Source organism: Oryzias latipes, chromosome 9 (assembly GCF_053564925.1).
Source record: "Oryzias latipes strain Hd-rR chromosome 9, Olatipes_Hd-rR_3.1".
Classification (NCBI taxonomy): Eukaryota; Metazoa; Chordata; class Actinopteri; order Beloniformes; family Adrianichthyidae; genus Oryzias; species Oryzias latipes.
The window spans coordinates 5,594,272-5,738,450 of record NC_136245.1 but is presented as its reverse complement, the minus strand read 5'-3'; the positions used below and the strand labels follow the sequence as shown (position 1 = coordinate 5,738,450).

General features: G+C 40.2%; 1 protein-coding gene, 1 long non-coding RNA gene and 2 other non-coding genes across 6 annotated transcripts; 3 read left to right on the top strand and 1 right to left on the bottom strand.

Moving 5' to 3' along the window:
• Positions 1–24,015: 24,015 nt before the first annotated feature.
• LOC101155697 (nuclear receptor subfamily 6 group A member 1-A) lies at positions 24,016–143,504 on the bottom strand. 3 transcript variants are annotated; one of them, XM_023958750.2, is made up of 10 exons: positions 142,732–143,504; positions 118,344–118,391; positions 38,640–38,870; positions 36,504–36,559; positions 35,649–35,809; positions 33,647–33,877; positions 33,088–33,342; positions 29,320–29,441; positions 29,085–29,237; positions 24,016–28,584 (listed from the first exon to the last, which is right to left on the bottom strand). In XM_023958750.2, the coding sequence occupies exons 1-10, from the start codon at positions 142,796–142,798 to the stop codon at positions 28,454–28,456; spliced, it is 1,455 nt and encodes a 484-aa protein (XP_023814518.1). In that variant the 5' UTR covers positions 142,799–143,504; the 3' UTR covers positions 24,016–28,453. The 3 variants fall into 3 exon arrangements, with proteins under 3 accessions (XP_023814518.1, XP_078808662.1, XP_023814519.1); XM_078952536.1 differs by lacking the exons at positions 118,344–118,391; positions 142,732–143,504 and adding an exon at positions 60,300–60,549; XM_023958751.2 differs by lacking the exons at positions 118,344–118,391; positions 142,732–143,504 and adding an exon at positions 55,617–55,939.
• On the top strand, positions 99,329–108,580 carry LOC144994513 (uncharacterized). The gene is made up of 3 exons (XR_013658075.1): positions 99,329–99,762; positions 108,313–108,370; positions 108,447–108,580. It is a non-coding gene; the product is annotated as an uncharacterized LOC144994513 (long non-coding RNA).
• Positions 109,342–109,447, top strand: mir181a-1 (microRNA mir-181a-1). Its single transcript, NR_107129.1, has one exon. It is a non-coding gene; the product is annotated as a microRNA mir-181a-1 (primary transcript).
• Positions 109,475–109,584, top strand: mir181b-2 (microRNA mir-181b-2). Its single transcript, NR_107130.1, has one exon. It is a non-coding gene; the product is annotated as a microRNA mir-181b-2 (primary transcript).
• Positions 143,505–144,179: the final 675 nt, after the last annotated feature.

The following is a 144,179-nucleotide window of genomic DNA, read 5'->3' as shown; positions in this document are numbered from 1 at the left end:
CTCTTCCTTTTTCTTTTCTTATTTAAGGTTCTAACAATTTGTAGGTAGATGTGATGTTTGTATTCAGGGTTGGGGAAATAAGCCTTGGCTTCAACCGACACCTTTTTCGGTTAATTTTGTTCAATGTTTATGTTTTTTATTTCAATGTTTATGTTGACATTGTTCAGTGTCAATGCTTATGTTGATGTTTTTTTTAAGTTTTGTTTGTTTAACATAACCGAAATAAATATCTCTAAAAAGAAAATTAGCTTTGGCACATTTTTGAGATTTTCGGAGTGCAGATAGTAGTGTTTACATTTCCTTTTTTTTCTAATGATGTATTCCGTTTACTTCTATTCTGCTTGTTCGTTTTCATATTTTTCTGCTTTGCATGTTTGGGAGATTCTCTCTTTTGTTTTGCTGAACTTTGACAACTTCTGGTGAATGTCGCATGAACACATTTTTAAATTACAACCAAGAATTTGGCACCTACGTAATGTTTTACCATGGTGACAAAGCGTGGAGCTCATTCAAAACAGTCTTAGCTATTTATTGAGGTTTGCAGAAAAAAAGTTCATAATTAATTTTTCTGTATTTATCAATTACTGGACTTCCTAATGTGACGTACTATTGGCCAATTTATTTTTAATTATCATTTACTGTTCTCTTTTATGTTCCAGCTAGTATGGAAGATGTAAGTTTGATTGAATGAATGTGCAGAAAAAACTGTCAATCTCAAAAGTGTTCAATGTTTCCTTTGAAATGCTTCGGTCACTGGATAAAGTTGACGGTAATTCAAGGATAAAGGAGACAGTTGACCCAGAAAAACTCACAATGACATCTGTAACAGAAAAATATCAGAAATGTGTTTGCTGGTCCACTTGGCTTGTGGTGTATTCTACCTTATCTAAATTTTCAGGAAAATTTGATTAAATTGGTTAAATTTAAAAAATAAAATGCTTAAATAGGATATTTGTCATTAAAATAATTAAGTATAAAGAAAGTAGAAATGCTGTGGGGGGGGGGGGGGGGGGGGGGGGGGGGGGTTGTTTATCCAAAAGGTCTTTCTTTTGTTTTTTTTTGTTTGGGATATTGAACTGATAAACCTCATTATCATAATGTCTGTTCCAGGAAAGTGAAAGTCGTGTGAATAACAGAATAAACAATGTCATTGTGCACGCAGAAGGGACCATGTATGAAGTGTGCAGGGGGTGGGGGTGGGGGGGCAGTAGCTGCCATTTTTTGCCCTTGAAGAGGTTCCTGATTTTGAACGGCACCAACTCCAGAGTCCTGCTCTCACATGAGGCCTTTTGTGTTCAAATGACAACAGGAAACGCTGTTAGTTAAAGTTGAATTAACTTGCAACCTTGCTTGCTTTTAAATAGATCTCCTGTAATCATCCATCACTGCGTACAAGATCTACAGTTTTATATTGGTGCATTCGCATGGAAACAGTCAGCTAGAAAGCTAAAAATAGATTGTACTCATAAAGAAAAAAGACATTTTTTTTTGTTGAAAAGGTCAAGAAGCTTTTTGTCTCTCTGATCAATACAGAAAACTGTTTTTACCTTTTAAATGTTTGTCTTATTTTGAAAAACTGACATGCAACTGGAATTTTTTTTATGCTGGACTTCAAACATTTTCTTCAGTTCTCAACAAGTGAATCAATAATATATATTCATTTAGTGCTTTTAATATATTTTTTGTATTTTTAGTATTAGATGGAGAGATAAACAACAAACTGACTCCAACTTTTAAAGGACTTACAGCATCCCTAAAGATATGAGCCTGCAACCTAGCTGGTTTCTTACTGGTTCTTTGTCCCAGTGCTGCTCATCAGCGAACTCTGTAAGTTGATGGACAAAGAGATCATTTTCAAATGACTGGAACCTGAGTTTCAGGGCCGGGCCGGCCCTGCGAGCGCCGGCCCTGTGACAGAACTGACAGGTGCAGATTTAATGTTAAGTTGAAGAGCTACAGAGTTTTGCCAGTAGTCTTGTTTACTGAGGTCTGTACCACACATAGACCACAAGAATCTGAGGTTGAGAAGGAACATCGTGTTTAACATTACACCCAGATCCATGGCAGTTGTGTTTCAGGGTGAAATTGTTCAGGCAGAAAACACTTTGGTTGTTGCTGCACCAATAGAGATTATTTGACATATGAGGCTACATTTCTTTCAGTTGAAAAGTGAGTTTTGTCACAGTTGGAAGCAATTTAGATCCTGAGAGATGTAGATGAGATGAATGTTTTGTGATATTGACTGATTGAAGAATGGAGGGCCATCCTACCGCAGTGTTTGAACAGGTCGGTGATCAGCCGTGGGAGAACAGCCGATTGTGACAGTCTGTAGTCCTGCACAACACTGAGGCTTCTTTGACGTAAATACACTGTAAAAGACTTACCTGTAGGGATCTCCTAAGCATTTATTTTTTTAAAGTTCAGGAAGTTTTCTTTATTTTCTAATCATTATGTGAAATGGGTTTGATATTTTTGAGTTTTGTAATTCTTTAATGTTCTATTTTATTATTTTAATGCTTGAAATAAACCGATAAATCTGATCAAAAGTAAACAAATCCAGTTTACATTTGGGTTATCGGGTTTAACCATGTGTGCTTACATAACTATGGCTTTCAGCTAGTTTGAAAGCTCTTTTTTTTTCCTTTATAATTTTTCTTCAATTGCTTTGTTTTTACATTTTTTGTGGTGTTTTCACAGTTCCAGTCATGTCTCAACAGTACTCTACAGTTTTTTTTTAATAGAATTACTTAAAGACTTTGCGGACAGAAGGCATGATTTGACGTCAAACTAATTGGAAACTAGACCATGAATCCTTGACTGAACTTGGTTGTGTTGCTCCAAAATCAAAGTCTCGTTTCTTCAGACACCCATCATTTGATTGACCACCTTCCAAAAGTACGGTGCCCCTAAATCAGGGCTCACCAACCTGTTTGAGTCTGAGGGCTATTTCATGTGCACTAAGTGGTACGAAGGGCGCCACAGGACCTGTTTGCTAAAAACATCTTACCCCCCCCCCACCCCCCACGCACACACAAACACAATTTGACGACAACCTTTTGTGTGCCCTATTTTTATTTGCTTATTTTACACAAAAAAATGCATGAATTTTCTAGACTCGTATTACAAGGGGGGTCAAACTTAGTTAACCCTTGTGCTATCTTAGATGACCCCACCCTTACATTGACGTGTTCTCCCTACCATGACAAAGGTGGATAAAGATGGAAAGATTTCATGTAATCCATGGACACCAGTGAAGATCACAAATCATTGAAGAAAAAAGGTTCAGAGCACTGTCTAGTGGGTCTAGATGACCCAAATCCCAACGATAACCCTTGTGCTATCTTAGGCACTTTAACATTGGGAGTTGGGCCATCTAGACCCTCTAGACAGTGTTCTGAACCTTTTTCTTCAATGATTTGTGAACCTCACTGGTGTCCATGGATTACATGAAATCTTTCCATCTTTATCCACCTTTGTCATGGTAGAGAGAACACATCAAAGTAAGGGTGGGGTCATCTAAGATAGCACAAGGGTTAAACATAAATATGAATAAAAACAGACAGAAATATTAATTCAGATTAATAAATAGATTCTTTCAAAATTATGCAAATATGAACAAACAAAGCCAGGAAATATTAATACTTAGAAATAATAAATGAAATTGTTCCATTTTCTTTGCTCTTTTGTCATTTTTTTAGAGCTGAACTCCTGACATAATTTTTAGCAATAAGTTTGTTTCTGCTTGGTGTGTGATGTTCTTTGAGAGTCTTTGGTCCCGTGTGTGTCTTTGGTCCTGTGTGTGCTGTCCTGTGTGTGTCTGTGTGTCTTTGATCCTGTGTGTGTCTTTGTGAAACATATCAGAGGGATTTGAATTTTTAAAAACCTGTTATTGTGAAAATAATATTTAGGTCTCATAAAACATCAAAAACTAAATTACAGAACTCATCACTGGGATTACTCCAAAAATATTTGGCATTTTCCTCATTTTGTGCAACACCAACAGTAAAAATCCTCCAAAATCATCAATACTTTTATAAACAAATGATCGATTGTTTATTTATGGTCTGAAAAAGTGCAGCTGTTTTCCAGCCTTCATTACTGACTGTCTTTATTTAGACGTTACTATCACCAACTAAACAACCGTAAAAATAAATGGATATGGAAAAAATACAGACAAGTATTAAAAATGTCCGCAATAATTAGTGAAGAATGACATTATTAGAATGAGCTGAGTAATTTAAGCCACCCGATGATCCAGGTGTTGCGCAATGGTCTCCGTGCGCTGTTTTACCTCGCAAATTGCGCCCACTACCCCTCCCCTTCTCCTCCTCACACACACACACGCGCCGCTTTCTCAAAGGCGGGAGCGCCGATTCGCAAGTTTCAGGTCGTTCCATACTCTGCCATATATTTCACGATAGCAGAACTAAAGTGTGTTTAAGGTTCAAGTCCCGGCTGGGGGACCTGAAACAGAAAATCAATGGGGGACCTTTCTGTGTGGAGTTTGCATGTTCTCTCCGTGCATGCGTGGGTTCTCTCCGGGATCTCCGGCTTCCTCCCACCGTCCAGAAACATGATTCATAGGTTAATTGGCAACTCTACATTGTCCATAGGTGTGAGTGTGAGAGTGAATGGATGCGTGATTGTGGACACTCTACCCTGTGACAGACTGGCGACCTGCCCAGGATGTCCCTTGCCTTCGCCCTTAAGTGGCCGGGATAGGCTCCGGCAGCCCTGTGACCCCGAAAGGGATAAAACGGAATAAAGCAGCGTGAAAAAATCACCAACGGGTTTGGAAAAGCCGGTCAGCTGCGTGACGGAGAGAACAGCGCATGCTCAGGAGTGCATTTACCTCTGAGTCATAGTGACTCGGCTGGCTGCACGTAAATATGTGGCAATAATATCAGCCTTTATTTTGTCGGGACACGACTGGAAACACAAATTGACGTGGTCGTGTTAACGGTTTCTAAGGACTGAGCAGAGATTTGCATTGAAACGCTCACAGCCTCCGTGTGAGCTGGAGACTGCGTGTCGTGTGAGCTGCGGGGCCGATGGCAGTCTGAAGGCTCCCACACGTAACAACGCATCCGCCCCTCATACACAAAACGTACGGTATTAAGTCCGATTGCTCTGCACAGACACGATTTGCTCCGTCCACAGGCGCAATGGGGACGAAGCGCTCCTCCCTGTAGCCGCGCTGGCCAGAGCTGTCGGAGTAGATAGGAAGGGGAGACAAGGAGCGCGCGGGAGCGCGGAGGCGTCGAGCCATTCTGCAGGCTGCAGCCAGGGCTTACTCGAGGCGTCCGCGGAGCAAGTGTTTGTTGTGGAAGGAAACTTCTGACCCACGCGCCGCGAGGAGGCGCGCGTATCGCGCTGAGGCGCGCGCTTTTCAGTCGTCGCTGCTTTATTTTACTAGCGTGTTTTTTAAACAGCCCTGTTACTCCCATCACGCTGCCGCGACACAAGCGGAAGGAGAGCTTTACCCGTTCACCCCTCCATGCACTGCTGCTCATTCTTAAACACGTACAACAGAATGGCGAGCCGGGCGTTGGCCCCGCCTTTAGCCCCTAAGACTCATGGGAAATGGGGGATCGGGGATGAAAATTTCCTCATCATAACTGAGGGATGTAATGTTGATTATATGGTTACTGTTTGTAATTTTATGTGTGATACCTAGATTGTCAATAAGTTAAAAAAAAATAAAAACCATAACTGAGGAACTTGTGAACAGAATAGAGCTGCATGCTGTTTGACAGATGCAGATAGACTCAAAGACATGAGCCTAAGGCAAAAATGACTCCACCCACTGTGTGCTAACAAATCACACTTACACTCTGAGTCAGGAAGTGATCCGTCAGGATGACAATGTTGCCTAATTCATGCGGCTTGTACCCCGACGCGGCTTGTGTATGTATAAAATTAGTTAAACACGTGAAAATGGGTGGGTGCGGCTAATAATCGGGTGCGCTTTGTAGTCCGGAATTTACGGTAATCTTATTGATATTGGAAATTTAGGTCTCTCTGGATCACTGACATCAATCTCAGACACCCGTGATTATTAGTTTGCCAAGTGAGTACAACAAGAGGAAGATGTCATGATCTCAGAGGCTGAGCAGACCCAGATGCTGGAACCCGGAAGGATCACACAAGACTGAAATGGCTTTAAAGATTTATTGTCCCAGTAGGTAAAAGATGATCGGTTGAGGACCCGAACGTGAGTACGGATGTTAAAGATGAATAATGGTGATGACGTGGAAGCAGAGCTTGGATGTTGGTTATCCAACGGCGTGGTAAATCTTGTGTAGCGGCTGGAAATAATGGCGTGGCTGGAGGCTCTTGATCTCAGGTGGTTTTCAGTCAGCTCGTCTAGAGATAAGACCCAGGTCTGCACTCGTGGATACTGTCCTGTGGATAAACTTGAAAACTTAACTAGAGCCCAGGTAATGCACCATAGAGGGGCAACGAACTGGCAATGAATGCTGGTGAAGGTTCTTCTTAAGAAGAGCTGGTAGGTGATGAGGTGAGTGCCAACAGCTGGATCCAATCTGTGACGCAGAGCAGAGAAGGGAGGGAGAGGAGAGGACTCTCGCAAACACCATGACAGATGAACTACTAAAGAAGGACGTTCTACATTATAAGCAGACCAACATTTTCAAGCAACATTGGGAAAGATGGGAAAATGATTCCTGCTGCTGAAAGGCACAAAATAGTTGACTGCCTTGGACAAGGTTTAATAATGGGATATTTCATGAAAACTTGAGAGTCATCATCATACTATTAAGAGATTTGTGGCTGATTCAGAGCACACACGGGTTCGTGCAAATGGAGACAGTATGAGGAAAGTTTCTGCCAGACAAATGTATCAGATTAACCCTAGAACACTTTTGCAATAAAAAGTTACACCATCACTTTGCCGGATAATTTTCACCCGATATTATAAACCCAACAAAAAGTATTTGTCATAAATAGATCAACACTTGATCTATTTATGGTATGTGTAACAAAATGAAAAGAAAAACATAGGAAGTTCCTAAAAACATCCTCAAAAATGACTGAAAAACTTGGAATTTGAGAACAAAAAATTATTTTAAAACAATATAATGATACTGGAAACTTAGTCTTTGGCCCACCCATTCCTGGAACATGTGTGACTTTCCTGGTGAAGGCATTTAAATAGTTCTGCTCGGGTGAAAATCACCCGCCTATAGTGCTCTTGGGTTAAGAGAGCAGGTGCTAAATACCGTTACAATGCAGCAAGTACGTCCATGAAGCTGTTGGTGTCTCTGGAGTCCCAACAACATCAGGGTGTGGGATCCTCCACAGGCGTGTAGTTATACTGAAACATCCCCCTAAACAACACTCAAAAGCAGAAACGGTTGCAGTGGGCCTGATCATACATGAAGACTCCTTTTCAAACAGTCTTGTTCGCTGATGAGTGTCGTGTAACCCTGGATGGTCCAGATGGATGGAGTAATGGGTGGTTGGCCACCAGGTCCCAACAAGGCTGCAACGTCAGCAAGAAGGTGGCAGAGTCACATTTGAGCATCCTCAAGCAAAATATCAATGAGGGAGGGAGGCAGTTCACATCCAAAGAGCAGCTCTGGGAGGCCATTCTGACATCCTGCAAAGAAATTTAAGCGAAAATTCACAAAGTCAATTGATGCAAGAATTGTGAAGCTGCCATGAGATAAGGGCTCCTACGTTACGATGTTTTTGATTGGAATAGCTTTTAAATTCGGTAAATTCACCAAATGACCGTTTTCAGTTCTTTAGAATCTATCAAGTGTTGGGAAACTGTGTTGTGCGTGATAATGTGGAAGAATGTATTTAAAGGTTTTCATTTTTGAAAAAAATACTGTTGTCTTTAGAAAATTTGTCAGTGAACTTTAATATTTACTCTGACTATACCAGTGACTTGAAATTTATACTGTCATTTGCATCGGGTATTAAGAATAATCATAGAAAAATATCATTAGCATTATAATGTGGAATGCACTGTATTTCACAGACATACTCAGCTCTGCTGCTCATCCCACAAAGGCACGCATACATGACAGCCATCGCTACTTAGCATTGTTACAAAGAAAATGTGAGAAGTGTTCCTTGAATGAGCTGCATAGCAGAAAAAGAGAACTGACTCAGCCTTCAATCTTTTTTCCAACACTTCTTCATACAAATTTTCAGTCTGAGGAAACGTCCAGGCAAAGATTATCTAGTTCCCCTTCAAACAATCCTTGACCCCACTCCCCCCTTCTACCATTTGGAGATAGATCTTAAAAGTTTAGTGTGTATTTTCAAAAAAATTAAAACGAAAACAGGAACTAAAACGGAATATTTTCGGCTTCAATTAATCTTCTTTCTTCACCAGATAATTGCCAGTCTTATCGCTATTTATATTTGATACATTTTTGCATTATGGGCACAAAGCTGACAGATTTCATTATCTGGACACCAGATGCTCAAGTGCAGGTTTATGCCAGAATCACCTTCGTTTCAAGGCTACCTCCGGCTGGTTGGTAATTAGTTGTCATAAAAGCATCCCTTACAAAACCACGGACATCGGACTGAAGAACAACCGAAGCACTAGAAAATGAAAAGCTTCTCTGAATGCATTTACTTGCAAAATTCAGTGACAAAATTAAACTCCATTAAAACTCATTTAGTTTCATTCCTTGGGCTCCTATTTCAGCTTTCAGGGGAGTGAGTTGCTTTAAAGGCTCCTCAGTAAATAGAACAGCACTGACTTCACTCACAGGCACTGATTCTGTGTGTACTTAAGGGACACCAAACTTTTGCTTTAGCAGAGACATTTTCTTATAGTTGTAATATATTTGTATTTTATTTTTTTGCAACAAATTTCATTCACGTTTGTATCTAATTTAAGCAGCAAAAGACAATAATTTTACCAGATGAAAAGTGCCAAATTTGTTTTAGTTACTTATTTTCTAATGTGTGCTACTCATTTACAGTACGCCTGTCCTCGTGTTTAAATCCTGTTATAACTCTGTGAAAAGAGAACGTTTAAGCACTAACTTAAGGCAGACGCTTGAGTGTGGTGTTTGTGTGCCACAAAACATCCATAACACTTTCTTAGGAAACATCAAGAGAAAAAGTTTGCCTTTTTCATGTCTGAAAACCAATAAAAACTCTACATCTTAAAAGTTAGATAAGTAAGACGTTGGGTTTAAGCAAATTGGGTTTGCAGTCCAATCCAATCCACTTTATTTAAAGAGCACATTTCCCAAATAAAGAGTTTCCAAAGTGCTGTACAGAGGCTGATATTTTTTAACAAATTAATAAACAAAATAAAAACAAGGAAAATACAAAAATAAAAAGAATAAGAATAAAATAAAAACACAGTAACAGGAACAATCAGTTGGAAACCTGTCTGAGTTGACGTTGAGGTTTTGACTTCATTTCAAAACCTCATCCATCCATCCATCCATCCATCCATCCATCCATCCATCCATCCATCCATCCATCCATCCATCCATCCATCATCAGTACCCGCTGAATCCCTTTCAGGGGTCATGGGGCTGCTGGGGCCAATCCAGTTCCTGTTGGGTGGAGGTGGGCTACACCCTAAACAGGTTGCCAGTCTGTTGCAAGACCACACACATCCACACCAGCGAGCAATCGTGGGTGGCAAAGAGGAAAACAGCCACTTTCTTTGCACTTTCTTTTGTCCAAATGACATTCAGCCAATCAATCGGTTTCAACTGTAGCTCCGCCCTAACCGGTGCGGCAATTTTTCTATGGGCCTACAACCAACCGGGGCCCAATAATGCTGCGATTCTGTTTGACTTAATGAGTCCATTTATAATGGAAACGCTCAAAATGTCAGAGTGGACTGTTTCGGACCGGACCGGACAGGACCACTCAGTGGAGGCATTTGAGACACCAATTAATCTATGAAGTATGTTTTTGGACTGTGGGAGGAAACCGGGGAAAACCCACAAATGCAAACTCCATACAGAAAGGTCCCAGCTGGGATTCAAAGCTCTGTAAGGGGAGAGTGCTAACCACTGCACCAGTGCATGACCCCATCCTCAATAGCCTACGTCTAAAATAGAGGAAACTACTCAAGTATAGAGCAATAAAGATAAATAGCAGAAAACAGAGAGCAAAATAATCCACCATTCCAAAAATTAAAACGCGTTTGTTTGAGGAAATAGTTGACGAAATCATTTTGAACAATGTTTGAAGCAAATAAGAAAATCTTGCCAATTTATGTTAAAAAAAAGCAATTTAACAAAAAGAGTTTGGTAAAAAGACTTATATTTTAAACAGTCAGAAAGTGTTTTTTTTTAAACACACATTTTGACTAAATATTTCTTTCTCTAATTCCTAGAGAAAATGTGGAGATAAAAACAGTTCACCTTTTTTTCTGCTCCTTTTTATTCAATTATTGCATTTTTTTTCTGTGAAACTTTAAAATGTTTCTGCCTCGTTTTTTTTTAATTAACTTCCTGTTTGTAGCTGAATAAAATAAAAAAGCAAAGACACAAATAAGTAAAGGGCATCCAATCCACAAACATGAACTCTCAGAAAGGCTTTTTCAGGCTAAGGACAGGATGGTCTTTGTTCCTCTTCTCCATTTCTTTATCTTATGAGTAAAAATAATACTCCATTTATTTTTCCTATATCCCGGAATCACAGATTATGACATGCTTAATTGTGGCTGCCCAGGTGCTGAGTTGCTTGTTGGTGTCATCAATGTTAAATGTTAAAAATGAACCATCTCCTGTTGTAACCTGGTTTTGTCCCAAGCATGCTGAAACCTTTTCTTTTTAATAAAAAGAAATGTTTCCCAAGCCGTTTCACTGTTGTCAAACGTTTAAAAGGTTCAACTGGAATTCTGTGGTGATGCGTTACCACCGGTCTCTTGATCAGGGAGACGGCAAACACAAGATGGAGGACGAAGGCTAAGACTTCCCAAAAACTCAAAAGGAGACAACAGAGGAGGATTTTTTTTCTAAACCGAAGGAACAAGATTGTTTCTCTCTGGAAACATGTCAACTGGCAAAAAGGAAGGAATGGCGCGGCTGTCATCCCGTTATCAGCGTCTAGGCTGCGGTGCGTCAGGGTCAAGGGGAATAAGATGAGAGAGATGTGGGAGGGCGGAGGGCCAGAGGAGGACCACACCTGGTGAAGGCACGCTTCAGGAGCGTGGTGGAGCGTGTGCTCCGTGTTAACACAAGCCAGGAGAAGCCAAAGTGCAAGAGTTTAGGCAGAACCGCACAGCCAGTTCTGACCTTGATATGACTGATGCAGATACAGTAGGCCAACAGCAAAATGAGAAGAGTATATCCGGGAGGAATTCTGAGTTCAGGTCTTAAAACAACCTTTTTTTTAAGGATTTCAGCCATTTGTGGCCTTGGATTTGGATTTGGAAATGCTTTATTGCAAGCGAATAAAGCAATAATAAAGCACAAACAATACAATCAACAGTTTTAAATCCATACAGAGATGTATCAAACATAGGATAATTAGTCATTAAATCCTATTTCTTGAAAGGGAGAGGAAGGAAGCGAACCTTTATAAATCCCACCCCTGTTCTACCTCACCATCTTCTTTACATGAATTATCATTATTTGGTTCATAACTTCTAATAAGTTATTTATACCACACCAACACAGTTTCAGGTCATTAAGAATCCTTAAGTATCAATAACTGACATGACAAAGATAAAGTACTTAGTAAGTATGTAAAATGGACATAACACTCAGAAATCATCATAGCACATGCAGATCAAGCATCAAAAATATGTGCAGGTTAGTTTTCATTAGAAAAATCATGAATCAATTTTTGGGAAGCCAAGTGAAGTGATATGATAAGAATCTTTAACCATCTTCCATAATTGATTAAGTAATTCTATTATTATAATTATATGGTAATGCAGTGAAATCAAAAGGTCCATATTATGTCCAATTATCCACGGTTTGTGTTCCTTCTTCTGCTGCTTGATTGACAGCCTCTATTCAACTCTAGAGAGGCCATTTTTGTTGTGCCAAAGCCTCTGTGCCAACAATGTTTAAGTATTTTAATGTTTACTTTAATATATTTGATGCATTGGGGTTCCATTGTGGGTAAAAAAATAAATAAATAAATAAAACAACAGTATACCCCCACCTTTATCCTTTTTATTAAGAAACTAGCCCATAGCAGATGCTGCAACATATATTGAGATTTCACATTTCACATTTCTTTGTTTAGAGGATAAGCCCCTTGAGATGTGTCATGTCGTTTTCAAGGGGGTTTCAAAAGACAACAACACAAGCAAATACCGACAGGGACAGTTGAGCAAACTTTACATATCAAAGACATGATGAAGAACTTAAAAAATACAAGATAACAAACACACACACACACAGACATTCGTTACACCTCTTAGCAGTTAGTTCAAGGGGAAGGGAATAAAAAGGCAAGGATATCAAATTCATTCAAAAACATGAGTGTTGAAGATGTTCTAAACAGGCATTTTTAAATGCCAAGAATGAAGTTAAAGAGCGAATGGATGGAAGAAGATTGTTCCAGTCAGAGGGTGCTGTGTAACAAAATGAATATTTTCTTTTTTGACTCTTGGAACAACAACACAAATCACTGAGATCACTTCTTAGTGTTGTTAAACAGAGTAGACACGGCTTATATATAGGTCGAAATTTTACTCAAGGACCGAAAATTGTTTAGTATTAAAAGAATAGAAGTATCTCAAACATTTCAACCATCAACCATTTGCTGGAACAACAAATCTGGCAGAAACCCATAAAGACAAATCTTTCTCACCTGGAACTGCAATGAAAAAGGTTTCATTTCCCAAATTAACTAACTTTTTTATGCAAAATAAAGTAAAATTTCTGTTAGCTCCAGTGAATTTTTGCTAACACCTAGGCAAGGCAAGGCAAGGCAAGTTTATTTGTATAGCACAATTCGTACACAAACTAATTCAAGGTGCTTCACAAAACAGAAAAATGCATTAAAATCACAATACATCATAGAAATAATCAACGTAAAATTTACTTTAAAAGAAAATAAAAAAAAATTGAAAATTGATTTAAAAATAAAGGAAGGAAAGGAAAGAAAAGTGCAGATAGGACCTTTCAGTCATATACACGGCTAAACAGAAATGTTTTAAGTCTAGATTTGAACATGAACACAGAAGAGGCCTGTCTTACGACTTCAGGGAGGCTGTTCCAGATTTTAGCTGCAGAATATTGAAACGCTGATTCCCCTTGTTTAGTTCTGACTCTGGGAATCAACAGGAGGCCGGCCCCTGAGGTCCTCAGAGTACGAGATGGTTCATGTGGCACTAACATGTCAGAGATGTACTTTGGTGCGTGGCCATGGAGAGACTTGTACACAAGCAGAGCTGCTTTGAAGTCTATTCTTTGAGGTACAGGGAGCCAGTGCAGAGACCTGAGCACAGGACTAATGTGATCATACTTCCTGGTTCTGGTCAGGACTCGAGCAGCAGCATTCTGGATGTACTGAAGCTGTTTTACAGCTCGTTTGGAGAGGCCGGTGAGCAGGCCGTTACAGTAATCTAACCTACTGGAGACAAATGCATGAATAAGTATCTCCAGGTCTGGCTTTGACACTATGTTTTTGATTTTGGCAATGTTTTTCAGATGGTAAAATGCCGCTGATGTTACTGACTTGATATGGCTGTTAAAGTTCAGGTCAGAGTCCATGATTACCCCTAGATTTCTGACTTGATTTGAGGGTTTAAGAGACAGAGAATGAAGGTAGCTGCTGACAATTTCTCTTTGTTTCTGTGGGCCAAAAACAATAACTTCGGTCTTGTTTGAGTTTAGCTGGAGAAAGTTGTTCTGCATCCACGCACTGATCTGTTGGAGGCAGTGGTTGAGAGAATCCACCGGCCCATATTCACCTGTTGTTAGTGACACATAGATCTGAGTATCATCTGCATAGTTGTGATAAGATATGTTATTACTGCGTATTAACTGCCCTAGTGGCAGCATGTAGAGGTTGAACAGAAGGGGTCCCAGGATCGATCCCTGGGGCACACCACAAGTCAAGGCCATGTAGTCTGAGACACAACTCCCAATTTCAACAAAATATTTCCTGTCTTCCAGATAAGACTTGAGCCAACTTAGGGCAGATCCAGAGATGCCAACCCAGTCTTGGAGTCTGTGCAAAAGGATCCCATGATCAACAGTATCAAAGGCAGCACTCAGGTCTAGCAGGATTAAGACAGTGACTTTGCCATCATCAGTGTTCAGGCGGATGTTGTTGGTTACCTTGATAAGAGCAGTTTCTGTGCTATGATGGGGTCTAAAACCTGACTGGAAAACATCAAATGAATTGTTTAATAAGAGAAAATCAGTGAGCTGTTGGTAGACAACTTTTTCAAGGACTTTTCCTAAAAATGGCAGATTAGAGATAGGTCTGTAATTATTCAGTACAGTGGGATCAAGACCGCTTTTCTTCAGGAGAGGTTTAATGACTGCAGTTTTTAAGGCCTCTGGGAATATTCCAGATTGAAGAGACATGTTAACTATTTGAGTAATTGATGGCAACACACTGTTCAGGACAGACTTTAGAAATCTAGTGGGTAACACATCTAGGCAGCATGTAGACGAGCTCAGACGGGTGATGGTCTCTTGGACAGTTTGGTCAGTGACAGGTATAAAGTGAGTCAGCTTAGAGTGAGTAGGTGGCCGTTCGATAGTTATATGTGTTGTGGAGTTGATGGCTTTTTTAATACCCTGAACCTTGTCATTAAAAAATACAGCAAACTCATTACATTTGGGTGTGCAAACCAGTTCTATTGGTAGCTGGGTTGGATGGTTAGTTAATCTGTTTACTGTTGTGAACAGGACATGAGAGTTGCTGCTGCAACTTCCAATGATTTCAGAGAAGTACCTTTCCCTTGTTCTGCATGAGATCTGTTTGTAAGCGTACAACTCCCCCTTATACATTTCATAATGAACCTGGAGTTTTGACTTGCGCCACTTTCGCTCAGCTCTGCGGCACTGTTGTTTCTGTGCCCTGACTAGATCATCGTTCCTCCATGGAGCTTTCTGTCTATGTTTTCTCAATTTAACCTTCATAGGGGCAATGGCATCCAGAACATTCAAGATGCTAGAAGTAACAGAATTCAGCATTTCAGCAACATTGGCACCAGAGGCGTTTTCAGGGTTTATCATTTCTACAAACTGTGCCCTAGTGCTCTCATTTATTTGTCTCCTTTGGACAACTGCAGGGCCAGGCGGGGGTTTGGGAGCAACAGACAGGTCAAAGAATACACAGAAATGATCAGAGAGGGCGACATCAACCACACTGACATTGTAAATATTAACCCCCTTTGTGATGAGCAGGTCCAGAGTGTGCCCTCTGCTTTGGGTGGGGCAACTCACATGCTGAATTAGATCAAAGGTTTCAAGGACAGCATTGAGCTCTTTTGCATTTCTGTCATTGACATTATCAACATGAACATTAAAATCACATGTAATGACTAGACCATCAAAGTCTGTGCACACAACTGAGAGCATTTCAGTGAAATCATCAATGAAACTACTTACAATCCATTGAAGTAACAAAATGTTTTTGCGTTGTGCTTTTCTGAAGCACAACTAACCATATTTCCTGGACTACAGGGCACACCTAAAACACCTTAAAGCTTTTTTTTTCTTTTCAAATACAGTGTGCTTTATATGTGGGATATATTTAACCCTTGTGCTATCCTAGGCACTTTAACATTGGGAGTTGGGTCATCTAGACCCACTAGACAGTGCTCTGAACCTATTTTCTTCAATGATTTGTGATCTGCACTGGAGTCCATGGATTACATGAAATCTTTCCACCTTTATCCACCTTTGTCATGGTAGGGAGAACACGTCAATGTAAGGATGGGGTCATCTAAGATAGCACAAGGGATAAATGGGTTAATATGGTTGGGTATTATTGTGAATATGCTAACATTGCTAACATGTAGCAGCGACAGACTGTGTGTTTTTCACGTGTTCCTAACAAGGTTGGGGATTAGTGTAGTCACCGTAGCGCTTCAGCGGTATCAGTCTGTTTTTTTAGGAGAAGCAAACAATTGCAACTTTTGCAAACATTTGGGTATTATTGCGAATATTAGTGATGGCTCATGCTCGAGTCGAAGGGAGTTGAAAGACTTGACTTGACAAACAGTGGGAGACGATTCTTTACTCTTTTTTTTTTTCCGCTGCATGCTCTCTGCCTACTTGTTCACACTAAACGCAATTTGTGTTGCTTCACGGACAGTTTCTATGTTAAGGAAATGGAACAAACGCGATTGGTAAGGTCGCCGCGTTGCATCAACCAATCAGGGACTTAGGTTTGGGAACATGAAGTGTTCAGTGACTTGGTCAGCAGGTGAAGGACATGGAGGATCAATCCAGACGTTCTCATCCTGAACTTCCATCCATTTTCTCTGCCGTCTCCCTTTCGGGGCCGCAGGGTTGCCGGAGCCCGTCCGGGCACCTGTTGGGAGAAGGCGGGGACATCCTGGCAGGTCTGTTGTAGGGCCTATGGGGCTGGAGCGAGCGCACCTGCTATGCCGGCACCCCAGAGGCTGACTGCTGGCCAGACAGAGCAGCCGCATTTTTTGAGATGCTCCTCTTCAGTTATTTTAAGTTTTCCACATTATTCACCTGGTTCAGAGATGAAACATGCAAAGGAACTATTAAGAAACTTGTTATTCTATAAAGACATAATCAGCTCAAGACAACTTCTTTGCAAATTCAGCTGCTTTTGTTTGAACATTTCACAAATTGGCTGTGAGAATGGCGCCATCAGCGAGGGGCTGGTGATGCAACACATTCCAAGGTCTCCTCCTTCTCTTATCTGAAATAACAATCAAAGAATTGACATAGTAGTTCACAGAATCCAAACAAAAAACGAATCAGCACTAACATTACTGCAGTAAAAGGAGCACATTTTTAAAATGTTTAAAATTTTCTTTGTTAAAAAACAAACAAAAACCGCTTTACCAGAGGCAGACAAAAAAAAAATGTCCTTCATTGAGTTTTGGGAGTTTCTTTCAACAGTTTTTCTTGAAAATACCTTTTTTCTACTGCAGGTTTACTGGGGTTGTCGCTGGAAAATGTTTAGGAATATGGTTTAGTCTTGAGCTAGATGGTATCTGTTGGATGCAACCAGACTGTAACCATGCCTGTGCCAAAGTCTTTCTCCTTCAAAGTCCTTTCCTTCTTATTTTGCTTAATGGAGGGGTTCGCACTATTTAAACTGCTGAGGAAACCTTAGACCTCCTCCCAAACACATGGAAGAGCCCGATCATCCACTCCAAGTTGGAGCAAAGCAGTGTGGGATCGTCTCTTCTGGAGATGAAGCATGGGCTGCAATGCTCCAAAAAGGATCCAGAGATGAATCTGCCGAAGACCCAGACAATCTGGCATCACCAAAAACCATGACCTTGTGAGCTCCAGCCAGCCCGGCCCATTTATTTTCTGCTTTCATCCGCCAGTAAGATGCTGACTAACTAAGAAACAAACCCAGTCATTTCAAATGTTGATTAAAAAGAAGCAGACATGAGCATGAGAAGCTTTTCAAAGGGTAGAAAAAGGCATCCACTCAGCTTGTAACAGCTGTGGGGACACTAGAACATCCAGAGGTGGGACGAATGATGGTTGATGACTGGAAGAGAGCTGAGATGAAAACGCACACACGCTTGCATCCCCACATAGGAATAATTAATGTGACATCAACACCACTTCCGATGAAAAGTCTTTGTAAACTCTGACATATACAGTATGTGGGTTTTGGGCATCTGTGTTCAAAACTCTTGCGTTCTTTTCAAAACACGGTAATACCAACTGTTTCAAAATTCAACATTCATTCATTAATGGAGGAGGAAAAATTCAGATTTGTGGTTTGTGTCTGGCTGGAATCATATGACATCGAGTCTTTAATATTTCTGTAAAGAAAAAGCCTGAAGCAGGGTCGATGTTTCACACAAAGCCCCCTCCCAAGTGCTGCTACATATCGGATGTGGAACAAGAACAAAGAGGAAAAAAAACTTCACCTTCATGAAAATGACTACACTGTTTCACCTCAATTACACTTTCATCTTCCGATATGTGGACTTTGGTGTATATTAAAAAAAAATTATTTAAGACACTCGCTGTTCAAACTCACTCTCTACTCTTTGGTGACGGCGTTTGCCGTTTTTTGGGGGAGGGGGGCAAACGTACGAATCCAAAATCTGGAAAGTTCGTTCTGAAAATTTTGCAGGAGTCTGCAAATGTCACGAACTGGTGGTGGAGGACCCAAATGCAGGAGACCAAGCTTGGTGACAGGAACTAAAACATTTAATAGGCAAACTGAAACATGACAAAACTATGAGGAGAAACAAAACTGTGACACAACAGAGCAGATGACCAACAGAAACCAAGACACTTAAATAGGCTGAGGGTCATTAACTGAACTGAAGACAGCTGTGGATCATGAACCTGAAACTTGAGTGACTGACAAAATGAAAACCAAAAACCTGACCAAGAACAACACCACAGAATCCTTACAGCAAAAAAAACAGTGTGCCTCGCTGGTTACTAAATTGGCAAATAAATATAGACCACAATGCATTGCATTTGAACAATTACTCATTTGATAAAAAATAGATTTATAGAAAATACAGTAAAACAAATCATGTAAAACAATACAAAATATTATAGTAACAAATAAATAAATACAAAATAGCAACTAAAACAAAAATAAGACAAATAAAAAATAAAAACATAGGAAAAATTTCCATTAGACTGAACTCAAAAATAAATGTTTGAAAACGGGATAGGCAGAAGCCAGTGCTTATTTAAACCTACCCCTTAATTTACATTTACATCCAAGTTTTAATCATCAGAACACTGGATTTATAAATGGTTTTCATAAAATGTACATACTGTATTAATTCATTTTGGGTGACGTCATATTTGGCATTTCAGTCAGACAACTCTTGCAGAAGAATATTTATTTCACAACATCTTTAGATTTTCACATCTTTTGGTTGGCATTCACAATTAGATTCACAACTTCGGTTTAGCATAAGGCTCCGTTCAATTCCTTGAGATAATTCTTTTTTCCTTACACTTTCGGGTAACAAAAACCCCCGTAACGGAGCCCACAGGTGGAAGCCGGGGAGGAGGGAGGGGCAAAGAATGAGCGCTGAAGGTAAGAGAGAATGAACAATTGTACACCTGACTTAAATAGGACGATAAGCAGGTGAGTTAATTGACTGACCCGCCCTAGGGGAGTAACCTGTAATTCTGCAGAGTGTCTGCCCGAAATGCGACAAGTCGCTATTAAAAGAAAGAAAAAAGGAGTGAGCGCGGTGTCCAAATTGCAATAAAGTCCAGGGCATTGGATAGTCCCACACTATATCTTCTTCTAAAGTGTGTGAATTCAGACACAACCCTTTTCTCTTTAAAGGTATACTGGTTGTTTGATAGCTGTAGTGCTAATTTCAGGATCCTGGAAGCACAAACAAAATAATGAAACTCTGCTCTTATGAATGATCGCAAATGTTAAATCACTCTGATTATTGTTTGATCAAAAGCGTTCCCATTGGTCTTTTAATCATGATTATACCATATTTAGCCAAAATTAAAAACAAAAAAAAAACAAAAAAACAACTGTGTTGTTTTTTAGGACATCGTTTCTGCAGAACGGTAGGATTTCACCAAAAGTTAACCTCCAAGTTGTTTGAATAGAGCTACCCCCCTCCCCTTCAATGTTGCTGAGAGCTCTCTGTTTACACACTTCCTCGCTAGCCTTGAACATAAAATTGTCGGTGCAACAAATATTGGAGCTGTCCAGCTGTGCATTTGTGATCCAAATTCCAGCTCAGACAAGGAAAACAAAGAACATGTGACCCGCCCAGCGTAGCATTTCACAGCTATTTTTATTTGAAAAAAATACTCAGAAATGCAATTTTAACCTTAATTTTCTTTAAACATGTCCTCTATCGTCGTAAAAATGCCACGAGAACGCTTTAAAAACACCAAAAACAACACAAAAGTGGGTCTTTAACAGATGCATCAGGAGAATGTGTTTGGTGTTAAATCCCATCACAGGAGCCTGAGGAAAAAGCCAGATGCTCCTGTCTGGAACTGCATGCGTGCATCATAGCTCATTACTGTGAGGATAACTTTTAAAATCCCAGCTGTCTTCTGCTCTATCACCATCTGATAACTAAACATCTAAGAAATGGAGAATTTCCTCACCTCTGCTCACAGCCCCTCCCCACCACCACCTTGAGCTGTTTGTTTCACTGCAGTCTTTGGGACTGTGGCTTCACAGATTACTCTATTGGAGCTTTTAATGCCTTAACAATGGTGGGCTGAGAGCAGTATCAGACCCTAACATTAGTGTGAGATCCCATCCACGACGGCAGGGATTTTACTGGGAATTTGGGACTTAGGCCTGGAATCTTATCTCCGTGTCCAACATCAAGAGAAAGAGGATGCTGGACGTTTAGTACAGATAAGACTCGTGTGTGAAGGGCATCTGCTGGCGTATGCCAAGGTGAAACCACAAACAGCAGTGCATCGCACAAATAAACACGGGCTGCAGGCAGATGATCCTGGGAGATGATTATCTCCCGCCTGATTTAACGCTCAGGTCCGGCACACTTATATAAGCACGAACGAAAGTCAGTCTTCGACCCTCACGGGGGCCCTGCTGGTGTGCCTGAGGGCCAGCAGCCTTGATGAGCTGGGATCTGATTGGACGTTCGCTGGGATGTTTTTGGGGTGGGGAGTGGACAGAGGGGTCAGGACACTCTGTCAAAACCTGCTGCATCAGCCTTGAAAAGATGGAGCCTTGCCTTCAGGACCTATGGCCTGCTTGTCACCTCATGATGCATTCGGCTACGCCAATGACAACCATCAGTTCACTGAGAGATAACCTGTGTGTGTTTGTCTGTGCAGAAAGGGGTTTGTGTTTAATATAAGAGGCCTGTGCGTTCAGCTTTTCAGTCGGGAGTTTCTTCCAGTTAGACTACCAGTGTGGCAGCAGCATAAATTATCCATCATGATAATCCATCATCAATTTTGATATTTTCAACCGTGTTTCTGAATAATTTGAGACCAAAAATGGAGCTGGAGAGATTTTTTTTGTTCGGTCAGTTTAGCCTGATACCCAGGCAAACTGATTTATTGAAACATTTTTGTTGTTAGTGCACACTGGGCTGCAGTCATTTTCAAAACAAAATCTTTTTGTATTTCTCAAGTTTATGTTTTTCTTTCCAGGTGTCCCTTTAAATTTTTCATCCGACCAAATGACGCTTAGCTATTTTTACTTTCCAGATACAGATCTCGTTTCCCCAACATCAAGGCCTCCTCATCCTTTTGGTTTAGAGCGCTTTCGTTTTCAATAAATTCATTAGAACAACACTGGGTGAGCTTGTTTTTAATAACAAATGATTCATTAAAAAAACATTACTTTTTAGAAATTAAAACAAATTCAAGATACAGAGAGTAATTTAAAAAAAACTTAATCAAAAGTAATTTCTAGAAATCAAAATAAAATGCACCTAAATAAGATGACTGGAAGATAATGTTTGATTCCTGAAATCATGGTCATTTCTGATCATTACTTTTGTTTCCCTCGCAGGTTGCCGGGATCGGCTCTGGCAGCCCCGTGACCCCGAAAGGGAAAAATGGATTAAAAGATGAATCAACTTTTGTTTTACAATCTTTTTTTTTTTTTTAATTGTTGGTTTCTGGAGTTTTGTTTTTATTTCTAAAATGCAATGTTTTTTTGTTTTGTTTTTTCTCTTTTAATTGTTGTTGCGATCTCTAGTATGCCTTTACGTTGACTGATTTGTTGATGTAATCAGACCTTCAGGGCCACTGTAGTAATCTACCTGATTGTGGCTTTGCTTTTGTTTTGTGATTATTATTTTTTGCCTGGTTTTTATAGTTTAGCTCCTTTCGGTCTGGTCTGATGTTCCTACATAAACTGAACAGCAGATCTCAGACATTAACTGTATGATTTCAAACGGGGAAAATTGAAGCCTAAATTCAGACGGGGAAAATGACCGTAGTTCCCTTCGCTCAGCTCAACAACATGCCAATAATGTAAGTCAACCAATCACATGACGTCTCCCTTTACCTTTATGATCTATGTTTTATTGCATCACAGTGATGCATCAGCAAAGCTCCGTGACTTCAGTTGGTGCTGAGCCAAAGAAGAACCAAGTCCTTGTCTTCCATTCCCGAATACAGAAAAAAATACAGAAAAACTAAATGCTGCAGTTCCTCAAACGACCACTGTGCCTGAAAAGAGCCATTTCCCATTAAAAGTACAATTTTACGGTTTAAAAATAAGCATAAAGCCTGATATTTAAAAACATTTTTGACGATTCTTTATTTTTTTTTTCATAAAAAACTGAACGCAATTACAGCCCATAGTGTTCACATTGGACAAGCGGGGTGGGGCTTCTTTTTTTATTTTTTACTGTTTACTAGTACGTCTGCCACCTACAGTTGGAAGAAGCTTGGTGGGAAAGTCTTCTTTTCTATGGATACAATTAATCAAATATAATTCTAACTGCACAAAATCTTTGTAAGCATGCTTCGAATGAAAAATAGAAGAAAACAAATATCCCATTACGTTTGCAAATAAGAAGCATATCTGGAAATGACTTTTACAGGTGCCAAACTATAGCCTCAAAGAGGTTTTAAAAATTGTTTCAAGAAAACCTGTCTTATTTTCTGTCTACTGGTAAGAATGTTTTGCAATTGCAATTTTTTTTTTATCACAGTCTGAGATAACATGTCTAAATAACTACATAGTTTTTTACATTTCTTTGGTAATCCATTGATTTATAAGAAGAAATCTACAAAGTGAGTCAGAATTCTTTACCTATTTCTAAGGGGTTTGTTTTTGCAGAGTAAATTAGAAAAATGTGTGGATTTTTTTTTTAAGATAGACTTCAAATGGAGCTGCACGATGGCACGATGGTGCAGTGGTTAGCGCTCTCACCTCACAGTGAAAAGGCCCTGGTTCAAACTCTGGCTGAGTTCCTGCTGTGTGGAGTTTGCATGTTCTCCCTGTTCACGTGTGGGTTTTCTTTGGGCACTCTGACTTCCTCCAGTCCGAAATCAAAATTCTTAGGTCGATTGGGGTTTCTAAATTGCCCCTAGATGAGTGTTGCCCTGCAATAGACTGGTGACCTGTTCAGGACAGACCCTCCTAGGCTCCAGCAGTCCCATGATTCAGCAGGGTCTGATGGATGGATTTTAAATTAAAAAAAATATTGAAAAGGGTTGAAGAGCTAAAATTATTGACTTTATAGATGCTTTGAAAAAAAAAAATCACAAGTTAAGGTCTTCAGAAAGCAATCAAACATACTGGTGTGTTTAGGGAGTGGAGTTGTAGTTTTCCCAAACAGCTAACAGTCTTTCCAGTCTTCTCTGTTTCAGGGCAGAAACATTCCAGGTTTTCCAAATAAATGAAATAAATTCCCTCATCACATATTTTCAGTCCATCTCTGCTTCCTGGTGTTCTCTTGTTCTGCTACTTGAAAGAATTAAACCTCTTAAACCAAAAAATGAAAACTTTGAATCCATCAGAAAACCTCCACTATTCTGGAACAGCAAGTTCTTAGGAAGACTGTGGGCAACTTTGAAAGTTATTTATTGTATTTTAGGAGTGCATTTAAAGTTTTTGGTTGGAGTGTTATGCTAGAACGTTTACTTTCAGACTGTCCTACATTAACCCTCTGAAGCCTAAAGCAGCAGAAGCTAATCTGCAGGCAGTCATCTCAGTGAACGCCAGTGTTTTGCAGACTCTGCATTTCTTCGACTTGCATAAATGAGCAGTCTGGACGTGCTCAGTGTGGATCGGTGTCCGCCGGGTTATTTGACTGAATAACACATTGGCGTGTGCAGAGCTGCAGGTCAGGGACAAGAGCCTGGAAGTTCTGGCCCACACAGAACCGTCTCATCCGTTTCCATCATCCGGGTCTGGAAAGGCTGAAGGCAGACAGAAACTAGGCAGCGGCGGTTGCACTTGCATAACATTCACATTTATTTGGTTTCAAGTCCTAACACATTCTAAACATGCTTTAAACATGGATCACATTTTTCACAGGTAGTTACAGTAACAAGAGTGGAAAAGTGATTCCTGAAAAGAGAAAAGCAGACATTTCAGTGGTTTGTTGGCAGGAGTAAGTTTGATTTTTCCCTGAGTTACGCCCACTGAACTCCTCTCATTATGTGCTCCAGTACAACAGAGCTGTGATTTGACCCAGAGGCGGGTCTGAAAATGAAATAAGAATCTCTAAATCGTTTATGACAACTAGTGAAATATGATTTCTGAGACCAGAAAGTGAACCGTTAAAAAAGAAATGCCAGTGAAGTCCTGGATGAAGCACTTTGGGAGCAGCTGGGTGTTGTAACAGTCATGACCCCGCCCCCCATCTGCATCAGCTGTGGTCTCCCGCTGCCACTCAAGGACAGCGAGGAAAGCAGTCTGACCACGGCTCCGCTCATCTGTTGCAACGCCACCAACCGTCAGAGGTGACGACACTGCGGGTTACCTTGAACCGCCTCACAACAGCAATCAAGGAGAAGAATAGGGATTAAAGCACGTGCACGCGCACACATATCACAATGTGGAGAATAGAATGTACACATTCAGAAGATAACAAGGCAAGTTCTGATAAGGTAATCGTAGAAATCCAAAGCACTGCTGCGCCGCAGCGATCGATAGAACGTCACGTGAACGCTCCATCAGCACGCCGACACTGTCGTTGACAGGATTTCATCTTTGGAATTGGCTTCACGATGCGAAGGCAGGCATGAAATATGAGATCACATTAAATCAACATCAAATAAAGCATTCAAATGTGAAAAAGAAAAAACCCCTGAAGGAGAGAGTCGGAGTTTTAAAGGTGGGAAACAAACACTGCCAACAAACAGCATCATTATCAGAGGTAAAAGTAAGTATTTATACATTCAAAAAGAGAAATAAGACAGCTTTGTGTATTTGGTACAAATCTGAATCCTGGAGTGAAAACAACAAAAACATGTCAAGGAGAAATGAAGAGGTAGTTTTGGATTAGAAGCATCTATCCCTGCACACTGCAACTACAAATACAGAAAATCCAGTTAGGCAGTGAGGTGACCCTGTTGAGCTTCCAGTCTGTCTTTACTGAGGTGTAAGAATATTCCAGAACCTCCGTCTTTAACTAGATCTGCAGAGCAGATCAAAACTGTGTTACAAAATTCTAAAGAGAGGAGGAGGAGGAGGAGCTGAGTCTGGCTCCGCCCACTTGGACTGGCTCTATGGACTAAAGCTGGAGACCTTGCTCGAAAAGGACCTGATATGCCGAGGGACTTTGGCCAACAAAAGTCACGTTTGGAGATAATGTAAAAATGTGTTGCTACGGAAACCTGTAGTCACGATTTTTAAAAATGATGGGAGTCGGTTTAGGCTGGAGGCAGACAACAGAGCAATCCATGTAGTGCAGCATGACTGGGATTTAAGCTGCTCTTCTGAAGCCTGACACTCATGGGCCAAAACAAATGTCACCAAAATGTAAGAATAACCGAAATAAGTCTTGTTTTTAGATTTGTCTGCATGCACGGTCTGTCTTACACTGTTTAAGAGGTTCAACTGTTAAAACATTTGGTTTTGAAAATGACAGGTTATTTTCACCCATCATCCCTGCAGAAAACGCGACAAAGACGACATAAAAGACAATTTAAAAAAAACAAATATCATCAAAACTACAAGAGTAGATAATATGCATAAAATCAAAAGACTGATTTGTCTGAAACTTCTAAAAAGGACTGCTGCCTGATGCTGTTGTTGCAGCTGCACACAAAGAAGTGGATGGAGACCATCAACAAAAAAGCTGCTTCACTCTCCAGAGGTCTCTGGCTCTCAGCCATCCATCACCAATGCCATCAGAAAAGAAGAATGAAACTCCTAGCAATATTCGCCCTGCGTGTCTCACGTTCAGATGATATCCACACTCTCTAAATGGAGGCTTTGAAGGGAGGCGACTGAGTGAAATAAGATGGAGAAACAAAAAAAAAAGTAATTCTACAGGAGGACCTACTATGTCCTGGAAACTACATCTACTAACACTAAAAGTACATCATCATGGTCACTGAGGAACTCCTGAATGCAATACATAACACTCACTTTACCCTGTTTTGATTCAGGTCGGCAGGGACCTGAGGGAGAAAAACACACCGGTGTGGCGACAGCGGACGCCATCAGGCAGTCCAGGTCTTCAGACCTCACCGTTGCATACAAAAAACAGTCAGGACTGCATTTCATCTGCAATTCTAATTGTTTGAAAGTCATGAAACAGCTAGAAACCTTGAGGAATCCATGAGGACTCCTCTGAAATGATCATCTCACACATAACGAGACCATTTTCTATAGTGATTATTATTCAAAACATGTGCATATCTGTCACAGAGGGCATTCAAGCCTGAAGTGAGTCTCCTGAATCCACCGATCCTGGATTCACTGAGACCTGGGCGCCTGTCGCATCAAACTAAATACACTCCAAACCAGGTTAAAGTGATCATCTGTGAAATCGTGAGCTTGGAGCTCGAAATGCAGCTCTAATATGATGATCCAGAGGTAAACTATGTGCCTACAGTAACAAAGATCTGTTCACCTGCATCGCGATTCCACCCGACGTGCACTGGACAGTTTGGTTTGTGTCCATCTGGGATTGTGTTGGCCTGCTATTTTCTATTTTCACAGAGCAGACAGGTCTATTTTAAACCACCTCTGGAGTTCTGCTTACATTCTGCTGATCGAGGTGTGGTGAACATGTGAGACAGCAGAAGAGACACAAACCGTGAACCACTTCAAAGCTCTCAGTTTGAGATGCAGCACACAGACAGTAGTCTGAGTGGAAAAAGATCCGAGATTTGAATGCAAGCAATCCTGGTCCTTTAAAACTATGTTTAAAAAACGCAAATTGATGCTGAAAATAGCATTATTCGAAGTTTGTACTTTGATTGACCATTAATCTGTCTTTCAAGACACAGTAGACATAAAGTCAAATGCACTGATGGCAGCTAATTGTTCTGCTTTTATTGGAAATAAAAGTCCCTCGAAGATGGACGACGCTGCAGATCTTACTCAGTGAACTGAGCTGTCGGGTGAACGTCCTCACTGTGACTCTCTATGCAAGCATTTACAGCTGCAAGGCACCATGAATTCATGTCGAGGAAAGCCGGTGCTGCAGGGCAGGCAGAGAGCCGTGGCTGAGGATTTTCAAACCCGGGCTGTTGGCAACAGTGATGTCTGTTGGACGACACGTTTACTCCCAGTTTGGGCATTCGTTCGAGCCTTTAAAAACTAAAATGAAGCTCATTCCTGTTTTCACAGATGCCAATTTAACTGCAGTATAGTCAGTGTAGATAGTGTGTTGACAGCTAACCAAGAAGACACCACGTTCTGTGACGCTGAAGGCAGCAGAGTTTAAAAAACAAAACAAAAAAACAAAACAGAGCTCTATGATAAGAAGCCCCAACTCTGGTAGATGCATATGTGCACAAATATATGCATATGATTAGCAGCATTTTAAATGAATTTGAATGACACAGGTGTCCAATTAAGGGTCTCCCCTCTGAAAAATATTGATTAGTTTCTTATCCTGATCCTTCATTGATAAGAAATATTTTTTGTTGAGCTGTCAGCTCCCTACCCATCAGTGGGTGTTTGAAAAAAGCATTGCATAATACTTTGGTCAAGAAAAAAAAAAATCAATCAAAATCAGCAAACCTAGCTATTTTCCCTTTCCCCTGCAATCAAAGCCTTAAACCCCTAGTCTATGATTGTTAAAAATACCCGTATGCTCCTTTTACTATGATCCCACAGCTGTCACCTTAACTCTTGGAATGTTAACTTGACAGGACCGTCCCCCTTAAGCAGAATATATTTGAGTCCATGCATATAAAGAAGCTAAACTTTGCTAATAAATTTGCATCTCGAGTGTATCAAAACACTGTTTTTCAAACTCTGATTTATGCAGCTCATTTAAACATTCAGTCTCTTAATGTGCGGATGTCAAAGCATCCACAGGTTTGGTTTTAGACTGGGCAACTCTTCATTTAAAAGCAAGAAAAGGTACCTGAAAATAGCAATAACATCTTCCTGAGGTAGTCACAAATAAATGTGTCTCGCTGCCCCGTCTGAATAAAATAAACTCTTTTAAAGTCTAGTCTAGCAATGGCAACACTGACACATCGAGCAAACTGGATATACACTTGTAAACTCCAAAGACCAATGCATCTACGAGCATTTGTTTTGTACAGAAGCATGTGCACAGTGTAAATCAGCATACATTCAGCTCTGTCGTGTAATAAATATATAAAGAAAAATATTACAGAAATAAAAGAAGAAACTAGCTGCTTGTCACATTCGCAGGAGGGGAGACCGTTGCCTCAACCTGGTGTTTGGAGATGGTTTAGTTTCCAGAGGAGGCGGTCAGGCAGGGCGGTGGGCCGGTCCTGTAGCTGGTCAGGCTGGATTTGCAGGAGTGCAAGACTGCTTTGAACAGAAGCGGAAGCTGTTCAAGTGGGACATTCACCAGCTTTCCTGAAACAGACACCCCAATACACAAAAGTCAACTGCAGTTGGCATTTTGCGTTAAAAGGGAAACGTCGACTAACTTGTTTTTAGGATTTCAAACCTAAGCCATTGAAAGTAAAACAAGAAAACGGGGGGACAGAGTCTCAGTTTCCAGTGTTGAAAGGAAATCGTCGTACTCCCACTTTTGGTAGCAACAGCCTTTAAACAGCGTGTGGTTTGATTTCGCAAAACCAACTCAGTTCCATAGAACTTAAGAAACTTTTTTTTGTTCGGAAAACAAGCTCTTCTGTGCTAGCTGCAGACTAACCTTACACCAAAAAACGGACGTCCAAGACCGAAGGGTGCTGGAAATAAAATAAAAAAAAAAGGATCCAGATCCCCCCCCCCAAAAAAATCTTCTTAAATAGCTAATTATAATAAATCAATATAATTGATTAATTGCCCAGCCCTTGTAGAAACAGAAATCCCCAGTAAGCTGCAGTCTTGGGTGGACTTAGCGGCCTTACCTGCGATGTAGCGGATCTCCGGCAGACACATCATTATCTCTGGAAAGCGTTTGGGCTGGTGTGGGTATTTGTACTCGATGTAGTCCTGACACACGTACCAGTAGCGCTTGTTCAGCTGCTCGAGCTGAGAGACGTTGGACAGTCCTCTTATATCTGCAGGAAGACAAAGTTTGTCACTCAGCGAGGCTGTGATGAAACGCTGCCCCCTGTGTAGCTGTGGCCCACTTTTTGGTACCTTGGTTCAGGAAGTTGATGGCTTTCATGCAGGCGTACTCCTCATTGCTGATCTTCAGCTGATTAAACTTGCGATAGAGATAAATCAGCCTCTCCATCACTTCCATGCCGTCCTCACTGAAGCTGATGGACAAAACAAACATGATCAGGTCGCAGAAAAGGGGAAAAAAACAGAGCTGAAAGAAGCTGATTTGACTGAAAACTAGAGTAAAATGGAAGTGGGTAAAAACGAACTGCTAAACCCCTCCGTGCCTCTTTTTTACTTAGATAACGGGCTTTGAAGGCAAAAATGAGGGAGGAAATACGTCAGATAAACTCAAAGAGATTAAAAAAACAAACAGCTTCATGAAGGAGTTAAGGATTCATAAAGATGAATTTCACTCATCAAGCTTCACTTCTCTGCATTGCTGGTTCTCACACATCCAATCTCTTTCCCAAACGAGCCGTCACTGTAAATCAAACACCCACTCCCAAAACCCTAAACTAAAAGCAAATGATCCGGAGTGGCTTAGCACCGCCGTATATTAGCGCAGCATGTGTCATGAGGTCAGATAATTCAGGTCTGATTTACACAGGACCGTCTCCCCACGCATCTTTTTCCAGCTCGGGCTGGACCGGTGCGTATTTCATGAGGCAGACAGTGCTAGCCACAGCTCTGTCCTGAGGAGGCCTCCTGTTCACGGACTACTTCACTGGATCTTAACCAAGAAAAACACCGCTGAGGTAGTGAGGGACAGAAAAATCAAAGCCAGAGATAAGGCGGCTCGCTTTACAGGATGTGTTGCAGTGTAGACTCCAAGTCAAATATCTGAATGTCTATAATCGAGCAGGCTACATCTAATACTTGGTTCCTTGTGTATGGATACTTGTTAGATAGTTTCAACAAATCAGCCAAAACTGTTTAATCCAGTGGCAGTGTGGGATCAACTCTGTAGTTACAGCACAACAAAACACCAGGGGCCTCATTCATAAACGTTGCGTACGCACAAAAGAAGGCGTACGCCACTCTCTACGCAATAGTTGAGATTTATAAAAAGCAAACTTGACGGGAAAATGTGCGGTCCTTCACGCAAGCTCTGACCCAGGCGTACGCACAAAAACGGGTGAAATGAGAAATGGCGACACCGTCGGCAGATGGAAGAAACACGTGAAAGTGAAACTGACAATACTGCCTCTCATAAATAACATGAAGACTTCACAAAGCAAGTCTTACAATTAACAGCTACACGAACACCCGTTTGATCGATCAGCAGTGAAACAAACAAAAAAGATCAAACCAAAATTACAACAGAAATTCAAATGAACACTTATTTGCAAAAAGAAAAGTGAAATATGTTCTACAATATTGGCATGTAGTGCAATTCATCCTCATAAATAATAAAGTTAACAGAACGAAATAATGTACAAACTGATATTCTCGTCAGTGTGTCCGTCTGGCGGAGCGGATATAGGTGCGGGCGTGCGGACGGACGGACAGACGTACTAATTGTCTACTGGGGAAAGTTGTTTTCATATTAAAACATTTCTTCATAAGCTATGGAATTATGGTATTCATGCATATGCCTTTAGTTTGTTTTATTTTTGATAAAACAATGTGGTGTATGTCTCAACCATTCAGAAAGCAACAAGAAATTACATTTGCGCTGATGAATTTCCCATTTCCACGTCGATTATTACCGACATCTGTAGCTTGTCAGATGTAATTAAATGGAAATAAAATGCCCCATCACAATGCGTAATGACGCACAATGGCTGATCTTGCGCTCTTAGAAGATGTGGCAAATGGAAGAATTCGGAGTGAACGCATCTTTAGACAGCAAGAAGACTTGCTGGCAAACGAGGACGAGTGGCTTATGAGCCGGTTCCGACTTCCTCGAGCCGTCCTGTTGGACCTCTGCGGGCTTTTGGGCCAGCGGTACAGAGGAGCACTCGGAGGAACCACACGTGTCACCCCCCCCCCCCCCCCCGATGCACTACAGCATTACGGCGTCTGCCACCGTTTGCTGCTCACGTGCCTTTTTGGCATTAGTAATGCCCACACTGCGCCCTCCAAACAACACTTTTCTCCTCTTTTCCACCTCGCCAATGATAACTTCTACTTCACATTGAGTGAAGTTACTTTTTTTTGATTTCCTCTCGGTGTGTGCCATGGTTTCGCAATCAATAAATCTTCATTTGTGGGCGTTTCACGGACTATTTATGGGCAACTATGGGCGTGTCATGAAGCCGCAAAAGCTGCACTGCATTTAAAATTGGTTGTGATTTATTAAGGGAAAGATGCGTAGGATGTGCGTGCGCACGGTATTATAAATCCGAATATTTTTGTGCGTACGCACGTCCTATGTTTCATCCGTACGCCACTTCTGACGCAAATCCTACGCAAAGTTTTATAAATGAGGCCCCTGGTCCAGTTCTCATTTCATGATACAAAGTGATGTGGATAACATGAAGGATCAGCTGTCCAGCAGCAAGCAGGACAACTTCCCTCACAGCAGCACTGTGGTTCCACTGGAATGAGATTTCATCATAATGGGAACCAATTATAAACCAACGGTAAAAGTGGATTCATTTTTTATATTCGGCAAAAGAGTTAATGAATTAGCTACACCTGGGTCTAAGGTACAGGTCACTAGTTAAGGTCACATTTTGGAGAATGATCCATTTTTCTGTAAAAAGTGAGTCTTGTTAGGATGACAGTACCTTAGCATTTGAGTGGCTGAATAAATGATAAAATATTGAGGAAAATTAATAATAATAAATATATTAACAGTGTTCTTATTAACAGTTTATTGAGTGTTTTGCAGCCCCCCCAATCTAAAGCGTGACCAAATAGGGGGTGATGTTAATATATTTATCAATCCCATACAAGCAATTTATAACTAGTTTGTGAATAGGATAAACAAATGCTAATGAATGTCTTTATAAGCATCTTAATACCACATTACTCATGCTTGTTAATGTCTTATAAGTAGTTTATTAAGGAATATTTTAATGTACTTATAAACAGCTCATTTAAACTTGTTAGTTGTAAGACATTTACAAATGCTAATTAAAGTACTTATAAGCAGCTAACTAAAGCATTACTAGTGCTTGTTAATGTCTTATAGTTTATTAAGGAGTCTTATTATAAAGCGTTACCGAAAACTCTTTGAATGAGAAGGTGTGTCCAAACCTTTGGTCTGTACTGTATCTGTTTATGAAACACTCGATTGTGTGGCTTTTAGTTCAGTAATGATCCAATTTAAGGTCAGCAAACTAAAGAAAGGTGGAAGGATTTTGCACAAATTATAGTTCTACTTTTTATTTTCCAACACACAAATTTCAGGTTTTTTCTAAAAAAAAAAAGCTGTAACTTTATCTTGAGAATTTTGTCTCTATTTCATTTAATGTTATAATTTGATCTGTCGTCACAACAGATAAGGTTTTGTTTCAGAATATTTTTGTTTATGTTTTCTCTGTGGTACAGAGCTTCTTCTTTTCACGATGAATTAGTTTACAAGACGTTTTCTGAACGCTGATAAATAAATAATGAAAACCCAGTTCTACCAAGAATGTGAAACACAGTAGTTACAATTATTAGTACAGATCAATAGTTCTCATAACAAAATCATGTCTTTTAGTAGAACTATAAATATACTATCCCGTATTCTTGAAAAAACAAATCACATTTTAGGTTTGTAACAAATGAATTAAAATTTCCATCAATGTAGAAAATCAAATCAATCAAAAATGGCTCCAGCCAAACGTGTGGACGTCGTTTTCCACTAACCCTTGGAGTTCGTCATCAGATGGTGTGTACTTGGCTGTGACGTCAGCCAGGTCTCCAAAGATCTGGGCGCTGTAGATGGTGAGGCAGGAGAGCAGGATGAGCTCCTGCCAGGTGGAGCTGAGCAGGCAGGTGTAGTCCTCAATGGAGAGCTCGCAGAAGAATGGAAGCTTCTTGATCCAAGAGATCTGGCGAAAGAGCAGCTCATCTGCCAAACGACACAGCAGGGCGAACAGCTCCACCTGTGTCACCTTGTACCTGCAGGCACACAGATCGGAGATGCAGCGTCAATAACAAAGGCTCAAAGCCCACAGTGGGGCTGGACTACACTTTGGCGCGACTCTAACAAAAAAAGTTATATTTGCTTGTGGTTTTAGCAAATTTATTGGGTGTTAAATTCAACAAGCCATGGCTTCAAAATAATTAAGCAGAAGAAGAAATGCAGAGCCTGCTTTTGCAGAGTTAGAGAATGCAAAATGAGATCAAATTGAGGCCACAGCTAAAATTGCAGTACAGCTTCAACCCTTTGACTGTGTAGAATCCAATGAGCATTTATACTGACCCATCCTCTATAAGCATCGGGGTGGTGAGGGGGGCCAAGTCCTCTGCAGCAACCAGCTGCAGCACCAGAGGGTGGGACTGTGGGTAAAGGCTGCGGGGCTGTGGGGTCAGCAGGCCAGACTGGGCAGCATAGCTGAACAGGTGAGGCAGGAGGTGATAGTGTGTGGACATTGAGGTGTTGATGTACTGGTCCCTCAGAGCTGCTGTGTAGCCGTTCATCTCTGCAGAGCGACTGGAAGTGAAACAACGGAGTGCAGGTTTTAGGGCAAAAGAGTGTCTGTGAGATGCATTCAAATTCAGATATTTTGGAATATACAGCGTATGACTGTTGTTAGGACATATTGCAAATCCCATCTCTGTCCTAGTCCTCTGTAGGACTGAAGTATTAGATTGTACATAAAAATACTGTATGATGGTGTTGAAGTAGAAAAAGAAAAGCCCATTTAATTATGCGTTTTGCCATCTTCCTCATTAATGCCTTAGTCACAACTGCCCTTACGGATGGATACAGGCTGTCTGCGGGCGTAATATGGGCAAACCTATACGGGCACGCAGGTGACCGGTACAAAATATCAGGTTGTAGACTGCTTGGTGAACCCATAGAGCGAAAATGTTCAGGCATGTGTTTTGTCTACAGACACTAAAATGACACGGAAGGTTAGTAAAGGGTGATATAGGAGGATTTTTCATTTTTTTAGACCCTCCCCCCAAATCCTCAAACTGTGCAAAGGGCCCATTTGTCCTGTTCAAGTGATAAGCGAGCGCTCCTTGCTCACAGCCGGACTGTTAGAAATAAGGAAATCAGACAATCAAAGTGTAGTTTGTGTGAACATCCGACAGGCGCTAACATAACACCGGAACACCCCACATGTGAAGGAGTATGGGCACATCACTGGTGACTAGAAAGTGGCGTTAGGGCACCGTGTGACAGCATCACCTGTACGTCATAAGTGGATGCAACTTCCATAAGCCCAACAAATACTCCAGAACACATTTACCCCACACAGTGGTTGGTACGTTCCATTTAATGCCACTAAGGAACTAGCTGCAAGACACACCTGCGCTCGCTTTCAGATGCAGTCGCTCCTTTCTACAAACCCCTGTGGCTCTAACCACCCAAAAACGCACAGCACCCATGCATGTATGCGTGACTTAGACATAAGTCTTTGCATTTTTTTCCATTACTGCTATATGAACATTGAAATCTATATAGCGACTCGTCGCATTTCGGGCAGACACTCGGCAGAATTGCAGGTTACTCCCCTAGGGCGGGTCTGTTAATTAACCCACCTGCTTAGCGTCCTATTTAAGTCAGGTGTACAATTGTTCATTCTCTCTTACCTTCAGCGCTCATTCTTTGCCCCTCCCTCCTCCCCGGCTTCCACCTGTGGGCTCCGTTACGGGGGTTGTTACCCGAAAGTGTATGGAAAAATAATTGTCTCAAGGAATTGAACGGAGCCTCATGCCAAAACGAAGTTGTGAATCAAATTGTGAATGTCATCCTAAAGATGTTGTGAAAACCTAAAGATGTCGTGAAATAAATGTTCTTCTGCAAGAGTTGTCTGACTGAAATCTGTTTTATTAAACCTACACTGTTCTTGTCAGCAAAGATTATTTTGATAGAACAAGAATTCCTCTGAAGAGCCATCAGGCAGAAAAGCTGCTAAGATAGACTACATGTTTACACAAAATGAGACTAAAATAAATGCCGTCATGCCAGTACCTAGACAATATTTGTCCTTGATGACTGCAGATAGACAATGAACTTGACTCCATGGCAAAAAAAAAAAAAAAAAGAGATAGCAAACACAAAAAACTTGCTGCACTATCATTACCAAACCTGAGAAGCTGCATATCCAGACATTCTTTGGCTGCTGAATACCTCAAACTAAATTCTGGGAAGGATGGGAATGAGGAGTTACAATGTCAGGGTTGGATCATTATCTCAGTGATGGTGCGAGTGATGGCCCTGCACGGCTCTGCAAATGAGATGAACAACTCACTTGGATGAAAGAGTGGAGGCAGGTGATGGTTGGTTTCCTTCTGAGGCTCCATTGCTGGGAGAACTGTGGTCACTGTCACCGTTGTTCCCCCAAGTGTGCTCTGGGACGTCCTCCTTGAACTCCTGTCCTGACATGATCCGCTCTATCTCCTCCTCCGTTATCTAAATCATACACGGGATTATTGGACACTCATGCAACCACAATTTGTCTCAACTCAATGGATTTACATTTACGGACTACTTTTCACTCCACTGAGGAGAAGCAAGGACACAGTCGCACAATGGAGCAAGGAGCTAGACAAAGACAGACAGGAGGTATTGGTTGGTGTGTGCGTGAGCGGAGCACACACCAATAATAACACTTATTGTAGGTCAGTGCCATCAGAAAACACAGATGAAAATGATTTCAAAAGGTTCTACCGTCTAAGAAAATGTAGCGCCTTGTGTATCTGTGACTGGGGTCAATGCACTTTTATTTCTATCAATTCAGCGCACAAGCAGAAGCGGGCAACTCATTCCATATTTATGAGAGAGAGCTATTCTTTCTACAAGGGCTTTGCTAATAAGGCAATCTGTAAATGGAAGCCAACACTTGTGAGTTTTGCTGAATTGAACAGAAAAGTATCCCTGTCCTAAATATTGGCATGGCGCTCTTCGTCTTCCTGTCACACAATTTCCAGACTAATTTGTGTTTACAGCAATGAAATTTGAGCTCGATGGGCAAAATCAGCATCTATATAGTGGCACTGAAGCACTCAAACTCTGTTATTCAGGAGGGAGCTTGGTCTTTTAATGCGGCTGCTTCATGTGAGCATCTATAGATTTTTCAACAGTGAGAGTAAATCACAGTCTTTACCTGCACAGGCCCAATGCTTTTGTTCCTTCCTCCCGGCATGCCATCTTCTCTGATTGCTATATGATTAAAAGAAAGAGAAGAAATCAAAGTTTTCAAAACACAAAAAAGAAGCTTCACAGCTCCCCCTAGTGGCTGAAAATTGGTCACTTGTTTCCTACTTTAAATATCTGTCTTTATTGGGGGGTTAGGTGGGCATTGCATTTAAGGGATTTTTAGATTTTGTGATATAGTGTTAGGGCATATAAAACCAAACAGTCAATATTTGAGACCAGAGAGGTCACTTGCAGCTTTGTCCAGTAGATGGCAGCATGGGGCCATCAATGAACACACCAAATGTGGATCCAGCCACAAAAATGGAGCACAAATACCTTCTGTTTGAGTGACACTTTTGTCGCTTATCAATTTTTTTTATTCAGTCACGATTATTTTTCTATGTATTTTCAGTATCAGTGCCAATTATTAGTGAAAATCTCTCTCAAAGTTTCCAGCAGGTATTGTTTAAACCACAGGTATAGTATTGCTACTAGTAAACAGTGCAAGATATGAGACCAGCTCCTAGGTAGAAGTTATAAAGCAGGTTTAACCCTTTAGCATCAGAGATGTAATTGGCGACAGCTCTGCCCGGACTCACACTTTTTACCGGAAGACCCGGTTCTCCTGAGTTCGGTAGCTCGTTCCCTGTAGAGCTGCAGGACTGATCGCAGTCCGAAGTCTCCATAACATGGCGCATATGTAACAAAGCATCCTCCCTTCCCCTCAAACACAAAGCTTTAAGTCCGGCTGCTCTACTCAGAGACACGGTCGCTCGGTCCACTGGTCCACTTGACTAATCAAGTGCAGGAGAGGACTACTTCTTTTCTATTTTGTTTGTTATTTATTTTGTTAAAGTCACTTCCCTCAGTTTATACTGGACATTATTTTCATCGCGGATGAGTCATTAGTTGGTAAATAAAATAAATAAAGTAAAATAACAAATAATAATTATATAATAACGAAAAATTAAAAATGCCTCACTCAGGTGGATTACCCATCAATTCCATGGAATAGCCTTAAGGCTGATTCCCACTGGTTCATTGCGTTACGTCACTGCTGCGTTACATTGACACAAAAAATAGAAGACATTCATAAATCAATGTTTAGGCTTCTGTCATGTCTGTCATGTCTGCGTTTCATGTCTATCCCTCTGTACCGAAACACAAGCTTTACCCAGGAGTTCTATTTCCGGTCCGTTGACACGTCAAGCTTGTGCTAGAAAGCCGGGAAACCAGAACCAGGTCCAAGTTTCAAAATAAAAACTTCTGTTGTACTTTCAAAAGAAAACTTTTCTTTGTCCAACCTTATGTCATATTTACAGCAACGTGCTCATGCGTTACGACCGCAGATAACATCACCAGAGATGACGAAAGTTCCATTGTGGAAGTTTAAAAATATGGCATCACATGTGACAGAAAACATGTATTTTACAAGGACTCTGTTTGGAAGGAGAGGGCATGGGGTTTGATTCTTTAAGTGTTGGATGAGCGAACAGAGCAGGACGAACAACACAGGGGTGACGGGACAAACCACTCCTCTGGGATCCAGGGGAGATGCAACAGTCAATGTAAATAAAGTGACGGTCATGAGACGGACGCAACGCAGCAGAGACACACTGCAGACAGACCAGCGTAAAATGGGGGTTACTGTGCCAAACATGACATAAAAAGCCCTTTAATGTCAACCTGATAGTAACCGACAAACATTTTACAGGTGGAGCAACCAGAAGGTTCTACCTTAATTCAAGGTGGTGTGTGTCAAGATCTAAGGTCATGACCATTAAATGAATTACAGAAAGTCTCAATGTGAGAAAACATATGTACATTTTCTATGAACTTAGATCATTTTTTTCAGAAGTTCTGAGGTTAGTAAGTTCAAATATATGATTTAACCTTTGAGAAGACAAATTTGGGGGATTTAGCAGGTGGATAAATAACAAGTAACGGAAAAAGTAGCAGAGACACTATTAACTTAAGAGTTTGGTAAAGAGAATAACTAATAACTGTGTTTTTTTAGAGCACAAAAACAGATTCTCCATATAACAGATTTATTAAACATTAGTGATACTCTGTGACACTCATCACAACTCCACCTTTTCTTTACCTTTCCTGTTCATCCCCATCTGCAGACATTTGAGTAGGCGGCAGTACTGGCAGCGATTGCGCTGCTTGCGGGACATCTCGCAGTTCTTGTCGCGGTTGCAGCGGTACACACGCTTGTTGCAGATGCTGCGCTTGAAAAAGCCTTTGCAGCCTTCGCAGGAGATGATGCCATAGTGCAGGCCTGTGGCTCGGTCTCCACAGATAAGGCAAGTCCGTTGGTCAGCTGCATCATCTGCATAAGGGAGGAAAAAGACATGGATGTGGAAAAAAGCTCAAGAGACGTTTCCCTCAAAAAAATTAAAAATTAAAAAAATAAAAATTTAGTGTGTGCAAAATTCTGCCAAATGTGATAAGATCTCAACTTGGATCATTGATGTTAGGGCAGAGGCAGATCAGGATTTCAAATTATTGTATGCATTTCTTAAGTATTTCAGATTTTTAGAGATTATAGAGATTTTTAGAAGCATGTTGGAGTATGGAGAGGGTAGGAGTAATTAGGAGGAATTAGTTTACTTCTTCACCCACTGAAGCGGACCAAACTGTCTGCAGGGATCCCAATACTGCATTTGTAGGAAAAGGTCTGGATAAAACTGACATGGCAGCAACACTTGCTGGCTTGTAATAATCAGAACATGAAGAGACAAAAAAATAAAAATAAAACGGTTTCTTCACTTCTTTGACTGTCACACACTGATAAGCACTCTGCTAACTGCAGAGACGTTTTCTAAATTTTCCGTTACAGACTTGTTCCAGCTTTGTTAGGTTGGGCAGAAAGTACGGTAAGCATTTGCTTGTTCTCCTTACCTGAACAGCAGAAACACTAAAACTTTAGTTTAGGAAAACTGACATGGGAGATCAACAGTGCTTCCTACATATAATTGTCTTGCAAAGTGTTATAAATTAAACCAGATTAGTAATCTGAGGAGGCTGACAACGCTTTTATAATCTCCTATGTAGCTCAAGGCAACACAGCATCAAACCAATAGGCTTTGGAGGCGGGACTTAAATGTGAGCACATATCCTGATGCATAATATAGCACGTTTTATCATCTATTCGTAAACACCAAAACAGACTGAGCAGCCATGTTCCTAGCCACAGTCATATGAACTACACCCAGGTGGACTTGTTCTTAAAAAAAGAAAGTATGTATCTTTCCATCTGGTGCCATAAACCTGTGCACGAGTGACCTTATTGAAGAGAAGACTTCAAATGGATGATTCCCAAATAAAGAAAGAAGTAGGAGTCAGTATGGAAGCTCTTAAAATACAGTAGATCGGAAAAAATAATTTTTACCAAAGATTCCTCTAGTTGCTTATAAGGAAGAACTATTTCTCTAAAAAGAGTTTTGACCAGGAATGGAAAAAAAGAAAGGAGGAAGAAAGTCTTGGTGGTAAACAGAGCAGGTAGTCATATGTGGTAAGATAACTGTCAATAAGAAACATATTCATAAAGACAAAATTATTCATTTCTGCACAACTTTGCAAAATCTGTGAATACAACATTTAGTTTTACGTTTGACATGCCTGTGTTGAACACGACTCTTGCTAGTCTTGAATACGAAATTTGTCCCGTTAACTCACTGTCAAAAATACGTCACAGGCATTTGCATCGACTCCCGAAACATCGATCGTTCAAATTTACGCCTGCGTTTTGAAGTTTATGTATGAAACTCAAATGAAATAGAACTTTTTAAAATGTTATTGATCCCATATTGGGGAAATGATCTTAACAGCCATAGCTCTAGGGAAAATGGAATAAATCAGATCACAATACAGCAATCTTCACCTGGTTCCAGATGTCAGCTTATCCTGTAAACAATGCACCAGCGGATAGTTTCAGACCCAGAAGTGGTGGAAAACAGTCAAGATAATAATCTCCTCCACTTCATCCTGATTCAATCAGATTGTTCTCCCCCTTTAGGATTTTTTCTAATTCGCATCTAGAACTCGTTATTCTTGTTCATATTTTTTTTTCTTTCCTCAGACTACAGTCATCAAACTGGGTCACAGAGAGACGGATGTAGCTCTGAAAACGGCCATCATTCAAAAACTGCTGCTGTTGTAGATGCTGAATCTCACCGTAAAAAAAGACTGAATGAGCTCATGAGCTCAGGCATGGAGACCTGCTTACCGACGTTCTGTAGAGCTCTTCAAAATATAGAAATCTGATCTCACAACATCAACCATGTCTCCTGTGTATCGTAAATGAAAGATATAGTCAATGCAAATTGTGGCAACAGAGACTTCAGATAAACCTGAAAAATGGCTTTTTAGGAATTTTAGGTTTTTGGTTAAAATCATAATTAAAATACCACTGGGAACAATTTTTGTTAGAAAAAAGTCTCATATAAACTAAATACGAGTGACATCTAACCTTTGTAGAGACTCCATGCTTGAAAAGACAACAGTGGAAGCAGAACAATAGTTTCCTGAAACTGACCCATGTGGGCTTTCTGTGTTAATGATGCTCTGTCTTTAATGAGCTGCTTGAACTCCTGATATAAAAACTCCACACGGTTTGTTATTAGGTAAAGTTGTGGACATTAGAAATTATTTACTGTCTCCCATTTGCTGTTCCGAAAAATGTCATTAATGCACCCTGTAAACATTACCCTTAAAATGTGTTTTTAGGTGACCTTGCCCTCTCATCGCTTGCCAGGTGTCAGGTCTATTGATCCGGAACAGGAAGATGCAGGTGTGCATAATGACTGAACGGAGGATCTCCTGTTTACCGAAAGCATCTGTTCCACATGGTGGTCAACGGTGTTGGCAAATCAAACTGTTTTGAGAACTTGTCATAAATAGGCATATACGAATGGACTCCCAACACCTTGTATGTGAAAAGTGCTTTATAAATAAAGTTTGATTGATGAAACGCATTAAAGGTCCAACACATGATGCAGTTTTCTCATGGGAGGGACCTGATTTGAGGACTACTGTGACTTTTCAAAATGGTTGACCATGCTACTCGCCTTTATTGTGAAGTGAAATATTAAGACAGCAAAATGACCACAGTAGCATAATCATATATACTCAGCAGAGCCCATTTTCCTGGTGTATCTCACTAGAGAGATGTGACAGAGCTAAGAGCTCAGCTTCCAGTGGGGGCTTAAAGGTTTCAAGCAATAAATAAAGGTAATTAGATGGGGGTGGAGGGGTGGTAGCTGGAGGGTGGGGGTAGTCATACAGCATAAAGCCTCTCACGGATAATGAACACTGAATAGGTTCCCTAAACCCTGAAGACAGATTACCATTAAAATGGTGCGAGATTAGGTTTGCTGCCTGCAGGAGACTGTAGGGGCAGCAATACTGTACAGACAATGAGGCATCCCAGAGTGAGCCCACTATGGGATTAGAAATTAACTTTTGTAGTTAAGAACTATACCATGAGACTGGTAAATTGTTCTATGAGGAACTTCCACCAGGTACAGCTTCCTATTCTGTTTCTATTCATGCTCTGGGCAACGTTTAGTTATTGATTAAGTGTCAATAAGCAGGAGCTCAGTTTTGTCACTGCTTTGTTTTTAATTACAAGTGAAGCAGAAATTAATGGTTGAATAGAGGAAGATGGAATTAGGTTTGCTAGACAGATAGAGCTGGATGTCATCCGCAAAGCATTTCAACTAAATGTAGAATTTGCAGAAAATACTGTAAGGATATAGATAATAAAGAGGATAGGCCCCAGGACAGAGTCCTGCGGCACACCTCAAGTGACAGAAGAGGGAGTTGGATGATCAGAGTCCAGCCTGATGGGTATAAGGGAAACTAGTGAAGGAGGGATGCCAGTGATACCAATGTAAGATCATTTATTCAGGAGGGAGTGAAAGATTGGATCAAAGTTTTCACTTAAATAAAGGAGGAAGAAAATGGGTAACAGACCGCAGTCAAATGCAAGGAGGAGTGGTCATTGGTCATTTTAATGTGAACTGTTTCTGTTTTATGGTGGGATTGGAAACTGGACTGGAAGGGTTTTAAGGGTGAGGTGAGCATGGCGCTGACGGACACGCTGGAGACAGGGTGGAAGTTATGGCAGTTGGTGTGATCTGAACCATTATTGGGGTAACAACTCAAGCTGGATGTCACTAATAATTTCCAGAATCTATTCTATTCTATTCACCAGGGCCTGGATCGATTTGATTCATGATTTTTTGATTCTTTTGATCCACTCGATTCAATTAGATTCAATTTTGAATTTACACGGTTTACACTTTTATACATGTTTAGAAACACAATACCAATCTTTTTTATGTTTTGAAGATATTCATGTGAATCTTATACAGTTTACATACTGTAAGTGGTGGTGAAATAATAAACTAATGAGATAACCTGATTTCTCAAATGGAGAACCTCTAACAAAAATGTGCAGATCATTATGTTTTGCCTCTGCTGGTGGGCGTTTTAGCTTGGCCACTAGGCGGAGATCACGCTATAGCATTGCAATTTATTGCAGAAGATTGAGTAAAAAAACTGTGCTTTACCACAAATGGTTACTTTTAGGAAAAAAAAGTTAGAAAAATTCATGCCTGCACGTATAAAAGCTATTCATTTAGTCAGTATTGTATGATTAGATTGAACGATCATTAGCATTAGCCGTCCTATGGGAAATTCAACTATACGTTAGCATCAAGCTAGTGGACTTTGGCTTTTGCTGCTGTTATGTTAGGTCACTGGAAAAGGAAAGGCATAACATATCTCTGTTTTTATTGATTGATTATTAATTTGTTATGATTGAATTCAGATCGATTAATCGATTTTTAGGAGAAAAAACGGCAATTCCACAAATTAGGGAGTTTATATTAGCAGAGAAGAAGGACAGTTTAGACGTTAGACGACCTGTGGGGATTGGATTGACATTGAGAACAAATATAACTAAACTACAAATGTGTAAAATATTTAAAACAGGGGTGTAAAATGATAAAATGTAAAATAAATATCCATCAAGCACATTGTGCTTAATTGTTGATTTCATGGTTACATCCACTTAGTAGTGTGATTCTGACAACTCATTTAAATTTTGTTTCAACTGCACAGTAGCTAGTAGTTAGTAAAACTGCCACTTAATATTTTCTCATTGTAAAATACCATTAAAAGCTCCTTAAATCTTCAATCCTGTATTTTTGATTCTTAGCGCAAAACTGAACACGAATAAAATATTACTAGTCCTAAATTCAAAGAGATTTGTTTCAAGCAGGATGCTTTTCATAATGAACAAATGCATGTGATTCAAGACAACACATGGTCTATTTTATACTATGTCATGACATCAGTATCATTTCATATACATTTTTGATTTTAGAGTTGTATATCCTTTAAATTTAGTCAGTTGTGTTTTTCTGACTGTCCAGGATTGGCACACATCAAAGAGTGCTCAATGTATTGCTTTGAACTTAAACTACCTTAAAGGTCGTTGAGTGCTACTTTCTATTGTATACACTCACCTGACCCATGGGTTACACAGTACTGTATTGATAACACGATGTGTAACATGACGCTGCTCTCAAGTCACTTACAGGATCTACAGACTGTAAATGTTGTTCTTTTACTGGTTTAAAGATTTTTTATCATGTTTGTTGAGTACATTACTTCCTTAGAAACCACTTAGAAACCGAAATTTCGGGGTTTATCAAATCAAATCAAATTTTATTTATAATGAACTTTTGTATATAAAAGCACAACACAAAGTGCTTTAAATTAAAACAAAACAAAATAAATAATTTAAAACAAGCACGTAAATTAAAATAAACAAGCACAAAAATTTAAAATAGGGCCCCCCTCCCCATGCCTACACCCCCCCCCCCCCCCCAACTTCTTTCACACCACCCACCCCCTAAAATTTTATTTAATAGGCCAGGTCATTGACATGCCTAGAATTAACATGTCATCTTCAGTTTTTTAAGGTTAGACTTCAACATTGTGCAAACTTAAACAAAAAGAATAATTAGCCCTTATATTTAAAGAAAGGTTTCAAAAGAGGACTTAGTGTCTTACGAGTATTTCAGTCAATGACAAGATTTTTCAAGTTATCCAAGAATTCAAATAAAATCGACATTTCTACAAATAACTGGAAACAGGACATATGTTCAAAGACTGGGGAGACATCTGGAGTACCAATTAAAAAGAAATAAAAACAAAGTGGATTACCGTAAATTTTTTCCTGAATGTATAGAAACATGTGACAAGACCAGGGGCTAGAAATAAAAATGGAATGAAGACAATTGACCACGACTGAGGGAAATCCAGCAGCAGGATGTGCAATATTGTCTGTTGAGTACATAAATACCACACTGAATGCTGTCAACATGCTAGAGCGGGAAAACAATGAAAAAGCTATTTTAACTTGGCAGCAGCCCGCTTCTGGATCGCCTTTGTCAGGAAAATGAAGTGCATGTGTGCAGGAAACAAAAGCATACACACAGCCTCCCTGGCTGTGGATGTAAGGATGTTTGCCACAGCTACTAAATGCCTGGAGTTCAAACGACAGCTGGCCTCACGTCACCCCTCCATTCATTTTCTGTTAGGGGTCATCGGGATGTTGGGGTCTAGCCAGCACCTGAAAATCAAAGGCAGGGTCCACAGTTTCCCAGTCCATTCCGGGACACAGACAATCACACCTAAAGGACAATTTTGAATCCCCAATCAACCTATGTTGATTCAAATGAAATTGGAAAACAGCGCCCCCCCCCCGGTGTAATGCATTTTTATTTTGCATGGCGCTTTATGTGTGTTAAAATCTAATTAAAAAAACTTTCAGACGCTCATCAGGGTGGGGCCTACCCCCTTCATAAATTCGCTATATCATGCATCCAACTTCCTATTTGAGAACCGTCTATGGGACAGAGTGTAAATCCTAACGCAGAAGATGGAAGGGCTTTGCTCCTCCTTTAAGCATAATATAAAAGGATATTTTAACAATATGCTCAGAATTGATTGATTAAAACAGATGGATATAGACACATACATATGTATACAACACAACAACAACATAAAAACGGGGGGCTAGTTTAATGGTTTAAACAAGTCTAATGGCCTAAACCTAGACTTTATAATGAAGATTTTTCCTTTAACGTCAATGGATGCCAACAACCGGATGCAAATTTTAGCCGCGTCAGACTTTTAAGGTGTGATGGATAAACAAAGTAAAATAAAATGAGACAACCCTTGTAAAACTGGTATTTTTTAAATATAATATAAGCATCAATAAACCTTGTCTGTAATTTTATTTTCTGCGTGTGTAAAACAATAGTCAGTCGCCACAGAGCCGGTTTCTGCTACGTACAAACAACCGTCTCAATAAATTTGTATTTGGAGGAAGACACCCAGTCAGGGTGGACAGAACCTAGACCAATCAGCATGCTGTTTGGTGGCACATGTGTCACACTAAACTGAAACTTATGAACGCAAAATCAAAGGTAGGAGAAAGCGAGATGAGAGACAACGCATTAGAAAACCTTTGTATTGCAAACGCAAAAGTGTATTTTGAAAGTAAAGAAAAAGATTTTGAAACCAAACATTTAATATTTTTATTTGAAAGTTTTGTTTTGCAATTTAGGACATTTTGATCTCAAAACTGGGACTTTTGTTCCCAATCTGGTGGCAGAAATATCACATCATAAAAAAGGGCAAACTTTCCCACTTTTTTTCTCTTTAAAAAGACTATGTTTACTTTGAGCTGAGTATATTAACCTGACATCATTAAACACATGGCACATCAAATAAATGCACGTGTCCTTGCCTTCTCCGGCAGCCATTTGTCTATCCGTGCTCTCATTTAGAGAGCACATGCCTTCTATTCTTAGTGGCCACCCCATGTGAAAAGCCTGACTTCCTTTACTGAGCTACCAGCACAATAACTATTAGCAGGCCCTACTCAAGCTTATTTGCTAAATCTATCACCTCCGTCTTTCAAGTGCATGGCCACCATATAAACAGACTGATTCACACCTCTAGACACTTGATCTCATTGTGTCACTACCCATGACTCCTCCTCCTGTAGATAATTACATATTCAGGATACCTGCATCTGGATTTCCTTTCTTAAGGGCTTTTCCCGCTGCATATTTAACTCTGATGCAGTCATGTAAAGGAAATGTCCCTACACCGCCTCAGACTAGCTGCCTCCACACTGGTGCCTGCAAGTCTAAAGGCCCGTACACACCGGGACGAATATTCGCCAGGCTTTATACGCCAGCGTTTTTCGCCACGTCTTTTGTGTTCACACCCAGGCGATTTTCGCTGACGATGAGCCGAGCGAACATGCAATTTCATTCCCTGACATTAGATGGCGCTTAATGTAAACAGAAATACTCCTGTACACAAGGTGGCGCTGCGCAACTTTACGCTTCTTAAAGTCACTTTTCACTCAGAAGAAGAGAGCAAGTATTTACGCGCTTGTCAGAATCATACAAAGAAAACATGAATATTTCAAGCACCAGTTGCTCCAACTGGTGCTTGGTTCGGGGATATTTTAGAATGTCCGTCATTATTTCTTCGCGGCAGTGTAGATGCAACTCGGCGTCTATCTTCTTCGCTGGTATGTGTGCTCAGCAAGGCAGTTTTGTGTTTGAGCGCCCCCAAGTTGTGTTTTACTGTAACTTCAGAGGCTCCAGACACGTGTGCAAAAGCGCCGTTCTCATTGGTCGAATAGATTTCGACGCGACGCGTAGAAAAAAAAAAAAAAAAGGAACCCAAGGTTTGTTTGTTTTTTGCTGCTTTGTCGCGTGGCGTTTTTTCGCGTTGGTGTGCACACTCTCATTGGTGCCCTTTGTTTAGTCACGAGGCGTTAAACGTCGCCCTTACCATCACCCATAACAGAGATCTCAGTTTACACACTCTCTTGCTAGCTTACAACCCCTCACACCGTAAGCAAACATTGCTGATGCAACAAGAAGTGCGAGGAATCTTTAAGCTATCCAGCCATACACTTTTCAGTAAGTTGCCAGCTCAGACGAGGAAATCAAAGACGTACATGGATCCGTTTGTCTTCAAGTGGATGAATCGGAATGGAGTGGAGAAGAGAGCCCACTGTATTTTCCTTGTAACAAATATTTTCTTTTTTTAAATATAATTTTTAAGTCACAACGATTGAATAAGGCAATCCTCAGGAATGTAATTGTTAACTTAATCTTCTTTTTGTATGTAGTCCGTCATCGGAAAAATGGCACAAGAACATGTTAAAAACACCAAAAACGTCAGTGTCATCCGTGTGCGTCTTCAAGCGTCTTGCCCAAGGACACGTTAACTGTCAAGCCTGGGGTTTAAACCTCTAAGTAAACAGATTGGTAGACTGTTGCTTAACTAAGTTGTGTCTACACCACTAATCGAAAGTTTATATACAAAACAAAAAGTTAGAAAGTATGTTTAAAAGGTTTTGTTGACATCATTGTGGAGGCAAATTATTATGGTACAATAAGACGACTGTGAACGGAGGTGGGTGTGTTTAGATGTTTCCTAGTCTCCGGGTTACAGCCAGTCATGTCCTGGTTTCCTAAATGTCACATAAACCAGAAAACCGGATTCAATCCCACAATCAGTGGAGGAAACTAGGGAAAGATAAAGCCTGCAAAGACAAAACCTGTCACATGGCATGGATTACAGATCCTTACAGTTTTTGTTTAATTACAATTTTTTTATTTGGAAACAGCACTTTCAATGTGCCAGGTAATATACACCAACTTATGAAACCTGTGATGTCACAGCAAGATGTTAAAACAACAAGGACACAATTAAGATCCATCAATGACATAACATCAACGAGCACTAGAGATGGGCCGTTTAGTCTTTCCCAGATCCTACACTTTGTAGACGGTTTCTCTGTCGGCAGCACTGAAAGAACCATTCTCATTAAAGGAAACAAAACCTCAACCATTTTTTCATGCTTTTGTAGGCTGTTTGTGTTCAGACAAAACAGAGACAATTGCTGTCAGTTTTTAACGTTTATTAAAAGAGCTATAGAACCTGGAAATCGGAATTTCTTGCTGACTTTACTCAACTATTTTGTGCTTTCTGTTCAAATCAATGCTGCTGTATTCTGCCGTGCTTTCCGGCGATAAAATGTTGTGACCCGTTCATGATACGCAGACTTTTAGAGTTTTTATCTGTAATAATAAGCTTGAAATATATGGCACAGATCATAAAACAATATAATAAATATTTCTGCGTTTTCTTGTTTCAATATTCGCTGTTTCTGCATTTTCGCGGATGATTCTGGTCGCTAACCCCGGCGAAAATACTGTATGTTTTATCATAAAAACAGTTTAAACACATTTTCATTAATATAACTTTGAAACAAACAAAAACTGGTTAATGAATTGGAGGAATATTCTTTTATTTTCTAGGTAAAGGAAAATGTAACTTGATTAGACAGTTTTTTCAAAACAGGTTTTGGATTTCTGAATTTGTATTAACATCCTTCATTTAGTATATTATAGGGTAAGAAAACACTGGAAAGAGGTTATGCATATGCGGCCCAACATTTTTAAAATAAAAAATGAAATCTTCAAAAAAATAAATGCAGTAACCTTTTACTCAATCACTTTTCCTTTTCTAACAGTAGATCTTGTGGCTGAAGTCTAAACTGCTACTATTGCAGAATAAAAACGCGGTTTTAAACAGTTTAATAAAGAATCTTTTGAAGTCTTACTCCAACTTATTTCTTACCTATTGTAAAAGGCTTTCCCAGTAGTTTTTAGTCAAAATCAAAAAGCCTGTGTCATTTTTTAGGACATAATTTTGTCATCCGTTTGTTAACACTTTCCCGCTAGCTTACAGCCCCTCACAACCCCAACCTGACACTAGCGGTGCAACAAAAACAACATCGAAGCCATACAGCTGTACAGTTTTCAACCAGATACCAGTTTGGATGAGGAAGCAAGAAGAGATGCTAATGGATGTATTTGTCTGCAAGTGGATGCATCAGAATGGAGACTTTGGCAATTCAATGTCTGCATCACAAACCTGAGCTCTTTCAAAGCTTGGGTTTTTTTTATCTGCTCCTGATCCATCACAATTTGAATAAAGAAATACTCAGAAACGCAGTCTTAATCCTAATTTTCTTTATACATGTTCTCCATTATGAGAGCCAAGCGGGTCTCTAAATGTGTTTAAAGACGGATTGATTATCATATTTGTCCATAAATACATTGATGTCAAAAATGTTGCTCTTGCAAAAGCTTTGGTCGTTTCTTTGAACTCTGCAGAAATTTCCTTCAAATATTAGTTGAGTATCCCTGATTTTGATTTGTAACTGAAAAAGTATCAGAAGAAGCTGTGTAGACCATGTTTAAAATTCAATACCAAAAAATGGGATTTACTTCCATCTAATGTAACTCCACATAATTGTTTCCATTTCTAACCTCTGTCTTCTCTTCAGTGGTGTGTGTCACATGATTTTATTTTTACGGAAAATTTGGTCTTGGCTCTCATGGGTTAAACTGAAATTCTGTCAATACAGGATATTGCAGAGTCTGAAGATGCGGCAAATTTACATAAAAGCTGCAATAAAAGCTGGAATATAGTTCAAGAACATACATCTAAAGGCTGTAGGGGGACATAAACAATGTAAAGCAATTGCTTTTTTCCTCCCAATTATTTGTAACTTTAAACTCACACACATCACTGCATCTACATAATTGTCATTTTCACACATTGGTTAGAAATTTCTTGTCAATCATCAACTTTTGTTTGAGCTTTAATGCAAATGTGACATGGAAAAGAAAACTGTTCCCACCTTCACTTTCATGAAAAATATTTACAAACTGTACGTCTATGAAGACTCTCATTCATCCAGGTTGATTCCATCATAGTAGTATGTTTAGGGGATGTCATCTGGACTTAGTTTTTAAAGTTAGAAGACGTTCCCCCGCCTATCCAAAAGGCTTTGTCAATTCTGAAATAGCTGGTAAAAGAGCTGGTTTATATGTCCTCATGGGGGAGGAGTCAGACCTGAAACTGTAGTAACAGACTTTTTGATGTTTGCTTTTGTTTCGTGATACTGATAGGGTAGTGCAGTGAGACCATTGACGAACACAATATTTAGCTGTGAATTTTCTTGGAACTCAAAAACTGTCAGCCATGTCAGGACAAAAAGTGGAATCTTTAAGCACCTTTGGTTAATTAAACTACTCAGAAATATGTTTAGGCCTCTTAGGATCGAATTTTTTCAAAAGAAGACAGACTAGCAAAAACTGTGGCAAAGTTGCGAGGATGCTAATGGTGGACTTATTGTTAAGTCTGGGATTTGAACAGCCAACTGACCGGCAAATGGTTTCCCCATTATCTGAGCATCAACCCACCCCACAGTTTTGTTATGTACCTCCTAGTCCGTTCTAGCAGACCGCCATTACTACTGGCCATATAACCAACTACTGAATCTCATCGTAAAGGCCAGCTGGGGAGAAGCCCCATCAGTGCCTGAGTCAAACAAGGCTGTTGGCAAAAGCTTGAGATTGGCAGTTGAAGTTCAACCAAAGAAAGCAGCTCAAGCTCTAAAACATTGCAGATATCTCACTATGGTCAGAAATGGTTTGGATAGCAGAAATGGAAAACCTGGGAAGACTAGATTAAGGAAGCCTGCCAGATGAAGATATTGGAATATGAGGAAATGGCAGACAAATCTAGGGGATGGCGACCTCGAGGTAACCCCACCAAGTAAAGAAAGTCCACAACAGAATATCCATCAAGGAAGTTCAAGGACCCAAAACACCTAATGAATTCAGGATACATCACTGGTCATTTGCCTAAGCTGGACTCAGGGTTTAATAGAACTTTCATGCTAACGAATATTTTTGACACAAGTCTAAAGCTGTTCTGAAATTAAATGCAAATATCCTTATTTGTAAACCTAGAGTTGTTTGGAGTTTTCTTTAAGTTTTCCCATTTCAATTCAATCCAGACATAAATTTAGAAGTTAAAAATTAGATTTTGAAGTTTAATCTTGAAAACATTTGAATGTGAGTCTTGAAGACTAACAATGCCTGTAGTTCTTTGGATGTTGACTTCACTGCTTTTTTATGTTTCCTCTGTATCAAACTTTGTGACTGTCCGACGTAATCACTTTGACGTGAAAATAAACTTTTCTTACCAAAGATAAGATAAAACAGAGTTTTTACATAAATGTAAAAAGAAAGGGATAAATTGCTTTTCATACAGGATGTTTTACTTAATAAAAAACAGAACATTTTAAACTGTATGTTGCATTCATTTAGGTGTTGAATATTAAAATGTGTCAAGAAAATGCAAACAAATTACATGGAATAAAAAAATAAATGAACATGCAAACGCAAAATTATTATTTTTAGGTCAAATTGAAACAACCTAACCATAAAAAAGCTAGAATAAGTATAAGTCTCTCACTTTTGCATTAGGTCTAGAAAGAGTCTTCTGTGTAGTATTCTGTGCCTTTGACCCCATTAAATATACCAAGTGTGGAAAAATGTCTTTTATAGGCCCACAATGAAAATCTTGGACACAAAATGTAAACATTAGGGTGATGGATGCAATCAACATTTAATAATAATTTATTGAAACATGTTTCAGTTTTAGTGCAGTATTTGTCATTCATAACAAGACTGAACAGCAGTTATTTGCTCCTTGGTACGAATAGTTTTGCAGTATCTTCGACAGAAAACATACAGTAAAAGGCCAATTAGATGCTAAACCTCTAATTAGATTAGTTGTCAAACTGGAGGCATCTTGAACCTCCCATTTCACATCTGCATTTCCATTTCACTTTTGTACTTGCAAACAGGATGCCAATGTGCAATTAAGTGACATCAGTCCTGCCTTGAATGGGTAGTGTGAAAAGAGCTTATGTCACCCCACAACACACGCACAAAGTCACTCCACACCCCCCAAGGCTCATTAAAGCAGGCATTGTCTTCAAGGGGTCAGACTGGGTTTCATTCCCAACTTTAACACAAACCATGAAAAGCAAGTTAAGCATGTCAAGCTCCGATCAATGACAAAAAACGTTTGAGGTCCCCCACTGCTCCCAGTATCACTGGGAAAAAGGCACACAAGCTGATTATAAAGCATTATAGGGAAAAGTATGGACACATGGGTTACCTAAGGCTGCCTTAGATCACAAAGGTGTTCAAGCTCATTTAAGGCTATTTGTAACACGTCTTGCTGAGAACAGATGCATCTTCCTGGTTTCCACACCCTTCACGCACAAAGGCTGAGGCATAGTGTAAAGCAGCTTTCTGATTGGCTGCCAGTTTCACCTCAGGTTTTGTTTCCAGCTTTCCATCACAATCACCCTCCGCTGAAACGGAGAGCGGGGGTTGCATGGATCTGCTGTACTTTTCCGCTGACGGGACCCTCCCTCCTTCCCTCCTCTGTTTTCCCCTTTTTAATCCTCCTCATATCTCCTCTTCACTGAAACTTATCTCTCTTACCTTGGGGGCTAAAAAGACCGCAACCCCCCAGCACCAACCCCAGCTAGGACTGGTATGTTCGTGAGCACACATCAGTGCATTCACATAAGTAAAAGGCATGTGAAGGCCTTGTGGGAGTGGAATATAGCATTCCTGGCAGCCCACACTGTGATGCTAATCTTCAAAGTGACGTGCATGCAGTTGCAGGTTGAGCTCAGAATACACAGAAAAAGAGACGTTTAGTTCATGCAGGGCTACACAGTTACAGACCTGCTGAGAATCTGGACTATAGGTGACAGGTTAGATGTCTCCGCTTTTTTTATCTGTATTTACTGCTTTATTATAGATATAACAATAGCTCTTTACATTTTAAACAGCTTCAAAAGCCATCGAACTAAACGGGTGTAATGCAAGATAATTGTTAGTGCTTATTCTGTGAAAGAAATTTCTAGATTTGTCTTTTAATGTTACAAAAGGATTAAATCAAATAATAGAAAAAATCCTAAACTCAATAAATCTCAGAAAATCTTCCACTTTCGGCTTCTCCCATCAGGGGTCGCCACAGCGAACAAGTCGCATGGTAAATTTGGCAATGTTTTACGCCGGATGCCCTTCCTGACGCAACCTTCTCAAACCGGGCTTGGGACCGGCACAGAGGTAGAGAAGGGAATAGGGAGCAGCCTGGAGTCGAACCCGGGTTTCACGGACGGAAGGCGCTGCAAACCAGCACGGGCTAAACCGGCTCTCAATAAATCTCAGAAAATATTTACACAAATAAAAACTTTTGCAAAGTTGGGTTTATGCAAGAAAAAAGGAACATGACATGTTGTAAATTTGTCTATGGGTTCCCAGTTGAATGGATTTTTTTTTATTTTTACTCAAATGTGTTGAAAAATATCCCATTTTTAGTCTGCACGCCCTTTTTTATGTATGAAACCTTTTTTCAAAGACAGTTATATCTGTTGGCTTATAAATAAATCTCCTTAGAGAAAAGAGGTCCAGAGAGGAACACTGAAGCTCAACCTCAACCAAGAAAAAAAATCCAAAACAGTCTCAATGATAAATGTTTTTCATCCGTAGATCATCTCGTGTGAAGCCAATGGTTTCCTGTGCAGAAACAGACGTGAAGCCAAGCATCCATAGCTCAGCCCTGTGACAGTGTGACTGCTTGTTTGTGCTGGGGGAAGGGTGGAGCTGAAATAACACACCTCTGAGAGACCAAGATCTGCAACATGATGGACCTGATGGTTTGGTTTGACGTGGACGGCGCTGGCGGAGATGGATGTTTCAGTGAAATCAGGGGAAAAGGCCGGCGTGCAAAGCAGCTACGAGCCACTTCTGCCACTGGCTATTTATAGGCCAGCATTACAGAGTCACAGGGCTCCGTGACCTCCCCCCACTGCAGCCATTGATGTTCACTCATTGATTTGTACCCCTCCAATCTGCATCCTCATAAACAGTCACTCACACGGTCTCTGAAGGCTGGCGTTGGCTTAAAACCTATCTTCTCACTTTAAAAAAATAAAACTATGCGGCTATAGGTAGCTTGCTATTGACAGGCACAAACGTTATCTTCCTTCTGGGATTAATAAAGCCCATTTGAACTGAAAAGCCACAGTGATGTGCAGCAGTAATTGTATGGAGTTAACCCCTTCAGATGGAGCACAAACAAACAAGGCTGCTGCCTGAGGGATTAGCACAGGGGGGAGGGGACGCATACAGTAACATGCTTCTTTCACATGTCACCTCAAGGAAAACCCTTAAAATGAAGGACACGCCGGCTGAAAGTGCTCTACAGGTTTTGCGGTTTATGTTGCAGAAGATGCAGAAACAATTAAATGAGGACATTCGGGTCCTGCGTGACGCGGGGATCACTTTGCTTTGCCATGTGGTTTGGTAAATCCTAAGAGGGTGCAGGGATCACATTCCAAATTCCTGCAATACAAGGGGACAGAGGGAGGAAAGGAGGAGCAACTGGATGGTGTGGTGGATGGACAGTACTGTGAAATCTGGCAAAAACAAGCCTTTTGAAGAAATACAACGGGGGATAACACGGTCTTTATGCAATACGAGTCAACAGCTAAAAAAAACTAAAAAAAAGGGCAAAATAAACTGGCCACTATTACCAACCATTCAAAGGGGTTACAAAATAAATACCAAAAAATGAAGAAAAGACCCTGAGCGACACACCTACCAGCTCAATTGTTTTTAAAACATACACACCCACAAAGCGCTGGAAGACAAGGGGCACTGGAAAGAGCTACAACACCCCCTGATCTTCAGGTCAATCTTGAAATGCTTATCTTTTTGGAGCATGAAGATCAATCAACCAAAATACAAAGACAAAAGCACAGCAGCGAGTGATCCTTCACACTGTAAAGACAATTTTCAACATTTGTTTTTTTCTAAACAAAAAAAAAAAAAAAACAACAAAACCCAGAATTTCTTCTGTTGTAATAAAAATGAACCCTCTCAGATTTACCCAGAAGTGAAACCATTAGAGATACGAGATGTATTTGTGATCCACCCCCCTCTCATTCACAGCCAACTCTGGAGGGTGTGATCCTTTGAAAAGAAAGCAACAGCTTCTCCAGCGAGCTGCTTACCTTCCCACGTATCCATTTCATGCTTCTCCCAGTCTGCCTGGACCCCATTCAAGCACAGGCTCAGCTCAAGAAGACTGGGCCTGGCCTCGTCATGACTCTTTTTTCCCCTCTCAACCTTCTGCTGCTTTCTCCTCGGCCACCTCTTTCCTCGACAGTCTGCCCCTTTCTGGCCACAGCCGGAGCCCAGCAGCTCCAATGGTCACTTCACTGCCTGGTCACATGACCAGCAAAGTTCAAGCCCCCGAGGTCACCACTTGGCTTGAGGTCCAATGACAGCCAGGGTTATCTGAGTGGAACTGATATTTCTATTTTCTCTGGTGCTCAACAATACCCCCCCTCCACAACCCTCACCCAAATTAGCCTCCCCTTCCCTCCCAGCCTCTGGCGCTACTGATGAGGACTAAAGTGCACGCCCAAGCATAAACACAGGTTCAAGCTGACAAAACACACAGACATTAACTAATTGTGGCATTTGGTTGAGCAGGCAGAGAAGGACGGAGCAAAATCTTCAGAGCTTGATATGTGAAAACACAAAAGACACCAGGTGAATGACAATAGAACTCCACTTCCTCTGCTTTTTAAATATCAACCTGCTGTTTGCCACACGCCAAAGAAAACTAGGATAATAGAAAATAAGAGTTGTGGGTAAAATGTTGGCCATGTTATTGCCTATTTGGAATTTTCTTGTTTTTGTTGTTAAACTGTTATGATGTCACATGCATTAAAAGAATTTATGCAAAAATTCACTGGCTCTGCTTATTTTATGATCATTTATCATTCTTTAGAAGTCTATTCGCCTAAGACTCCATTTAAGCTGCCAACCCTTCAACTTCCAGGTTGAAGCAAGTTTGAAAAGGATATTTCTGGAGAAAGGTCAGTTAATCGTTTAGTCACAACTGCCCTTACGGGTGGATTAGGGCTGTCCGTAGGTGAAAAAATTGGCAAACATGTACGGGGAACACAGGAGGCCTGCACAAAAATGTTAAGATCCTAGACCGCTTGGTGAGCCCGTGGGGTTCTACGGGGAATGTGGTGGGCAAGAGCTAATGTTAAGTTAGGGTGAACTAGGCGGCCCAATAAAAAACAGATTTTTACTTTTCTCAACCCGCCCCCGCCTCCACCACACACACACAAACACACTCTGCATGGCGAGCAGGGAGCCACTTAGAGTTGTTTTAGTGATAATTGGTTCTCATTGCGCGCATATTGCGCACTCTGTGCTGGCAGTTTTAATGTTAGACATTAGGAAATTAGTCAATTAGAAAGCAATTTGAGGTCATACTGCAGAGATTTTACAGACACTTGCATATCACCTGCACACCCTGTGCGTGCGTGCAGCATTTGCATGCAGTCAATTAGGACTCAGTGGTGAAGGGGGTGCAGGGTGACTGTACAAGCCACCCATAAGGGACACCATCAAAATGGAACATACCATTGGGCTGTGTATGGTAAGTGTATCGTGAAGCATTTGTAAGAATGATATAAGTTACACTTACCATAAACAGCCCAATGGTATGTTCCATTTTCATGGTGACTGCACAAGCCACAACAGAACAGCAAGACACAGCTGTTCTCCCTTTAACCTGCAGCCCCCGTACGGGTAAACCCCCATACAGGTGCATGTGACTAAAGGATAGACCTTTAACATCTGAGACGTCCCCGGCGACAGCTAAATATCCCACGCTCTTTGACATACTATAACTCTTCAACGGTTTACACGATCAATGTGAAGCAGGAGATTCTTACATGGAGAAATGTGGCTTTTAATATCGGCTTTGCACAGATATGAAACACATTACTTAAATAAAGTGTTGCATTAAAGTGAAAAAGTGATTTTCTCTGCTTCAATATCCGCTGGAATTACATCAATTGGATAAACGGTTGAAGAGTCACAACAGTCAAAAGAATATCTAGGGTTAAAAAGCCCAACACATTTTTTAGATTGGCTTTACACCCAAGAAACAATCCCAGTAGTCGAAAAAATGTCAACACTGAAGATAAAGCTGCTATGTTAAAGGGTTAACTAGGGAACCTATTGGGTTGTTATTGAAGCAAAGCTGTCAAACTGAGAAAAAGTTCAACTTTATAAAAAAATAAAATCCAGCCTGGTTTCTTTTTTTTCCTTAGCATTGTCACAGTTTCCAAACTTTTGCAAAGATGGATGTGGATATAGCACATATTAAAGTAAAGCGTTTAGCCAATCACCCCTAGCTCCATGGAGAAAGTGTGTGTGCTGCAGTGCAGACTCTTCCTGGAAGAGGCTGTTTCTCACTTATCTACGCCAAAACGTGAAACCCCGCTCGTTTTTCTGAATTGGTAGGTAGACGCTGGTGCTCAGAAGGCAGGTTTTTAGAGGAATACTCAGAAATGCATGAATGAATCAAAATACCACTTTGGGGTTGTTTTTTTCCGTGAGGAACTAACATTATAATTCATTTAAAAGCTCAAAGTTTATTTGACCTGATATAGAAATGTAAAATGTGTTAAGTGATAAAGAGAGCATTAAGTTTTATAAAAAAAAAAAAAAACTAGTGCGGACACAAGTTTATCATTTATCGTAATTTCCTGAGGGAGGTGTGCTAATTTTGTGCGGTTGGCCTCCGTTTGTTTGCTTTTTTATAGCATTTTATTTCCTTTTAGGTAAAGTACTTTGTGCTTCAACCTGTATTAAAATCGCTACACAAATAAAACTTTCTTTGAAGTCTGAGAGTTAGCAGAGATCTATTTTGCCATCAGAAATACAGATTTATACTGCAATGATGATGAGTTCGGAAATATTAATATGTATAATATGAGTCTATTTACATCGTTTTTTTGAAGAACTTCAGATATAACAGTGAGATTAGCCATCGTCCCCTAATTACATAAAGCTTGTGGACAAATGGCGGGCATTTTAAGGGGAAGTTACAACTACAAGCTTGAAATCCAAAGGAAAATAGCCTACTGTTCAGGACAATTTAATTAGATTTCATAAGAAAATACTGATTTGCTGGAAAAATCTCTTTTCATTCAGGTTGGAATTGGATCTAAGAGAAAAGTTTATGATTTAGAAGATGATATGCTGATAATAGCTCAGAGAAATCAAAAGGAACCTGAAAGCTGTTTTTGTTCTCTAATAATTACACATGTAACCATCAGTTATTTGGGTGCTTGTCACAAGTTTTTTTCTTTGATCTTATTATATTTGAGAAGAACATCAAGAAGTATTCATCTATGACGTCCCGTCCAAAAAACAACCTGGCTCAGCAGAACTGTGACTCAGTCAGTCTGGCTGCATTGTTGTCGTCTGGCTATTCTGGAGTTGATCTTGGTTGTCTTAACCAATGTTGAACACTTATTAGTCCCAGCCTCTTGTAGGGCTTTCCTTTAAATCAGCATACTGTATTTCCAGATTATGTTAAAGTGTTTTAGCTTGTTGGACTGACATTTTATTCACGTTTTTCCTGAGTTCTATAGATTTTAACTGGGAATTAATCTTTGAGTCTGTCTCCTGTTTTATTACCCTTTTTCCTAGGAAGAGCAACAGTATATGTTGTTGAGCAGTTTTTATGTTTTAACTTATGTTTGTGCACATCATTTTCACATATATTTCTAACTTCATCAATAACCAGAGGTATCGGCCCCAGTACTTATGATGGTCAAGCATTAAACCAATTTTAAATCCTCAAATAGACTGGATCAGGGAAAACCAGCTCAACTAGTGGAATCTTGGGATCTGTTTTCTGCACCGGTGTTAGAGGTCAATCCTGTTCTGAGGAAACGAGACATTCTCTAAAAAATACCCGTTTGTGGTATCCCAAAAATAAACTATAGGTTCCTTTATTTGGGTGTTTTTTAACGTTCTAAAAAGCCTTTAAAAAAGTGAATATTTCCTCATTAACTGCAAATGTTAACTTTTAGTATTGCTAGGGGTTTACACCAGTGACATTTGATCCAATGACCACCATTTTGAGGTATTACTATTTAAAGTGCCTGACAACCAAGACTAAAATCCCACAGATAATCACAAGCGTGTTTGTAGTGACACAGACACACCTACTTTTCATGAATGAGTGCTCACAGAGGTGCGGGATCATTCCTTAACCGCTAGCTTTCAGTTTCAATCATGACATGTAAATCTAACTTAAACACAGAGTATTAGACAAATATTCAGGTTATTTGAAATATATGAAGCCTGCACATAACTAAATGTTTCATTTTTGGTCCAAACCCAAAACAAACAAACAAACAAGTGAATCAAAAAAACATTTAGAGACCTGTTTATTTACACCAACAATTTTTTAAACCCATTATTAATACTGAAAATTCCCCTGTCATCCTCACCTCATAAAAGCTCACATTTTACACTCAATAGACTAAATAAAAAATAACAATATTAAAAAATATATCTTAATAAAATTTGACTCATTTTTCGTATGGAAACTGTCTGGATCTACAGTTTGCTCTTGTGTGTAGAGCAGAACATCCTAAAATCGTCAGCACTGACATAATTAAGCCAATTGTTCTTTCAACCATCCTGTTTATGAGAAGAAGGTCTGTTGAATTTGGCATTTATGTGGGTTTGTACCTTCAAGGTTAAGATCTAAAGCAAACACAACACGTCAACATGTCCACACGAATCAGCAGAAATACTGATTTGTACATTGGGTTACTTTAACCTTTCAGGAGCTGCCAATGTCTTACCATCCAGTGGCTTCTCTTCCTTCATCCCCTCCAGTGTTTCGGGGAGAGGGTCATAGTGAGAGGCTTCCAGTGTTTTGGCTTCAAGCTCCACCCTCAGCTGTCTTAACCAGACCTAACTCTGTCCTAAACCAGGTGGTGTTCCTTTACCTGTTCACAACCACCCACTGCACTAATCAGGGCAGACCCAGTCGCCTAAACAAGCTTCAGCTCACCCTTTCCACAGCTACACCCAAGATAATAAAACTTCTGCACTCTTACATCAGCAGGAGTCACCCACACTCCCCCTAAAGGCCCCACCCCCCATGCAAATGCTAATGACTGGCACTCTGCACACTAAGTCACATATAAGAAGCTTTTCACATTTAAATGCAACAGGGATGGTCCCAGAGAACTGGCACAGGTGAAACAACACAACAAAATCCACTGGCTTTGAGAAAGAAAAAAAACTCAAGACAGTGTTTGGTAGCTCAATAGCAAATAGTAAATAGGTAAAAATGTGAGGACAACAGTGCTTGCCTTCTCAGCTCCTGCTTTACACTAATACTATGAAAGTCCCCCACCATATGCCACTGCTCTCCCCACAAGGCTGATGGCTAAAACCTGGCAAGGTTTTAGATACAACTTCACATGAACATATACATATCAGGTTTACAAGGTATGTTTTATGACTGTTCTCCTGAGTAAAAGAAGGTAAAACCAAACATGTCAATCCCTCTTATGATTTGAAAAGATTTCCGTTGCTGATGATCATAGCAGGGGACTCTACACGTCATTTTTGACCTTAAATCTCTGTTGTCGCTTAAAACCTTTTCAAAATAAGAGTAGAAGGCTAAGCATGAAGTTAAAAGGTGGATTTTAACCCTCAAATTGAGTCATGCAAAGACTGAGGCTCTGTCAGTCATCTGACCAAATCTGATTGAAGCATATGTGAGAAATAAGGTGGGACTCAAAGAAAAGCTTCACTCAGGATCAGTTAGCACACTCAAAACAACGAGAACAAGACTTTTACATCTGCCAACATGTTATCTTTACTTGATGCAAATGTCTACATGTAATATTTCAAGACCATTATTCAGTGAAAATGTTTCTAACATGAAGTCATTTTTTTAATGAAACATGTATTTTTCCATGTGAATTACAATTAAAAACATTGTATTATCACCTAAAGGTAGAGGCAGGTGTATGTTTCAGTCATTTACAAACATAGGTTCTTATTTTTTGTACATGCAGTGCAGTTACACAAAAGAAAAGCTAAAAAATAAAAAAGCCCCATAAATCTGAAACCTAACAAACCATACTTAGTGGTCAAATATACACCGGTATAGCATCCATAGTGTCCAGTGACACTAGAGGAGAATAAACTGTATCCAGAGATAAGATTATGTTAAGAACAACATCTAATTTCTTTGCAGGCGGAAAATGGTAGTCAAAGAAGAGAATTGTGCGAGCTCAGAAAGTATTTTTACACAGCTATTGCACGGTAAAGATTCAACTGAAGTCTTTTTGTACTTTCACTCTCCACATCAAGTGCCAGAGATCAAATGAAATACCTGCTTAGAAGTGGCCACAGATGTGTTGTTGACCCAGTGCATCACAATGGTTTTGATTTTAAACCCTTTGCAATAGTTATGGTCTAAGCCGGGCATCACCTAATGATGACTGAAAGATGGTAGTATATTGGATACAAAAGCAGAGTTTTAATATTTCCAAAGGTAAAAGTTTCTCAGTGAAATTAAAAGTCAGTAAAAAGTAAGAAACTTTCTTGGAAAGATGTAGGGAAGCTAGAGGCAAAAAGAACAGAAATCTTTAGAAGGAATTAGCTTGAGGCATGTTTGAAACTCAACATCAGTTGAGTCACCAAAGGTGAAGTATAAAGGGGTAAAACTGAACTTTTTATAATCTGAAGAAAGCTGCAAAGATAGATTAATAAGGACGTTATGGTTATATCATTGACTACAAATGAGAACTGGACTGAGTTACCCCTCCATGTTCCAAACAGGAAGTTACAGCTGGCTTCAAGTAGCTAAAATCCCATAGACTTCTATGGAGAAATAAACGGCTATTAATCATTCTATGGGTCAGAATAACCATTCTCTCTCTGCTACCTTTTCTTTTATCATGTTCTTGTCAATTCCAACATGGCGATGTCTGTACTGTGAAAAGATGGCGGCTGAATTGACTTCATTTTGTTGGAACCGGAAGCTAGTCATTTACCATGGCTGACATCACACTACACCTACTCAGTCCAGTTCTCATTTACAGTCAATGAATTCAACAGGAAATATTGCTTATTTGGATGTTTAACCATAGGGGCTGGAGTGGGGGAGGCTTGGTGGGCAAAGGAGCAAATTTCTTCTGGCATGGCAAAAGAAAAAGAAAAAAGTACATCACAAAACCCACATGACAAGCCATAATTATTCTATCATTCTTTCTGTATCTGCTTTGTATTCTTTCTGTGACTTTGAAACAATTATTGAAACAACATAGGCATTTCACACTGGAATTGTTTTTGGTAGCATGAAACAGAACTGTAATGTACCATTTGGATCTTTTAGACCCCAGGACTGACGGTTGATCATTTTAAAAAGGTAAGTGCTCCTAAAATGGCAATTTTCCAAGTTAATAATTAAAAAGCACTGCAATCTGGGGGCTCTCCATTCAACCCAACCATTCCCCCTCTACCGAGATGGTCAAGTCGTTATGTATTTAATGTCAGATTAGGCCTACACAATAAAACGCAAATTTATCATTATTGCGATATCAAGCTGTGCAATACAAATATCTCAAAAGAGATATTTGGTTACCTCAAATGTGCTAAAACAATCTTGAAGTGTTTAACGAATCAAATAAACCCATTTATGCATTTGACAAATCAGACTGAGCCCTCATGTTGTTGACCAATCGGATGGAGCCCTTTTGGATGCAAACCAAATTTCTCCAGCTAAACTCAGACAAGACTGTAGTCATCGTCTTTGGTCCACAGAAACAAAGAGGAAGTGTCAGAAGTTACCTTCACTCTCTGTCTCTAAAAGCTTCAAATCTTGTCAGAAATCTAGGGGTCATCATGGACTCTGACCTGAACTTTAAAAGCCATATCAAGTTAGTAACATCAGCAGCATTTTACCATCTAAAAACATTGCCAAAATCAAAAACATAGTGTCAAAGCGAGACCTGGAGATACTTATACATGCATTTGTCTCCAGTAGGTTAGATTACTGTAACGGCCTGCTCACTGGCCTCCCCAAACGAGCTGTAAAACAGCTTCAGTGCATTCAGAAAGTTGCTGCTCGAGTCCTGACTAGAACCAGGAAGTACCATCATATCAGTCCTGTGCTCAGGTTTCTGCACTGGCTTCCTGTAGCTCAAAGAAAAGACTTTAAAGAAGCTCTGCTTGTTTACAAGTGTCTCCATGGCCTTGCACCAAAGTACATCTCTGACATGTTAGCTCCATATGAACCATCTCGGACTGTGAGGACCTCAGGTACCGGCCTCCTGTGGGTGCCCAGAGTCAGGACGAAGCAAGGGGAATCAGCGTTTCAGACTTATGCAGGTAAAAGCTGGAACAGTCTCCCTGAGGTTGTGAGACAGGTCTCTACTGTGTTAGCGTTCAAATCTAGACTCAAAACATTTCTGTTTAGCCGTGCATTTAACTGAAGGGTCCTTATCCCCACATCAGTTTATGTTCTTTTCTCTTTACTGTCTTTTAAAGTAATCTTTGCAGTAAATCCTTGCACTGTTACGTGTTGTGATTTTAATGCATTTCTCTTTTTTGTGAAGCCCTTTGAATTACTTTGTGTACGAATTGTGCTAAACAAATAAACTTGCCTTGCCTGGCCTTGCCTTTTATGTCCGTCTACCATGTAGACAAGGGTCTTGATCTTTAAACTGTTGCAGTGAAATGGAAATTATGTATTTGGTTGTTTTGCTAATTTAGAAAAAATGCATGTTACTACTACTTTGTGATTCTAGACCTTCCACCTGCAGCATAAAGTCTCTGGGCTTAAACTTCAGTAATATGTCTTGGCTTAAATGAGCTTTATTGTTACTTCCGCTTTGCATTTCAGTAACAAAGGATATGTCTTTTGCTTGAGCTCCCCTCCCCCCGACATACTGTCACAAACCTCTATTCTGGAAACAAAGAGCTTCAAAAAAAAATACAACTCTGTCATTTGTTTTTTCTTTATCTAGAATGCAAAGCATTTTCACTTGAAAAAAGTTTTAATCATTAATTTTTTATTTTTTTTTGTACAAAATGCACACTTAGAAGGTGGTGCAGTTATAAAACCTGCTCATTCTAACAAATATTCTTTCTAACAAATATAAAACTTTGGGTTTTTTGGGGGGTCTTTTAGTAATTGTAGTGAAGAAAACATGCGGTAGTAAATCCAAAAAAGTTTTTTAATGTTTTCAAGCAATAACAAGTTTTTCAATTAATGGCTTTAATTTGGTGGCTTTGATGACCAGAGGCAATAAAAAACAATATTTTATTAAAACAAAGGCTTTTTAGTAGCGTAAAAAGAGTATTTACATTCTAGCATATTCAAAATGATCATCAGCTTGATTACAAATTGGTTTGTGAGGTTACTCTGCATTTTGTTGCAGACAACACGATATTGTTGGTCACTTTGATACAAACAGCAAGTTCAAGCCAATCCCACGTGTTCACTAAGGTTGAGGTTAAGACTTCTAGCTGGCAATTTTAACCTTTGCACTCAGGTTGTGCAATAAAGGCCTACAAATTCTGTAAGATTGGTACATTTTCTCTTCAGAAACACAATAGAAAAAAGTAAAATCACTTCCTTCTCAACATTTGTCGATAGTTGTGTGTAAGTGCATAAAGATCCACTTGATTTGGGTGTTTTTTAACATGTATAAAAGAACTGAAGATTAAAGTTGGTTTCTGAGGATTTCTTTATTCAAATTGTGATAAATCAAGTGCAGACAAAAACCTGTGGTTTAAAAAAGCTCGGGTTTGTGACGCAGCAACTGCCATGATCGGGCACAGTCTCCCTACTTGGCTCCAATTCCAAAATCATCCACTAGATGACAAACAGATTCGTTGACGTCTTCTTTTTCCTCGTCTAAGCTGCCATCTGGCTCAAAGCTGTACAACTGGATAGCTCCAATGTTGCTCGCCGTTTTTTGCTACTCTAATGTTTTCTTGAGGTTGTGAGAAACTATAAACAAAGGCATGCTGGGATATTAACATAGGGCTACTCCCACGCCAACAGTCTCACCCACAAACCAGAGGAGAATTTCTCATGAAGTCCTTCTACGGTGCACAAAATGTCTTAAAAAACATCACAGGATGTTTGATTACACCAAAAACAGCGTAATTATAATTAAAAGGCCACTGGAATCGCTTTTACAATAGAAAAAAAATCTAGTTGGACTTAGACTTCAAAGGTGAAATGCTGTTTTTTGATAGGAGGGATGATGTCAAGCGAGGACTGCTTGACATCCTGATAAAGTACTTATCATTTGTCGCTTGGATCAAGGCAATGTGTCCTCTTTGGACTTGTTATGCATCTTTCAGGACCAAAGGGTGTCATTCCTGTGTCCTTGTGCCATACCCCTGGGGTTGCTTGTCGTGCTATCGACCTCTATGGCCTTAGACTTGGCTTGCTTTCCTTTAGTTTTATGTGGTAGCAAATCCAATGCCCTTGGTGTGCCTGAAGTTATCGTGAGGCTTTCTTATGTTGAAGCCTTTCTGTGAGGCACAATGAGTCAAAGCCAGCACCATTGCTTTAGGCATTGCTATTTGGGCAACTGAATTTTTGGTGTTGCTTGGGGAGGTTGTGTGCAACTTAAGCAACTGGCTCTAAATGTGTGACCTCAACAAAGGACAGATGAAGTGAACTCGAAGTCCTCATGTTATCTGCAAACCTTTTTCTTTGTTTTGCTAGCTCTGCACAAACAGCCAGAGCTGGAGATCTGGAGGAGTCGGCATGTACTGCCATCTTCATGTGAGGAGCAAATCACACAAATGAGGATGGATGGATGGATTTTCCTTTGTTATTAAGTCTGTGTATCCCTTGATTTTTTTGGAGTTAAATCTATACTCCTATGAGAGTGTAACTTTTAGACAGTCTTGCTGAACAGCACATATGGAGGGTGTCAGTGTGTGTAATGATACAAAAGAGCGATACAGACCAGATGGTATGGAGTTCCTAAAAATAAAAATAAAAATAGCAAGCTATTGGTCCTCGTTTCATGATGAATCACACCCAATGATACCACATGGACAAAAAAAAAAAATTTGCAAAAATGACGACATAAAAGTCAAAGTGATCTGGAGCTTAAGTTGTCTACCTTACTCAGTGCAGCTGGACTGCAATCATAAATAATGGCATGTTGGTGATGCAGGTAAAACTGTAGTGTGTCTGTGGCAGTGCTAACTGGGCCCCATCATGAGAAGTAAAGCAGTCTTATGAGCCTATCATGTTTTTGGGATTGGCTCAGTCCAGATGCTTTGCTATGAATAGGCTATTAGAATATATTAGTTTAAAATGTCTTTATTCTTTTTATGTGCAAAGCCCTAGGTTGTTTATAGTCTCCATCGCCTTCCAGCTCTCTAAGAAACTAGTCTTTTAGTCTGTGAAGAGTTTAAACTACAGTAGCACCATTTCCTCAGTAAAGAGTTGACGCTTTAGAGGTCACGACACAAATGACTGGTTGTAGTTAGACACTGAATACAAACTACTACCACTGGAACGTTTTGGCAGAAAAACACCAAAACAAGTGATGTGCAAGTAGAATCCCAGCAGCTGTTTGAAGATCATTACTATTTTGCCCTTTTTCTAACTTTTTAGGTAACTAAAGTCTGCATAAAGTTTTTGAGACAAATATGTTTTTGTTCTTTTATTAGCAGGTTGATGTTTGGTCCAGCAGTCTTTTGAGGAAACCTGTCTGACACAGCACTCAACACACCATAACAAAATGATGGAAAGTAATTTAAAAACATGTTTCATGTCTCTAAAAGCAAAAACAATTTGCCCCCCCCCTCACACACACACAAACACACGGACAACTCTGGTTGTGTTTTTCCATTGCATTGCCATCTACCTGAAAAAAACAACAACTAACCTTTGCAACTGATTAGCAACAGGACAGTATTGGTATTTGTAACTCACACAGAAGTTAAATGATTAATCAATGATCAAAACAGACAGAATCAATCACTTCATCATCATCAACAACTGTCAAATATAAATGCTGTGACCACTAAGCACCCAGAGGTGGTACTGCTGTGTTTTTCCACACGTTTGCTCTTTTGAACACTGATCTAGTTCTTTTCATGTAAGCGTTTTATGACAACAACAGAAAACACTGAACTAATAGTTTGGAGTGTCTACTATCTCATACCCAGTGATTGCAGGGGGCACAAGTTAAAATTGATTTACTTTAGTAGGTCACAAGCTAAAAAGATTAGAAACCAATTGGATTCAGTGCAGTTTCATGTCAGTATTATCGCATGCTGTCGTCCACTATACAACAAACGTGTCCCCATTAGATCCCAGACGTCAAACATTTCAAACTTTGATCATCCCACAGGTTCTTCTGGTAAGACGCTTTCGTTGAGGGTAAAGGTTCATGGTCAGTTATGGTCTCTGCGTTCTCCAAGCATATTTGCTTTCCAAAGGCATACTTATTGTTCTCTCGCTGAATACCCTAAAGTTTAATAAGACGGAGTTGATGGGGCCACAATCACTGAGTTCATGAAAGCTGAGAGAATGAACTTGAGTTTTTCACAATGCCCAATTTCTTTAAGTGCCATAATGGTCATTTTTACCGGTAATATACCATGGCAGCTTTATTTTTAGTTTCCTGTGTAGATATTAAACTGCCTCTGAAGCTGCTCTACATGTCATGTCATAATGAGCAACAGATGTATTTACAATTATCTCACATATTTTTGAAATTTACTTTTAATCTGGTAGTTGTACAGTCAAATGTTTCGGATGTTGACATCTAAACCAAATGCTTTAAAGATTTGTCAAAATTGAAGTCTCTGTAGCCAACAGAAAGCTTAAACCAAGCTTAGACCATGCTTTATTGATTAACTAGAAAATTAGAAAAACGGTAAAATAAGCCCTCCCAGTTAAAGGTTTTTTTCAGAGAAATCTCTCAAAATTGAAATTGATATACCTTCTTTTCTTCTTTTGAGGAAGAAACCTTGGAAATTATTTCAGCGTGGTTACATGGCAGAGATCAAGAGTTTGATTAGAAGTAAAAAAGACAGAAAAAACAAAGACAAATATTGGATGTGGTAGCTAGATATTCGCCACTTACTAGTTTGCTCCAAGGGAACCAGAATGATCATGAAGTTTTTTCTATGATAAGGAAAGGTTTTGATATATATAAGACCAAAAAGTTTTTTTTTTATTGATTGCTTATTAAAAAAAGAGAACTATGCATTGCTATTAAGTGTAAATTAAAGAGCAAAGAATCCCTGTCAGTTGCTTCAATAAGCAAAAACTGTTTCAAATCAATACGTTTATCAGGCAGAGGATGAAAAAGTTAAAGAATATTAGAAAGAATGTTTCCTTACAGCAGAATGAGTGCAGGTCTCTGCACAATAGAGAAAACCGCCATAGTGTCACATTGGTGGTCCTCTCCAACATGACCCTGTTCCATCAGCAGGAGGCAGTATTGCACCAAAAAACAAGCTTCTGTAAGATGAAGCTCAGATGGACAAAGAGATATTTTTACAAGTATTAGCCAACTTGTTTACTCCCAAATACAAGCAACTCATTGAGTATGAATCAATATGGACCCTGATAGGCAGCTTTGCAGCCATTTTCATCTGTGAAAGTGGGCCAGCAGCTGTAATGATGAGGGCTGTTTGAGAGGCACTTCGCATTATAAATCCTCTTATCTGCTGCCAAACAATCCACGCCACCTTTGATGTCTTTTGGATCCCGTCAACAGAAGTGCTTCCTTTTACTGGTTGTTGCCGCCTTGTGGGTAGAAACTTCGGCTGTGGACGCAGCTCCTCCAGAACCCTTTTTTTTTTTTAAATTCCCCTTCCATTTATTTAATGAAGAGAAAATTAAGCTAACACTTTGCTTTAGATGCCTTTTTTGGACTGTCTGCATACATGGTTACAACAAACCCCTCTTACAGATCAAACAAACTGAGTAGCTCAAACACAAACCACTACAATCACGTCTGAGAGTTGGCGGCACAGACCCCACCCTGAACTTCAAAAACTCCACCGATGAAAGTCTCCAAGCTGATGGGTTTTTCAGAGTCAAGACCTGTCAATTACTCTCTTTCAACAAAATGAATAAAAAGGCAACACCTTTTTTTATGAATGACTCTATGATGAAACGGGAAAAGGGGCCTCCAAGAAGATTTTGTATACATAATTAAACATCTGGAAAAACTGGCACCACTCATTCCGCAAAACCCAGTTTCACATTTTTGTCGATCAACCAACCATCCTTCCTGCTGAACTAGTGACCCACACAGCAAACCGACTTTACAAGATTGAGGCACAAACAAGGGTCTCCTTTATTCCACTTCCACTCTCCTGTCACATATAATCTGATACACTTCTATAAACCAAAAAAAGTTTATTTACCAATAGGCCTGCACAATATACCGCAAATTTATCGTTATCGCGACATTAAGCTGTGTAATATGCATACCGCAAAAGACGGCGAAAATCGCAATAAATGGTTACCTTAAATGTGCTAAAACAATCTCATGGCAGCTTGAAATATTGAACAAATGAAATAAATCCCTTTATGCATTTAACCAATCGGAAGGACCCGTTTACGTTGTTGATCAACCAGATGAGCCCTTTTATGCTTGATGTTTGCCTCCTACGTCGACGAGGGTCCTTTGGAGTATCATTTTTAAACTGTTGCAGTGAAATGGAAATGATGTTTTTGGTTGTTTTGCTGTTTGTTTATATACCGCAAATTATATCGTTATCGCACTATTAATCACCAATATCGCATATCGCGAGTTTTCCTCATATCGTGCAGCCCTATTTACCAATTAAAAACTAGCATTGATGGTAAATGTTGAGATCTGTGGGTCGTCTACACCTTTAAAAAAAATCGTTTCAATATTAGATAAATTGATAATCAAATTGATTTTGGAAAATACCATATGGGTTGAGACATGGTAGGATTAATTTACTATAACATAAAAACGACAAAGTGCATCACAGCGGACAACACGTGATGGCAGCAAAAAAACGATCATGTCACGAAGTCAACAACTGAGCGTTTGATGGCCGCCTCAACCTGGTCCTCAAGATCTACCAGCCTGCCTGCTTTCCAGCTCCCCATGTCCTGGTTGCTGCTTATTTACCCAACAAACGTGTTTCCCCATTCTGATGTGGAAAATAAATGGTAAATCTCAAGATCTCATCTTAGGATTGGGCAGCCATACTTTAGTTTGACGACTAAGTCCATAATTGTCAAAGAATTACTTTTTTAAAATTTAAATTTTTTTTTATATATTTTATTAATATTTTTTTAAATCTTCCTAAAGGGGAAACTCAAGCACCCCTATATCTACTGAAGGAGACTTATATGAGAAGACTTATTTTGGATCACTGGAGTGACAGCCACATGTAAAACCTCAAACAACTTCATATAACACAATCGTGTCACTTTGTTTAGGGAAAAGGTTGAAAATTCCAGGCCTTGGGTCAGATATTCTTGTCCTATCTACTGCTGATTACTTAGATCAAATGTGTCTGGCGAACAGCAACATTTTCTTAGAAAACAAGCAGAAATGCGGCCTTTAATCCTAACCTCTGGTTTAGGAAACACATGCCTACGTGCCTCTGTCAGAGGGGTTAAATGATGTTAAACAACCCAATTAAACGTTTATCCTGTTTCAGTACGTAAAGGTATGCACTTTAACTGTGCAAACCTTTATGTCACACAGCATTTTTGGACATCTAAAACCAACTCTAAAAATCAACCTAAAAAGTGAAACAACTTTGGCGAAAGTTAAAAAACATGTCTGCCAAGTGATGTTACTTAATGGGACTGTACCATTTTACAGCCATTAAAGACCCACTTTAATGAGAATCGTGTTTTTGGAGTTTTAACATGTTCTTGTTGCCTTTCCTGTTGAGAGAGAAAACATTTAAAGAAAAGTAAGCTCAAAACTGCATTTCTGAGTTTGTCTTCATTCAGATCGTTGTGAATAAGACATAAAATGCCATTTGAAAAAGCTTGTAGTTCTTATGGAGAAGCTACAATCTGCATGCCACAAGCTCTCTCCTCCACTCCACGTGCAGAAAAAAAGATCCATGTAGCGGTACGTCTTTGTTTTCCTCGCCTGAGCTGGAATCTGGATCTAAACTGAACGGATGGATAACTTCAAGATATTGCTCAACATTTCTGTTGCACCACTAATGTTAGGCTGCAGGTTTTAGGGGCTGTAAGCTAGCAGGAGAGACTGTATGACAGGAAATAGGGGCGGGCTCTGAGGCACATTTCTAATGAACTGCTGCCGCTCTGCAGAAACTATGTCCTAGAAAACAACCCAGGCTTTTTGATGTGGCTAAAAATGACAAAATGATTATTATAAGACGACTGGAAAAGCTTTTACAAAAGATCAAAAGATGATCGGAGCAGGACTTTAAATAAATGTATTAAGTACCTTTTGTGTAAATAAAAAAGTAACACGCCAACAGTAGAAATAGCCTTCCATCATAAGATCCAAAGCTTTTGCAACTTCTTTACATCCTTTGTGAAGGCATGATCGTACTGAATAACCTTAATGTTTCCATGGACACAGTAAAGAAGAAGGGAAGTTGCTGTTGAATAAGTGGAGTTCAACATTTGTGGAGGAGGACAACACTTTACAGTGTAAGCTGTTTGTAGTCGATTCATAGTCTCCTCAGTCAAATACATTAAATAGATAAAACTATAAATTCCTAAGGCAAGAGCTCCAGCGGATCTGTGAACACTTGAAGCCACGGTGACACTTGTACTTCTGCGGTGCAAGAGGAAGACGGGGAAAAGATCACAAGACACAGCAAATCTCTGCGCTTCCGCCAGGCTGATAATGATGGGTTGGCTCAGCAGCGGGGTGTCAACCAGGCCTCCTTTAAAAGAGGCGCTGCTGAAGCTTGACTGGAGCCTGTCAAATTACAGTGGGATCCCACCTCATGTCCCACTCCCTCCTCAACAGGTTCGTTTGTCATCTGCATCTTCCCCTCCCATCTTTTGTCTGTCTGTTGTGCTTTCAGCGGTACCAGTTTCTAGGAATCAGACAAAGCGAAGGGTTCTCGATTCAACATGGCTGGCAGATGGATACCCGTTTTTTCCTTCAACCTGGGATACATGCGAAAATGGCTTTGATGCTTTTGGAACACGGAATTCTCTCAAAAGCAGGATTCCAAAACGGTGGTTGCTAACAAATCTGCCTTGTAGAGGTGCTGCATGGGTTTAAAAAACAGGCTTAACCTGCAGAAACTCGACAGCACCGTTCATGTGCAGTAGCTTGCACACACGTTTTAAGGAAACGCTGAAACATTTGGATTTCTAATATGTTTCAGGGATAAGAAACAGCGACTCTTAGATGCCATTGTCTACAACGGGTGACAAAAGAGGTCTCAATAGTCCCCCCTTTAAAGCCCTTCCCCTCCCATATCCTTCATCCCAGCTTTGTCCATATCTAGCTCATCCACCACTTTTCTCTCATCCAACACCCCCAACCTCTCTGCATCTCTTAACACCCCCCTCCCCCCTGTATCTCCTCCTTTTCTGTCCAGCCCTCCTCTACTTGCTCCAGAACTGTCAGATGGCATTAGCTCTTTTCACGCTCATGGCCTGTAGGAATAACAGCCATGAACCTTGCCGAACAGCACCATTCTCCTGCTCCAGTTAGCTCTTCATTCAGCACAGGCAGTTGCACAAATATCAATGTTATTCACGTTGTGCCCCTTCAGTTACACAACATGCCCCAGTAAAGGGCAAACTTAGACAAGCAAAAACCTCAGAGGAGAAGGTCAAAGCACTGAGTAAAGATGTGCCGCGCATTGTATAACACGGTCACGCTCACTCATAATTATAAGCCCGCCGCCCTGACTCAAGGAACGACCCACAGTTTCACAAAGATCTGGCTCACGTGGATCAAAGGCGGATTCTCTTCTTATCTACTTATGGAGCCAACGGCTTAAAATTTTGTTAAATACTTCATGCTCAGCTTATTTCCCATGAAACTTCAGCTGCAGGGCAAGTTGTGCTCGATCTTAAAAGCCCTTAGCGGACGATAAGCTGTAAAAAAAAAAAAGTCGAAGTTTTCATTGTGTGAAGAAAGAAGGTAAATTAATTGTGATAGTCTCTAATCTTAAAACAAATAAAGATAAAACCGCTATCATGTTGAAGATCACTACATGTATTTCAGGTTCACAGAGCTGCAAGGCTGACACTGTTAAGGAAAGCTGGTCCTGAACGTCCCGAAGGCCAGAAAAAAATACCTGGAGCCCCTCCGATTATATCAGCACGCTTCATCTGGAGTTTACATACCCTTTTCACATTTCAACATGAATGTTCCCGTGCTGCTAGCTGAAAACCAAAAGTGTATTTTTGTGGGGATAAACCGAAGTGTGGGCAATGCAATTATCAATCTGACAAGTAAGCAAAGATAGATTAACTGAGGACAGTGTAGTCTCTTATCACTTTATGCTCAACAAGCTCAGCATGGAAGGAAGGCTTAGAGGCTAATAATCAAGCAGATTAGCCTGAGTTCTGATGGATGCTGCACTCGCCTGCTAATCATGCGAGTGATAACCATGAATCATCCAATCATAGTCAGAAATAAGCAGCGGGTTTCAAATTAGTCTGGATGGAATGATCTGGGAATCAATGGCCATCAAAATTCTCCTTTTTGACTTCCATTTGCCTCCTCCGGCCCATGTCTCAGTAATTCCTCCATGCTAACAGTAGGTGCAAGTCAGTGCATATTAAGTGTGGTGAAGAAGAGAGGGCGGAAACCTTGGAGTTTCAGAGAACTGCTTTAACTGATCTCTGGCCTTCCTGCCCTGTGATTTAGGATCCCAATGACAGACTTGCGCCTCATTGGGCTACGGGTGGAAAAGTAATAACATGCTGCGTGGGATAACGTGACTATTAGCCCACTCTCAGCAGCAGGAACTGACAAGAACACAATTCTGTCATTATACTGTGGCGAGACCTTTAATCAGGAAGGCAGGGATGTTGGCTGAGGCTGGTTGGATTGGATTCAGAGTAAAATCACTGACAAAAGAGGCTGCTTCTGCCTTACCTTCGGAAGTCTTTTAGAGCAAAGTGCAAGCTTTTGCTGAGGTGATGGCGAGCAGGACCAGAACACTGATAACAGTGTTTATGCACCAACAAGCAACACAAATGTATACTATTTATAGTATACATTTGTTTTCTTACAAAATGAATGTAGTGCATTTTGTTTCAGGAAGAAAACTAATTTTAAAAGTTTAGATTTCCAAATGTTCTTTAAGTGAAGCAGCCAAACACATCTAAGATGCTTTAAAGGGTTTCCTGTCTGTCACGCAAAATCAACTTTTTCGAGCTTTTAAAAAAAAACAACAACCCCACAGCGGTATTTCCACAGCCCTTTCCATTCATGCAGCTCTGAGCTGTTGTTGTTCACCTTTCAGGGGTCACATCAACACACCAGGGGTCACAACAGGTGGTTTGGCAATGACCTGTATTTTCAAGGCACAGGGAGACCCAGATAGGCAGCAGCACAAAGGACCCACTGAATCTTTGGATCAATGCAAACCCACGTTTCCTGCACGCCAGTCCTGCACCCAGCCAACTGAACCATCCAACCACTTCCCCATTGTGGCATCTAAAAACCCACTCTCTGAGCACCAGCACAAAAACGAGCAGGCTCTCACATTGTGGAGTAGGTAAGTGAGGAACAGCCCCTTCCAGGAAGAGTCTGCACTGTCAGCTCCGCCCCCAGGCTAACACACACACACACTTTCTCCACGGAGCTAGCGTTGACCGGCTTTTTGCTTTCCTTCTATATGCGCAATATGCACATCCATCTTTGCAAAGGTTTGGATGCTGTTTGTTTTTGTGGGCGAGACGCAGACACGCTGCTGAGGCCAACTCTAGGTTGATGTCATGAAATGGGCGGCACGCACAAGCACCGAAAGGCGGGGCCTCAGAAATCGAATCCTCTTACTTCCGTGTAGGAAAAGGAGCAGTGAAAATAACTCACATTTCATTTTTAAAAATAGTTCTTTAGTGTGCCAAAGTAATAAGATATCATTTATCTGGATATAGTGTACCACAAAAGGCTTAAGAATAGCATGATGATATCGGACCTTTAACTAAAACTTTATTTTACTGCTCTTCATTCAGAAAAAAACTTGTGCTAAATATTCCTTAAAGAGTCCCAACATAAAAAAAGCCCAACTTGTATACAAATGATTCACAAAGCCCTCATTTAATTAAACCTATTAAGCCTATTTTGCAGTTTTAAATAGTAAAACAATAAAGACAGATTTCTTAATGTGTTTATATTGAATGAAAACAGAAGAGTTCTGTAATCTGAACAGATTTTTCCCATCACTGATTAACCCAGCAATATTTAAGTGAGTATAGTTTTTAATGGAAGGAGTTTAGAGATTTTTGGTAAATCCTTTTAAAGGGTTAATGCGGTCATGTTTTTACTTTTTCTTTTCATGTCTGAAGAATACCGTACAGTGTGAAATGTTAATTTAAATGTATTGGTTTATCACCGTTGCCACTTTGGCTTAGCAGAGGCTAACCGTTGCTGCATACATGATCTGGCAATGTCCACACATGCACCAAACCTAAAAATAATAAAACATTCTACGACGGAGCATTAAGGACACCAACAAAGAAAAAGACAGAGAAAAAATGTGTAAGATTTTGAGAAAAAGTCATAAAAGTATTAGGTAAAAGGAAAATAAGTGGTTCAGTTATTAGAATTAAATTCAACATATTATGAGACAAAAATAATGCATTTATGATTTAAAAAGTTTTAATTTTACAAAGAAAAAGTCTTGTGCTTTTGAATATAAAATTGTAATTCTATGAAGATGAAGTTGTACTTTTACAAAACAAGGAAAAGCAGATTCAGTGAGATTCTTTAGCATTGTGATGTTCATGTAACACACTTAACTGGTGATGTTCTATTGTCTGTCTTGAAACATTTTGAATGCTAAATACAACTTTTTTTTGTCACACGACTTTCCTTGTGAGACGACCTTTTGAAGCATAAATGTACAGCTTTATTCTTGCAAATAGTTGAATTTTGTTCTGTACGACTTTATTCTGGTAAAATTTCGACTTTTTTTCTTCTTCTCATAATTTTAAAACTTCATTTTTATACTTTTTTTAATGGTGACCCTAAAACTCAATTATGCATTTCTCCATTTTAATTCAAATCAAATAATCTCTTAGTTTTGAATTTTAGGAAACAGAAGCAAGCAAGGCCTCTGCTCGTCTTTGGAGCAAGACCTTTAAGACCTTTAATGACACCCTTTTTGAGTCAGAGGAAAAGTTGAATCAATGTGTGATCACTAAGTATTTTGTATAACATAGGGAAAGAAAAAATGCACTACAATAATTCTGATACAATAACCCAATATTTGGCTTGATTAAATCTATTCAACATGACATTTATTCCAGGTTGTGACTATAAACACTTTCTGTGGGATATTCTTAGCATTCAGGCAAACATGTCTTTTCGTCTCTGAGCCTCTCTACCACTTCCATGTTTGTTTACTTAATTAAAGCAGTACGTTAAAGCTTTTTAAAATTACTTTTTTATGCTAATGTTTGAATTATTTTTCCTTATTATTTTCTGCTACCTGTAGTACATTATTGAAGCTAAACTATAAACATTTGATTGAATTCTTATGTCTGCTGCAAACGTCAGAAAACTGACGGCATGCAGTTGAATGTAAATGAAGATCCAGGCTCTAATGTGATCTGCAATGTTCCAAAAAAGGACCAAGCCTCATTAATAACATCTGCACCCTCTTGGAGTTTAGTTTTTTATGCTCGCTGCTACACGTGTGTGCGGTAGACACACACATGCTTTCAAACACAAGACAGTTTTTATGTATATATATATATATATATATATATATATATATATATATATATATATATATATATATATATATATATATATATATATATATATATATATATATATATATATATATATATATATATATATATATTTTAAACATGTCCAAACTAATACCCAAGCTAATGTTAATTTGACAGCAGGCTTCCTGCATTCAAAACAGTGGCTTTGGGATTTCAATAAAGACTTGTAATGTAACCATTTGATCTGAGGTGTCCTGAACCCCTCTCTGACAGGAAGGCTATGTGTTATATAACGTTATTTTTTTATGAATATGGAATACTAACTACTGTTGGATTTGCAGGCCTGGGCATCCCATTTCCTGCTTGTAATTACACCCACTGAACTGCTTAGAGAAAGTGAAGACAAGCCCTTTTGCATTTGACACACTTACAGCAAATCCGGTTGGGCTAATCTGGTTTTTAAACTTTCCTGCCTCGTTATTTATTCATAGAAAAAGTCAATAAAGATCAAAATAAAAAAATAGAAAAAAGACAAACATAAATGCCTTGGAGAATGCACCACTGAGAAACCATTTTCAGTGCCTGTACACCCCCACAAGATTTTAAATCCCCCGATACAATGTTTTTAATAAAAATGTTCCTTATGGTGTTTAAATTGTGATTATGAAGTTTTAACCAAAATCCCTTAAAAAGCCATATTTCATGTTTATCTGAAGCCTCTGTTTCCCAAATCTGGCCGTTCGTGCTGAGCTGAGTAGCCCCGCCCCAGATCCCTGGAAGCTGCATTTTGCATGAGTGAAGAGCATGACATGGGGGGGGGGGGGGGGGGGGGGGGGGGCACAAACGACACCGACTGACAGTCTCTATTCTCAAAGTTTATCTTTAGCGATAAAGAAACGTTGAAGTGTGACATTTTGAACGGGATAACAAAACGAATGTGTGTACCAGACCCTGCTGTTTAATAAAATTACACGTGAAAAGAACTTTGATAAATCCATGAAAAATGCTTTGAATTACATTATAATTTAGGCTACATTGCACCAGCAAGAAGCACTGGCTGTGACTCCCATGATGCATTGGGTTCATGTGACAGCATCTCTCACTGCTCTGCTGTTACTGTCATGTAGCTATGGTCTGCCCTCCTGTTCACCAATGAGTGTCGGGTCACCGTGCGCAAAAATAATAGTCGTCAGCGTTCCTGGAGAAGATTTGGTGGGTGATATGCTGAGGTCAACGTGGTACCCAGGGTTCTCTTTGGTGGAGGAGGTGCATCATAGAACCTTCACCATCCCCCAATTCCACCAGCACCCCCCCCAACTTTCTATTCATGGATGATTATGCTCCAACACAACATGGCAGTTGTGTCACAGCTCGACTTCAGGAAGTGGGAGTGCCTCATGTGGTTTGGCCACCAATGTCCCCTGACATGAACCCCATAGAGCACACCTGGAACCAGCTGAGGCAGAGACTGGATGACGGTACCCCATCCCCACGTGACCTGGCAGAACTGCATGTAGCACTTATGCAACAGTGGAACGCCTCAGAACGACATCATGAGGTTAATGAGGATCAGGATACGTCGCTGTCAAACTGTTATTGCAGCAAGTTGTGGAAATATGCACTACTGACATGGTACATTATGTTATTGTGGGTTGTTTTTACTTTGGTCCTATATTATGGGGTAATACATATCAAACTAATAAAAATTGGTGTTTGTTTTCATTGATATTTAGTAAAATCAAAGGAAACTTCTACATATTTCATTAGACTTCAGACAAAATAGGGAAAAAGAATCATATAAATAACAATATCACTAACTTATTATGAGTAGTGTCATTTGAAATATTTATTCTGGACATTCAAAGAAAATGATTAAAGATAATTTTGTTTTAATGGATTGTGCAATCTTTGCTCTTTGCTCCCTTGGAAACATCGTCTGTGACATGTGCACCTTGTAAATATGTTTTCAAAGTAGGAAAGATAAAAGGGCTGTACCATGTTTTTAGGTGAATAGACCTGAAGAAAGAAGGAAATTCGCAGTGTATGTCAGATTACAGCTACAGTCAGAGTAAAGCTGAAGGTGAAGAACTGCTTACGAGGCAGTTATAGTGAATGCTGCAAGAAATACAAATGCATCAGGCTCCAGCATGATAGAAAGTCTGCAGAAAAGCAACTGGAAGAGGTTTCCAACAGCTCAATCTGTAAAACTGTCACAGATGACAGGTGAAAAAAGGACATTTGGGGTGGGGAGCGCAAAAACATAAGAGGAAACAATGAACAGCAAGAGTTCAAATCTATTTGGAAATCAAATAAAACACAAAATCCTTTAATTTTGCATTAAGGGTCAAAATAGCTCCAAACTGATAATGAGGCATGCTTACATGTATTTTTTATTACTAAAGCAATGCCATTTATTGAACAATAACAAATAAAATCATTTCTGAAAATGAACAAATTTAAAGTGACGAGAGAGAGAAAAAAATTCAAAAGCTGTACATGAAATATGTCAAAAAAAGGCTATTCCAAATCCTCAACTTTTATTATATTGGTAATGAAAAAACAACAATCCATTATTTTCCTTACCCAGATTACTTTCATTTACTGCATCTGTACAAAAAAAAAAGCACGTATCAACACACTTCAGACCTAGGGAGTTAACAGAGACACCTACTGTACTTTTTTAGTACGTGGTTGATGTGCAATTAAAGTAGAGGAGTATTTTGAGTGCAGTCAGGGAAATAAAATGAACACAAGCTTTCATTTTTGATAGAGGTGGCTTGTTGACTAGCTGTTGACTTTCAAAAAGGGTCATAGATTTGTGGAAAGTTTTGTGGCTTTGGTGTGCTGAAAAATCATTATTCCCCCTAATATCCTATGGATGCCCCAGTTGGTTTCTTGACATAGCAGTTCAGATGAATTTCTATCAGCTTAAACTGCACAGGTTAGCAGATTCATCCTCAAAGTCTGACAGAAGTCCAGTAAAAACTGTAATGAAGTCAAATGAATGGATTTCAAAAGGCTTGTGTATGTATACCCGCTACTATTGTTGTCTGACTATAAGTCACTCCGAGTACAAGTCACAGCACCCAAAAAATTCATAAAAAAAAGAAAATATTTGTACAAGTCGCACTTTTGGGGGGAAATTATTTAACAAAGTACGGGACCAAGAACGGACATTTCATCTTGAAAGCTAAATGAGAACAGAACAGGTAACAGCAATAGACTGAATATATGCACGATGCTTATTTATCTTCATGATATATAGAAGAAATCTAGTATATTGGCATGATATATGAACAGCTATTTAGGTATCTATAAAGAACATGCTAACTAGTCAACTAAACTCTTCATATCACTTTAAATCACTAAATCCATTGAATTCTTCATTCTCTGTGTCATCTTGTCATCCAAACCCGGCATTGGACAGAGGGATGCTGCTTCTTCTTCTGCATTGCTGTCAGTAGCAAATACTGATCCACACCTGTAGTGCTCTCTATGGGTTGTTGCTATTTATTCATTAAAAAATAAAAATCACTTTAGTCACATTTGAGTATAAGTTGCACCTCCAGCCAAACTATAAAAAAATTGCGACATGCCCCAAATACTTTGGTATTTGTTATTTCACAAATACGATACGAATACAATATGCAATACAATACGTCTAAATTAAAAGATGAGAGACCGCATCAACGACAGAAGTGTGATTAAGAGATGACGAATTAAGGGCTGTTTTTATTTGTTATGTTCCTTCAGTTCTGGTGGAAAATCATTTTATAGATTTGTGTTGCAGTTTGAAGACTTGACACTTGCTTGACTAACGCTGATGAAGACTCAACTTGACTTTCAATTGGTTTTTATCACTTGATACTTGACTTATACTTCAGGCAGATGACTGGAAAGGATTGGACCCATTTAATTTAACGTTTGCTTTTTACAATAAAAAAAAAAATTACATTATGTTGTGGGGCGACCGTGATACAGAGGTAGGGCAATCGATCTTTGATAGACAGATTGCAGGTTTGGCTGAATGTGTGTGTGTGTGGTGGCATGTGCATGGGTGAACAAGTCTGTGACTATAAAGCACTTTGGACCTCCTAAGAACGTAGAAAAGCGCAATATTATGAACCATGTTAGAAAAGTCTTTTTTTTTAAGAAACAAAAGACCTGACAGTTGAGATTTGCACATTGGTGACTTTCTCCTGTTTGTGTTAAGCTATGGATCCTGTTTTTGTTTGTTGTATGTATTTTTGAACCCTTATCTGTTGATAGAGTACTCTATCTGCCCTGTTCTTCACTTACTTGCAGTTTGGTTTATTGGATAAGAAAGTATTTGCTGTATCATGTGAGACTAGGTTCTGATCAAATATACGGGCAGAAACAGCTAGAAAACAAGCAGTGTTTAAGTGAGAAAAATATTTAGAACAAAAATGAGCTTTATATTACTACCTTATTTATTTTCTTGAAGCAAAGCTTTGTATTTCAATGAAATATTACCCGTTAAATCCCTGTGACTTAAACCAGGTGCATCTTAAACCCCAAATGACTTGTTGTCAAGTGGAGGGAATTCAAAGACTTTGCACATAGACATGGACTAAGAAGCAATAGCAATCCAATGGGAGTAACTCATATAAGCAAAGCATATTACAAGTAGGATAAAACTTTAAATTAAAAGCCCAAAGCTGAAGAAGCCTAGATCACAAAATGTCTCATGGCTAAAAGTAATGTACTGACTAGGTGAAGCTGCTAATCAGTGATAGTCAGAGGACTAGCGGCACTAAACTATTTATTTTTGACACACTTTTTCCCTTCTTTGTTAGAGCTCACTTCAGGCAAAGCAGGGGAGGCAAATTATGTCACAGGCATTTAGTTACATGTCATGCTGCCATCTTTGTGGGAGACGATATGGAGTTTTGACTGACACCAAGAGAAACCACAGTTAATTTCTATTGTGCAGATCGATGTCATTAAAAAAAGATGTTTACAAAAATAACAGACTATCATTTCACTGGAAACATGCTGCCTCTGTTGGTTGTGGTAGGAAAAATCAGGGGATTGCAGTAATTAAAGACTGTTCACCTATATCGTTTGGTTGCCTTGGCGGTGAGCTTTTTGTAAGAGGCAAGCCAGGTCTTCGCTGGATTGGCTTATGTAATGGATCACCCAATTCCTATCTATATCACCCACAAATGATCACCTGTTGAAAAAAGTTTTTTTTTTTTTTTTTGTAAAGCAGGCAGGCAGTTTGGTTTTCTTCCATCTTAGGTTCGTTCCTGAAAGGGGGAAAATATTTATCTGCCTGGTTTGGTAAATACGGTTGTGTCCGAATTTCATAACTATTCACTTCTTAGTGCACCATATAAAGGGCCCATGCGATTTCATGGAGCTGTCCGAATCTCCAATTCTGGATGAAGCCCGTCTACTGGACTACTTAAACATGTTGTCATAGAGTTGGGTAAGTTAATTCTCCTCTAAAAGTTCTGGTACATTGCTCGTTTGTCCTGGGGGAGGATGCCTCCTTCCTCTGTTAACCCATTCTTCTTTTTTCATTTTTTTTTGTTTTTTCTTACCGAGAAGGAGGTTCTAAGGGCCGGGATGCCCAGTTTAGCCTAGTCTGTTTAGTTTAGCCATTACCTTATTGAATTCTATGACTTCATCTTCATTATGATTCCAATGTTTATTATATAATTACCGGTAAAGAGAATTGAGACGACTATTGTTGTAATATTGAACTATATAAATAAAATCGAATTGAAATTGAAATGAATTCCAAAATCCAGTGGCCAAGAAATTTCCTGTGACAAACTAGTGTGCATCAATGCTCACTAGACAGGCAAAAATAAACCAAAATGCATTACGTTTGAACGATTTTTTCTTTGGAAATAAAAACTGGATTTACAGTTAAATGTTTTTTATAAACCATCAAGATTTCATCTTCAGAACAGTGGATTCATAAATAGCTGTAATAAAATGTTCATATTTATTATGGTAGGTTTTTTTTGGGAAAGCAGTGATGCCACATTAGATGTTGAAAAAAAAATTATGATCAAGGTGTCCAAATTGCTGTTAAAATCCAAGTCACTGGATAGTCCCGTACAATATTGTTTTTTTAGCAGTAACGGATTGGGGAGGGAATTCGGACATAGCCTATGACAGATCTAACAGTAATGATAGGAAAATGTCAGCTAGGACTTCGTGAATATTTATAATATTTATAATATATAATATTTAAGTGCAGTATGTAGATATCCCCTAAACTGGACCACAACCAACTTGGTTCACTTGTCAGATTAATCTAAAGCACAACCTCTGCCCTCCTCATCAGCAGCTTAGTGAAATTCTCTTGACATCCTCACACCGAGTGCCGAGAGCAAGGCAGCCTTATGAGGCAGAAATGGTGACATCACTCAAATAACAGCAAAACAAAATAGGCCACAGCTGCTTGCATCTTTAGGCTACAGTTGCGACTCAATATGCCATACCTAATCAAATCCCAAATCACATCAAGAGAGGAAAGACGAGCGCCAAGCCCTGTCTGCTGGAATGGCCTCCTTTGCTTTCCTCCTTTCTCTGCTCTGCAGAGATTTAGTGGCTGTGCTAATTCACCAAAGAGAGACGGCGAGCAGCACCGTGCATTGGTGGAGAAAACATCAATTATGTAAGGATTTTAATAATAAACGATACTTTTTCAACAAGGTAACAGTATAGAAATGGGGACAAGGGGTTGGGGCCCCGATTAGGACACTGTAGAAAAATACAATTAAAAACAAACAAACTAAAAATGAATGGAATGAATTTACCCATAAAATGTACATTACCACTTATCAAAGCGTCAACTAAATTGTTCTAGACGTAGGGGACTCCCTCTTCAGGAAGAGCAGAGGCTGGGTAATGTTTCCACATGCACACACATGGAACAGAGGCAGCTCTGCTTCTGAGGAATGGCTTCTCTGGTAGAACAGACATGAATGCTTTTAGACAAGAGTCCATAAAGAGCCTTAAAAGATGCCGTCTCTTCACACCATTTAACAGATACTAATCACAACTCCTCAATTTCTCCTCTTAGATAATCATACACTTGTTAAATGCAAAAAGACCTGAGACAGAAAGGGAACAGCTGAGGAAGGAATTGTCCAAGAACTCTTGTCTGTTGGCCAAACTTATGTTTGAGTCTATTTACCCCAAAAGTAAAAAATTGTTGGTTGCTGTGATTGTTCAAGTTCCATTTTTGGACACAGAAAACGTGGTTTCTTCACTCAGTTGTGTCACAGCAATGTTCTCTGGAGTGGTTATTTGAGGAAGCAACGTCTGTCCGTCACGCTTTCTCCACCAGGCCCAGCTGCAGCTCATTTGGAGATATCTCATACTTGTAGGGGTGAGAATCTTTACCTCACAATTCGATTACGATTCAGGAGACAACTCAATCATGAAAACAATTTGAATGCATCCTGAATCTTTGCATTTTTAAAAAATGTTTTCTCTTCCCCACAAAACAGTAGACCTGCATGACTTACTTTTCACCAACAAAATGTATTTGTAAGTAAAGACAAAATCCACATATTGTTCATTTTTAGTAAAAACATAAAAATTGGGACATGAAAATGTTTTGTTTGATAATCGCAAACCTTTAACAGCATCAACGATAGATACATTTTCAAGGAACATTTTTTTCTGAACTTAACAACCATAAATAACATAAGGTTTAATTTTTTAATCAGTAGATCAGTTTTAACAGGACACTCTTAAACCCAAGTCAAATTAAATAAATAGTGCCCAGCTAGCTACTGAACATAATATTTAACACAGTGTGTATTTGTATGTTGTGTCCCCTAGATTTTGATACAACATAACGCACACACGGCATGACTTTGTTCCAGCGCCCTTTGTTAAACTTGAAAAAGCCAAGATGCTTCGAAACACTAACGCAAAGTTGGGGTCGGTGGGCCCCAAACATGGGACAAACAAACATAGTATGCAGGGTCAACCATGTTTGTGTGCTCTTCAAAAACATCCTACACAAAAATGCACTGTTCACTTAAGTTCTGCCTCATACATTTAAATCGCATTAGGTTTTGATTCTCGATATTTTAAGTCTATGATTTAAAATTGATGCATCAAATAATTGATTCCCTCCCCTCTCCTAAATACTTGTGCTGTTGTTTAACGAGCAGGTGCAATAAGTTATGCCAAACTGCATGTCAATATTAAGATTTTCATGCAGGGTTTGATTCATTCGTAGTGCCTCTGCTCCTATCAGACACTGCCCTTGAACTATTTTAAAGAGACATCAAAAAGTAATCAAACACACCACAACAAAATAGTGCATGCTAATATAGTTGTGATAAAATTATATTTGACACCTGTCTTAACTCGTACTTTTCCCACTGCCTTAAACAAACAGACAAAAGTTTCTGATTTAAGCAGATTTTCACAACAGCTAATGACTTTAGACAAGCAACAACATCTTCTGCAACAGCATGAGACGAGCAAAAGGATGAGTTGAACCACAAATGGTGTCACGGGCTCATGGACACAGATAGAGCAGCTCATCAGTGTGCGCTCAGGATCAAAGAGAAAATTAAAATTAATGGGGGAAAAAAATGGAAATCAGGTCGACTGCCAGATAAAAGACTTATGCTTGACTGCAAGCCTAGACTGCACCACTATTTGACAACAAGAAGTAGAGCAGCAAAGCGACTATTTAAGCAAACTCGGCAACTGTGCTATGCTTGCACTGCGCACTGCTGGCTTGATGCTGTACCATGTGCCGTACACTCATGCATCTCAAAAGCAAACATCCAGGCAGAAACAACAAGACAAAGAATAAGGCAACTTCTTTTAGGATTTGTTATCTATACATTGAGCCTACAAGACATTAACTTACTCAAAGTACAATCGTTTTTCAATTCTTTTTCTGGTGGTTTAGAGGTAGAGCGGTCAACCTCGGATTTCAGGTTTGCAGGTTCGGTTCCTGCTCTCCACGCTCATGTTTCAAACTCAACCCCAAATTGCTCCTGGTGGTTATTGGTTGGCGCTAGAGGTGTGTATCGGCAAGAGTCTGGCGATACGACATGTATCCCGATACGCCTCCCACGATACGATACGTATCCCGATTTGCCTCCCAAGATACGATAAATATCCCGATACACCTCCCACGATACGATACGTATCCCGATATTGTACCGGAACACATTTTCTCTTTTTTTTTTAAAAGTATGACTTAGATAAAAACTCTACCTGAATATCAATACGTCTTTCATTGTAATAAAATTGAAAACTTAAATTTATTTAATGATCACATGAATAAGCACTGCAACTGTATCTCATATTCAAGTTGCTTTTACCCATCCCAATTCATAGTGCTTTTATTTTGGTAACTTAAAATATAGAAAGGGAACAGTCCCCATTTGTCTGATTTCCACAACTAAATATTTTGCAGTATACGAAAAAAAAATAAAATGAATGTGCTTTAACCAATAAGGTTCTAAAAGTATGATTGGGGAAATAAAGTGCTGTTTATTCTGTTTATTTTCAATATTGCTTAACGTAGCTTCTCAAGTACTTTTAAACGGTTCAGGAGCCTGAATGGTGGGGGGGACACTTATTCTTTCCTGAAATAATAAAGTGTGATGATGAGGCAATGTGACAGAGTGAAGGAAAGTCGGTTTAATGTCGGGAAGACGCTTTGTTTGCATCACAGCTGCAGCCCCTCATTCTCACACGCGGAAGTGAACTAGTATTGGTCATCGTATTTTTCAGAGTGTTAAATACACATCACTTTGATCCATCAGGTAGCTAAACTAGAATCTAGTGCTGGGAGGTTCTGCAGAACTTTGGCTTGCTTGGCCAATAGCATTTTGGCCAATGCTACGTGCATTAGCCGCTGTGCAGCTGCAGTGCTTCCCTCGTTATTATCTGAGCCGCTGCAAAGCACCACAATCCGCGTTTTTATATGTTGCTGGCAGCAACATGGCACAGAGTTTTGGTTCGGTTCCCATCCCAAGTGAAAAAAAAATCTCTTGGAAGTGAGCATGGAGACTACAAGAACTCCATCCACGCCGGGGTCAGTCGGCTTCAGGCCAGCAACAGGCTCTGCTTCCTCATACAACTCCGGGTGATGCAGCTTCAATGCTGCCGGCATGTCTTTAAACTTGCTGCTCTCGCTTCTCCTTGTTTTTCCCTCCACCATCTTTGTTTGAATGTGTATTCTTCTTCGTCTGCCCGCAACAGCCAATCTCGCAACGAGCGCCCCCTATCGACCCACCGAAGAATTGAATTGTCTTACCAAAGGATGGTTAATATAACGTTTTACAGGGTCTTTAAACGTGAATAAAAGGTCGATACTTGATGAAGACGTCTCAAGAATCAATCACGGGACTAAATTTTGCGATATATCACCATTTCGATAATTTGGCACACCCCTACGGCAAAGAGGGCCAAAGTTCTGCAGAACCTCCCAGCAATGGACTGTAGTTCAGCTACCTGATCGATCAGATTGTTGTTTACAATGCTATGAACAAAGGCCGACATCGTGGCGATCAGCGTTAGTTTATTTCCGCGTGTGAGAAAGCGTGGCTGTAGCGGTGCAGTGCAGATATGTAAACAAAGGATCTTTGTCACATTAAAGCATCTCCTTCTTCCTGTCATGCTGCCTCATCATCACACTTTATTTTTTTCTGCATAGAAATTGTGCTTTTTCCGTTATTTTTGAAACACCATTCAGGGTCCTGAACCGATTAAAAGTATTTGAGAAGCTACATTAAGCAATATTGAAAATAAACAGCACTTTCCTTAATCATACTTTTAGAACTTCGTTGGTTAAGGCACATTCATGCTTTGTTTTTTGTTATACTGAAAAATATTTTGTTGGAGAAAGCAGACAATATTGACTGTTCCCTTTATATAATTTAAGTTACCAAAATAAAAGAACTATGAATTTGCCTGGGTAAAAGCAACTTCTATATGAGATACAGTTGCAGTGCTTAACAATGTTATCATTAAATAAACTGAATTTGACAATTTTACAATGAAAGATGTATTGAAATTTAGGTAGAGTTTTACTTTAGAGTCATACTTTAAAAAAAAGAAAGAAAATGTGTTCCGGTACAATATCGGGATACGTATCGTAACACCAGACTCTTGCCAATACACCAATACACACCCCTAGTGTCTTCCAATCCATGCATTGACTGTGTATGAGATATGCAGACTTCCAGTCAATGCTTCCATGTAGCGAAGAGGCTAAAACCTTTTGACAGTAGCTCCTCCCACATGCGTCAGGTTATGAAGATGTTTTTGGACAAGTGTTGAGCAGCAGATTTGACACGCATCAAAAGAGAGGTGGAAGATGCAAATTTGACACACGAATCGCGTCAGTGCCAACCATGTCATCGCAAAATGCTTGTTTCATAGCTCAGGTCTGTCCATTCACAGTGCATCTGTATTTTGTCTGTTACTAAAAAGCAAGATAGTCCAAAGGCTTAACGGCAGGGCTACTTTACAATAGCTAAATTCACATAGCCCAGTGCAGAAAAAGGTGTTAAGAATATACAAAAAAACTGCCTGCAGGCAAGAGGCGAATGAGGTGTGTGTTTGTGTGTGTGCTAGGAACAGAATTCACTTTGCTGGTGTTGCTGTTCACCCTCACATTTCCTCTGTTGGCCCCATCTTGACACCCGACTCTTAAAAGCCTCTAAGCTGAAAGTGAAGGTCATAGAACTAGAGGGACGCACAGGGACAATCTGATCAAAGTTCAGGATCACCTCCAGGAACTTGAGCCCTTCCAAAGCTGTACAAATGTAGTAAATACCAATGGAAATGTTTTTTTAACTAATCAGTACAGCCCTTTCTGTCAGGGCTGACCCATATTTTGAAGTTTTCAGACTTTTTTCCCTTGCAGAGCTGACTTTAACAGTCAAATGACTCAAACGCCTGATCAGTTTAGATTTTCTCTGAAAACTAAAACCTAAAAAAAGCTAGTTCTATTATTTGTAAGCCAGAAACTCATCATCATAATCCACATATTTGACAGGCATCTGCTCTATCCATCCACCTTGTATTTTTTAGCTACTGTGGCTTTTCCACAACACGTATCTAAATGACAGTGCTAAAATGAGGAAGGATATTTTCCTTCATTTAGGAAGCATTTGCAACTGTTTCATCTCATTGCTAAATGACAGTTTTTAATGCAGCTGCATTCAGAACCCGTGCCTCTTATCGTAGCTCCCTCCAACACTTGATGGAATTTGCCATCACACAATGGCTGGAAAATACACTTCAAAGGCAAGAAGCATCTAATCTCCTCCACTGTGCACATTGCAAATTTGCTGTGATAATAAGATCCTGCTTTCCCAAGCGCTCTTAAGAATCCCAACCAAGGATGAGAATTTCATCTCGCTCTCTCTACTCATCTACTTCTTTCCATCTTGCTTTCTCCCAATGTGGCATAGCCAGGAAGTGGGGAGATAGACTGGGGCAAATGGTGGGGGATGGGGAGAGTCACTGTGCCGCAGTTTCTAGAGAATCTCTGCAACAGCAATACTGCATATGTGTGGAACCCATCCTTATGTAAAAAGCCCAATTTTACAGTTTAATTTCCCACACCCAGAGAAAGAAACAGAGATACACACAGCTGACAGCACAGCACAGTGACTTACCTTCCATTTTCGCCTTCAAATATCAAGCACGAGTAGCTGCTACAAAACCAGCGTCAAGGATTTCACTCAAACTACTTCATGTCCGTAAATATCCCAAGCAGGAATTGTGAGGTGAAGTCAGATTTTCTTTTAAAACTTGCAATGAAGGTTCAAATTCCAGTGCTGAAGAACATTTTCAAAGTCATAAGTGAAGATGATACGCATACAGGACGGCAGTGAAAAGGGGCCTGCAGGTAGAGCTGCAAGCTGTTGCAAAGGGCAGACTGGGGGGACAATAAACATGAATGTGGGGCAACGATTAATCCACGTAAATGATGAATCGATTTATGTTCCAACGATCCAACCAGATCGATCTGTCTGAGGTAAGCTGTTCATTGAATTGACCTATATCACTGTATAATTGTTTCTAATTGAAATAAATCATTCCTATCGATCTTGGAAAATACCATTTGGATTGAGACATGGTAGGGTTATTTTACTATAATGTAAAAACGACCAAGTGTCCTCACAGCAGACAACACACATGTGATGGCAGCAAAATGTGATCAAGTGCAACCAATTCGCACGTGCTGGAAACTGGAGGTTTCACTGGTGCACCAAAAAATTTTTATTTGACTTTCATTCACTTTTAACTTGTTTACATATTTAATTTACACTTGATAATCCTACAAGAATGTGGAAAACTTTACCTGCACTGTTCAGTGCCAAGGTATTTATCACACTTGTTGAAGTTTTGGCTAAAAATGTCCTGGATCCATTGTAGGTCAGTGAATTGGATCGTCAACCACATTTATGATATGAATCAAGTCGATAACATGAATTGTTACACCCCTAAACATCAACCTTTCCACGCAGTACTACCCAACTTCTAGCACTCTATTTATGCCACTGAACACCCTCCAGGTAATCTTAATTTAAACTCTTCTCTATGCGTAAAGATGCAGTCTCAGATATAACATTAACACAACAAAGGAGAGTTTTAGAGATGGACTCATGAATAATGAGATGATCTTTTGCAGAGATGCCATGTTTGATAGATATGCTATTTTTCATATCCCTAAGCAAGTATATACTTTAAATGTTCAAATAAATATGTGCAAATGGAGGGAATCTAATTCCAGTCATGGTCATACAAAATAAAAAAGTAAAGTTGTAGCTTCATAATAAAATAACATGACAGCACAATGTCTGAATGCATTTGCTAACAAGTCTTCGCCTTACTGTATCGCAGTTCAACCTTAGCAGGATTTGTTTACACTCTATCCTGCTAGCTTACAGCCCCTCACAACCCCAAGCTAACATTAGCTGTGCAACAAAAATGGCAAGCAATATTGGAGCTCTTCAGCCATACAGTTTTGAAACTAATACCAACTCAGACGAGGAAAACAAAGACGTTCATGGATCCATTTGTCTATAAGTGGATAGAGAGTGGATCAGAGCAGGGAGCTTGTGGCCGGACAATAGCTGTTGGGGGAAAAAGGGAAAACGGTACACTTGATACGCAAAGATGTTCCTGGAACAACCTGCAATCTTATGCCACCTTGATGTCTCCAGTGGTGTGCAAAGGACAGCCAGGACTCTGCATCAAACAAATGTTGTGAGTTTATTCAAGCCCATTAAGGATGGAGCCACCTTAGAACAGAAGAAAGAAGTCCAAGAGTGTCCCTTGTTGTTCCATTAAATGCACAGCTCTTCCAGATCATGACAGACAGCACTGGAGTCTCATCCAGGATCAGTGAGCTCAAAAATGCAATCCAAATCTTCTGATGAAAAAAAAAAACTTAAGGAGAGAGTCTTTTCTCCATTCTATGCCCTTGATCTACATTTAAACCTTTGAAGACCGTCGAAAAAGTCACCAGCAACACCTACACACAGACACCGTACAACATGTCAAATTCTGACTGTTTACGTGATCGCCATGACTCATCAGCGCAAGGCTGCTTTTCTACGCATTAAATCTGGTGGAATTATGTTAACTGTGTTAGCAGCTGACGACTTACAATAGACGAAAGAATGTAAAGCTTTAGCAGTGTTAAAGGGTTAAAGGTTTGCCCTCTCTAACAGAGCATTAAAGGGTCTCAGGGTTGCCCAAATCCAGGCCTCAAGGGCTGGTGTCCTACATGTTTTCCAACCATCCTGCCATTGAACCTTCTTATAGGCTAAACACACCGGATCCAGGTAATCAACAGGAGATAAGGCAGGGTTTCTGGAAAACTAGCAGGAGGGCGGCCCTCGAGGCCTGGATTTGAGCGGGACAATCATGCTTTAAGCCATTGAGAGTATATTATATCCATATGTATGATAAGATATTAGCTTTGGCACACTAAAGAACACATTTTTTTAGCTCATTTTTCTACGCAGAAGAAAGATGACTTGATCTCTTAGGCACCGCCTTTCGCTCACCATGGGTGCCGCCCATTTCATGATGTCAACCTGGGGCCGGCCTCAGCAGCTTTTCTGCGTTTCGCTCATGAAAACAAACAGCTAACATTTTGCAAAGATGGATGTGCGTATTAGGCCTGCAGAAAAAAATAAAAATAAAAAATCAAATTGCAAATTTATCGTTATCGCGTTAAAAAGCTGTGCAATATGGATATTGCAAAAGACGGTGAAAATCGGAAAAATTGTTATTTTAAATGTGCTAAAACAATCTTATGGCAGCTTGAAGTATTAAGCAAATCAAAAAATTAACTTATGCATTTGACCAATCAGATGAAGCCCTTTTAGGTTAGTTGCGCCCCTTCCAGGCGAGTAGACTAGTTTTATTTGGAGTATAATTTAAGCTATGTTGACTCTTATTTCAAATAAACTGCAGACAGACTGGCGAACTGTCCAGGGTGTCCCCTGCCTTGCTCGCCCACAAGTGGCCGGGATAGGCTCCGGCAACCCCGTGACCCCGAAAGGGATAAATAGCAGAAGAAGATGAATGAATGAATGCAGTGACATGTGGAAATTATGTTTTTGGTTCTTTTGCAATTTGTTCATATATATCACAAGTCATATCGTCATTGCAATATTGATCACTAATCTCATTGTACAACGGACAATGAAGCAAATCTAATCTAATATGGGATATTGCGAGTTTTCCTCCTATTGTGCAGCCCTTGTGCATATTATGGATATAAAACCACGCATTTTGCCAAACACTGCTAGCTTCAGGGAGAAAGCGAGTGTGCACGTTAGCCTGAGGGACTCTTCCGGGAACCTGCCGTTTCCCACTTTGTGACGTCACAATGTGAGGACCCACTCCTTTCCAGGGATTGGATTCCTCAGGAGGAAATGGGGAGAAAATGCAAAGCTCCATCTCTTCCTCTCACTGAGGACCCTTTGAACTGATGGCATGTTCATGAGATCAAGTTACCTTCCTCTCAGAGCTTTCAGAGGAATACTTCTGCATCCTGGACACAAGTGTTTCTGCAGAGGAAGATTTCTCTACTGCAGGACATGTGGTCACTGCAGAAAAAAATAAATCCCACGCAAACATGTTCTGGTTGGAGACCTTAAAGCAGTCATTCTACAAATTACCAAATCCTAGGAGGAAACTTGTGTTTAATAACTTTGGCAGACTCAGAATGTGTAATGTTTAGTTGTTTTGTAGTTTAAAGCATTTAAGAGGTTCTGATTTTAAGGACAAGCTGTTTTTGCACTATGTGAAGGCCAGGCCTGTAACCTTCTATTCCAGCTTACAATTAAACTTTAAAGTAGACATTTTTGTAGCATGTAGATCCCAATGTTACATAAAGTCTGCTGTGTTTAGACTTGCTTTTTGTACTTTTGGAAACTGCCTGTTTTAAAGCAGAAACCAGATTTATTTATGCTGTGTGAGAATGACCACACTAATCAAGCTGGACCTGTACTAGTAATTTTGGTTTAGGGTTTAAATGTAGTTTTTACGTGTTTACATTGCTTAGAAGACAAGATTCATTGTTTTAATTTAACTTTGAAATATTTTGGTTTGTGAAGTGCAATGCCCGGTTTTATGGTGTTTGTCATATTCTGAATTTTCAGATTGTTTTCTGAAAAAAGTACAAATAAAAAGTAGTTCATAACAATCTGACTGCAAAGAATTCCAAAAAAAAAAAATAGTTGTGGCTGCCCCACATCGATGCATCATGAAATCGGACTGAACCACTGACAATACAATCGTAGCCGAATGAGATCTCAAGACCAGCCCATTAAAAGACCCACTCCAATGAAACTCATCTTTTTGGTGTTTTTAACGTTTTTGTAGCATTTTTCTCATGATGGAGGAAAAATGGAAAATACTTGAATTCTAAAATTGGGTTTCTAAGTAGTTCTCTTTTCAAATTATGATGGATCAGGAACAGATAAAAAAAACCACACAGTTTAAAAGACCTCTTTGTTGTGAGTTAGAAACTGAAATGGGTAGGCCAAAGTCTCACCACTCCACTCCATTCTGATGTATCCACCTGTAGACAAACACATCCATGAACGTCTTTGTTTTCCTCGTCTGGGCTGGCATCTGGCTCAAAAACTGGACGGCTGAACAGCTCATATATTTCTCGCCATTTTTGCTGCACCGCTAATGTTAGCTTGGGGTTGTGAGGGGCTGTAAGCTGGTAGGATAGTGTAAACCAAAGGAATGATGGGATATCAGCGGAGGCAAAGATGATTGGAATGGGACTTTAACTATGGATACTGTGTGTGAAAAGAATAAAAAACCTCAACTTGGAATTCACTACTTCCCATGCCTCTGTTTGATCCGTTGACTGTATATGAGACCTGGACTGAGTGACCCTTCCCCCTTCGTGTTCCATCTTTGATCTGGAGTGGCTGTTGTGAACGTAGCTTCAGAAATTAGTTCCGGGCCATCACTCCGGTTAGGTTCACCTTGAAACCTTTTCCCTTCACTTCCTTCAGTTATTGTTGATTATGATTTCTCATAAACAACAAATCTGTTTTCGATGGACTTTTTTACCTTCACAATTTCTTTTTCTTTTAAATCAAATGTAATTAAAAACAAAGTCCTCTACCACTGACCTCCACATAAGACCAACACCTTCAACACAGAGGTGTCTTCTTCCAATTCCAGAGCAAACTGTCATTCCTCCTACATTCACGCATTTTTCAGTTCAGCCGAATTACCAGTGCACTAACACAATTGTGTTGGCAGCTGTTAGAATCTGTATTGCAAGTGTTGTGGCTGCATAAGCACTTTTAACATCTACCGGGCCAGTTATGAAATCAGGTACGTACAGAGTCTCTTTCATGAGGTCAAAGGTATGTGGGCAGCTTGTTTGACGTTTCTCCAGATAGTTTCTGATCATTGCATTGCTGCCAGCAGGAAGACAAATACTACAATAGTCATTCTGAGAATGCATTGTTTTGTGAGAGGCAAATTTCAGAATAAAAGCCTTGATAATGTCAGGCATGGATGCAACTGAATGCAATGTGCTATATGAGTAATCAATATTATCAATATTGGATAAAAGTTGCAATATATAAATAAAGAGAAAAACAAAAAATAATGTATTTAAATAAAGTCAACATATTTTAAATCATAATCTAAGCCACCCTCATCTACATAGAAGGCGGGTATCAAACAAAAGATTAGTCAATGACTAAAGGGCTTTGTTACATTCCTTAAATACTTTAAGCTGTCATGAAATTGTGTTTTAGAATGTGTGTAAAAACATTTAGAGTAACCATTTATTGCTGTTTACGCAGTCTTTTGCGATGTGCATTGCACCGGCTGATTTCGCAATGGCGATACATTTTCAATTAGTTATGAAGGCCAACCCGGATGCAACCTGAACTTTAACAAAACAGTCAGTAGATCCGGGTATAGGCTTTACCCCCACGAAAACAGTCCTGAGAGAGAGAAAGTCATCCTCCTATGAAGATGCATCAAACAACTCTTAAATTGGTTTCCTCAGTAATTAGACTATAATCAGCCAAGTAGTACTCAATGCTCCAATTAAAACTCTCTGCCACTTTCTTGCATCTCCTACATAAAGACTAGTAAACAAATCCTCAGCTTTGTATCCAAATTCTTACATCATTTTTGGGAAAACCCGCTCGTTATCTAGAAGTTTGTTTGCAACTTGGTGGCGTCATAAACTCCCCATATGGAAATCTATTTCTCCGCGATTTGTGAAAATACTGTTGATCCCCATGATTTTCAGTGTGCAGCTATGAATTGTTGCTTATGTCCAGAGATTCTGCTTCTGTGGGGATTGTGCTCTTAGATCTAGGTCTCAGGTTTCTTTCCGTGGTTCTTGTCATGTTTTGAGTTGTTCCCTTCTCAGTCACCCCAGGTTTGTGTTGGTGATCATCCACTACCGTTTTCCTTTCTGTCAGTTACCTTAAGTGTCTGGTATTCAAGTTCTTCCTCATCAGGTCATCTGCTTTGTCACCTTTTTGTTTCTCTATGGTATTTATCATGTTTAAGTGTATTTATGAAACATATAGGTTTCTGCCACCAAGCCTAGTCCTATACCATCAGTTCCTCACAGTTTATCAAAAGACTTAAAACTGATAGAAGACTTGTGCAGATACAAAAGTTGTCTTCTTGAATACGCTGCTCTTTGCATCTGGCTTGTTGTGTCACTGGTAAAGACTCAGAGGATCTTCGGTAAGGTTTCCCGCTTTAGGCATGTGCATAGCATGCTCTCCACTTTCAACTTCAAAAACGCAATAAACGTAGAAACCTCGAAATGTTTCTTTGACCTTGTTTTACATGTAAAAGCCAGAGCAAGATCTTCTGGAGTTATTTGGAGCACGATCAGGCCCAGTAATCCAGGATATGAATAAATCCAAGTGATCATAACCCTCTCATTGGCCTTACACTCATCATAAAGCTGTCTCAGAAGCAGTTTTGTCTTGTGTGCATTCACAACTAACAATTACTGCCAATCTCTCTTTAAGCATGAGAGTGTTAAAGTTACACTAAGTTTGCTTTGAACCAGTAATAGCTTTTGTTGCAGGACCCACCAAATGTGACTCAAAGTTTTCAGTTTTGCTCATCTCACCATTTCCGGGAATGAAAGTCTCAAATTTATCAAATTATTCTTGACTTTTTGATCCCTGATGTTAAAGTATAGCTTTGACATCTTAATCAACGGTCTGTTACAGCACTGGAATGTGCGCTCCCATCACTCAGCAGTGCTGCGCCCCATTCAGTTGATTCTGAAGCCAGATTGGTTCAACAATCGCTGTGGCTCTGCTTTTTTTTTTTTTTTTAGGAGGTGGAGGGGATCATGATAATCCCCTGTTTCACCCATCTGTGTGTGTCTCCAGCTTTTCCATCTGTATCCCATCTTCCATTTATCTGTCCAGTTACTGAAGATGTATTTCCTCCACAGACAGCATGGCTTGCAGTTCTCAAACGATCATAACTCAAGTCTTCCTTGTCCATCTCCTCTTCGAGAGTCCTTTGCTGTCAAAGCTTGTATATCTCCACATTTTTGTTTCAGTCTCTATAGATGCTCTGCCTTTCATTCTCTTCTTGTCTAGTTAGTTACAGCTGTCTGTCATTAAACCCTTCACCTTGACCCAGGATTTAGCACTACAAATGTGGGAATTCATCTGAGGTCATCCAAGGATAAATGACAAAACCTACCTCACTTTTTAATAAAAACCTTTTAGTGAAGATGACAAATGGATGCAATTAATCTGGCATACATTCACACAGGATTTAACCTCCTGGATACTCAGGAGTATCTGTAAAGTAACCAAACAGACTTTAGAAAACAATTATTTCTATAACAACTCAAATCCAAATCTAACAAATGTTTTCTAAAGATATACCACCTCAGGCTGGGGGATCAATCGATACAATCGATTAATTCAAATTTTTTTTATTTTAGACTATTTATTTTTGGGAAAATTGAGATTTTATTTTCCGAGCTCTCTGCTCTGTAGCGCTTCCGTTGTTAGGAGTAAAATCGGTCCGCCGGTCTCTCGCAAAGCGCAGATGTGAAAACAGCAACAAGCAAAGAGTAGCTACTCCTGCAAGGCTGGAAGAAAAAAAAAAACACTGAGGGCTCTAAAAAAAAAAAAAAAAAAACGCACGCGAGAAGCGCTCCCCCCCTAAAAATGGATAATTCCAGAATATACTGAAGACCCATTGTCTTCTATCTACTCTGTCCCAGAGTGGTTCTGATGAACTTACTGTTAAGATAAGACACTGTAAAGCTTTGTTCACACCACCCTCTGCCATGCCCGTTCAAGCAATCCATTCCAATAAAATGTCTGTGTGAACGCGTGTTTTGGGCTTCTGTGATCAAAACCCACATTCACGCACAGCTACACAGGTTTTTACTATCGTTTTCAGACTCTACGTTCAAAACACGCAGTGAATGAGCGTCACAAGTTAAACCAGTTGAACTTTGACCAATCAGGGACTCGGATTTGGTAGTGATGTATGGATGAACATCACCTTTAATTGACAGAAGTGCCAACGGTTTGAAAATTGATCATGGAGGAGAAATTAATAATTCCAGTTTGTGCCCGGCCAGAATTATGACACCAAGTTTTTCATACATCTTAATGCAGTGAAAAAGAGCTTGGAGCAAAAATCACAAGCTTTGCACCACTCTGACTTACCGATAGCTTCTTCTAACTGTAGGTGGCGGACATGTCCTAGTAAACAGTGGAAGCAGAAAAGAAGAAGCAGCCCCTCCCTGCTTGTCCAGTGTGAACACCATGGACTATAGTCGCGTTCAAAAATGTGCATTCTTGAACATGTGTCACATGGCTTCATGGCTCTTTTGAGTGACCCGATTTATCTCTCAGTGGGGCTCCTTCAGACTGATGTGGATGTTTTTAAAAAATAAACTTCAGTTGGAATAAAACAAAATATTTGATCTCTTGTCATTTTAACTCTAGAAATAAAATAGTCTCAAAAGGTGAAAATAGAGCACAGTTACATAAACAGTTTACAATTTCTCTCAAATGGAAAGTGACACTAATAAAAGTCAATAATTTAAAGTGGTAAAAAATAAAAACCAAAAACCCCCACATGTGACTTGTCCAACAAGAATTTACATTTTCTACATTTTCTAGGCAAAATGTTGATCATGTTTGGACTTAAGACATCTTTTCAGCCCGAGGTCAGTGTCACTCCGACTCCACCCAGAGACGCGGCCATTCAAGCATTCATCAGAGAAGCCTCCTGCTTTCAATGGCCTGAGCTCTGACCAACCATAACACTGCCTTGCCCTCCTTTCCCTCTTGCCTCACTGCCCTCCAGCCAATCACAGAAGCACTCCAGTCCCACGTGACACTGCGGGCTGCCAGCCATCACCGGCATCATATATAGTGCATGCGAGAAAAATGTGGGGCAGTTCAATAAGTTGTGCTGAAGCCAGGTTTGTGTGCGTGTGCGATTGGAAGGGCACATGGGAATGTGTGTGCTTGTTTGCTAATGCAGGCGTGCGGGACGCACATAGGCGAGGGAGAGGGTTTTTGTAAGGCACTTGTGTTTGCAAACTGGCTGGCTGACTTCCCACTGGAGGCAGAGACATCAGACGGGAAAGATTGTGTGTCAGGACTGTGAACATCCACAAGTGTGGGTCTTTGTGTGTTTGTGTGTGAGCGAGGGAGGGAGACAGAGAGTGAGAGAGAGATAGTGTGGGAGCGTTCAACTCATTTCAGCAGCAACTTTTAGCCCGTCTGCATGCATGAGGTCTCTACTTTCATATGGAAGCTTGCCGTTCCTCGCATTTTCTGCCACTCGCTGATCGCCGTTTCCTGACGCCGGATTCCCCTTCAGTAAGTTTCTGAAACAGCTTAATCTTTCCTTTTAAAACTTTATGGCCATTTAACAACTGCACCCTTTACTCTGCTCTGCATTATGAGTTGTGTACCATCAGGAATGGTAACTGTGAAAATATTTGCGTCATAAATCAATGTTCATATTTGTGTGGCACTCGAGGTTGGTTTTGTGCGCCTGCTTAGCGCAGCTGGTCCGCAGTCGTGTGTGTGAAAGTAGGCAGCGGTTGTGTCCGGGTAACTTCTACAAGGATGTGAAAAAGCAAGACGGATCCCTGCACAAAGTGTGACAAGTGTGAAAAGTCTGCAGTTTAACGTGTGTTTGAATTCTTTTTTACTGGTGCTTTGTTTGGTGAAGCTCGCGCTCTGAAAACGTGGAGCGTGGCAGCCAGCAGCGATGTTTAGCCGAAAAGGAACTGAGCCAGACAGCAGACAAAAGCAAGCGGGGCAAGCCAGACGGGGCAGGTCAGCCATTAGAGGCTGCAGCGGAGGGACAGGTCAGCCAGCTGCTGCCCCGCGCCATGAGGGGAGGGGGCAGGGGGCAGCAACCTTCAAGCTCAGGGTTAGAGTTTGGGCTGGAGTTGGGGAGGGGGTTAAATTAAAAATAAAAAATGACCGTAAGTCAGCCCTGCCTCCTTTTAAACGCTCACCTTGCAATTCTTCTACTTTCAGGACCCCCACCCCCACTCTTTAACCTCCAATGAGGCTCAACGTTTCAACGGCTTAGAAAAACATACTTTTGCCTCCGTCTGAACCCTTCCAGTGTTCTAAAGTCAAACTGGCTAAATGGATAAAAACATTGGCAATCATTTGCTAAAGTCAGGCTGAAGGGAATAATCTGTCTCAAAGGAAGTGTAAATGTAGGAGGTGGTTAAATTTAGACGGCAAGAAAAGAGGAAGAATAGAGCTCATTTTCACAGAGCTTGTGATTTTCTATTCCCCTTTCGGCTGCTTTTCCTGCTGGCTTGCACTGGAGATGGGGGGTGGGTGGGTCACTGGGTTCGCAGTGTATTTTGTGAAAGGAAATTCTGGGTGTCCCTATGTTGTTTTTTCTGTGTCACAGTGCTTTTGTCTAAAGCTCTTGATCCGCAGCAAAAAGCAGGAATAGTAAGACTTGACAGCAGGGATGCTTTCATGAGAAAACCAAAACCTTTGGAGGCCGCGCAGACGCCTAAAACCAAGGTTTTTGAGTCTAGTATCCTACCAATGATGACAACAAGAAGGAAAAAAGAACTTCTCAAGGCTCCTTTTAAAGAAGAAGTTAACAAAACAACAAAACAAGCCCTTTGCTCTATGAAACAAACAATCAAAACAAAAAAAGACATGTGCATGCCTGTCTGAGACGCCGAGACAAGTCGCGCCGAAATGCCTGTACACGTCTGTACAAGTCTTGTCGAGAAGATCCCCAGATCAGGCCTCAGTGGCGGCGACCCCAGCCACACACTCCTGTTCTCCAATCAGGACAGTCCTTTGGTGAAACACAAACTACAAACAGGAGTCTGCACGCTGCTCAAATCAGCTGCACTTGTTTTTTTCTTCACAAAGAGTTCAGTTCTGTGCCAGGACTTGTGGATGGAAATGCATGTCTTTTAGTTAACAGTACACAATCTGGACTTGTGACTCTTTAGGGTTGGAAGAAGCTCTCATAGAGTTGTAACATCCGCTCTCACAGACGCGGTCGGTGTTGGTGACCTTCCTCGTAGCTCAGGACGGGCCGTGTCGACTTTCATTTTTTTTTTTTCTTTAGCTTGGATTTGTGGAAGCTCGTCCGTCGGCACCTCCACGCTCTTCCCCTGACAGAACCAGCATGGATACCCGGATTTGAATAGAAACCAGACAGCAATCCAGCCCCCACCACCACCGCCAGCACCCCCACTCCCATGTGGGACAATGAGGATTTGTTAGTGTTGGGTACGCGCGGCCGCTGACACAAAGCGCGCTGCCTCCCCATCCTCAGCCCACAGCCTCAGTGAGCCTATAAGCAGAGGAGAGCAGTAGATCAGTGGGGGGGCCTGGGCTTGGGGACAGAAGGGTGTCCATGAAAGTGTGTGTGTGTGTGTTGGGGGGGGGGGGTAGTTTTGAGGCCTGGGATTAACAGACAAGAGCTGAGCTGGGGGATGGGGGCCTGAGAAGAACAGGAAATTACTGGCTTTGATGAGGCAGATTTGCGCAGACTGAACGCCCCCCCAGCTGCAAAAAAAAAAAAAAAAAAAAAAAAAAACGGCTTTAGCAGAAATTTCAGAAATGCTTCAAGATGTGCATCCTTGGAATTAAGTCTACACACCGGTGCTGAGCAAACACTGCAAAGTCGTCGTCCCCCCCCACCCCACCCCCTTCACAGGTCTTTCCCTTCCCGTTCCTTTTCTCCGATGCCAGCCCCGGACCATGTCATGAGAATCCTATTACGCTCAGCCTTCAGCTGACCCAATTCCACCCACTCAAAAACGACATCTCAGTCCCTTCTATAGAGATGGCAGTTGTAAACAGAGAGGCTGAACAAAGAGGATTTGAGGACCTGAAAGTTCCCTCGGTGCTGGAAGCGTGCTCAGTAAGATCTCAATTAGACCCGAGTGAAGGACTGGACTCAGACGGCAGGAGGAGCCAGAGCTGGCCGTCGGCTCCTCCGTGTCGCAGATTGGTGTTTGTGCCGCGCAGCTCCAGGCAGAGACGGTTAATGTGTGTTCAGTGAATATCAGGGTCGATTAAAGAGCCTCGTCTGGCTGGGCTGCAGCAGATTAGACAGGCGGAGCGGACACAGGCCGCAGGCTGGTCGTCTGGCGTTCTGACCCACATTGGTCTGATGTGCACGTCACTTCCTATTACACTGACAATCGGACGCTTCATCAGCTGAGCTCACCGTCATCTGCATACACCCCCACTGAAGGGCGAGCCCCCCACAGGCCATAGCTTCACAGTGTTGTGTGCCAGCTCGGACAGTCATGCTGTTTGCCACAGGAAGCGTAGATGAGTCCAAGCGAGGCCCCAAACTCCCCGGCCTCTGTGGGTGGTCGCTCTGGCATGTCAGCAAAAGGCTTGATGCTAATGCACGAATGTGAAGGTTTTTTTTTTTTTTTGGTTTTTTAAAAGGAAGTTTGAGGTTCTTGGAGGATAACATTCATACTTGGCATTGCAAATGAATGCAGATTTAATTTGACGATCAGGCATATGTGCAGCCACAACACCCATCAGCCTGTCACAGGGACGGAGGTCTCCCCAGTGGACGTGCAGCAGGCTGAGAGAGACGGGTCTGTTTGCTGGCTGCCCAAGAGATAACTGGCAGCTACAGAGGGAAAAGCAGGCTCAGCAACAGATAAGGGGCCACGTGGAAAGCTCCATAATCAGCGAGGATTAGCAAATTATAAATCATGGGTTCACACGACGACGCCGTCACTGTTAGAGGAGGCAAAAAGCGGGCGGAGGAGAAGCAAATGTATAAGCAGATGGGAGGCGTGTAAGGAGCAAAAATGAATTCAGATGGTTTTGCTTTAATGTCCCACAACGATCACCTTTTCATCAATTGTCAAGGTCTTTAAATAATGATTATGCCGTTTCATCCCAAATTAAAAATACCCGTCACGTTCTCTGACACATCTTCTGCAGAGACGCAAAAGTTCATCAGATATTTGCTTCAGAGTTGTGGGTGGGACTGTCTGTGCAGAGCAGCCCCCCCTCCCCATTGCTGAAAGTTCTCTGTTTACATGCTCTCCCTGTAGCTAACATTAGCGATGCGACAAAAACGGTGAGTCGTACGGTTTAGATCCAGATTCCAGCTCAGACGGGGAAAACAAAGACAGACGAGGATCTGTTTGTCTGCAGGTGGATGCATCACAATGCGGCGGAGCATGGAGCTTGTGGCCCCGCCCCGCGAGTTTTCGACATCACAAATACGATCTTTTTTCACATTTCCACCCGATTCAAAACAACGTGAATAAAGAAATGCCATTTTTAGCCTCATTTTCTTTATACGTGTCCTCCATCCTGAGAAGAACGTGGTAAGAACAAGTTAAAAACAACAAAAACACCATTTTTAATGAGAGTGGGTGTTCAATGCAGAAAAGGATCCCATTATAACACTTTCTATCAGGTCAGCAGGAGAGATGGGCTGAGAGGGGGAAACGAGTAAGGAGGAAAAATTAAAAGCTCTGCCAACTCTCTGGCTAATACAATCTTCTGCCTGTCAGATTACCTTCTTTAATCCAAAAAGGTTTAACACCTCTTAGAAATCTGAAAGGAGACATGAATTCAGCAGAGATTTTCCTCTGCTGGAGAGGGAAGGGGGGAAGGTGCTGCGGAGGACGGCTAAGTCTCGCGGCAGCTTTCTAAAGAGCCGGCATTGACAGCTCAACAGTCGCACAGACTTTAAACTGCTGTGGAGAGGATCAGCAGAATTAAACCCTGAAACATCAACAACCTCAAAAACAGCACTCATCCACTGTTGAAAACGTGCACAGTGCTAGAAATGCGACGTTCAAGTTTCCAGAATTTTCGGTCCTTTGTCAACACAGCGGGGCAAAAAGAAGAGCTTAACTTTGGTTTATGCGGCTCTGATCAGGTCAACAGAGCACAAAGCTTCGTACAGCGCATTAGGGACAGTGTCCCTCCTGGCACCATGCAGCAACATCCCCTGCTGGGGGAAATGGAAGGGGGGGGGGGGGGGGGGGGCAACGCATTGTGTTGGCTGTCATGCAAAAACTGGTTTTGGCTTGGGAGGAATGGAATGACAATCCCGAGCCTTCTTCAGTCTGAAGGTTTTGGCAATGTCTTAGAAACGGCGGCAAGAAGAACTCTGGCAGAACATGTGAACCACATGAAAGTAAAATGATTACATTTGGATTTTTTTTCCCCACTTCTGTCAAGCTTTCAGCAAGTGAAGACCTCATCTAAATCAGGTTATGTGCTGGCTCAGCGGATGAATAGAAAAATGCAGTTGATGTCTCAGTTCTTTGCGTCTCCGCCTCCCTGCGTGGTACCGCATCCATACAGGCGCTGGGTGCCGTAGATGGAGGGTGAAGGAGACGATGTAATGCTTACGGCCAATTCAAGTGCTGCATAGGCAAGAGAAACACACATGACGACAATACAAGAGGCAAAACAGCCACCTAACAGATTAAAAAAATGAATGGATGCAGCTGCATGGGCTTTGTTTTGGAGTCTCTGAGGACACCGTTTTAAGTCAGAAATCTGAAATGCCATCATTACATTTAGAAAATCACCACAAATACTCAGAGTTTGAACTAAGAGACATGCCAACAAAGCTTTGGAGAAGAGGAGCGTGACATCCAGTGGCCCTCTCAGACAGGAGTGGATTCGTCAAGCAGAGCCGGGCTGATGGGACATGATCAAGTGCATCACTGCAGGGTTCAAAGCGCCAAAGCAGACACAGATGAGAGTGCATCACAAAGTAGGCACAGAGGCATATCAATCATTCCAAGAAAAGGCAGGAATAGAGCAAAGGAAGAAGAGTTGGGAGTATCCCACATATCCCAGCCCCCCCAAAAAATAGCACTTCGTCATTGTTAGGCAGCTGCTGGTAAAGGCAGAGAGGTGGTGGCAGCAGCAGTGGGATCGGGCTCGGCCCAGATCCCAGGAACTGAGGCAGAGTGATGCATGGCACATGGAAGCCGGGTGTTTCTGGAAAGACCTGGCGTTCTGCCTGAAGGAGTTCCTTCGCTGGAGCGCTGCCGACCTGGTCGCTGAAGGTTAAGCCTTTTTCAACACACACCAGTCATGTGAACCACCACAGGGTGCAAATAAAACCACAGTAAAGCCCGCCAAACAAACTTCAGTCAGTGTGATACCTTGACATTCTGAAAAAAAAGGCACATATGCTTTCTTTAAAAGTGAGGATGAATCCAAAACTCTTTCCCACTAAAAACAATCAAATAAAACGAAAAAACTGAATAAATCAGAAGCACTTTGACGGCCACTGCCAGGACTTCTGGTAATGTTTACAAGTCAGCATGTTCACTCTTCACTGCAGAATCAATGTGGTGCAACAGACCACTACTTCAGCCAGAATCCTCTCCCCAATGTCAGCAAGTCCCATTCTTCGTTGTTCATGGCAGCCAATTTTGCAGCCATGTCCAGGTTTCTTTTTCTTCTTTTCTTTATAAAATCGACCTTTTACAGCAAGGCTTACATTAATCAATCTGCATATTTAGGTTTATTTGCTTCAAACAGGTAACCAGAATGCTAAACATGACAAGTCTGCTGGAGATTCTCCCAAACGTCTTTTATTTTGAGTAGAATTTTACGAATGACTCAACAATAACAGCAGATTTGCTGGATCTGATGGAGTTTGCAACTAAAGAGCAGACGTGATCTGAACAATGTAATCTGTTTACACACCTCATTGGAGGGCCCGCCGGCATGTGACACGATAACTGACGGCATGATGATGCGAGCACACGCTGGCAAACGTCCAGCTCTGGTGTGTGCTGCGATGCTGGGAGAGTCAGGCCTAAAGCATGGGGTTTGTGCAGGCAGGCCACATGCTCGTACCTGAGGTTAGTAGCAGGAACTACTGCTGCCCATTTGCCTCTCACATCTCCTTTTCTGCGTGCAAAAGGAAAAGCGAAAGGTGTATGTCATCCCTGGGAGGTTTGGAGGCCTTTACAGAAACAGGATTAATATTACGTAAATTCTAAGGAATTTCAGGGTGTGGGGGGGGGGGGGGTTGTGGGGATCCGGATGGGGTAGTACAGCTTCCTTTCTGTGTACACCACGGTCAGATTGGTTTCTTTCTTATTTTACCTGAACCCACCAAGAGTCGTTAACCAGTTAACCAGAAGGAACATAATGTTCAACTTCCAATTCTTTATGTACAATCTCGGGCCCCTTTGGACCGGTTCTGTGACTACTTTTTCATATTTCAGTCAAAGCTAGGGCAATTTTGAATCCTCCAAACTTGATATGTAAAAACAAGAATTTGGATTCCTTGCCAAAAACTCAAAAGTCTAAACAGGTAGCAGCCAGGTTATGTTTTATTTCATTTGTTGTAACAGGCTTCAGTTAAAGGTCCATTTTGAAGCCTTTTGTAAATCCGTAGAACACAGATGTTGTTTCAGCCAGCAAGGCTTCCTGGATGCAGACCAGCCAGCTATGCAGGCAACACGACTCAGAGTACACAGTGTGCTTTTCATTGACCAACCTCTGGAATGTGCCGACGACACAGGGTTCACGCCGGTTCAGTCACACTGTTGCACTGTTCCCTCTGGCCTCAGCAGGCTCTCATGCCCACACTGCTATTTTCGCACGTTACACTGTTGCAAGTTTGTCAGTTATGCAAAGTTTCTGCGGATGAAGCCAGCAGTGAAGAAGCTCCACGTGGAAGTGCAGCCGAGCCTAAAAGCGCATGAATGAGTCAGTGTGCGTGCAGACACATAACAGATTTCCCATAACTTCTTGTAAGTGCCAAGGGGTTGGCACTTAATTTAAGAAAAAAAACAGAAAATACCCAATAAAAAAAGGAGATACGTGTATGAAAAAAAAAAAGGCTGTGTGAGTCTCGGGTGCTCAGCCAGACAGCAGGAGTGCCAAGGAAAGAATCCTTTGAAGCCTGAGCTGGAGGGCCTGAAAAAATGATTACTTCCCACCTTGTCAGTGAAATCCGGAAGGAATTCAGAAAAACTTTTTTTTTTTAAACTGCCGTTCAGGAGGAAACAAAGAACCATCTTGCTAATGAAAGAGCCAAAAAAATCAGCATAGAAGGCAACGGGATCGGTTTGTTGCGTCCACATTTAAAATCATAAAGTGCTTCATAAAATAGTTCCAACAAAAGTTATGAAGTTCTCACTTTTTAAACTAACCGTGACAAAGTAAAATGTCTAGTACAGATGGAAAAAAGAACACTGGAATATGGAAAATTTTGAGATATTTTTATCCACACTATGTTAATAATGATGGTCAGCGATCTGCCAAAGTAGGAAAAGGTGAAAAGGGCTCCTCTTTTCTAGGAGTAATGCTTCATTATGCAGACAAGATGTTGCGACTTCCTTCCAAAACCAAGAAAAGGAAAAGGTGCAGTTCTCCTTCTCTTCTTTTCAAGGCATTAATCGAGCAGAACTGAAACACATCTCTGAACGCCACCACCACTTTGAAACAGTTTCCAAACATGTTTCTGCGTCTCTTTAAATCACAACCTGCACAAAATGCCCGTCTTTAATGAGAAGCGAGAATGCAGAGCCAAGAAAATGCAAAGCTCCAAATCTTCTCTTCAGCGTTGAGGGGAGCAAGGAGAACAGACTGGAGACAGACAGACAGACACAGAGGGGGAGAACATTAATAAAACATGACTGCATGATTTTCCAACCTCAAAGAGACAAACGCAGGCAGACACATTCCCAGAGCGGTAGCTGAGGTTCAGCGCCGGGTAAAGGGAGCAGTAATCTCTAACCAACTCCACACTGCAGTGCACTTGTTTAAGCTGTGAGGCACAGCAGTTTTCTGATCCCACTTCAAACCCAACTCCTTCCTCCGATCTCTGCCGCCATCATCTTCTGTCCTATTCATGCTTTTTTTTTCTTTTCTTGTCGTCCTTCTTTGCTGCAGGCTGAAGGTGAGGGAAGACTGGGACCATCAAGACGTTTCTTAGTAGTTTTACAGAAGGGTGAGTATGATGAGGGAAGAATCCACTGCATCTGCAGCTCTATTTAAGGACCGCAATGTCTCTTCTTCCACAAAAGCTGCTGTTGGCTTCTTGAAAACGCCGTCTGAACTTTCCCCGAAACATGGATGTTTACATGAACTAAGAGAACCCAGACCTCACACAGAAGCCCCGACGTCAAGCTTCTCTTTTGCCTTTTTCTTTGAAAAAGAGCCTAGCACTTGAGTTGGACAATGACGGGTCGAACACATTGACTGTATAAGAGAACTGGACTCCTCGCACTCCCAACAGGAAGTACCCACTGGTTCCAAGAAGCTGTTCTCCCATAGACTTCTATAGAGAAATAAACAGCTTCCACTCAGTCATTCTGTCAAAATAATAATTCTTGCTCGTATACCTTTTTTTTCCAGCATGTTCTTGCTAATTCTATTTTTTTTCCTCATTGGATTCTTTTCTGTGCTCCAGTTATAAATTAGCCAATCAAATGCCTCAGTGAAGCATGTATATTTAAAATGTTTGGCATGTTCTCCTGAGCCAGCTTTATAGTGAGTAGCCTTCCAACAAGCTCCCTCCTGATTGGCTAGAGTGGTCGCTATAGAAACATCCACTCAAACCAAATCACTGCTCACTAACGTTGTCCAACATGGCGATGGTTGTATCTTGACAAAAATGGCGACTGAATTAGCTTCATTTTGTTGGAGCTGAAAGTATTTTCTATGGTTGACGTCACAGTCCCTCGGTCCAGTTCTCTTATAGAGACGGTGGTCGTACATTGTGGCTAGTTTGAAGAAACTGGTATCAATTTGCATACGTTTTTCTGTAGATTAGATCTGAATGAAGTAAATACATTACAGACAAAGGTTTGCAGCCATTTTCAATGAATGTCCGAATGTCTCAGTGATTATCTTTTGTGTTTTTATTTGGTTTGTCACCACCAACAAATACGGGAAAACTACAAAAACTGGATTCCGCCAGACTACTCCATGTGCTCACGGGGAACATTCAACGCTGTCGGTGAGTTTGTGCTACGATCAAAACCATCGACCGTTGACTGTACCCTGAGAGGTCGCGTGCGGACCCCCGACCTAGTGGGACATTACCAAAACATCCAGGAGTCAACCTTAAGGCTGCAATAAACATTCATTGCTGTCGGTGGGTTTATGCAGGAACAACTCACTGATCAATGAATGCAAACTGCGGTTCGCACATCCTGCTGAGGCTGCAAGCTGCTCTATGAAATGTAAAAATATTCAAGTTTGTTTGGCTCAAACCTCTAATACTCGGTAAAATAACTTTTCATTTACACTGTAACACCATTAGTACAGATTTGAAAAGTTGGTCAACCCCTATCAGGATAATTCAGTTCAGACTAGGAGCTGGTGTTTCCTTTACAGGTAAGGAAATATTTGGTACCATCGAGACAAAACAAGACTAAGCTTTTTGGGGGAACATTTTCCTTAAACCTGTGGATATTTGCTAAGTTTATTTAGTGACTTTTAAAATCTTTTGTAATGAATGTTTTCCTTTAGACTCCTTCCAAGGTCACACCCACAGCAGCATACAACACGGATGAACAGACAGAAATGTTTAAAATTCTTCTGTGACACTGTCACACCTGCTAAAAATGATTGATCCTATTTACTGGGAATCCCATAATTCTCCATTTATGTTACACCATTGAACAAAAGCGTGGGGAAAATCAATCGTTGCCTCCCTAGACTTGCATATGTTTATGGTAAAATTGTCGAACATGTGTTATGTAAAATTTAATATATTTAACAATTTTTTAAATTATGTCACAGCATGCTTGGTATGCGCCAACTGAAAGATATTTTTTATTATTGAATGATAATTAGCTAAATAAAACAAGGATTTTCAACATGTTTATGTTGTTTATTAATACACAAACTGTATATTTAACCAAGACAAAACTGTGACCCAAAAAGAAAGGTTTGAACCAGACCGTAGACAAAGTGAGTTGTTGCATCCTTCATATATACCACCCTATAGATAATAGGGTTTCCTATTAGGGCTACAAGATATGAGGGGGGGAAAAAAATAATTGCAATTTGTGATATTAATGATTAATATTGTCTTGACGATATAACTTCCGATAAATGAACAAATAGCAAAACAACCACAAACATAATTTCCATTTAACTGCAACAGTTTAATTCAAAGAGTCATAACTTCATAACTTAAATTACACTCCAAGCGACCCTCTTGTCCATTGGAGGCGAAAATCTAACTCAAAAGGGCTTCATGTGATTGGTCAAATACATAAATGGATTTATTTGATTTGTTAAATACTTTAAGCTGCCATAATCAATCAATCAATCAATCAATCAATCAAACTTTATTTATAAAGAACTTTTCATATAAGAGAATAACACAAAGTGCTTTACATTAAAACAAAACAAAATAAAAACAAAGATAAGATAAGATTGTTTTAGCACATTTAAGGTAACCATTTGTTTGCAATTTTCGCCGTCTTTTGTTATATGCATATTGCAAAGCTTGACATCGCAATAACGATAAATTTCTGTAGGTCTATTTCATGTCCAATGCTTTTAAAATCCATCTTCCTGACAAAGAGCAACTTGACCTAATTGAATTCCAGTGTGGTTATAACCACAGCAGTACTTCCAACACTTATTTTGGTACTTGCTGTTTCTCAGTTGTCAGTACGGACTAATATTATCTACAACACCTAAAAGAGGATTTTTGATATGTTCAGGTTTCTTTTGGTAATCATAAAGCCATGATGTCAAATTTCAGTCCCCTATGCAGGAAAATAAGGCGTTACACAGCCAGTGGCTTTTCTGCCGAACTGACTGAACACAGAATAGAAACTGAGCGGCCGTTCGCCCACAGACATCATCATGAGCTGTCAATGATTCAGACTGCTGGGTAAAAGAGGCCATAAATGATCCAGGATGATGTGCTTACCTTAACGCTGAACCATTTCATTACAACACATGGAATTAAGAATCTGGAAGCAAACTGCTCAGTTGTGAATGAAACGGCTTTCCTGTTGCAAATGTTTCCTTTGCTCTGCAGATTTGATTTTTACAAAGCAGGAGCCCGCTGTCACCACAGGGCAGGCAGAGCGACACGACGCGTAGGATACTTGGGATTGTGTGCGAGTAATCTAGCGTCCTACCACATAATCTGGGTGTCCTTGATTGGGAACAGAAAAAGAGGCTTTCAAAATAATTGTTACCAACCAACCAGCAATGGCAGCTGCTTCAACCAGCAACAAGGATCCAGATTTGTACCAAACTGATTCTACTTCAACACAAGGCAACATTCATTGTTACTCTGCCAACTTTACTTTACGACAGGGTTTGTTACTGTAACCACTTGAAACTTTCATTTTTCAAATAATCGAGTCATTTTTTGTGACTTAGTGAAGGATTTCATTTCTGTTCTAAAGTTAACATAAAGGGATCTTGACTCTGTCAGAGTGTCATCATTCCAAACCCTAATCTGCCGTCGTACTTGTACTTCTGTTTAGTTGTAGAGTTTTTTAGACACTGCTATGGGATCAAATCCAGATCCGCTTAAAGTGAATGAAAAACCAGATTGTAAAATTTGAAAAATAGACAACATGAATTTGAGATAAGAAATTGAAAACTTGAAAGAAATCTTGAAAAATAAACTTGTATATTTGAAGCTCGAATTAACAGTGGAGATATAACTATAACATTAGAGCAGGGAGGCGACGTCAACAAAGAGACGCCGTTTTGGAGCGAAATGACGCCACTACAACCTCCAGCACTCAATGTCAATCATGTTCCAAAGCTCCACCCCCATGCAAAATTACACCAGAAGAGAAAATTCTGAATTGAAAGAATAAACCGAGGACTGAAAGTGAAAAAAGAGAAACAAAAAAAAAAAAAACAGAAACAAAAAAAAGTTGAAAATATAAAACAGCAGCTGTTACAAATGCTGTTTTTATTTGGTTTAAGGTTTATAGTTTTTTTTTCACATTCACAATTTTATTTTTCAAATTTTCAATATTTCTCTTTTTTTATGTACAGTTCTCTCTTTCCAGTTTATAATGTGTTTTTATTGAGTTAAAAACAGTTTTCACATTTTTTCAAAACTTCTCAAATTTACAATCAATTTGATTCTGCTTTGACGCCGTGCGCCCGGAGTGCGACGTCACGGCTCAACCCTGACGAGTTGTCCACTAAAGCCGACTTCTTTCACAACTGTATCAGCTCGCATGAGGAGTCAAAGTGCAAATAAAGTGAAAGCATTGCAGAAGGAGAGTCTAGGGATGAAGACACGGTGTACTATCAGAGACTAGCACCTGTGTTTGAGGTGATCCAGACAAGAACCCAGGAAGAACAGCATGCAGCTCCGAGCAGGTTTAATAAAACAATCACTGCACAATCAACACATCCTGATACAGATAAGCGGTCATGGACCCTCCAATCAGAAACCGTCTCGTGACATTTGAAATGCTAAACGGGATTACTGGGTGTCACTTATCTAGTTTTACAATGTACTGCCTTCAGTATCTTTTCCTTCAGTCACTGACAGTAACCCATGAATCTGTCATCCACGTGCGTTATCACTCAAACCATTTCAAACTTACCAGGATCCCTTCCTAAACACAGGAAACTCATCACCAACCCGCTGTCCAAGCCATGGAACCCGAGCATTCAGCAGGGAGGTCATTCTGCTTTTAATTTACGTTCCGTTGACTGCACACTCCGTGTTTGCATGCAGGCCGAGCAGCGAGGGGCCTCAGCGTGTTATCAAAAGTCAGCCTCCTATCATGACCCAGCTGTTAAATTCCACAACTTTATGCTTTTTTTCCAGCACAAGCGCCAATCCTGGGGTTTGTTTTCTGCTCCAGTTTGTTAATGCTGCTTCCTTCTGCTTACTCGGGCAGGAAACGCATTAAACAAGCCAGAAAATCCCATCAGCTAACATCCAGAAAACCGCTCCGCTTTTTTTTTTTTTTTTTTATTCGGCTGTCGTCCTCTTCAACAGCCCTTACTTCTCCATGAAGCCTCTGGAATTCTCCATGGATCCGTGTCAAGGATTTCTCGTGAAGACATATTTATGCAATCGCACCTTAAATCACCTCTCATCTGTACATGAATTACCATAGCAAAGCTCTTTTCCTTGCTCATTTACAGTCAAACAGGAGCAGTAGGGGGTCAAACTAAAGGAATTCGGCTCCCTTGTAGTTTTAAAAATTCTAAATATTATGTATGTAAATCTAAATGACGGTGCAAAGAAGCCAACCTCTGCAGACAGCAGTCAGAGTTTGTTTTGCAGCATTTCGAGCACTGTGTGTTTATCCCTGTGGAGTTCAGCTTCATCGCCACGCACTGAAGTTATAGACACCGACACTGGGAACAGCCTGACCCACTTCTCTCTGACCTGGAAACACTCCACGGGCTGACCCACAGCCACTGCGAGGCAAGTTGCATTAAAAGCGGGAGAAAATGGGTTGCTGAGGCACATTTAGGCTAATCATGAATTATTAAAAGCTAAAGTCATGAAGCACAGAGATAAGATGTGGGGGCGGTTCCTTCAAACTCTGAAATGGTCACGCCATCTTTAGAGTGCACAGAAGAATGGGTCACCCAAGGGAGAGGAGAAGAAAAATGGAATCAAATAAGATGTCAACCTTCCATCCTTGTGTTTTAAAACCTTTTACTTTAGACAGGCGTTAACCCAGAGCTAAGAGTAAAGTCCAGTGCAGTTGGGCAAAAAGAATGCAGCAAATGCACAAAGAGGGGGATGTTAATCAGCGTCAAGCGTTGGCCCTGCTGCGGAGCACGTGGGAAACTGAAACCCCGGTGAACCTGAATGACTTCTGAGCACAGCCGTAGAACGTTAGCCCAGTTATGCGAGGACAAAGGAAAGGCATGTGTTGAGCTCAAGCCAAGTAGTTCCATATGTGTTCTGAGTTCACCGAGTCCAGGTGGTATGTCATAGTGAACACGGTAAACAGGAGGTTTGGAGCTGCCGCCCCCTACTGGTCACAGTTGTTAATTGCAGCAGGAAGAGGAGAACATGGTTAGAGTTTGAGCAAAAAAGGGGGAAGTGTTTGTTTTACAGCAAAATCATCTTTTAGCACTTAACTTACTAAAGGGATCATGTACAGCATTTTCATTTTTGGTATGTTTTAATTGGACTTTTTAATTCTACATTGTTTTTGTTTTATGATAACTTCAGAAAGGCCTTTTTAAGTGATTTAAACTCCATATGTCAAAAATATAAGTATTTGTAATCAAAACATATCTTGTTAAAGATCCACTTCAATAAAAATTGTGTTTTTTGGTGTTTCTAACCCGTTCTTGTGGTATTTTTTCTGATGATGGAGGTGATGTCTAAAAATAAATAAACTCAAAGTTGCATTTCTGAGTATTTCTTTATTTGGATTGTTTTGAACCAGGAGCAGATGAAAATCAATCCATGGACACCAGTGAAGATCACAAATCATTGAAGAAAAAAGGTTCAGCGCACTGTCTGGTGAGTCTAGATGACCCAACTCCCAACGTTAAAGTGCCTAGGATAGCACAAGGGTTAACTCAATAATGTTAGCTTGGAGGCGTGAGGGGCTGTAATCTAGCGGGAGAAAGTGTTAACATAGGAATGATGGGATATCAGTGGAGGCTAATCCTGCCAACTGTCTCGTCCACAACTCAGATGAATTTCTAATGAACTACAGCTGCTCTGTAGAAACTATGTCCTAGAGAACGACACAGGTTTTTAGAATTTGCCAAAAAAAAATGATGACATCATAATTATTAATAATACTTTTTTTTTAAAGACCACTGGGAACGCTTTGAAAAAAGATCAAAAGATGATCGGAGGAGACTTTAACCTGCAGAATAGGCTGGACTAAAGAGGTGACGCAGCAGAAAGTTGCTCAATTCCTAATTGTTTGCGTCTTGATGCAACATATAGTCTGACTCCATCTGCAGTCATGTAATACAGAGGCGTCCGGCTCTGTCCAGGGTTCTGCTCTGGAGCCTATAGAGCCGACTGTTCAGAAGCGCATGCTTGATCAGAAGAAAACCTTCATGGAAAACCTGGAACGTATCCTCCAGAATACAATAGCTCATCAGCAGAGTCTCTAGCCCGATGCTTTGGTTTTTTTTTTAGATCCGCAGTGACTTCAGTCGCTACAGGAGCTCCTTCCTTCCCCTCACCATCTACAATGACTTCATCAACAACGTTAGAACATGAGTTACAACCTGTAAACCTCCTATAAAGCTTTTTCAAATGAAACTATAGAAAATAGGAAATAAGAAATATTATTACTATATGCACCAATACTGGTAATGTAACAATATAGACCAATGATAAATCAATCCTCATACGGTTGATTGAAAAAGAAATGAATTCCCTCATTTATCGCAGGGGTTATAAGTCAATAACTGTGAAATCTGTGAAGTAGGGTTAAAACTTCATCTTCCAGACAAAACTGTAAGACTTCTCACTACACACCATTTTTCTCAGACAGAAATGAAGACTTTCACTCTTTTCTCTCTCGTTTGCTCAAGGCCGAGGATTTATGTAGATTTGGCAACATGAACAAGTTCTGTTCAGGAGACACGGCACGGCGGAGATTGATTGACAAGGTTTACAGCCAATCACGAGGCAGAACACAGTGTGCTGTAAAATAAAAAATAGAAAATCATAAACAAAGGTTGCACATAAAAAAGGGAAACAGTGAGTTTGCAAAAGGTGAACCATGACACGCATGTACCCTGATGCTGTTAGGATGTGCATGCAGCACACGCATCCTCTGTGACAACATATTTGAAGCGTGTGTCATGCTGTGGGCTGCAGCCATCACAGCGATGTTAATCTGAAAGAGCAGCGTTTGGCTGCGGGTGCAGAGCTATGTCTCTAGAACTGTAAAATGTGAGGGCATCGCCATTTCAATCAATTAAAAAAAAAAGCTGCAAGATCAGAGAAAAAGACACAGATGAAGGCTTTGGTGAGTGGGAATTCTGAGAAAACACAAGTCTTTTTATTTGGGACAAGACTAGTGTCAAAAACAGCTGCTGCCACCTCACTTATTTGGCCCCTGACCTGTGTTTGTTGGACACTGAATACGATCCGGTGAATTCCCATCCCTGTTAGACCATTTACAAGCCCGAGGAGCCTTGCCTCATCCCCCACTGACCTCACCATCACCCTTGCCCAGAGTATGCACCGAGGCATGCTGGGAGCACGACAGAGAGGGAACCCACTGCTGCAGCGGCTAGCAATGCTTGTGAAGTTAACAGCCCCATTCATAAATGTGCAACTCCTTTTTGCAGCAGGCTAACAATTCCTCGCATTCAAAGTGTGGTGTGAGGTTGAATGGTTCCTCTCCGGCTTCCTCCCACTGCTTTGCCACCAGACCCCCCCCCCCCCCCCCCCTTCTTCGCCACTTCTTTCTCCTCTCACAGGTTTATGGAGGGATGATGAGAAAGCCAATGCTGAAGGAGAACTGTGCACAATCAGGTCAGCCCAGAGTCACAACAAGGTCAGCAGTTTCTGAACTGTATCTGATCTTTGACCCCCTCCAAGTGCCACCTGGTGCTGCAGCATCAAGCGTCGAGGTCTCAGCTGAACTTTGTCTGAACCTAGACCTTAACATTGGACTGCTGACACATTGCTGGTCCTTCTGCTCGCAGGTTTCTCCAAAGGGGACAGTCACACGTCTACATTTTTTCTACCCTACAACTTGCAGTCCTGCTGAAAGCACAGAAATGTTGAAATCCGCAGAACATTTTCTGTGATTGCTCAGCATTTCAGCACATCGAGGCAAGCTTTTATTTTTTAGGCTTACCTGTTTTGGTTTTTCTTTTCAAGTACATCATTTTCTTCTGCTCATTTTCAGTGCTCTGTGGCGGAACGAGAATCCAAAAGCTGCTTTTGTTGAATGTATAGCTCCCTCTTGTGACCGTGCAAATAATTGCATTGATAAAAGGCCATAAACTTGCCACTAGATGGAGCTCTTCAGTATAATATCAGACATGAGTGGAGCGAGGAGAGTTAATACAACATGAAAGTTTCAGGATGTGAGAGCGGCCGGCCGGCCGGCAGTGATTCAGCAGGCCGTCTAACAATCAAAGGGACGGCGGTTCGATCCCCGCTCCCCCAAGTCAACTATCTTTGCGTCTTTAAGCAAGACACTTCACTGGTGTGTGAATGTGCATGAATGTCCAGGGCAGCTGTGGCTACATCAGTAGATCCCATCACCAAGTATGAATGAGGAGTGAATGAATAATGGACACATTGTGAGCACTTTGAGCGTCTGGAAAAGCGCAGATAAAACCATTATTCATAATAATCCCACAGGAAAATGAAGTGATTTTTTTAAAATATGTGCAGCACTCCCTTTTTTTAAATTTAAAAATGCAAAAAAATGTGTGTGCTCAAAAAGTCAATTTGCATTTGAAACAGAAAAATGCACTTGGAACTTTAAAATATTTGCAATCAAAACAATTTTCCCTCAAGAGAAATTCTCTCAAAAGGCATTACAAAAGTACCACAAAAGCCAGCCAACCACAGACAAGGAAATGAAGGTTGATGTTGATTGGTCAGACATTCTTCCAAATGTGCACAAGCCTGATCCTGTCTTGGAGCTGATTGGAAGGATTTCTGATTAATCAGCATCACCCTTCATGTCTATGTCTGTGATTGGCTGGCTTTTGCCGCACATTTGCGCGGCTCTGTTTCGAGTGCAGAAGAAAGAGAATTTCTCCCAAGTGAAAATTGCTTTGATTGCGCATATTTTTAAGTTCCAAGAGTAAAATTGATTTGTTTTCACATCTTTGAGTTTCAAGTGCATTTTTCTGTTTGAAGTGATAAGCAACGCAAAATGTTTACAGTTTTACGCTCAAAACAGGAATAACAAAAAAAAAAAAAAAAAAAAAAAATCACTCCATACGGGAAAGGTAAAAACGATGAAGATCAAGAGGAGGAAGGGTATTTGTAAACTCACCCATGCTGCTGTTGTGTTCAGACTCAAGGGGGTGGTCACTGCAAAAACCTGAGAAGCAACAAAAGAAGGAAATCATTAGATTATATTCACAAAAAGTAGTAGCAAAGTGAGACAAATTTATACCAAACAACAACAATTATGGAAAAGCTTTAAAGACATTTCAGGGAATTTATTGGAAATACTTCCATTAACAGATATCTAGATTATTTTGTGTTGTAATTGATACTTTGAACTTCATGTGATTGGAGTTTTCTATTCAAGACATTGAGCATGAATTTTAAAATACAGACATTTATTCAAAGATAAACAGATGAATGCGTCTGTTGAGGCTCTCGTGGCCGACGACTTTAGCTCCATCTTTCTAACAAAGTGGTTGCAGTAAAAACATGTTAGCCAATAACATGACAACACAACTGACAAGGAGGTGAGAAACAACACTGCAGTACATGCATTAAAGTAGTACCGTAGTTCTTTAAGAAAAGATGGGCATGTCTTTAATACCACGTCCCTCCTCATTTAAAAGAAATTCTGATGATTATGAGTTAAACTTGGAAAGTGAAAATAAAGAAGTTGCAGATGAATGTGTGACAATAAAAAGTTTTACAAAAATGTTTGTAAAAGTAGAATTCTGTCTTCACTTTTACAGAACAGCCTGATGTGAGTTTCTCAAGAAGCAGCTAAAGATTAATTCGGAGCGCCACGTTCGCCGCTCCATGACCTGTAGTCACACCGGCAGGACACAAGCCGTCTGAAATCTGTACGGAGCGCACAGGTGACCCGCACAAAATATCGAGGCAGAGCCTGTAGAGTCAAAATGCACATTTTGTTTTCTACTGGCGTGCTTCGGCCGACACAGCAGCGTTTGGCCATCATTTGAACTGAAAGCTATTTGGCATGAAGCGAGACTGCACGTCTTCATCCAATCAGCGATGTCCCATAGTACCTACCTTTTCCAGTTTCTCATTGCGTTTAGGTTTTCTCAATGTGCTTTTGGTTTCTGGAATTGTGTTTTGTTTTCTAAAATGTTATGCTGCTTTTTAAATATTGTTTAGCTTTTTTAATCGTCGTGATCAGAGCCACAATACAGTTCTAGATTACACCATTTCAAAATCTGAAATGACAGTAAAGAAAAACAATAGGCATCAGTGAACCTCCAAAACCAGCCATAAGTTATACAGACATCTGATGGATCATATTGTAAAGCTGTAGTGTATCTGCAGATATTCCTTACCCTGCTGACCTGAAGCTCTTTATTTAACAGGACTCACTCAGAAAAGTAATTAAAAAACCAAACGTGTGCTCTGCTCTGAAAGAAAAACACCAACTTGTGGGGAGAAACTTGGGCCACAACACGTAGATCTATATTTTGAGACTTCATCAGGACAAAAAATGTTATATCCCAATGTACTATGTGGTTGTTATTAGGGTTGTGCCAATGGACGATATCATCGTCCATCGTGATGGGTGACTGACATCCCGATGGAGAGACCACCATCGTGATGCCACGCCCCCGCCACGTTGCGCGTCGACACCATAAGCCGCGGTTACATGTGCAAAATATCTTGATGGGATCAATGGTCGGATTAGAATCCAACCGTGTACATGGGCCCAGAAAAATGTTTTCAGAATATAAAAACGTTCACTAAAGTCACACTTTCCGTCCGAATAAATCATTCGCACATGCGCAGTAGGGTTTGAAAACCGGAAGGATATAAATCCCGCCGAGCGGCTTTTTTTTTCAAACTTTATTGAATGTAACAATTCAATACAAAACAATGTTAAACAGCGCCGAGCGGCTATATACATTGACATGCCAGCTCGGTAAAATACGAGATGATCTTCTAAACGTGCTTTTAATAATGTTACGGTTATTATGAGACACCTGTTCGCTCATCATTTGAATTTTAATCCGTGTGGTCAGTGCTTTTTCTGAACGAAGCCAGGATTAGCAGTATGCTAACACGGGCTAACAACATTAGCTTTGGGTGGTGCTGCTTGCTGGCTGCACGTAAACATGTAAGAATAACATCAGCCTTTATTTAGTCGGGACACGACTGGAAACACAAATCCGCGTGATTTTGAATGTTTTCTAAGGACTGAGCGACATTTCTGCTTTGAAGCTCAAACCGCTGTGTGTGCTGACTATCCGAGCTGTGCTCAGACACACACTTTTAGACCCGGTTCTGAGTTCGGTTGCTTGTACCCCTAGAGCTGCGGGACGGATCGCAGTCTTAAATCTCCCACACATACCGCTCATGTACCCCCCCCCTTCCCCTCAAACACAAAGCTGTAAGTCCGCGCTCCGCCGGTCCACTTCACTAGTGAAGTGCGGGAGCGGACTACTTCTTTTCTATTTTGTTTGTTACTTTTTTTGTTAAAGTCACTTCCCTCAGTTTATACTGGATCATCGCGGATTAGTCATTAGTTGGGAAATAAAATGAAAAAAGCAAAAAAACGAATAGCAGTTATATAAGAACGAAAAATGTAAAAATACCCCCCCCCCCCCCCCCCCCCGACGATGTCATCGTCCATCCCGATGGTTGACAGCAAACATCGTCAACGGCCAATTTAAGGGACATCGCCCAACCCTAGTTGTTATGATGCACTGTGGCTAACTTTGAACATTCACCACTTCATAATACACTAAAGCTCATCTTCTATCTGAAGGTATGGACTTCAATGGTTTTGGCATGGAAAACATGCTAAAAAGGACACGTGATAATTCTAGTCTCGTTTCACTAAACAAATGGAATCCATGAATAAGAAAGACGCGTCTTGTCCGCCTTCCTCCAAATATCCCACAATCCCTGTGGGTCCTCTGGACAGCTTTAAAGACCACGTCCCATGAAAATGGTGTTTTGTAACATGTTCTAGCATTTGTCTCATGAGCATGACAACCATTTAAAGACACACAAACTAAATACATAAATAAACCCTAAAACATACAGGCAGTCAGTGAACAAAAACAAATTATGTACTTCCTTGTAGTCATTTAAGAAAAAGTTTGACTTGTGTCCAATGAAAACTTTAGAATCTAAAATGGAAAAGGTTGCAATTTTGTAAATACGCCTGGCAGTACTACTATTTTTTTAAATATATATAACATAACCCAAACACAACAAAAAATAGACAACTAATTTAAAAATATAAAAATCTGTAAAAAATAAAATAAAATGAAAAAGTTATTTGATGAAAAAAGGTATCTAAATAAAAGTCTCCAAACGTTTTGAAGCTGCTTGGAAAACAGAAAATTCCAACAACTAAGCTGGACTATACAGTCCATCTGAGCAGTGGACCACACAGAATGATGTATCATCTGTCTCTTCTAACCCCAGAACAATCTGTTTGCTTCATATTGGTTACCTCTCTTAGCATATCAACTTTATTTTATAGAGACTATTTTCCCCATTCCGCCTCAGCCGGGCCATCTGTGCGGCCACCAAGTGACCGCGTCTCGCTTACAAGAAGCTGGGCGAGCTCCATTACTCATGTCCCCTCAGAGGCGGAGCGTTTGCTGCTGATGTATCAAATCCCTCACCCCAGCCGGCTCCCCCGATCCGTGTCAGCATAGCTTCCTGCTATCAACAGCTGTAGACCCCTGACCCGACACACGTCGCCTGCCCCCCCTTGCCCCCCTCCACGGTAAACACCAGCATATGTTCTCCCTGGAGCATACACCAACACACACGTGCCCCAGTCAATCTCCCCCGAAGACACAGTCCACGGGCTCGTAACACGGATGAAACAAGCGCACGTTTTAGCAAGCACCTGCCACCAATGACCGCATCACTTTTCTGCACAGTCCAACGCAGAAGAGCCGTTTCCTTGACCGGAGCCCTGAGCCAGATGGAAAAAAAGGAGTTTCTCTACATTTGCCACCGCAACCGTCCAGATGCACAGAGGCTTTCAGGAAGTACTGGAGGACGGAGTGATAAAACACCCGTTATTAGGCAATGGACAATAAGAAATATCTATAAAGTACTGGTAAAGGCTCCTAAAAGTTCTGAGTAAAAATGTTGTCAAATAAATCTGTCCAATTGCTTACAGGCATCTCTCTGTTGGGCTTGACGTCAACCTAAAGACTAGGGCTGCACGATATAAGGAAAACTAGCGAAATGCGATATTAGTGATCAATAGTGCGAGGACAATATATAACTTGTGATAAATAAACAAATAGCAAAAAAAAAAACCTTTCCGTTTCTCTGCAAATGTTTAATTTTAAATAAGAGTCAAAATACCTTAAATTATTCTCCAAACAACCCTCTTCTAATTAGGAGGCCAACATTTACCGATTGGTCAACAACGTAAAGAGCTCTTTCTGATTGGTGAAAAGCATAAAGAGACTATTCGATTTGTTAAATACTTAAAGCTGCCATAAGATTGTTTTAGGACATTTAAGATTTACCATTTACTGCAATTTTCGCCGACTTTTGCGATATGTATATTGCACAGCTTGAAATTGCGATAACGATATATTTGCGATTGATTGTGCAGGCCTGCTAAAGAGGAAGCAAAACTGCTTGCAAACAAGCCTAATGGGACTGAAGCTACGATCACACTGCGCATATGTTGCGCATTCAAAAATGTGCTGTACCCGGGTCCTGGATTAAAAAAAGTGGCACTCGACGCCCATCTATGCGTCACTACCAAATCCGTGTTCCTTATTGGTCAAAGTTCAACCTGGTTTAACTTTCCCCCTGTTCAGTGGATGCGTTTTTTATATGTTGAACCCACATAGCTTACATAGATTTCAAACTTTACATTCATTAAATAAAAAGTTAAAAAACCAAAGGAAATCATATTTTGAAAGATCCACATGAAAGATCCTGTGTCGGCAGAAATCCTCTGCCCTCCCCTCCACTGCTCTGTGATCAAGACATTTCTGAGATCCTAGTTAAGCGCCGTTTCAGGCAGAGCCTTCTGTGACTGCAAGTCACCAACGGTGGAGAAAAATGGAGTCCTCCAGTGTGTGGTCTCCATCTCTAATCCTCATGACAGCTTATTGACCACTAGTGCCTGGGGCTGGGATGGTTTTTAGAAACGGCCAATGCAGCCTGAGCTCGCTTCTCTGTAGACCATTGTGTGTTGACCAAGAAAGGCTGCATCTTTAACCTTTCACCTTTAAAGCCCCTGAACCTTCGGCTCAATCAGCTTACCATCAAGACCATCTTCAGTCCCCTCTGCCCCCCTCCTTGTGACTTAGAACACGCTATGCATGTTCAATAGGGCATTTAGCATTAGCATGTTCAATACTGTAACAGTACGTCATCTCTAGAACATCAGCGTGAACAAATTTCTGCGTGAATGCAATCGGGCTGGAGTACTCCATATATAATCCACCTTTGCTTAAAAAATCCAAGTCATCCAGTGAAGTAAAGTTTGTCTTTTTTGCAGGAAAAGCTTTGGTTTGTTTCAAATGTAAAATTTCGTATTTGTGATGAAAGTTTCACCTCTGTTCAGTTTGTTGTGTGAAAAGTAGTTTCACAATCAATCAGTTGGATAGTAGGACTATAAATCAATTCATTGATTAGGTCGATTAATCATTACACCCCTAGTTTTGATCAGATATTTGAAAAATAACTTAAGTCAAATAATCTAATTACTTAATTAATCAAATAAAGTCACAAACTTAGTAATCAAAAATCTAATTGATTCAGTATTTTGGCAGAGATGATCAGTTCTAGAATGCAAAGTAAACGGTAAACAAATCAAAGTATTGCATTCTCTCACACCTATAAATCTTGCAATATTTTTTTTATTTGTTAGTAGTATTATGTATTAGTATTATACATAATCGAAATATGAGCAGACAGCAGTAATAACCACATTATGGAATTAAATAGGAGTTAAAGAACTACAGTCTAAAGCTTACCTAAAGAAAGGACAGCATTTTATCAAAAAAGAGATTTTATTGAGACTCATACCTACCTGACAGGTAAGACCATGAGGCCTTAGTGTTAGTTTTCCTACCTCTGCTAGAGGTTATGAGGCTACAATAATGTCCCGTTAGACCTTAACCTGGCACTTTCGGCATGCTTAAGGGACTCCAAGCCCCGTGCTTCCTCAGACCTGCACGACTCCATCCCCGGTTATGCTCTCCTGACCTAGATGACTGGGGTTCCGCATGGTCGGCGTAGGGCAACAAACCTGTTATCTGAGAAGGCTGGCCTCAGCTTTCTAACCCAGGCTACCCAGTTCCAGCTTCACCACTTGCTTCAACCTCATGACAGCGCAGACATGTGGAGAGACGAATCAGTACCAAGAATGAACACGGCATGTGTGTGAGATCATATGGTCTCTAGCATTCACAAAGTCTACCTGCAGGTTATTTTTTGACCCAGTGAAACTCTGCTATCTGCATCCCTGCAAGTAAATTCTGCAGTGACCCGTTTGAAATCCATCTTTGCGCAAGATTTCTTCTACTAAATCCCACTTTTTCTGCAGTTTTCAAATTTTGCTTGCGCAGAAAAACACTTTCTCCAAATATTTGGGTCAGTTTTTTCTTAGTGATCACATTTATTTTTTAATTTAATTGTAATAATTTGATTTTTACACTTTACAACTTTATTGGAGACCCAACAGCAAAGCACAGCTTTAGGATGCTTTAACTCTGTACTTTATGATACATAAAACTAATGGGGTATCACACTGCAAAAACAGCCACTCAAGTCAAAAGTTCTTAAAATTTAAAAAAGGTTTATTTATGCAAATAAATAAATAACAACCATTCTACCATCTTATTTATACTTCAAGAAAAAAAATCGAGTCACTAAGGTATGCTTCTTTTAAATTAAAAGGATTTACTATTAAACTTTTGGCATGGAAGTAAGCCTCTGCCTATTTCCCATCATCCCTTGCTGGCATACAACATTAGCAACATTAGTGGTGCAACAATTTAGCTGTACAGTTTGAAGCCAAATGCTAGCTCTGACGAGGAAAACAAAGACGTCAAGGGATCCATTTGTCTGCAAGTGGATCGCACGTTGTACGCCCTGAGCACACTTTCAACTTATTTAGTAAAGTTTCATTACAACTTTTAGGAAAAATGGCTGCAACTTCTAGCTTTTTGGTGTCTCAATTATTAGAATAAAATGCATGAAAGATCATTTTCTCTTTTTACATTTTTGTTAAAAGAAAACTGTGCTCTTTTTTTTTTTTTTAACTTGTGGAACGAATACATTTGTCAAGAAGAAAAAGCAAGAAAAAAAAGTACCTTGGCTCAGAAAAATAAAGCTCTAACAAATGCTTTGTCCCTTTTGATCAAGACATTGTACTACAGACACCGTTTCAGGTAGGGCTGCACGATATGAGGAAAACTCGCAATATTCGATATTAGAGATTAATATTGCGATAACGGTATAATTTGCGGTATAAAAACAAATAACAAAATAACCAAAAACTTCATTCCCATTTCATTGCAACAGTTTAAAAATTATACTCCAAATGACCCTCGTCGACATAGGAGACAAACATCTAACATAATAGGCCTCCATCCAATTGGTCAACAACGTTAAGGCGTCCATCGGACTGGTCAAATGTATAAAGGGATTTATTCGATTTGTTAAATGCTTCAAGCTGCCATAAGGTTGTTATAACACAATTAAGGTTTAGGATTTATTGCGATATTCGCTGTCTTTTGCGATATGCATATTGCAGAGCTGGATATTGCGATAACGATAAATTTGCGGTATATTGTGCAGGCCTAGTTTCAGGTGTTTTTTAACTGTGACGCCAAATGATTTAAACAGGTAAAAATATAAGAAGAACCTCGACCTCTACAATGTAAAGTAGATCCACAATAACCCCACCCACCACCCAGGACGTTCCACATTCACCCGTCTCCCCTCTGGTAGACTCGGATTCTTAAGAAGTCGGACCAACAGGCTAAGGAAAAGCTTCTTTCCTATGACCAAGAGGAGACTCATTGAGGAGTCATGAGACCCCCACCCCCCAAATGTTCCTGACAAAAAGAGAAGCTACGAAACAAAATCTGTTATATTCAAATATGACAACAATAAAGTCATTTTATATAGCACATTTCCAGCTTATGTTGGATAAAATCTAGAGGTTTGTTCCAGTGTGTAATCATTTGAACTGCTGTGGTCTGGAGAAAACACCTGAGATACAAATATTTACACACACATAAATAACTACCAGGAAGCATTAGTCAGACTATTTAACATCTTTTAAAAGTCCCTCAGTTTCATTCTGAAAATGTTAGCAACACTACAGCTGCCTCAAATCGGAACGATCAACACTCATCGGAAAAGTCGGGTAGAATGAGAATCACTACCCCCTGATTATTTATATCCAGCGACCCAAATTTAAATATTTAAACAATAAATAAGAAAATTGAAATTTGTTCAAGCTAAGCTCTCCTTTCTGCCCGGATGGTGCAGCATTTGCAAAAACAAACAATGTACCAATATAAATTTCTGTTTCAAACAATGTTTTCTCAAGATCATATAAAAATGCAAGTGGTTGTTGTAGTCTTAATGTTTGGATAATATCTTGCAGGTTAATCATAATGACATAATGCATGGAATCAAACGTTTACAATTGGATGTCAGTTTCCGTTTTGCCATTAGGGAGACATACTGTACCATAAGTGTGCTGAAACCACAACTCACCTATTATTCAATTCAATTCAACTTTATTTGTAGAGCCCAAATTCACAACAACAGTCATCTCAATGGGCTTCTCATCGGTAATTGTAAAGTTGTAAATAGTAAAGTATTATCAAGGAGTCGTCTGGTTGAGATGGACCTGGCTGGAGATAAGATGGCGCCTGACATTATTGGCCAGAAGCAGAAATCCTACAGCTGACCCCAACCATAACCCAAAAGTGTTAAGAATTTGTAAAACAGCTTTTAAAAAAGCTTAAAACGGGAAAAACTGTAACTGCTAGGGTCACCAGTTAAAATAAAGATATTTTCTAGAAATTCTAATTCTGGTCATTGATGTCTATAACCAGGTCCTCTCAGTCTAGTGTGAAGAAGAGTTGGAGGCAGTGTGGGATCAGTAGTAACATTCTTAAAAGACCGAAAGTCGTCGTTTGAGGAGAAAATAGACTAAACAGCAATGGACAGAATGATTGACTGATAATTGACTGAAATTTGACCAAGTTCGATGGGCATTGCATCAGTTATGGAGTTATGGAGCAGATAGAGGCTGAAACAGGATTTCCTTACAGTTGTAGGCTAAGCAACGCAGCGCTTAATCCCTCGTTCAGACAGATGAGAGGCAGCAGAACCTACAGACACATTATTGTTTTCACGACGCAGCAGCAGGGCATCCTGCAACCTGTTCATGTTAGGAGGTCAGAGCAGAGAGACTTTTTTTTTTTTTTACCCCTTGGGCAGCACTCAATTCTACAACGTTGCCCCCCCCCCCCCTCCCCTATCAGCAGAGACACCCATGCATGACAGAAGAGTCTCAGTTTGCTGTAGATAGTCTTGAAGGAGCAGATGGGGTTGTAATCAAGTGGAGAGGGGAGATGCTGCTGCTGTTGTGTGACCACCTGGCTGTGGGGGGCATGGGGAGGGCCGCTGGATCGCTACATTTACATAACAGAAAAAAAGTGGACTCAATTAAGAATGATTAAATAGTTTTACAATATTTCAGCTATTTCAAGTAGAATTAATACCGGTTTAAAAAGTTCGAATTAAGGTGTGGAATTCAACTCTTATTTTTTCCTTTGCTTTATGGACAACAGCTTATCCCGTCAGACCAGGCTCAACCTAAATGAGAAGAAACGGTGTCAATAGAAGAGAAATGATCTAACGGAAGAGTCAAAAACGACATCCAGCATAAAACACCAAAAGCACTGAGCAGATTCACTTCTTTTCAACGCAGTGCAAATTAAGAAATGTAAAACTCTACTCGAAGTCCAAAACATGACATCTAAACATGTTTATGAAAAAATAGAGTAAAATAATTCATAGAAAAAAGTGATTTGCAATTCAGCTTTAGGTCTAAGCTGAAGACTGTCTGCCAGCATTAGCCGGTGGATATTAAATCTGACGGATTGTGATGGAACTCTGTGGCTGCCTTCACGGGCAGCATAGCAGTCATCCTCTGACCTCAACACACGACCCTTGACCTTGTTGTGTAACACAACACGCCACATTGTCCACTGCATCCTCGACATTGCCTCAAACCCACAGAGCGAGCAGCTTCCTGTGGAGCGGTCTCTCCCATTCAAGTTCATGCGGCTCGCTCCACACCGAGTCGTCGCCGAGTCGTCGCCGAGTCATCACAGAGTCGTCGCCGAGCGCACATCATCACTTCCATCAACATACACAGTTACTAAGACCAGAGGGAATAATTTTACCAAAGGCTAAAAATCAAAGTGTCCCACAGGATTACCTTTAAAGATCTTCATATTAAAGTAAACCACAAAATGACTTTTAAAATAAGAAATGGAAATATCAATGTAATTCTGCATTATTACACACAAACGTATATTGAAAATTATATTTAGACAACTTTTAAGGGTTGCTGAGGTGTAGAGATCAGCCAAATGAGCATGTCCCAACTAACTAAAGCTGTTTTTTTATTGAATATAAACACATAGCAACCACTAACTGTACGATTTTTTATGTAATCATGGCTTTCAACTTTCACCTAAAGAAAAGTAATAAGGAAGAAATATATGAATTATTTATAAAATGGCAACATTTGATCACGTCTTTCATTTTTCAACCCCAGAACAGCTTCTCAATCCTCCCCTTTTATTAATAATGGTTTAGTCCAACTTCTTCAGCACCCAGGAAGTGACATAACCCCAATTATGGGGTTAAATCATTGGTACAGGGCTGAAGGTAGAACTTCAGAATCAATACAATATAAAAAAAAAATAAAATGTGCTCAAAAGAAGTTGTACAAGCAGGTGATTACCAAGGAAATGGAAGAATTTGTTTCAACATACAGAGATCAGACTGTACATGGTGGAACTTAAAACAAACTAAGTCACAAATTAATTTCTAATAATTTGGGGTATTTTATGCCTAATGTGGGAAAAAAAAATTTCTTATAGGTTCCAATACTCCTTTGTCAGAAACACAATTTTTTGTGGAATATTTTAAAAGAACCAGAGAATTCAGAGAATGACTCTAAAGTGGTTTTCTAAAGGAGCTCAGTTAGTACAAAAAATGGTAAAAAGAAAAATTTATAATAAAAATAAAAACATCAGGTCAATACTTCAAAATACATCTAAATGTCCTCGTTTCCTAATGTTCCATCAAAAATACACAGAGAGGGTTCCTAAAAAACAAAGCAACACGAACACACACAATAACAAAACAAAAAATAGGAAAGGTAAATGTGATTCATTTAAAGAACTTTTGTTGGATTTCTAATATTTAACACAAGTTCAAAAACAGAAAGAAACTCGGCAAATTGAAGTTTGTCTTGAATATCACAAAGCCTTTTTTTATCCTATAAGGCAGGAAAAAAACTAACAATTTCTGTATCCCAAAAAAATTACAAAAGTAGTAAAAATTTAAAGAACTTTTTGATAAAAATCCAAAACTGTAGGGACAGTGTTATTTTCGTTGTATGCTTCATTTTTGAGTCTACGAACATAGAGCTGATGTGCCTTACCAAAAAGCTCCAGTTTGGTCTCATCTGTCCAAAGGACATTTTCCCAGAAGCTTTGTGGCTTGTCAACATGCATTTTTGCAAATTCCAGTCTTACTTTTTTATGATTTCCTTTCAACAGTGGTGTTCTCCTTGGTCGTCTCCCATGAAGTCCACTCTGGCTCAAACAATGATGAATGGTGCGATCTGACACTGATGTACCTTGATCTAGGAGTTCCCCTTTAATGTCTTTGGAGGTTGTTCTGGGCTCTTTGGATACAGTTCCAACTATTCGTCTCCTCAATTTGTCATCTATGTTCCTCTTCCTCTTCGTCCAGGGAGGTTGGCTACTGTCCGTGGGTCTTAAACTTCTGAATACTATGTGCCACTGTATTCACAGGAACTTCAAGCTGCTTAGAGATGGTTTAATAGCCTTTACCTTTACGATGTTTGTCTATAATTTTGTTTCTAATGTCCTGGGACAATTCTCTCCTTCGCTTTCTGTTCTCCATATTCAGTGTGGTTCACACCTTCTTACCGAACAGCAAAGTGACTATTTGATTCCCTTTATATAGGCAGACTGACTGATTATGGGTTTGAAAACAGCTGTCATGTCAATGAAAGGACATACCTGAGTTCATCATGACCCCCTGGGCAATTAGTTCTCAGTCTTTTATGGAGGTACCATCGTTTTTGTCCAGCCCTATTTCATTAGTTTGTTTTTTTAAATCATTCTGTTAATCAACAACTCAAAAGTAATGGCTGATTTTGATTAATTTTCAATACATTTTCATTTATTGTTACTTTTGAACATTTCAAGTCATTTCAGTGAGCATTGTGGACTTTCTTTAACTGAAGGGTACCAACAATTTTGTCCACCACTGTATATGAACTGGATGGATCAGATGAAAAGTAAGCTGAAAAAAACAAAAGTCATGTCCTGATTTTTGTGGTGCACAGCATTAATTACTGTAGTTAAATATTAAATTATATTGATCACTGGATTTCTAGAGCCTCAAACAACAGAGGGCATTTTCTATTGTGTACTCATCAGTGTGTGGAGTGAACAGCTAATCAACATCGCGGGTCAGGTCAGGGTCACGCCGTGGTCAAAGGGGGGAGGGGGGGCCCTATCAATGCCACTTGACACGCTCAAAGGAGCAACTTCCCTTTCATCATGCCAGGGGTCAGAGTTTTACAGCCTAACAGTGCTGAGCAGAGTCGGGCCCACAGCAGCCATCTGAAAATAATCATCTCCCAAACCAAGCAAAGACGGTCCACCGGGCGAGACCGGGCTCCCAGCATGCACCTCTGCCACGCTGAGGAAAGGAAGCAGAAGCTGAAGGTAGAAGGCTCTGCAGACCCTCCTCTGCATATACGCTGTAACGCCCATCATCCAGCAGACTTGTTCATAAACCCATTGTGTTTGAGCATGCTGTACGTCACTGACATCAGGACTAAATGTCCCCCCTACTGGCCACATCACATAGAAACTTTTGGGAACTTTTACAGTGAAACAGAACGCACAGGAATTCCCCTGCAAAAGAAAGGAATACATTTCAAACACCTTAAAAATTACAAAACAAGAGAAATTAGAAAACAAAAGTAAATATTAATTACTTAAACGGTTAGTGCCAATCTGTGCAAAATATGAGGTGGAGGTGTAAACAAAAATGACAAACCTTTCTTTTCTTTTTATTTTGCTGCTATAAATGGCTGCAAAACGCATACAAAAAAATTCCTATTTTGACGAAGAAATATTTTAGATACTTAGTTTCTATAAAGATTGATATTTTAGAAACTCATCCATGTTCATGGATGGTCAGAGTATGAATGTCCATCCACTTAGCGGCTCCCATCGGTTCCATGGCAGAATAACACAAACGGAGCAGTTTCATCCTCTGACTCACTTCAAACTGGAACTGGTCTCCATCCAAGCCTCAGCTCTCTTTGGTTGTTTTATGTCCTGCAACCCATGAGAACCCATGGTGACACGAGTGTCACAAAAACATCAGAAATGTGTTCTTTGGTCCACTTGTTCTGTGGTATATCCCACCTTATTTTCATTTAATAACAAATGGATTTGGGCTCTTTTGGGTTAAGAAAAAAAACAAATATTCAGTACATTTCTTCAATGCGTAAAACATGGCTTTGTCTGTTCTCAGATGTGTTTGGTGCACCTTTAAATTCTCACTGTGATCATCTTTTGATCTACTGTTGAGGTGTTCGCAGTGGCCTTTTATTTATGATTAAGCCGTTTTTCCGTTGGAAAAAAAAACTGTCATTTTCCATGAAATAGTTTCTGCAGAGCGGCAGGAGATAATTAGAAATTCAGCTCTGAGTTGTGGATTGGCCCATTGGTGTAGAGTAGTTTGTATGCAACTACTTTTTCATCTGCTCCTGATTCACCACAGTTTGAATAAAGAAATATTCATAAATGCAATTTTGATGTTAATTTTCTTTATACATGTCCCCCCTAATGAGAAAATTGCCACAAGAACCTGTTAAAACACCAAAAACTCCTTTTTTTTAATTGGAGTCTGTCTTTAAGCTCAACATGAATGGAATTTGAAATAAAGATTTTAAAAATTGGAGCCTAAATTCAACCCCTTTTGGTTGGAACACTGGAGTGACATACGGTCCTAAGCACTGCAAGCACTGTTTTTTTTTCTCAAGAACGAAAAGATCTCAGCCTGTCACCTGCTTTTTGTAAACTCCACCAAATGCATTCTTTAGATGTGGTACTTCACAGGAAGACCATCTCTTCCCCTGATACCAAATTCACTGCTTTACAGCCATCTATAAACTCATCCACCACTCAAATCCTAACTCTAATTAAAGACATTTATGGCCTCTAGCTAGGATGTGTGATGAATATCACAGAGGACTTACACAGGCAAAGCCTTCTGATCTGGTATCCTTTCGCAACATGAATCCACCCCCTTACAGTTGTACTAATAAACCCCCGCAGAATATGGTTAGTGCTGCTCCATCCCTCGTCTTCTTGTGCCGTAGGTCATTTATGGCCCTTCAAGCTTGCCCTGGGATGGAGCCACAGAGCTCAGAATGCACAGTGCCGTCCCCGTTCCACAGCTCATGGATCAAGTGTAGGTTGTAAATTCTTTTCTGGGTTACGTTGAGGTCAACAGAGAGCAGGGCCATTAATGCTTCAAGAGCAACATCCCACTGACCCTGGTCACTGTTCCCATAGCACTCGCCCGTCACCTCCCCCATATAACCGTCACGGCGCACACAGGAGCACAAACAGGGGTCCCAAAAAGATCCAACTGACTGCAAGGTTTTTGAAATAAAAACTGAGCTGCTTTTTTTTTTTAAAAGGTAAATTCTGATGGTACAAAAGCTGATGGAGTAACAGCTCTGATCTATTCAAAATCATCACCTTGAGTTATCAAAGAATTCCTTCCTATCCATCGTCTCCAGGCTGCAATACAGTATCTGCCCACCAGAAAATGTAAACAGGTCCAGAACGATCCAATTGATCTTGGCAACTTTTAAAATGTTTTAATTGTAATTCATTTTAAGGGTTCCTGTAATTAATTGGATACCAAACTTTTAATATGAAAAGTAGTTTACTTTAAAAAAATAAAGATAATTTTGTTTGCTTCAGTATCCAAACTACAATTAAAACGTGTGATTTTCTTAGCAATAAGATGGTAACATTTAATAATCTTTTTTGTGTTCAGTAACTAGAACTGACAAGTGTTTTTTCTTAAAACAGGGAACAGCCCATGTTCAGTGAAGAGTGACCCTGTTTGAGTGACCTTAAACAGATTCACCAAAAATAAATACAATATAGCTTCCTTAGATGGAAATGTTTAGTCTGGCCACATTTTACTAAAATTAAACATTTGAATGATAAAGTACATGTTTGATGCATATATGAAAAAGAGTTCTCTTGAGTGTAAGGCTTTCAGTTTAATTTAAGTTTGATATACGGCGGTCCCTCACTATAGTACGGCTCACCTTTTGCAGTCTCGCAGTTTTGCGTTTCATTATTGCAATTTTGCAAGTTTTTTTGTTTTTTTAAAACAGTCAATTGTGTTTTGCATCTTGATTGGCTGTCAACCTCCTCCATGCCGTGTCGGCTGGACAGAATACCTTCAGTTTGCCAAATCCACATAAATATTCAACCACTATTTGATCTGTAGTTTCATTCTATAATAGGATTTATTTTTCAATGAATGTTTGAACTTTTAAAGTTTAACTAAAAGAGAAAAGTCTGATAATGTTGATGAGCCTCAGAAAATAAAGTCTGTACAGGTTTTACAGCCTAAAATCATGTATAAATATTGTAAAAAATTAAATTAAATTAAATAGATGACTACTGTGAAAATGTTGCAGATTGCAGGTTATTTTTAGAATGAAACTCCCACAGTAAACAGATGAACACTTAGCCTGAAATTTCTCTGAGGGGTCAATGGGAAGTTCTTTGATGGAACGTTCTACATTTCTTTTGTTTTTTTACAAACTGTATTATTATTTTGTATTATTTCGCAATATTGATCACTAATATTGCACATCGCAAGTTTTCCTCATATCGTGCAGCCCTACTCTTGAGTGTTGGCATAGCAGTAAGCCTCTACTAATATCCCAGCATCCCTTTGTTTGCACTCTCTCCCGCTAGCTTACAGCTCCTAACACCCCCAAGATAACATTAGCGGTGTAACAAATATTGCGAGCAATTTTGGAGCTATACAGCCGTACAGTTTTGATCCAGATTCCAGCACGAATGAGGAAAACAAAAATGTTTGTGGATCTGTTTGTCTCCAAGTGGATGCATCAGAATGGAGCGGAGCAGGGAGACTTTGGCTCGCCCATTTCAGTTCTAATTAAATTTAAGTATCTGCTCCTGATCCATCACGATTTAAATAGAGAAATACTCAAAATGCACATTTTAATCCTACATTTTTGATAGATTTCCATCATGAGAAATATGCTACAGGAACATGCTAAAAACAATAAAAGTATGATTTTTATTGGAGTGGGTCTTCAATGAATTCACCAGAACTCCATATATGGTAGTAGATTTTTCCACTAGATAGGATTCTTTTGTTTTTTTAATACAAGAGAAACTGATTTAGGTGAGGAAGATAAACAACTTTTAATAACACTTGTGCATTAACATTTCGTTTGGCCACATTTCTGTTTTTGACTCCGTAAAGAGAAGACATTAAAAATAAAGAGAAGTGAATGAATTGGCTGAGAAAGCAGTTTGAGGCGCTAGGAAATGTTTATGGTTTAAATGCTATATTTGCTTTTTTCACTGACATGATGTGAATCATAATTGATTGTTTTTCTATGAATTTCAGTGCAGATGTTAGAAAAGACAGAAAAACAGAGATCCTTGTGAAGCAAATGATTAAGCCAAAATCTAGCCATTTCCTGATAATGTGGTAAACTATATGGAAGCCTTTGGGGGGCTGCGGGGGTGTTTTCTAAAATGATCTCTGGTGCGTTCATGTCCAAGAGAGAGGCTCGACCCGTTTCCCTACTCAGATGCACTAAAGCCCACAGTGTAAAGCACTGAGTTTATTGCAAAGACGGTGGGAAAACGAAGGCTGGCAGGAGAACATTTTTGGCTGGTTCTAATACACGAGGACTTGAAACAGTGGAAAAAGCTCAATGCATCTAGAACACACGTCATGCTGCGATAACTGCACTGCTCAAGGGTCTCCTCTCTCTTTCAGCAGCAGGCAGCAGCAAATGGACAGCAATTGAAGAACAAAAAGTGACCCTGGAATACTGCTGTTAAAGGCAGTGTGCTTGAAAATGAGGCTGTGCTTGTGGACAGGAGAACCTGAGTTACCCGTCTTAAGCCCTGCTTAGAGCCTCAAGGAAAGATGCTATACAACCACGTCGTTTAACAAAACACTTGATTCTATGAAAAGATATCTAAACAGAATATGCAGTCTTGAAATGAAGAAAAACTAGAAAACAACAAAAATCCAAACTCAAACTAACATGGAACTGTTTGAAAAAGTAATTATGGCCCGCAGCACTCACAGAGTGCAAGGACCATATTGTAACTGCTACGAGGGTCGAACACTCAAAAAGGTCCAAAACGTCAAAAAAACGCATCAAAACGCCAAAAAATGGGGTCAAAAGTCGCCCAAAGCACACAACGACACGACAATTGTGTAACGCAACAAAAATAGACACACACACGCACAACACCCCCGCACAAACCACAAATTTGTAGTTGCAAAAATGACGTCAAAAACACAAAAAAGCCCCAAAAAGCCCTCAAAGGACGGGTTTAAAGCCAAAAAGACATGCCCAGCCTATAGTAAAAGACAGGCCGCATTGAAATAAATAGGAAATCCTAACCGCAAAAACTTCTATATTGTTTCTGCTTCGTTTATTATTATTCCCGTTTCTAACGGATCCGTTGATCGCAAATTTGACCCCCGCCACATACCCGAAAACTCACCAAAATTGGAACACACCTAGGATAAATTGAAAATGAATTTTCGGCAAAGAGAACGCCACCCCCCCGAAGTCGATGACATCACAGCGAGCGATCCCGTCAAAAAAATGAATGGGCCGAAAATTGCTTATGGGGCCAGTAAAAAAAAATTCAAATTAGAGCAACGAAACCAAAACACGCGTATTGGAGATATCCCAAAGAAGTTATGAAATCATTATGGGATGGCCACACGACCTACGGCTTGGCAGCCATTTTGTGGCGAACTCAGAGAAATGGCGATTTTCGTGTTTTTTGACAATATGGGAAAACAACACTTTTGTTCAAGCGATTTTCACGAAATCGGACACACATGCCACTAGCACGATTCTACAATAACCAAAGAAGTTTCGTTGACATTTGACCTTGGCAAGGGGCGGCCATCTTGAATTTTCATAAAAAAGCACTTTTAGTAACGGATACAAACGAAAACTCGTCCTAGGGATTTTTATCGATCTTTTTGAAACTTCTCGGGCATCAATGGCAAGCTACTGTGGACAAAATGTTGGAATTAGAAGTTGTAGAATTTGAAACGCGTGCGCGTGGCAAATTCGCAACCGTCGCCATTTTAGCTAGCTCGCACATATTTTATCGGAATAGCCTGAAACTGAAATATGCTATACCCTGGCCCACACTGAACAAAACGATGTCACATACGACAAAATCGATAAAGGAATGTGGCCGTGGTAAACAAAAAAGGATCGCAAAAAAAAGTGCTGACTCGGCAAAAAAAAAAAATTCGGATTTTATTTTTAAGAATCGGTTAACGAAATCCAGATAACTTTGTCGGGTATATCCAAACAAAGTTTTGAAATCATTACGTGATGGCGACACGACCTACCGTTTGGCGGCCATTTTGTGCCAAAATCTGCAATTTTGCGTTTTTCGCGATTTTACACAATATAGAAAAATGAACTTTTTTTCGAGCGATTTCGACGAAATTTGACTCGCATGTCCCTAGCGTAAGTGTTCAATCACCTTTGGAGTTTCGTCGACCTTTGACCTCGGGAAAAGGCGGCCATCTTGAATTTTCTATAAAAAACACCTTTACCACCGGATTCAAACTTAAACTTGTCGTTGGAATTTTCATCAATCGTCTCGAAACTTTTTGGGCATCAATGGCAAGCTACTGTGGAAAAAATGTTGGAATTAGAAGTTGTAGATTTTGAACGGCGTGTGCGTGACAAGCTAGCAAAGTGGCGCACTGTTATAACTCTCATGCATTTCAATACAATAGAGTGAAAATTGAATGCATGCATTCATGCCTGAAACAGATTACATTGAAAAACACTGGATATGGACATATAAGGAATGTGGGCGTGGTTAGCATAAAACCACTGTTGCTAGGACGACAAAAAGTTTACTTTTACCGATTTGTCCGAAACTGACGTCAATCTGTTCGTCCTCCCGAGGGGACCAAAACATAAAATGGTTGCTATGGAGATAAAATCAACAGAAAAGCCGCCATTTTGGAAAAAGTGTTTTTTTTTTAGCAACTTATGACATAACTCTCACCAATGGAGGAATGTGTTTTTCTGAGTCAGTTGATGATGCTGATCGCTATGCTAGCACTTTTAGCTATGTTAGCATAACTAGCATAGTTAGCATAATTAGCATTTTAGGTAATGTGTTTTTCTTAGTCAGTTGATGATGCTGATCGCTATGTTAGGACTTTTAGCCACATTAGCATAGTTAGCATAGTTAGCATAATTAGCATTTTAGGAAATGGGTTTTTTTGAGTCAGTTGAGGATGCTGATCGCTATGGTAGCACTTTTAGCTATGTTAGCATAGCTAACATAGTTAGCATAATTAGCATTTTAGGTAATGTGTTTTTCTGAGTCAATTGATGAGGCTAATCGCTATGCTAGGACTTTTAGTCACATTAGCATAGTTAGCATAGTCAGCATTATTAGCAAATCCAGCCTTGACTAGCTTTTAATTTGTGGGCGGTGAGGGCGGAGAGGGTTGACGGTGGTGCATAGAGTTGGGCGTGGAAACCGGGTTGCGTCTGCGGGCCATACAACGCCGCTTGCGGCTTTAATTATCCTTTAAACCTAAAACCTAGTTGGGCCACTCTAGTTAAATGTATTCCATTGTTTGTAATTTTAATTAAAGTAAAAGCAGGGGGGGGGGTTGATTAAAATTGAATTTGGATTTTATTTTTTGACCATATCGCCCGTGTAAATCTTACATAAGAACACAGACAGCTGTGCTCTAAAGGGGAAATATTTCAAATTACCAATATTATTCCCACCACCACCTCCATTGTAAGCAGTTATTTACCGTTGTTGTTTTTTTAAATTAAAAGAACCAAATACTTCACAAATTACTGAGAATGGAGGCGTAAAAGTCAAAAGATACAAGTCATTGTTTGCTGCAAACTGCTTAAAGTCTCCAACTATATTTTATATCGAATGTAAAAGCGTTCCCAGTGGTCCTTTCATTACGCTGTTTTTAGCCAAAATTAAATAAATAATAAATAATAAACTTGTTTTCTAGGACATAGTTTCTGCAGAGCAGCAGGAGTTCATCAGAAATTTGTCTCCCAGTTGTGGGCGTAACTGTTGACATGGGATTAAACCCACAATGATATCCCATCATTCCTTTGTTTACACTCCTTCCCACTAGCTTACAGCCCCTCGAAACCCCTAAGCTAACATTAGCATAGAAAAAAAAAACTGCAAGCAATATCCAAGTTATGCAGCTCGACAGTTTTGAACACGATAGCAGCTCAAAACTAGAAAAATGAAGACGTCAACGGTCGGGATGGGCGACATATCGGAGCCAGTATCGGCATCAGTCGATATTTACATAATTTAACCTCATCAGTATTTAACTTTATCAATATCAAAAAATCTACTGATATTGTTCTGACCGTTTCAGGTCCACTTTGTTTTTTTAATGTATACTTGTCCCTATCAGATTGGGAAGCTTACGTTTACAGTCAAAGTAATTGTCCCGACTTTACTTGTACGTTTCATTTTTTATAGGGATACATGTTGTTCCTAATAAACATGCCTAATAACTGCTCTTGATCCATGATTTAAAGACAGAAATACTCAGAAATGCAGTTTTAATCTTAAATTCCCATGTTAAAACATGTTAAAAACACAAAAATGTTATAATTTAACTGCCATTTTAAACATAAATGTGCTTCACATTTCCTTCTTTATTGGTTTGAGGCGAATATTCTCTCCAACGTATCAGTGTGGGACTTGTGTGAGCAGCCATCATCGCTGCTTTGCTGGCAGATTTCTTGAGTAGAAAGAGCCTAGTCAAGAGGAAAATTAAGAAAACCCAACATGATGCATGATATCCAACGGCACGCTCCCATCCCACAATCCACCCACCACCACCGCCGCCACCGTCAGCAGCAGCAGGGCCCTACCCTTTCTACTGTACTCGTCACGGGTAATCATTCAAAGTGTCACAGCAGGAAGGAACGGGGGTGGGTTTTGAGGTGGAGGAGCATCCTGTTCTTGTCCCTCGGGACAGGACAGACCCCACCACCACTGCAGTGTTCGGAGCCAGGGCAGGGCACGGCTGAAAGGGGGCTTTCTTCCTGCTCGTGCCATCCCGCAGAAACCCCCCGGACGGGGGCCAAACTGATTACACACCCCTCAAACCAACCGGTCTTTCTTCTTCACACTTTTCTTCCGCCCATGAGTTCAGATACATTAAAACAAGCCCACCTCAGGGAGAAGGTCACAGAGGAAAAAGTGTTTGGGGGGGGGGGGTTCAAATGAAAGATCAATCAAAATTAAGTCTCTGTGCTTAGATGGAGATGCTGCAGTGAGACGGAGCCGCCACGAGCCTTTAACTGCTTTGTTACTCTAGAACAAAAGCACAGATGATGAGGCCTCGGCAGCCCACATCTCGCCATTCACCGGCCAGCAGCAGGTTATCCAGCTGGACTCTCTAATGTGGAAGCCCAGCTGAACATCTGTCTTCAAGAGTGGCATCTCATCATTATGCTCATTGTCAGTCAAAGGGGAAGTAGAAAATGATTCTCAGAGGGATGTCAGTGCCTTTTTCTCTGCAGCAGAACCCTAAATCTGCACACGTATACATATGAACACAAAAGACACATTTTCTTAGTTCATTGTGTTTTTTGAAACAAAGTGATCAAGAAAGTTTAGCTTAACAATTAAAATAGTAAACCTGGTGATTCTTTTTAGGAAAACAACTTGACAACGTTGACTGTGTAATTAATACAGAGGTATTCAAACTTTATGCAGAGATTTGGTGAAGTGAAATGTGTAAGGGCCTACAAATAGGATAGAGAGTAGATAAATACATCCAAATACATTTTCTCCCAAAATTACTGCGAATTTTGTCAACATTAAATCTGAGTTCACATAAAATGTTTAGTAATATTTTTCATTATTAAAGGCTCACTGTAAACATTAATATTTAAATGATCAGAACAAGAAATAATTTCTTATCTCATTCAAAAGTACAAATCAGACACAACTTTCCTGCTATTCACAAAACATAACAAAAATTCCACTTTTCACTTCTGTTTGCGGCTATTCCAGTCAATTTTTCTTTTCATCATTTACGTTTAACATTTTGAAAATGATAACAAGAAAGAGTCACAGAAACGGTCCAGTGACAGTGCTGCCGCAGGTTTACAACCACTAATAATGGATTTTATCCAATCACTATCAGGAAATTGTACACAGATTTCAGAAAGTCCTGGGGGCAGCATACTATTGATTTTATAAAGGGAGCCTTCGGTCATATTTGGTTCATAGGCCGGACTTTGGACATGCCTGATATAAGAAAACTGGCTTAAGAGACCAAACAGGAAGTACCTGTTGGCTCCAAGAAGCCAAAATCCCTATTGAGAAGTTTGGAGGGTTACATGCAGGGGTAGGGAGAAGCCGTAAAGGAAGAATTCCGATTCGGTCTTCATCTGCTACCTTTTTCTTGCTAAGGCTTTTTCTGTATACCGGTAAGTTATAAACTGGCACAGTTTCTTTCGAGTAGTAGGGGTGTGGCCTTCCAAATACCTCACTCCTGATTGGTAAGAGTGGCTGCCACAGAAACAAATCAAACAGATTCAGACCAATCACTGCCCACTGATGTTGTCTGGCTCCAACATGGCGGCGTCCATATCGTGAAAAAAAATGCAGACTGAATTGACTTCATTTTGTCAGAGCAGTTCATTTTCTATGGGTGACGGCCCCAAAAGAAAGTGTTCTGTTCACTTATACAGCCAATGGTTGAATTTCTAAAACATGCAAACTTTTTTATTTATCAGTCACAAAAAAGATCAAAATGTCAAAATTTCCAAAGAAAAACTCAAATGACTAAGAATGAATTGTCCTTCTTCTAAGTCTGCCATTCTTGTGTTTATGTGTTTAACTGATAAAAATGTCTAACCTTTTAATACCTTATAATTAAAAACAGTAAAATATATATTTTAATAGTTAGAAACCCATCAATAGTTTTAAAATGAGAAGAATGTTAGTGTTTGGTGGGAGTTTTCAGCAGACAAGTAAAATATGAACAGACCTCTGTTTAAGCAAAAACTTTTAAAGGTTAGTTTGAAATATTTAGTACAATAATTGTGATTTTTAGTTTGTTTTAAAGTGTATTATTAAGGGGAAAATGGAGTGTTTTGCTAATTTGACTAAATAAAGTTGACAAGAGTGCAGATGCTAATTGCTCTGGTAGCTTTTGGTGTGGAGGGGGGAGAGACTTGGAGGAATTTTAATCCTGTAAGTGTCTTCTGTCCCCAGTGAGGGGCTCGATGCGGGCTCGGCGCCTGCAGAAATGAGGGGGCTCGCGCTGGGAACGCTCTCAGGTGAAGGAAGCTCGCGACTCTCCTGAAACGTGCCGCGCACGCGCAACTGAAGCAGATGAGCGCGCGCGCCAGTCTGTGGCGACCAAAAAAAGCCTGTGGCCCTCAGGGCGTTCTCCAAGTTCAAAAGTTCACCTTTTACGATCTCCCCGGGCCTGAGTGACCACCTCCAAATAAAAACATTCCGACCTCTGTTCCCAGCGAGCTCAGCTCAAGCATTCACACACAAGCCAACAACAAGAGCCCAAACACACACGGAGGGACAATAAATCCCGTCCTTTACACCTGGGAGTCGCCAACTCCACTCCATCAATCCCACCGTTCAGCTGCAGCCATTTTCCACGCCTGTGTGGACTAAACTATGCAAACAAAAACAGAAATACTGTATTTCACCGTGTTTGTGTCAAATTCCTCAAAAACTGTTCAAACGGGGGGCGCGTGCTGATGTAGGGCCCACGCAACACTGTGCTGCTGTAGGGGGTCCGCACGCCCCACTCAGCCCGGTTCTGCTCACCGTTCACCGCCTTGGCGTTGTTTCTCTCGGGGTAGTCGAACCCATTCGTCCGCTTGTCTATCTCCATCCTCGAGCGTGGGCTTCCTCCAGGTCCGCGCGGCGTCGCCCCGCGCGCTCTGGCTGATGACAGCGAGCTGACAGCTCCGCTCGGAAGTTTGGGGAGCCGCCGCCGCCGCCGCTGCTTCTGCCGCTGTCCTCCGTTGGTCTGCCTCAGCGTTCACGTCCTCCTCCCATGCCTCGCCAAACTGGTCACAGTCAGCAGTGACTTAGTGGTTTCACCCCCCCGAGGATGTTACGTTCAGGGTCCGAGAGGAGGGCGGAGTTCGTCCGCCTCAGCAGCTCCGTTTTTATGAACCAAAGAACAGTTCCTGCTGCATTTTTTTAATAATAATAATAATAAGTACTCAGACCAACTAAATTGTTTTATCTAAAAAAATGAAACATAAAAGTTTTTCTCGACATATAACTTTAATATTTTCCCTAGCCCACACTTGTAGCTGCTGTTTCAAATTATCGTTTACAAATGCAAATGTTTAAGGTTAACATTTGCAGATAAAACTAATAGTGTCCTTGAAATGATCCCAAGCTCCTCTCAATCCGCTTCAATGTTGATATTTAAATTTCTTCAGTTCATTTATTTTAAAAGCAATACAAATGTATTCATCTTGTTTACTCCTACAAGAAAAAAATGCACCACATACCACCATAAAGTGACCAGTAGGATTGTGGGATATGAAGTCCAAAACAAGGCACAGCTGCAACATAAGAGCATTGGGGGAATCATTGTGTCAGTGCTTTTTAAACCTTGTGCTGTCTTAGATGACCCCACCCTTCCATTGACGTGTTCTCCCTACCATGACAAAGGTGGATAAAGGTGGAAAGATTTCATGTAATCCATGGACACCAGTGAAGATCACAAATCATTGAAGAAAAAAAGGTTCAGCGCAGTGTCTAGTGGGTCTAAATGACCCCAACTCCCAATGTTAAAGTGCCTAGGACAGCACAAGGGTTAAATAAACAAAAATATATTTGACGATGAAAGATATATGAGTGGATTCTCTGTCGTTAACATTCTCACAAGCAACAGTTTATTCCCAGATTACTAACTTTAAAAAAAAATATTTTCAAAAATCAGTTAAAGTTTCATCTTTTGTAGTCGTATTTTGTTTTATTCCCCCACATTTTCCAGTGGTTTTTCTTAAACAAAATGGAAAACATTTATTAAAACTCCCTCCAAAAATAGATCTAATTAATATATGGTTGTTGTTTTTTTGTCAGTGTTAATGTAAAATTTTAGCCTCATTTTATTTATTTATTTATTTATTTTTTATTTGTTTCCTTTTATTTTTAGTTTTTTTTTTCTTTGTTTCCTTGGTGAGTGATAATTTGTCCTGCTTTACATATTTTTGTTACAGAAAATTATTTTACAACATTTCTTTCAATAAATA

Coding starts and splice junctions, on each gene's coding strand:
- LOC101155697 (XM_023958750.2), bottom strand. CDS start 142,798: ATGGAGATAGACAAGCGGACGAATGGGTTCGACTACCCCGAGAGAAAC. Junction 36,560..38,639: donor GATGGGGATGAACAGGAAAG/GTAAAGAAAAGG, acceptor TTAATCATATAG/CAATCAGAGAAGATGGCATG. Junction 29,238..29,319: donor CATCAACTTCCTGAACCAAG/GTACCAAAAAGT, acceptor GTCTTCCTGCAG/ATATAAGAGGACTGTCCAAC.